Raw genomic sequence first — 121,896 nt, forward strand, 5'->3', positions numbered from 1 at the left:
GAATATCTGTGAAAAGAGACTCCTAGACACAAGGCACAAGTTCAAAGGCAGTGAAGTGGGAAGCTGTCTGTGTGCTCCTAGAGGAACAAAACAGAGGGCCAGTGAGACTGACATTCAGTGAGCTAAGTGAGAAGTGATTGTGAAATGGTATTCAGGAGCTAGATTACATGAGCTAAGCAAGTAGTTTTTATTTTACTCTAAGGGTATTGGGAAACAAACATGTGGCATGATATAATTTAAGTTAATCATGATTTCTGTTTACAGTGTGGAGAATGGATTTAATTTGAACTATAGTGAAAACAGGGAGATTAGTTAAGCATTTACTGCATTAATCTAGGCAAGGGGGGGATGGTTAGCTTAGAACATGTGGAAACAGTTAAAATGGAGACACAGTGAAAGACTTAAGATATATTTTGAAAGTATAATCAATAGGGTTTGCTGATGGAGTGGAGGTAGAGAAGCAGAGAAAGAATTAAGTATGGCACCCCAAGGTTTATTACCCTTCAGTGAAGGGTAGAAGGCATGACATTTGCCAAAATGTGGAAGTAAGTGGGATCAAGTTTGGGAATGATGAGTTAGCTGCAGACACATAAATTTTCAGTTAACTTTGAAAGATCCATGCAGACACTGTGGTTTGCAGGTCTTGACCAGAGTCGCTGCCCTCGGCAAGGCCCATCCAGCACCTATGTCACTTGCTCTGGAGCATATCTGTCTCAGAGGTAAAACTTGAAAATTAGTCTTACCAAAATCCCTTCCCTTTTCTTCTCTTTTATTTTCTCAGCCTTTGTGGAACTCTTCCTTTTATTACTCCCAAAGAAACAAACTGTTCAGATCAGGACTCTATAAGCTTTGGGACTTCAAATGATTCTGTATTTGATCTTTAACATACCCATTCTACCAAAAGAATTTATTCCTATCTCTGCTCTCTAACTAATGATTGATGGTGAGTCCCCATCAATCAGAATCCCCTTACCACACCAATTGCTCAAAGCCCCTTCCAAATCAAGACCTTACCCGCTGCATCTCTAGTTTAGTGGGCCAATTCAACTGAAGTCTTAGGTTCCTCTTCAGAGTCTTCACTACAGAGTAATAGGCAATATCCCTTTGATTTGTTTCACAAGTTGTGGAGCATCCTATGAAATGATTTGACTGCAACATTCAAGGGCAGCTTTTAAAGTTTTTTGGAACCTTCATAAAAGAAATGTATTAAGGGTAGCTAAATAATCCATATCAACACAAGAGAATGCTCTCTGAAATACATAAAAGCTATCATAAAACATTTTGACTCTTCCTCTGATACCTAGTAAAATAAACTCCCATTAGTTGTACTTCTGATTTTTGTCTATGAATATTTTTAGCTAAAAAAAAGTCAATACTGCCTTTCCATAAGAAATTATATATAAGAAGGCAAAGCTTTTTCTTTACTTGCTCTGTTATTGTCAGCCACATCCTACACATAATAAACAGATCCACAGAGGCATTCACTGAATATTTGCAGTGGTTATTATTATTGCTAAGAGCTCAGGACAAAATTCTCATTTGTTAGGTAAATAAACTATTAAAGCATAATTTTTCTTTCATCATGATTAAAAAGTAGGCAGAAACATCAAGAAAAATATTGATTTCATATACATTGAGGTAACCAACTCAACTTAAGAAAAGCATAGGAAACTTATACTAATGAAATAATTTATTAGTTAACCTAGCCACTAAGATCTACTATGAGAGTTTAAGCTGTAACAACACTAAAATCTTGCAATAAGATGAAAGATTGACATGATCATATTTATAACTCACCTAAACACCAACTAATAAGAAACAGTAAGTGATTGTATGGATGTTTTATTTTCCATTCAGATGTTTGGCACTCTGTTGAAATACCATTGGTTTATATGTTTCTAATGAGAAAAATACTATCTAACCATAAAATACATGTACAGAAAGGAATGAAAAATACCCTTTAAAGATTAATCAAGTGCAATAATTTTTGCTTCAAGATTCCAGACCCATCTTTCACTTTGCAATGCGTTACCTTATGAAAATTTGAGTTAAGACACTCATTTGTCACCACTTTTTCAGTCTATTAGGAGAGGTTGAGATACTGATGTGCATTAAATCTTATAATACAGTTCTGAAGAATATGTGCCAAGAAATACTTTCTCTAACAATAGTTTTAATCATTACAGAAGACAGTTAATGCAAGAGAAAGCCATGAGGGTAATTCACATGCTTACCAAATATCATGATGCATCAACCAATTAATCTGTTAAAGCAAAAGAGGCTTCTCAATCTTGAACTTTGAAGCAAAAACTCTCAGCAAGCATTCTGAGAGGACAAAACTTATCTCCTTTATTAGCATATACAGTTGAAATTAAACCTAAGCGTTTTTTCAGTCAAAGTATTTGTGTCTGAAATATCAACTTCACCTTTCATCTCTCTGTAACCCTTATGGGTTACAAGTTTCTGACACATGATCTCCTCTGCTTTGTAAGCAACTACAAATTTTTATCTTTTTTGTGTGCTTTCTCTTAGAAAACATCCCCCACAAATGAGCTTTATGAACCAATGCTATTACAAGAAAAAAATGAGGGGTGGGTGGGAGGGAGGCTCAAGAGGGAGAGGATATATATATATATATATATATATATATATACACACACTTATGGCTGATTCATGTTGTTGTACAGCAGAAATCAACCCAATATTGTAAAGCAATTATCCTCCAGTTAAAATTTTTAAAAAATGAGTTTATTCATGCATTAATTTATTTACTAAGTCGAAGAACAAAATGTAATCACACATACTTAAAGAGATACAATAATTGCAATTAATGACCTCTGATTAGTCTCTCAGTGAAAATTCAGTCACTAAAAAGAACAAGGTTCAAAATAAGTCCAAGATTATTTATTCAATTGTGTCATAGATTCTGAGATAGAAAAAAACATGAGTTAAAGGTGATTCTAATTCAACTTAAATTAAATTTATTATTCCTTTAAAATAACAGTGAGCAGTCATACTAATATGTCAAATGGAACTATCAATTCCCCAATTCTGCACATTCCCACAATCTGTACGTTGCCAAATCATAAACTGAAATTTAAAGAGGACTATCTCTTATCATGACATCTAATTCTTTAAGGTTTCAAATAGTAGAAAGAATATCAACTAATAGTAACGATAAACATTATAAAATTAAATGTTTAAAATTCTAACAAAAATATCGGTTTTTTATTTATTCTATTATTTTCTCTAATGAATACTTCAAGTTGGCATTCATCTACCTCCATGAGTATGAAAAACGTAACACAGGGGAAAAAGCTCCCTTCTTTGAGCCAAAAGCTCAAAATTAGGAAAATAGTCCTATACACACCTTAGCAATCTAAAGAGCAGATTCTGATGGAAACAATCACACCAACACCCTAAGTAATTCTGGGTTAGGATGGTATGTCATTAAATTGAAAGAGATACAATTTTGTAAACTTCAAAAACTTCATTGTTTTCTAACAAAAGAAGAATATTCTTTATATTCAAAGCAGAGAAAGAGGTGAAACTTGAGAGGACAGTGAAATGGGCTCCTCTTTTGTGACTTTATCGCCAATTTGATATTTTGAAATCATGTAAAGAAGAAATAAAATGTTCTTCAAAAATATTTAGTTTTAACTGAAAATTCTCCAAGTCAGGCTTCAGCAATACGTGAACCTTGAACTTCCAGATGTTCAAGCTGCTTTTAGAAAAGGCAGAGGAGTCAGAGATCAAATTGCCAACATCCGCTGGATCATCAAAAAAGCAAGAGAGTTCCAGAAAAACATCTATTTCTGCTTTATTGACTATGCCAAAGCCTTTGACTGTGTGGATCACAATAAACTATGGAAAATTCTGAAAGAGATGGGAATACCAGACCATCTGACCTGTCTCTTGAGAAACCTGTATGCAGGTCAGGAAGCAACAGTTAGAACTGGACATGGAACAACAGACTGGTGCCAAATAGGAAAAGGAGTACATCAAGGCTGTATATTGTCACCCTGCTTATTTAACTTCTATGCAGAGTACATCATGAGAAATGCTGGGCTGGAAGAAACACAAGCTGGAATCAAGATTTCCGGGAGAAATATCAATAACCTCAGATATGCAGATGACACCACCCTTATGGCAGAAAGTGAAGAAGAACTAAGGAGCCTCTTGATGAAAGTGAAAGAGGAGAGTGAAAAAGTTGGCTTAAAGCTCAACGTTCAGAAAACTAAGATCATGGCATCTGGTCCCATCACTTCATGGGGAAAAGATGGGGAAACAGTGGAAACAGTGTCAGACTTTATTTTTTTGGGCTCCAAAATCACTGCTGATGGTGATTGCAGCCATGAAATTAAAAGACACTTACTCCTTGGAAGGAAAGTTATGACCAACCTAGACAGCATATTAAAAAGCAGAGACATTACTTTGCCAACAAAGTTCCTCTAGTCAAGGCTATGGTTTTTCCAGTGGTCATGTACGGATGTGAGAGTTGGACGGTGAAGGAAGCTGAGCACGGAAGAATTGATGCTTTTGAACTGTGGTGTTGGAGAAGGCTCTTGAGAGTCCCTTGGACTGCAAGGAGATCCAACCAGTCCATCCTAAAAGAGATCAGTCCTAGGTATTCATTGGAAGGACTGATGTTGAAGCTGAAACTCCAATGCTTTGGCCACCTCATGAGAAGAGTCGACTCATTGGAAAAGACCCTGATGCTGGGAAGGCTTGGGGGCAGGAGGAGAAGGGGATGACAGAGGATGAGATGGTTGGATGGCATCACCGACTTGATGGACAGGGTTTGGGTAAACTCTGGGAGTTGGTGATGGACAGGGAGGCCTGGCGTGCTGTGATTAATGGGGTGCAAAGAGTCGGACATGACCGAGAGACTGAAATGAACTGAACTATGCAATTACCTTAATGGAAAACTATATATACTGTGATAATTCAATTTTGAATGATTTAAGGAACTATTAATAAAGAAAAGGATATAGTTATTAGATAACTTCAAGAGAAATGTCTCTACTTGACAACCAAAACGGTGTTTTAAGATTGCAGAACTCAATTCCAGAACTTAGTGATTTTTGTCTCCAGATATGTAACTTTCCATTTATTAAGTAATATTTTATTATTAATTAAAAAGAAGTCAATATGTACTCCAAATCTGAGGTCAATATATAATGAAGAACTAAAAGCGTTAAGGGCTTCCCAGTTGTCACAGTGGTAATGAATCTGCCTGCCAATGCAGGAGACGCAGGAAATGTGGGTTCGATCCCTGAATCTGGAAGATCCGCTGGATGAAGAAATGGCAACCTGCTCCCGTATTCTTGCCTGGAAAATTCCATGGACAGCCTGACGGGCTATAGTCCATGAGGCTGCAAAGAGTTGGACAAAACTGAGTATACACGCACAGGCAAAAAGCATTAAAAGTGTTCAAACATTTATCTATATTTTCTATGTCTTGATTTCATTCACTAATAATAAATTCTCCTAAAGAAAATGTATTCTCCTGTCCTGTGCAGTGAGGTATGCCAAGTTATTTTCTTTAAACAATGATATGTTTCATTAATATGCTTCTTGGCAAACTGCCTGGAGAGGAGAAACAAGTTCTAATTTTTAAATACTCTAAACAGTTAATTATAGTTTAGGCTGAAATATAAAGTGAATGCAGGCAGACCAAGTACTCCTGAAATTCAGCATGCACTTTTATATGGTCCTTATTAATTCCAAGAGATTTATTTGATTGACCATGTAAGCAGAAACAATGCAGTTCTTGGCAACTTGCTATTTGGATAAATTTAACCTTTTAAAATAAGTTAGAAATCTACACTAAATTCAATTCCCCATTGAACTTTATTAACTGTCTGCAAGATACCAAATAATTGTTTGACCAAACTCTTCCTGCTTTGCCAGAGAGAAGATTGAAAACCATAAACTCAGGTGAATGAGTAAGACTAATGGAGACAAAGTCATATTAAAATGACTTGTGGGTTTTTCCCTCCTAATTTGGGACTCTTATAAGACCATATTTTTTTTTTACACATGCACATAAATAAACATGCAAAATGGTTTTTAAAAAATGGATCATACTGATGAGGACTCACATTTCTTGGTTTGAAGAATGCGGTGGAATATCAACACTTAAAACAAATGGATACATTTCTAAAATTCATAAGAAAATTAGAAATTTTAAGCATAGACTCGTGTCTACCAATTAAAGTTTTGCAGCATATGCAAACAACAATTTAACATTTCAGTGCTTGATTCTCAGATTTGATTATCTACAATGCCAAAATATCGCAAATGATTGAAGGTTTTCCATTTCAAATTATTCTGTTGAGTACCACTAAATATTTTGTAAAATGCTTTTTAGGTTCCTAAGTGGGTTACATTTATATTATTCTTCTACTATGTGGAATAATAGATAATTATTATCTGTTTCTTGCTCAAGGGAAGAATTCATCCCCAGAAATAAAATCTTGGTTAAATTTTGCTGTACACAATTTCAAATACAAATTATCCACCACAGATTAAGACATGTCTCTTTGTATAAAAAAATTTCCTGCTTGAAATTTTGGTGAGACACAACATATGGAAAAAATATAGCTCTTAAAATAACTTGGTAAAATAATTTAGAAAATGAAATGGTGTGAAATGCTGTAACCACAGTATATAAGTAACATTTCCTCCAATAACCATTAAAGACACAGTTATAACCAGACTTCCCTTAGCACTCATATTTTATTCTTTTATAATATTACAAAAATGGTTTTCTGCACTAAAACTGTGCACACCTTTCTCACACTTATTTGCTCACACCTTGCTCCTTGTACAAAAAAGTCTAAGGAAAACAAGCACACATGTTAATTTATTTGAAGTTGAAATACACATTCTTATCCTATTTTAAGAGAAATCTGATGGTTGAAATATTTCATTTCTCAGAAACTTAATGGAAATAGTTCCTGACTGTGCAATGAAGACAGTAACAAAATATTATTAAGTGGAAATTTTACTTGTTCTAAATCCACTATTTGACACCTCTATAGAATCATAAACATTTAAGATATGTTCTAACAAGCAAATAGTCCAATAAAATACATGTTTCAGTGTCAAAAGATGTTCTGTTAATTTTTATTATTTCTCATCTCCTTTTTTTTATATAATATGCACAAAATAGAGAAAGAAACTTAGGGAGAGAAATTACAATCCCACATTTTTATATATGAAATTTATTTCTGTAAAAGTATTCTCACGGAAACCAGAATTTAAGCTTTTATCGTTACCCTATAATGACAAAGATAAACTCAGAGAACTACTTTTTTGTGTCCTTTATTGACAGAGAAGCTCTACATTCTAGGGAGGAAAATTTTCATGATTCTTTCTATCTTCCAATGAATTATCCAGTTTCCTGGCAGTATTGATGATAGATAAATTATATGAATTTAAAGTCAGATAGATAAGAGTTCAATAACAATCTCTTTGCTCCTTTAATTATCTGCTTATTAATCCTCAGTTTTCTCACCCATAGAATGGGAATCAGAATAATGCTTTCCTTATGAGCTGACAGGAGGCTTTCCTGTAAAGGATATAATACAAGCCCAGCCACATAGTAAATGTTTAATACATTTTATTATTATTTCACTATATGAGGAAAGATGACTTTAAAACTGATGATAAAAATATTTCTTGAACACTTACTGTTAAAATTAGAGTTTCAACTTTGCTCTTGATCAGGTTGTATCTATATTTCACTAAGGTGCAGTTATTTTGCATATATTTTGGCACCATGTGAATATTTTACATGCACTATCTACCTTGACCATTGCAACACTGTAAATTCATTTTACAGACAAAATAATTAAGGGGAAGCACTCTCTAGTTCCAAGAATTTTAAAGATACTATATTTTTAAATTTCTTTTGAGCTACTCTAGGTTTAAAGAGGAGATTCAGAGAAGACATAGCCTATACCTACTTTAAAAATAATGTAGAGAAATTTGAGAGAAATTCCCTTCATTATGGAGATATTACCACATTAGACACAGCTTTTTTCCTAATATTTGCTTGAATTACAGTACTACTAGATGAAATTATATAAATCAATAAATTGATTATATCTTTAAAGATCTATGTTACCCTACATTTTTAACAGATTTGGAATTTGGCATTTTTGTTATACTTCTGGCTAATAAGCATAACCAGTTAAATTTACTTCTGTTGTATTATTTCATAGATAAATTTGAAGCTTATTTCCTTTAACTTCATTACTTAATAATAATAACAATAAAAATTTTAAATTCCCAGAAATAAATAGAAATATTTCAAAATGTAAGCAAAATAACTGCACATTAGCTAAATATAGATACAACCTGATCAAGAGAAAAGTTGAAACTCTAATTTTAAAATGAAGAAATATCATGTGTGTCAGTATATGTATGTGTGTGTAAGACATGAAGTTTTGTTTGACTTGAAAAATAAATAATAAAAGTAAATATTAAATATTTACTTCTCATGCTATATATAGCATGATCATACACCACAGATTATATACTACTATTGTAACTTTCAGGTGATTATATACTACTACTTTAACTTTCTTTCCAAAGAAAGGAAATATTTGAGAAAATGATGCAATTTTTGAGACTTTTTGAAAATGAGAAGTCATAACAGTTTAGTGACTGAATTAAAATTATAACCCAATAGTAGAATGCATGTCAAGTTCACAAAAGAGTTTGTACAGATAATCCTCAACCTGCTTAATTCATGAAGAGAGTTCCAAGTATTGAACATGTTTCCTAAAAGCAGGGTTCAACATTAACAACAATCTGAGTTGCAATATTAATATAAATAGAAACCAGAGAGAAAATTCTAAAATGTAGTCAAAAGTTTGATAATATTGATAATATTATGTAATCAAATATGTGGCTATTATTAAAATTCTTTTTTTAAAAACAAGGAAAATTGAAACTTGTGGTGTGGTACCATTATTTCCCCATTGGTAGTATTACAGAAAAACATTTTTAACAAAATATTTTAAAATTTTTCAATAAAATAAAAATTTTCTAAAATATTTTATGAATAGATATTTTTCATTCTTGGAAAATACATCAGATATCAGATTATTTAACAATGTTGTCCTTTAAATTATTAGATCATTATAGTTAAGATGTATGTCCCTTTAGTTTACAGCATATATGAAATTACATATACAATGTATTGTATATGTATTCATATACATAGTAATATAGTATGTGTGTTTTTAGTCACTCACTCGTGTCCAACTCTTTGTGGCCCCATGGACTGTAGCCTGCCAGGCTCCTCTGCCTATGGAATTTTCCAGGCAATATACTGTAGTGGGGTGTCATTTCTTACTCCAGGGGATCTTCCTGACCCAAGGATTGAACCCACATCTCTTGCATCTCCTTGCACTTCTTGCACTGGCAGGAGGATTCTTTACCACTACTGCCACCTGGGAAGCCCAGTAATATACGATATATTTATTATATAGTGAATATACTATATGTATATATACACATGATGCTAAAGTCACATATGCACCTTTTAACTATAAGGTCTTGAAAGTTTAGAGTTTAAAAGAATAATATTATGTAATATGATGTGCATATATATTGTAATCTTTCATACATACCTATTTCTACCCTCATCTTATTATTAGCAAGAAGAATGGTTACTGATTGACCAAAGACTCTCACCCTGAGACCCTTGGTTCTTTAGATTTTAATGGATGATACTTGAAAGATTTATAAAATACCTAGAGTCAATATAAAATTTATCTGTGATACTTTACATTTTTCTGATGAGTGACTCTCCAACTTCCCTAAAGGTTAAGAGCAACTATTTGAGATACAAGAAAGCCAATAGAGAAAAGAGAAAGAAAGAGAGAGATGGTGGAATAGTGAGTATGTATGTCATGGTATGGTTTTAAATCCTACCTCTCCCACATGGCTGTGGAATCCACTTTAAGTTTCTTTTTTGAAATTTTAAGCCAGAATTATTGAGATAATTATGATACTGTTGCAGAATAAACTGTCCAAGTAGATTATATACACACTCATCTGGTAGCTATTGCAAGAAAGGATGGTTGAATTCACCAGAGTAAATGATTGAACTCACCAGAATTATATCTCATCACAGCTACACAGAATCACCCAAATATCCAAACATTAAGCAATGTACAGTAAGATGGACATGCCAAGTTCTGAGTTATAATTTTACAATTTGGAACATATGATGCCTATTTTACATTCAAATCATATTCAGATGATATCTATTTCACTATAATACAAATGTCTTCATACCTTTTAATCACATGCTTGGAAGTTACAGATGTAAATTATTTCTATAAATTATGATTAATTGCACAAAGATTTGTTCCACCTTTTGAATTTTCTATTAATTTGCTCAAACAATGGAAATACATACATGCACTAGTTATGAATAAAATTCACCAGGAAAAAAATGACCTGTATTTCAAATATTTGGAGCTTGAATATTACACTCATCAGATCACTGAGTCAAAAAGAAATTTATTTCATGCTCCCAAATAAAATAAATTTAAGATAAATGCCCTAGAGTTGGCTCTAGGAACAACTTCAATCTTGAAGTAATATTGACTTACACAAATATAGAGTTGTTTTTTGAATCACTTTTAATGTGAGGAATACATACATTCATAATGTCACTTAAAGTCTTGTTCAGAGAAAAATGGTAACAATGTTTGTTTTGCCTTTTCTGAGTCAACTGTGAAATCATTTAATGAATTAGCTGAGATTTAGTAAGAAAAATAATTGCTCAGTTCTGTTCTACTCAACAGAAATACAAGAGTACCTTCTTTTCAGGTAGTGAGTTGAATGGACAAAATCACAGTGCCATTTCCTGCTTCACACTGTGCCCATTTAGTAATACAGAATTGGTCACCACATTCTTAGCATTGTTTTTCAGTGAAGTCATGCGCACTGCAGAGGAGCTGAGTAGGTAGCTAGTGGATCTCTCTCCATAGGACTTCCTTCCACAACAGAGCTGACTGTTGAAATGTCTCCTGAAGCTTTCACTGAGCAGATAAAGAGCAAATGGATTGACACAGGAATTGCAAAAGCTCAGAACCCGGGCGACCAAGGTGACAATCATGTGGCCTAGAGATGGGTCAATCTTGTTATAGTTGAAAGACCGGTACATGTAAAGGATGTGATTTGGAAACCAACAGAAGATGAAGCAGCCCACAAAGACCAGCACGATCTTGGCCAGGCGTTTCCGTGTTTCCATCTGCAAACATAAGGAAACAGTCCCTCTGATTAAAATGAAAATGGAGGCAGCCGCATTCTAAAACACACTGTGATTCGAAAGATGTAAAACTCAGCATAGCATGCAAATGCATCCAAAAGCACAAAAACGATTTTCCTTGCCAATATAATGACTTTAACAATTTGATGTAGCCTATTTTGGTCATTACACTATTTTCACTTTAAAATGTTTGACAGTTCATAAAAGGCTATGTTCATGTTAAAACCGTGATCTTAAAAATTTATTATTTTTAACTTTTCCTTTTGCTTAAAGCCTTATCATGATCACTATAAACATAAATCATTTCTATTTTTATTAAACTCATTGAATTAAAAAAACCACAGAATAAATTCAAGCTTAAAAAATTTTAAATCAGAGTATTTTAAATAAGAAAAGTTGATCTATTGAAATAGGGCATGACTTTTTAAAAATCCTGTCCACACACACACACAGAAAAAAAAACTAGAAATTTAATTTAAACTCCAGCCTCTCATAAATCACACGCATCTGACGTAATTGTCATTTCTATAAATATTATTATTGTGTTAGACTATGTACCCTTAAAATAAAAACATTTTCTTTTCATAAAATTCACCTAGCATGTTTAATGTTTTATAGGAAGGTCTTCAGGAATGTGATAAATAGACAAAATTCAAATATGAGACAGTAAGCTTTTTAAATCTAAAAATCATTTTCTAACATCTAGAGCCCCAAGTTTAGCTCACATTTATCTAATTTGTTTGAATATTTAAATAAGGCAACATGAAAGTGAAGATATAATTTACCAAGATATTTAGAGTAGACAAGATATTTTCTGAGCTAAAACTATTGGTAATTGACTAGAACATGCCAGAGAAGTCTGCAAAGGTTTTAGGATTAAAGCAGATCTGACACTGGGGAGTAAGTAGTGGTGACTGATAAACAGAAGTGTGAGTGAGAAGGAGTCTAGATCAGGAAGCAGAATGTGGCGCTCTGGATGTAGTCCAGTAGCATCAATTAGACAACTTGGATGAACTAGGGAAGTGGATGTGAAGCTTACATTACTAAGCATGGGCCTCCATAGCAGGTTGAGCCTAGGTGCCAGAATTTCACTTCAGTATACCTTTATTTGCTATTTATGTATTGGAAAAGCTATAAAGTTGAATTAGACCAAGTCTGACATCGGCACCAGCCTGCCCTCTGCTCCCGTTCACTCTTGTTTTGCTGCCCTCTCTGCCCAGTCTCCCGCTTCGGTATCTAACCAAACCTCACCCCCAGCCCCCGGGTAGTGTCCTAGTCCTTTCCTGATGTAACCTTCCCCCAGACTTTCTGTCACCCCTTGTGGGCTAATGGGAGAAGAAACAATTGAATAAATGTGTGCTCAAAATGTGACTCAGATGGTAAAGAATCTGCCTGCAATGCAGAAGACCTGGGTTTGATCCCTGTGTCGGGAAGATCCCCTGGAGAAGTGACTTCGCACACACACATACTTAAAATGTGAAATTTTTTTCTGGTTTGTTATGTGTTTCTTTGCATAAACATTTGCATGTAAAGAAAAGCCACCAGAGCCATTCTAACAGGCATGTTCAGGTGTCAGATAAATTGGACCTCAGGGGACTTTTAGAGCTAAGACATGGCCACAAAATAGAGATCCCTGTCTCCCACATCCCTTCTGGTTCAGGCTGCTACATGTCCCAGTGTCCTCTTACTGTTCTAATCACTCCTGGTATTGAAAGCCCATGAACTAGAACTTAAAATAGTACTGACTGCTTCTCACCAGCATGCCCTCAACATACACACCTACAGAGCTTACCTGTTTTTTGGTATGTTCATTGTATTCTCCTGGAAGATTGTGTGCACTTTTAATTAAGGTCTTTGCAATGTGATAATAATAAACACTAATGATAACAAGTGGTATAAGGAAGTAGACCAAGAAGATGAGCACTGAATGAATCTTTGGATGTAATTCATCCGTCTGAGGGTAGGGTATACACGCCGTGAAGCTGCCGTTATCCAAGCTGCCAATGCGTGCCACTCGGGAAAATATGGCTTCGGGAATAGCCAACAGCACGGAGACCACCCAGATGCCCACGGCCTTCACACAGGTCCACAGCACTGCCCCTGATGTCTGGATATCCATGGGGTTTACAATGGCTCTGTACCTGGGCAGACAGTACATCTCAAATTACTCTCTTAAGAAAGAAAAATTAAAAAGAGAAAGGAAAAGAGAGAGAGATTTTACTAAGATGCCAACCTGTTTACCATAGCCAAGACACGGAAGCAACCTAGATGTCTATCAGCAGAGGAATGGATAAAGAAAATATGGTACAGATACACAATGGAATACTACTCAGCCGTTAAAAAGAGTGAAATAATGCCACTTGCAGCAACATGGATGGACCTAGAGATTGTCACACTGAGCAAACAAAGTCAGACAGAGAAGGAGAAATATCATATGAACTCCATTTTATTCAGAATCTTAAAAAATAATACAAATAAACTTACTGACAAAACAGAAACAGACTCATAGACTTAGAGAATGAATTTGTGGTTGCCAGGGGTAAGGATGAGAGGAAGAATAGGAACTGACATGTACACACTGCTATATTTAAAATGGCTAACCAACAAGGACTGACTGTATAGCACAAAGAAGGATGAAAAGCAGCAGAGAAGAAACATTTGGTGAAAACATAGGAAACATATTAAAGCGTGGACTAGAATGTCTTCTTGGTGTCAGAGACAAGCTTATCAGTATTTTTTCCTGCTGGCCTTCACTGACATACCAATGATGTTAAGTGACATTTTCTTCATTTTTTGGTTTTTTTTTTTCATTTCTTAAAATGTACTTCATTTCTACAGCTATAATATTGAATAAAGTGATTATTCTTTACAAACCTCTTAGAAAAAATGTTATGTGATAGCCTGGATGGGAGGGGGGCTTGGGGGAGAATGGATACATGTTTATGTATGGCTGAGTCCCTTTGCTGTTCACCTGAAACTATCACAACATTGTTAGTTGGCTATACTCCAATATAAAATATATTTTATTTTTTTAAAAAGAGAGAGGTGCCAACACCCCATTATTCCCAAGCTGTTATGTAGTGTGTGGAATAACTAAGAACCCTGGTGTCTCTCTGTCCACAAATTCAGTTCAGTTCAGTTCAGTCGCTCAGTCGTGTCCGACTCTTTGTCCACAAGTTATTCCACTGCTTATGAGCACAGAAAAGATGAGAAAAATATTTTAAATTGTCATTTCCCAAACTTCAGTAATTTGCTTACATCCTTCACAAGTATTTTCTCCATGTACACATACTACAAAGTATTATCATATATTGAATAATTCTAATTAAATACTTTTATCTCCAATTACCACTGCAATTACTATAACACAAAATCATAAAATATAAAATGTTCACAAAATAGTATTATTAAAATTTACCTGAATACTTTTCTAGAGTTCCTGAGGTTGGGTCTCCTATCTTTTTTTCCCCTAAGGACATTGAGAAATCTTAGAGAAGAATCTAGACTGTGATTTTTCTCCCTAATTTAGTCATAAGGACAGAAAGAACTGGAAATGGAATAACATTCTGTCTTTATAGCTCAAATTTCTTTAATGTCAAGACCTCATGAGGTCTTCTCCCACCTAACACCATCAAAGAGGTAAATAAACCACACTCCAGGACACAACAGCTTAAACAATCCAAGCCTTCAATACCTCATTCAATTACACATGACTATTCAGTAAGTTAATAATAATGCAAACAGAACAAAATCATATGTAAATCTCAAATTACTTATATCTATCTTTAAAAGCATTCCAGGTTACCCGTATACCTAGGAGGTTAACAAGATACAGAAAAAAGTGATTTTAGTCAAACAAATTAGCACTGTTATTTCATCTCTAATATCCTTTAGAATATCATTTAAGATCTTTTTCTTCATCTATACGGTGGGGATAAAACTATCTCCCTCAAAGTTTTGTGATTAGAAAAACTGTACAGAGCACCTATTACAATGTCCAGCACCTGGCAGTTAGTTACCGTGCCATGATCCTGTGCCTTCTCTTTATTTATGTTTGAGTTAGTCTGATATTCCAAAAACTCAGAATATTTTAAGCTCTATAACAAGCAGATAAAGTCTCCCTCTGAGGTTCTGTAAAAATGCATCCCATCGCCCACAGGAAGAGCAGCTCCCAACCTCAGTAAAATAGTCTTTCTCCTTCCTGACTTGCACGAGGTGTCATTTCCAGACCCTCAACAGGAAAATGGCAGTTCACATCTTCATCTAGAGGGTCTTCCCAAGAAATATACAGAAATGAAAGCAAAGAAACAACAAGCCGCTTCAACTCCAAATTTAATGAAGTTGCAAACACAATACAGACTTTGCACATGGCAGAACTCAACAGGCATGAGTTTCTTTCTCCTTTTCTGATTAACCGAATGTTCTTCCAAAACTGAAAGAATTAAAATCAGTAACTAGAATGAGCTAATGTATCTGTTTTTCTAAACTTTATTATAAATGAATACGTTCAAATAGGTTGGTTTGTTTTTCAAATCAGAGAGAACTGAGTGCTACAAAGAAAAGTAGAAGTCTCTCATTCCATCTCTGGCCCCACTCCTGAGTTAAAACAAATTTCAAATCACTACCTCCTTACATCCAAGAAATGTACTTCTGCCATTGTCTCTTGAATTAAATATTACAGGCATTAGCTCTTGACATCCTGTTATGCTATTTAAAGATTTTCTGTCTTATACCACCTTTATTCTTTTCATTCCTAGCTTCCTGATTTAGTAAGATATATTACATTTTTACAAGATAGTCAATGCAGTATTATTATGGCTAAACAAATATTGCTCACTGCAGAGTTAAGTAGTATATTATGATGATGTTTTAAACTTAACTTTTCAGTCTGCCATTAAAAAGGAAAAGCCATTAAGAATTTCTTATACCAGGGAAAGTAATAATGCATCTTAATGGTGAAGTGTCCAGGTTTTGAATCGGGTTCAGATAATGGTTCCATCACTGTGAGATCATGGAAATGTTGCTTAATTTCAAGTCTTAATTTTCTTCACTTTAAAATGGTAATAATTACAGTGCCTATTTCATAGTGTTGTGAGGAAAAGAAACAAACAAAAAAAGTTAGCACAGTACTAAGGGCAATTAGTCTTACACCTATCTCCAAATCCATAAGAAATTAAAATCTTCAGTGAGATGAAGTATGAGGAGGTTAATTACTAATCAACACTTGATTACTATGCTCTGGAAGAAAAATGGAAGTGTAAACAACATGTAACAAAACATTTCCAAACCATTTGAAGTGTATATTGGAATGTACTGTGTAATTTCACCACTAGTAATTCCAGTTCCTTGATTTAAATTTTCAAAATGCACACTGAGAAGAAAGAGTGGGCTCTGGACCACACAGAAGAGGCAACCAACTTTATGACTGTTATTAAAGTACCCGTGCTATGTTTACAAAGTATGTGATACACATAAACTGAAAAAAGTCAGTAAATATATAAAGAATAGCATTTCTCTGTCCTTTGTCAGAGCCAATATACCAATCTCCAAGATAATAGATTGAGAAAAGTAGTATGAAATAAACTCAAGACCTAGGTCTTGCTGATATCACTTTTAAAAATGAAAGCATAAAGAGAGTAACTATTATAATGATAGCTCTTCATGAAGTTTTATTCTAATCACTAAGTAGAATTTTTTAACATTCTAATTAAAATGGGTTCCATGAAGAAGGGCAACTAAACTAAAAAGTCACATTTTACTTCTGATATACAAAAAAGTGTTTTAAAAGATAATACTGAATAGAAATGGTGTCACAGAAACAAAATGAGATGCATAACTTACTCAAAGTCACCCATCTTTATAGGAATGTGGTTTTAGAAAGAATATATTACACAAACTAAAAGGTCAAGAGTGTTTGGTTTAAAAGACAATGGCTCTCAACTTTCTATTGAATATTGTCTTTTCATCAATGAAGATTAACTTCTCAACACCAAAGTGATGTAAGGGTATTATTACAAATGCCAGGAAATTTAGATGGACTCATTTTTCATTAATAATTTAATATGTAAATTAAAGAGAAGGATCATAAACACCACCTTAATCATTCAAATTAAATTGTTTATCTAAACTGTTTAAGTCAACAACCTACTCCTAAGGAAATTAGATCAGTGTTCCATACAATGATGTCTAATTACACATTTCTCCCCACACTCATCCAGACATTCCTCCTGCTTAAATTCCCCAAATCAAGAGTCTGGGATAGGGTACTGGACCAAGAGTCAGCAGGACTGGATTCTCCCCCCAGGTCTGCCTGGGCTTCAATATCCTCATCTGAAAAATAACACAGTTGAACTAGTTGATCCATAAGGCAGAATAATAGACATTTCCCACTCTTGAAATATATGGAAAGCGATTTGATATAAAAGATGTATTTTTCAGCACTGTTTTAAGATACTAAAACTTAGTATCTTACCTGTTGGTAGGGGAAAAAAATCGTATCACTGGACTTCAGGTAATAAAACTAGAAAAATGTATAAAGTCATGTCTGAAGAACATGTGCTATTTTAGATATTTTTGCTTCAAATAATTAGCAGCATTTAGTTAGTCAGTGAAATAATTCTTCTCCTTATTTGGAAAAAAAATCAAAATCAAACACTTTCCTAGTATTAAGGCAGACAGTCTTACCTATCAGGTTATTAAACTACTGAATAAGGAAAGTGCATCTCTAAGTTTTTAGGGACACACCAAAAGCTTCTACAAGATTGTTGCACATCTAGTCTATAGCTTTTCTATGAAGTGGATAATGAAGATCCCCAAAGTGTGTGTGACTCAATGGAGATGAGTTTGAGCACACTCAGGGAGATAGTGAAGGACAGGGAAGCCTGGCGGTGCTGCAGTTCATTGGGTCGCAAAGACTCGCACACGACTTAGCGACTGGACAACAACAAAGTGTGTGGAGGACAAGGGAAAGGCTAGGCTGTGCAATTTTAAACTAATGCAAATATTTTTAAAATAATGATTTTCTTATTTTTTTTTCAAGCTTCCCATCTCTGTCCATTTTAACTCCTTTTGCTCTAATTCTCTGAAAGTCTCTCTCCTTCTCCCCTCCTCCCGGCCCTTCCCTTACCCCTCCTTGCCCAGGTACACTTCCGCCCCTCTCCACGGCCGCGGCCTCTGCCCTTACCTGTCGGCGCTGAGGGCAGTGAGAGTGAACACGGACACCCCCACAGAGGTGAGCTGGATCACCGGGATGAGTTTGCAGCCCACCTTCCCGAACATCCACTCGTCGAAGAAGTAGCGCGAGGCATCCACCGGGACGCAGGTGAGCAGCAGCAGCACGTCCCCAGCGGCCAGGTTAGAGATGAAGATGTTGGGGACGCTCCTCATGGCGCTGTTGGTGATGAAGATCTTCACCAGCATGATGTTGCCCAGCAAGCCCACTGTGATGATGAGCAGGTAGAGGGACGGGATCACACAGCGGATCACCAACTCCGCAGTGGTCCCGTCCCGGGCGGGTAGGAAATCCTTTTCCGACATCCCGGGAACGAAACTGCTCCGATTCCCGCCCGCGCGCTGGGAGAGGTTGGAAAGAGACTCGGGGGGCATGGTCTCTTTTCCAGGCGAGTTCGCTGGAGTTTCCGTGCGCCCAGGTGCCCAGAAGAGTGCAACTCACTCTTAGGCTGAATGGATTTCCCTCTCCCCAGGACAAGCTTCCCCGCCGCGAGGATCGGGTCACACCGCCTGGTCCCCAGGAAGACCGGGCGGGTGAGAAGTGGCCAAACGCTCCTGCCCTTCACTTTTAGAAGGGGCGCGTTGGCTCCTGCTGGTTCCGAATTAAAAAAAAAAAAAAAAAAGCAAAGCAGTTGAATCTTTGTTCAGTCCTCAATGGAATGTCCTCGCTTCTAGCTAGCGGAGAATAACCCTTTTGTGAATAGTTTATCGCTCTGGAATTAATTGAAGTACCTGTCAGACTTTTCGCGGGGAAGGCAGGAAGTCATCCTGTCGCTGTCCAGCCGCTGAAACGCCAGGAACTCGCAGTGGGGCGGCTGGCACTTGGCTGGACCCACATCTTTGCTCTTGTTCCTGCAGTTCCTGCAGTGTTGTGTGGTATTGAAGGGGCTCCGAGTCCTTTCTCTCGCGGGGCCTCCCTCTATAGACCCATCCCTACCCGCCTCCAAGCAGGAAGCGCCCCAGACAGAAGTTTGTGAACCTCTGAAGATTTGGGGGCTGAGCTGGTGAGCCCCTGATCCTCTCACTGAGTTTAGGAAAGAAAAGGCGTGACAAAGGAGGAAGTAAATGAATGGTATTCCCTCACTACTTTTCTTCCTTGGTCCACTTTTCTCACTCCAAAGATAGAAACTCTTTCCTATAGTCAGCATATTGTTTTTTTTTAACTTACATTTCATTGAAATAAAGCATGTATAAGGTACACAATTCTTAAATGTACAGATTAGATATACATCATTCAGAACCTACAATCTAACCACTATCCCCCAATGTAACCACTGTTTGTTCTGCCTTTTATCATCTGAAACAAGTTTACCTATTTTTGAGCATCATATAAATGGATTATAAAGTGTCTAACCATGTGTTAAACACCTTTAGGCTTCCCTAGTAGCTCAGCTGATAAAGAACCTGCCTGCAATGCAGGAGATCCCAGTTTGATTCCTAGGTGGGAAAGATCCCCTGGAGAAGTGATAGGCTACCCCCTCCAGTATTCTTGGGCTTCTCTAGTGGCTCAGATAGTAAAGAATCTGCTTGTAATGCAGGAGGCCTGGGTTTGATCCCTGGAGAGGGTAGATCCCTTAGAGGAAGGCATGGCAACACACTCCAGTATTCTTGCCTGGAGAATTCCATGCATAGAGTACACTGGCAGGCTCCTCTGGGGTCGCAGAGAGTCCATGGGGTCCCAGGGTCAGACACAACTGAATAACCTTCACTTACTCTGAACCAGCTTATTTTACTCAACATTATATCTGTGAGGTCCACCCATGCTTTTGTGTGTAGTTTTCATTGCTGTATAGTATTCTAGTATAAATATACCATTGTTTGTATATCCCCTAGAATGTTGGTTGACGTTTGGATTCTTTCTAGCTTTAGCTAATTTGAATAATGTTTCTGAAAATATTCTTGTGCTTGTTTTCTGGTGCATATTTGAATTCCAGATGTGGATTTGCTAGGTCACAGTGATTAAGAATGTTCAACTTGAGCAGAAATTAACAATTTTTCAAAGTGAATTCCAAGGTTTTCTTCTTTTGCATGTCTATAACTGAGCAATTTCACCCCTATGTATATACTCAATATATATCTGATACTGATACAGTGTTTAAAATAGAATGTCACTAAGAACAAAATAACTCCAAATTCACACCACCTGAGTCTAATGTAAACTTCTCAGAAGTGGCACAATTCTAAAGTTAACTAAATAACACTTTTCACATTAGGAAATAAACATTTGGCTAGTTCTTGATTAAAGGATAAAATTGTATGATAACAAGAAAATTGGTCACGGACTGCCTATAATGATCTAACCATAAACTGATGAAATGTGCCAAGCCATTTGTAAAATTTAAGTCATTTTTTCAGATATTATGACCAAGAATAGCATTTAATTATCACAGTTTAATTAGACAAGGTAAACATTTGCATTGTAATCAATTTTATGTTTTTCTAACTCAGTTACAAGTCCTAACTATACTCTTCTTGGATTTCATTATTTAAAATAGTCTGTTATTGAAGTTAGCTAAATAGAATGTTTATATAATATATTTGAATATGTGTTCATGAACTTGATATATCATAGATAGCAAACCAATTGATATTACATGTAAGTTGACAATGTCTCTAGGAATTTTATCTTGTTATTTAAGTTTTTACTTAGCATCCAATCTCATTAGGCAAAATAAGTTAACTAAAACCAATTGTCTAAACTCTGAAATCTCTCAGCGTTTCAAATTGTAACTATCCATCTTAGCCTATTTTATATGAAAATATATTGTAGTTTAAATTGCTCTATGCATAGTTTTATTCTTTTCTGATTGTATTTGGACAATATTAATGATTTAGATAAGAAAAATGTCTAGTCTAAAACTGGATTAAAAAATAGCCAATTGCCTAGAACTGCAGAAATAAGGCATCTGAATTATTGATCTTTTCTATTCAAGTGAATCCTCATGCATTTACTCAAAGGCTTGGGTTGTGGAAGTAAAGAGTATAATAAATGTGTAAATAATGATGACCTTCCTGATATTTTATTAAAATATGTTACAAATTTATTACATTATGCATGAATTATTTTAATACATCACAAGTTACATATAGGTACATGAATGTTGTCTCATTGTATAGAATCAATATCATCAGAGATAAATACTACTGAAAGGACAAACTTTTTTATTTAAATCATTAGGTTCTTCAGCATCATATCTAATTTAACGTGTATAAATTTTAAATCTTAATTTTACATATGAAACAATCAAAATTTCACAGACAAAATAACTTGCTTAATTTCATAAAGACACTAGTAAAACTATATTGAAGTTTTTTTCGAACTATTTTGAAGTTTATTGTATTTGACTTCAAAGTCTATTGTATTGCATTGTTCCCAGAGAATAAAATTGCCTGGAAAAATGTGATTTCTATATAATTGAAGGATGTATTTTTAATACTGACATTTTCAATGTTTGTAAAATGTATATATTACACATTTCATTGCCTTAAGTTGAACAAATACTGTTCAGAACTATATATAAACATTTCTTTTGTTTCCAACTCATGCAAATAAGTTGGAAACCACAACCAAAAATAAGGACAAAATCAGTCAAGTGAAACTACGCCAATGATGGCACAGACAACATAAGTAGATAAGAATATTTAAAATGTTAGTAAAACCTTATTTTGTGGGTTTGAGGAGGAAGAGGGAAACACTAAAATGTAAGGAGAGACATGGAGAGTATAAAAATACATATATGGAATTTATGTAAAAGAAAAAACAATATTTGTTATGGAAAGCTTTATAGGATTAACAGCAGATCAAATAATATAGTACAGAGAGAAAAAGACTGAAAATAATGAATAAAGTATCAGAGCACTCTGGGAAAATTTCAGTGACCTAATATATCTGTAATTAGGTTATCAAAGGACAAGAAACAAAGGAAAAGGTTTCTAAATAGTTGAAGAAATAACAACCCCAAATTTTTCGAATTTGAAGAAAGTAGATCCCAGGTAGAAGAAACGTGAAGAAAATTCTACCAAGATAGAAGACTAGAAGTTTTCCCACAAAGGTCAGGAACAAGGAAAGGATGTCCTCCTTTCATCACTTTTATTCAACACTGTACTACAAGTTCTAGGACTGCAATAGGAAAAAAAAAAAGAAAGAAAAGAAAATGAAAGGCATGCTGATTAGGAAGGAAGAAAGAAAACAGTCCATGTTAGAGAATGGCATGATTTTCTATGTAGAAAATCCAAAAATTCAACAACAAAAAACAGCTCCTGGAACTATTAATAATAAGCAATTATAGCAAGGTTGCAAAATACAAGGTTAATATATGTCAATTTATTTTTTTTACATACCAGCAATAAACAAGTGGAATTTTAAATAAAAATTGTAATTCCACTTACACTAGCACCCCCCAAAATAAAATACTTAGGTATAAATCTGACAAAATCATTACCAGATCTAAGATTATTAAAGCAGATGAATCCATGAGGAACACAAAAGAGCTCAAATACTAAAGACCGCATCACCTGTAACCATGGTGGCCTATGGGAGACCCACAGGCACACACAAATAAAGGTGTATTCAGGGGTAATCACTACCACATGAGTTTGTCTTGTCTACATTTCTGTGTAAATGTGTTTCCTAATTTCACTCAGGCAGTTAGCATACAATGGATACAACATATATGGGAGATAAAACAAAACTGGACTACCCTGTCAAAGACACTATTACAGGAAATGAGACTAGGCATAGAGAAATCAGCACAAATAGAATTCACCTTTACTGCAAAGAGATGTTCAAAGGATAAAAGCTTCTTGCAAAAAATATGCAGCCTCATGATATCTTATTTTAGGGAGAAGGCAAATGACAGCAAGCTTCTCAATCTGGTAAAGAAGCTTTAACTAAAACTCTTCCAAAGGGAAGAACTGTTAAGAAAATGTGAGTGAACAAAATAGTGAGAAGGAGCTTGTGTTCCAAATCAAACAGGGATTTTAGATATATTATTACAAATAGAAGCTGAAGTAGCCCAGGATGGGAAGACTATGTCTGGAATGACACCACAGACATTCGCCCTGTGAAACCCCTGTAATTGGTAAAAATTATAAATAAACATAAATAATCATTTAATGTCTCCAGAAATTTTTCAAGACACATACAGCAACTAAAGAAATATAATTCAATATTATCTACATTATCTACTAAATCTCAATGAAAACATCCAAACTCTGACATTTGAGACTCAATCTTCTTTTTCTATCCCCACACTAAGCTCAGAATGATATTGCTCCTCTCCAGGTGGGTGCAGCCAAGAACACAGGGCTCCCTCTCTCCCCAGAAGAGGAACAAATCATCAAGTGCCATGAAGAACAATGGTAACAGGACAATCACATAAAAAAAAAAAAAAGACAATTCTTCAGAAACCAAATTTAAAGTCATATACTTTTATGACCTAACTGATAAAGAATTCAAGACAGCCACCATGAACAAACTCAATAAGCTACAAGAAAACTCAGGCATTCAGTAAGCTCAGGAATAAAGTTAATGAATACAAGGAAAATTTTATTAAAGAGATTAAAATTCTAAAAGCAAACCAAACAGAAATTCCAGAGTTGAAGAACTCAATAAATGAGATGAAACATTAGAATGCACTGGAAAGAGAGACCATATGGTAGAGAATATTCACAAGTTCGAAGAAAGAAATATAGAAATGATACAAGTAGAAGAGATAGAATTAAGATGTTAAAAAATAAAGACAGTCTATGACAACTATCTGACTTCGTTAGGAAGGGCAACGCTAAAATAACGGGTATCCTACAGGAGAAAAGAGATAGGGGAGAGCAGAGAGCTTACGTAAAGAAATAAAAGCAGAGAACTTCCTAAACCTCGGGAAGAAACTGGATATACAAGTCCATGAAACTAAGAGAACATCTAGTTGCCTAAAAGCAGAAAGGTCTTCTTCAAGACACGTTATATTAAAGCTCTCAAAAGTTAATGACAACTAATTTTAAAAGCAATCAGGGAAAAGAGAATGGTAATCTACTGAGGAACCTCCATTAGGCTATCAGCAGAATCTCTACAGGTCAGGAGAGACTTTGGAATGATATCCTCAAAGTACTGAAAGTATTGGAAGAGAAAAAAACAAACTCTCAGCTAAGAATACACAGCAAAGTTATACTTCAGATATGAAGGAGAAATAAAGGTGTTCCTAGATGAACAAAAGCTGAGAGAGTTCATCAATTCTATTAACAGACCTGCCTTACAGGAAATAATGAAGGAAGCTCTTCTGTCTGAAATGGAAAGAGAAAAGTACACAAAGCTTTGAGTAAAATGATAGAGACCAACAGTAATACTCTATATCAGAATAGATTGTTTAAAATTTAATTGCACAAAGGTTAAAGGTTAAAGGGGAAAAAAGCAGTAAAAGTAACTATAGTTACTTCAGTTTGGTAACAAACTCACAACATAAAAAGGGATAATTTAAGACCATAAAAATGAGGAAGAGGAAAAGGATGGAACCCGCATAGGAAGATGAAGATAAGATATTATTGGCAGAAAAAGGACTATTTTATCTACAAGACACTTTACACAAAATTCATGGTAACCACAAAACATAAATCTAGAGCAGAGACATAAAACATAAAAACAAGAAACAGAAAACCACCAAATTAAAAGGGCAGGCCAAAAAAGGAAGGAAAAAGAGACAGAAGAAATACATTACAATCATATAAAAAGACAAAATGGCAGTACTAAACCAAATTTATCACCCTTATATAATGTTATAAACCAATGTTAACTCAATTTTTTTAAAAGTTGTTCTTCGAAGAGATAAACAAAGCTGAAAAACCTTTAGTTAGACTGACCAAGAAAAAAATTACCAAAGTCAGGTATGAAAAAAGGCCATCACTTTAATACTTTGCAGAATACAATCAAGAAAGTGGTGAGATGATCCACACAATGGAGTTTATAAACCATATATTTAAAAAGGGACTTGTACCTTGAAAATATAAAGAGCCCTTATAACTCAATCATAAAAGGATAAATAGCTCAATTTACAAATGCACAAAGGATCTGAAGAGGCATTTCTCTAAAGAAGATATATAACTGACTGATCAGCACATGAAAGGATGCTCAACATCATTAATCACCAGCAAAATCCACATCAAACCACGATGAAAAAACTCACTAGGATCACTATGATTAAAAAATAAAGACATCAGGAAGCCCTGGTGGTCCAGTGGCTAGGACTCTGTGCTCCCACTGCTGAGGGTCCAGGTTCAACCACTGGTCTGGGAATTAATATCCCACAAGCTGAGTGGTGCAGCCAAGAATAAAATAAAATTTAAAAACTAAAGACAAAATCAAATGTTGACAAAGATGTGGAAAAATTCAAATCCTTAGAGAAATGAAAAATGGTGCATTCACTGTGGAAAACAGTCTGACTGTTCCTCTAAAGATTGCACAAATTCCCATATTACCCATCAGTTCTACTCCTAAGTATATATACAAGAGAATTAAAAACACATACCTATAAACAAATTAGGGGCTTCCCTGGTGGCTCAGATGATAAAGAATCGGCCTACAATGCAGGAGACCCAGGTTCAGTCCCTTGAATGGGAAGATCCCCTGGAGAAGGAAATGGCAACCCACTCCAGTATTCTTGTCTGGAGAATTCCATGGACAGAGGACCCTGGAGAGCTTAGTCCATGGGATTATAAAGAGTCGGACACGATTAAGCGACTAACACACTGTACACAAATTATCATAGCTTTATTCATAATAACCAAAAAGTAGGAACAACTCAAATGTCTATCAAGCAATGAATAAATAAATAAAATGTGATCTATGCATACAATAATATTCCTATATTGCGTTAAGGAATCAAGTACTGACACCTGCCACAATGCCGATGAAGACCGAAAACACTATGCTAGGTAAAGAAGCTAATCATAAAAGACCAGATAATGTGTGATTCCACTTATATAAAATGGATTGCATGAAATTTACATGAAATATTCAGAAATGGCAAATCTATAGAGGTGGAAAGTTGCCTAGGACTGAAGAGCTGGGGGGAAATGGGCATAGGAAAAAATGCTAATGGGTATTGGTTTGTTTTATGTTTGTGTGCACTCAGCCCAAAGTTGTGCCCAACTTTGCGACCTCATGGACTTGTACCCTGAACTTACTGTGTATATTCTTTGATTTACATAAATACATGCAACAAAATCTAGTACCTGGGAAGAGGTTATTTCTGTTGGAAAGGAGCAATAAATACAACTGTTACAATTTCTGATTTGTTGATTAAAAACAAAAAAATAAGTCATTTTCTTAATGAGAAAAAGTTGGTTTGGTTGTAAAATAATGTGATTTCTGTGAGTTTTCCAGTTGATAATATTACTTGTAAGAAAAAATTAACTAAACTGCCACTTAGTCAAAGTGGTCCATATAGTCAAAGCTATGGTTTTTCCGATAGTCATGTACGGATGTGAGAGTTGGACTATAAAGAAAGCTGAGCACCAAAGAATTGATGCTTTTGAACTGTGGTGTTGGAGAAGACTCTTGAGAGTCCCTTGGACTGCAAGATCAAACCAGTCCAAGGGAAATCAACTCTGAATATTCATTGAAAGGACAGACGCTGAAGCTGAAGCTTCAATACTTTGGCCACCTGATGCGAAGAGCTGACTCATTGGAAAAGACCCTGATGCTGGGAAAGATTGAAATCAGGAGGAGAAGGGGATGACAGAGGATGAGATTGTTGGATGGCATCACCAACTCAATGGACATGAGTTTGCGCAAGCTCCAGGGGTGGTGGACAGAGAAGCCTGGCATGCTACAGTCCATGGGGTTGCAAAGAGTCAGACACGACTGAGAGACTGAACTTAACTGAGACTGCCATTTAGGTAGCAGTGTCTTCACCTCACTCAGAAGAAACTTCAGTGAAATAGTTTTATCCACCTGCTGGTTTCAAATGGGATTCACAAAAATTTCATTTTATGCAAATTAGGACATAGAATTGGAATGAGATTGGATATGAAGGGAAAAAATGAGGACTGAAAAACTTGGGGTACCAGAAATGTCAGGAACATTTTAATCTGTGTAGAAATATGACTTCAAAGAATATGCATTAGTATGTTCTTAGTAAACTCTACTGAAAGATAAACCTCTTTGTCTCTTGGTGGGATATCTCTGAAATAATTTGCTCAGAAATCACCAAGGCACTACCTAACACACAAGGAATTTGTGCAAAATTATTATTTTGACAGAGTAATTAAATATTTTAATTCCTGGTAATTAAATAGTATTTCTTATTCTACAAAGATCACTTAATTACTATGGTACATTAGGTATTCATTCTAAACATTTGGTAGAACCACACAAGAAAACAAAATAATCCCAAATTAGAACGCTTGACCTGAATGTGAAACTGATAAATTATCTGCCAGATATCTCTCAAACATAAGCAGGATTATAATTTCTTAGGAGTTAGTAGCTCCCAAGCATTTCACTTGAATTCATATTTTGTGCTTAAAGGAATAACTACAGTGTGATTTGATGTTTTCCCCTCCTACAGCATATAAATGGGAAGCAGTTTATACAGGCAAACTACTTGGCTTAGTTTTCAGTAGAAGAAGGTGCTTTCTTTTTTTCAAATGTTATGAAGTAAACAAAAAAATATTATCTTCAAATTCAACATCAAGTAGGGATTGAATAAATCTCTAGAATCATTTGATGTGGAATCAGTACTCCTCAAATAAGACTCAGTACTACTAGCATGTCTTTACCCGCTGAATACTCATCACTAACCTACAATATCCCTGGAGGCTCAGCTGGTAAAGAATCCGCCCGCAATGCGGGACACCTGGGTTGGATCCCTGGGTTGGGAAGATCCTCTGGAGAAGAGAAAGGCTACTCACTCCAGTATTCTGGCCTGGAGAATGCCGTGCACTGTATAGTACATGGGGTCGCAAAGAGTCGGACAGGACTGAGCGACTTTTGGATCTTCCCTGTAGCTCAGACGGTAAAGAATCTGCCTGCAATGCAGGAGACCCAGTTCAATCCCTGGGTGAGGAAGATTCTCTGGAGAAGGGAATGGCAATCCACTCCAGTATTCTTGCCTGGAGAATCCCATGGACAGAGGAGCCTGGCGGGCCACAGTCCATGGGGTCGCAAAGAATCGGACACAACTGAGCAACTAACACTACAGAAAAAAACACTATAACCTCCAATATACCTTAACTGGCAATTCAGTCAGTTCAGTTCAGTCGAATCACTCAGTTATGTCTGACTCTTTGCAACCCCATGGACTGCAGCACACCAGGCTTCCCTTTCCATCACCAACTCCCGAAGCTTGCTCAAATTCATGTCCATCGAGCTGGTGATGCCATCCAACCATCTCATGTCACCCCCTTCTCCTCCGGCCTTCAATCTTTCCCAGCATCAGGGTCTTTTCCAGTGAGTCAGTTCTTCGCATCAGGTGGCCAAAGTATTGGAGTTTCAGCTTCAGCATCAGTCCTTCCAATCAATATTCAGGACTGATTTCCTTTAGGATTGACTGGTTTGAGTTGGCAATTCAATATTTTATGTCTCATTAGCGCCACCTACTGAGTTCTGGTCACATTTCAGAAATCTCAGTTACAAACAAATGTAAAAGAAACCAAAGAAACAAAAGGATGACAATAGAAGGATTATATCTCCAGCATTTTCTTTTTATTCACGCTATTAGAATAGAGGTGAGGTAACCAGAGCAGTGAATGTCAAGCTAAAAAAGAATCAGCTTTAAATTTCTTTTTTTTTTTTTCCTTCATTGTGCTTTTTTTTTTTTTTTATTTTAGTTGGGGGCTAACTACTTTACAATATTGTAATAGTTTCTGCCATACATTGACATGAATCAGCCATGGGTTTACATGTGTTCCCCTTCCTGGACCCCCCACCCACCTCCCTCCCCATATAACTGTGATACTTGATCAAGATATTTGACAAAAGCAAATATATATAAGCCATGCCTGTCATTAGGATTATAATAAAAGTTATATAAAATACCGCCTGTGAAAAATCCTCACAAACCACAAAACAGTAAAAAAAAATGTTTAATTCTATACAATTTAACCCATAATGGAATGCCATTTTCAGTTTAACTTTTTTCAAAAAATTTCAAAATGCCACAATTAAGCATATGATCTAAGCTAGTCTACTACTTTAAATTGATTAATCAAAGCATTTGGGAAAGCTGAAATATTTCATTTTACTGGAAAGATATTTCTATACTTGACATTTAAACCCCTTTCTTGGTACTTTCTCATTCCTAAAAATAAAGGGCCTAAAGTCATATTTTATTTTTCAGTTCTGAAAATGCATTGAATCATATACATTGAACATGGCATATAAAGACTCAATTGATAAAAATGAGGGGTAATTTAAACTTCTGACTTTGCTGAAATTACTGAGACGAAGAACTTAATGTGGTTAAGTATCAAATTTATAGTATTCACTGTTAGTAAGTTTTATAAAAACAGAATGATTCTGTTTAGAAAAAGTTCTCCTCATAAACTTTAATTCTTTCACCACCTTCCTGTAGAGCTTGTCTAAAGCAATAAAATAACAATAAATAATAAAATAATAATAATAATTAAAATTAAATAACTCCATAGATCTGATTAAGTACATTTATAACACTTTTTTTCTACCATATACAGAATGCAGGTACAACACCAGCACTGAGGAATCAAATAGTGCTCCTATTACATGTTTTCTCATCCACAGTCACCAATCATATAATAAGCTGCTAACTAAATCTGGAAGCATCTAAATATCTGTAAACACTTCAATATTTGCCACTTTTTCCTGCACTTTCAGTTTTGTCTGAATGTTTCATTTTCACATAGAGCCTTTGATGTTTTGAAAATATAAACATAGCCAAAATATTGAAGTCACTCATACTCTCCAAATGCAAACATATGAACGTTTAGCAGAAATCTTCCTTTGGCCCAATTCCTTCCTACATTCACATTTTCCTGGCTGTAAATCTCTGGTGATGCCCCTGAGGTTTCTCAGCATGAAGAGCCCAATTATAAAATAGGAAAAGCTCCACTCAAAGCCAATGCATGCAGTTACAAAGTGCTCTGGAGAGGTTAAAAGAGTGATATGAATTCGGTCCACTGAATATAACCTGCAGCGATACTGACATAGAAGACAAGAATTTGAATGAGAGTAGGTTTGAAAAATAAATTACCTTGTTGCCCTGAAGGCCATCTCCTTGGGTCAAGGCTAAGGGTCTTTTCTTTGGTGTTGTGTGGAGATATCATCTCCATCATTTTTTTTTTTTCCCACACAACTAGTCTGTGGTCAGAAATCTGCTATTTTTTTTCACAAATTGTCTTTCAGAGGACGGAAAGTGTTCTCATTTGTTGAATGGGAATGATTAATCATGCTAACAAATGTTTTTCTCAAAATCCATCATAACTTTAAATCAAGGTGAGGATATTAATAGGACTTTGCATTTATTTTCTCTTTCTAGGTTTGTATGTCAGTGTGTGTCGAGCTAATGTCAACAGCAGAAGAAAATAACATCATGCTTCAAGAAATGCAGTCTTGTTAATATTTAGTTAAGAGGTACTGATCTGATAAGGACCATCAGTAAACATTTCAGTCAAAAAAATGCACTTGCATCTACAAATACTTTTAATTTCCATAGCAGAAACTTTAATTCAAGGCAAAAATAGACTAGTCCTGAGACTAAGGACGGTGGCATAAAATATAATTATCGTAAACGTCAATACTTACTGATTAGGGTTTCTATGCCAAATATTCAGCTAGACAATTTACATTCATTATCTCATGTCATATTCTTACCGACGCTATAGACATATTATTATGCCTGTTTTACGAGGAAGAAAACTAAATCTAGAATGGTAAACTAATATATATATATATATATATATATATATATATATATATATATATATACTATATACACATATATAACTAATATATCCCAGGTCATTCAGCTACACAGTGACAGAAAAGAGAACTGAAATCTAGCACATCTCCATTCACTAGGAAAAATGTGTCCTGGCAAGGAGCTACACAGGCTAGGATTAAGAGGCACTCTTTTCTAACTCACTTAGACTCAGAGTTGGCTCACCAGGCTGTGTGCCTGTGGGGCTGTCTACCCAAATTCAGTGTGTTCTTCCCATTCATACAAAGATGTCAAGTGATCTACTTGACATCCTGTGTGTTGCCAAATGTTCTAAAAATTCAGAGATAGAAGTCTGCTGTTAGCTCAATTGACCAAAAATGGGATCATAACACATATATTTAAATTAGCCAGAAGAAAGTACAGAATTTGAATTAGGAATATGAAAAGGAGAAGGGAAAACTAAGACATTTTTTGAAAATGCAAAGGATCCAGGTGTAGAAAAAAATAAGGCATATGTGAGGTACGGGAGACGGAGTGACAGAAGCACAGATTTTTTTCAGAAGGATGGGAGATCAGACTGGGGAAAAACCAACTTGTGGAATCCTCAAAATGCTAAAATAAGATGTGGGATCTGTGGTCATTAAGACCTGGGGAACAGTAGAGGATTTGGGAGGGACACAGCAAAGACGTACAAGGATGATTGTTCTAGCATGGGGTACGGAAGTCTGGGGGTATGGAGCGGCGGCTGCGCAGCGCTGGAGCGACTGTGAGGAGATACCCCACATGCAAAGGCAAAGAGGGAGCCCCAGCAAGACAGTAGGAAGGGAGAAATCGCTTTTAGAATCAAACCCCATACCCACCAGAGATGCTCAGAGGGCTCAAACAAATCTTGTGCACACCAGGACCCAGAGACCCCACAGAGACTGAGACAAAACTGTATTTGGGTGTCTCCTGAGGAGGTATGGGTCAGCAGTGGACTGCTGTGAGGGTAGGGGCTCTGGACGCAGCAGACCTGGGCACAAGCCCTCTTGGAGGAGGTCACCATTAATCCACCATAGAGCCCCCAGAACTTACACAAGACTGGGGAAACAGACTCTGGAAGGGCACAAACAGAACCGTGTGCACACCAGGACCCAGGAGAAAGGAGCAGACACCCACAAGAGACTGACCCAGACTTGCCCATGAGTGTCCAGGAGTCTCTGGTGGAGGCGTGGGTCGGCGGTGGCATGCTGCAGGGTTGGGGGCACTGAGTGTAGCAGTGCGTGCATGGGACCTTTTGAAGGAGGTTACCATTATCTTCATTACCTCCACCATAGTTTGGCTTCAGGTCAAATAACAGTGAGGGAACACAGCCCTGCCCTTCAACAAAAAATTGGATTAAAGATTTACTGAGCATGGCCCCATCCATCAGAACAAGACCCAGTTTCCCCTTCAGTCAGTCTGTCCCATCAGGAAGCTTCCATAAGCCTCTTATCCTTATCCATCAGAGGGCAGACAGAATGAAAACCACAATCACAGAAAACTAACCAATCTGATCACATGGACCAGAGCCTTGTCTAACTCAATGGAACTATGAGCCATGCCATATAGGGACACCCAAGATGGGCGGGTCATGGTGGAGAGTTCTGACAAAACGTGGTCCACTGGAGAAGGGAATGGCAAACCACTTCAGTATTCTTGCCTTGAGAACTCATAAACAGTATGAAAAGGCAAAAAGATAGGACACTGAAAGATGAATGCCCCAGGTCGGTAGGTGCCCAATATGCTACTGGAGATCAGTGGAGAAATAACTCCAGAAAGAATGAAGAGATGGAGCCAAAGCAAAAACAATACCCACCTGTGGATGTGACTGGTGATGGAAGTAAAGTCCGATGTTGTAAAGAGCAATATTGCATAGGAACCTGGAATGTTAGGTCCATGAATCAAGGCAAATTGGAAGTGGTCAAAAAGGAATAGCAAGAGCGAATATCAACATTTTAGGAATCAGCAAACTAAAATGGACTGGAATGGGTGAATTTAACTCAGATGACCATTATATCTACTACTGTGGGCAAGAATCCCTTAGAAGAAATGGAGTAGCCATCATAGTCAACAAAAGAGTCTGAAATGCAGTACTTGGATGCAGTCTCTAAAACGACAGAATGATCTCTGTTTGTTTCCAAGGCAAACCATTCAATATCATGGTAATCCAAGTCTATGCTGTGACCAATAATGCTGAAGAAACTGAAGTTGAATGGTTCTATGAAGATCTACAAGATCTTCTAGAACTAATACCCAAAAAAGACATCCTTTTCATTATAGAGGACTGGAATGCAAAAGTAGGAAGTCAAGAAATACCTGAGGTAACAGGCAAATTTGGCCTTGGAGTACAGAATGAAGCAGGGCAAAGGCAAACTGAGTTTTGCCAAGAGAATGCACAGGTCATAGCAAACACCCTCTTCCAACAACACAAGAGAAGACTCCACACATGGACATCACCAGATGGTCAACACCGAAATCAGATTGATGATATTCTTTGCAGCCAAAGATGGAGAAGCTCTATACAGTCAGCAAAAACAGGATCAGGAGCTGACTGTGTCTCAGATCATGAATTCCTTATTGCCAAATTTAGACTTAAATTGAAGAAAGGGGGGGAAACCACTAGACCATTCAGGTATGACCTAAATCAAACCCCTTACGACTATACAGTGGAAGTGATGAATAGATTCAAGGGATTAGATCTGATAGACAGAGTGCCTGAAGAACTATGGATGGAGGTTCATGACATTCTACAAGAGGCAGTGATCAAGACCATCCCCAAGAAAAAGAAATGCAAAAAAGCAAAATGGTGTCTGAGGAGCCCTTACAAACAGCTATGAAATGAAGAGAAGCAAAAGGCAAAGGGGAAAAGGAAAGATGTATCCATTTGAATGCAGAGTTCCAAAGAATAGCAAGGAGAGATAATAAAGCCTTACTCAGTAATCAGTGCAAAGAAATAGAGGAAAACAATAGAATGCAAAAGACTAGAGATCGCTTCAAGAAGATTAGAGATACCAAGGGAACGTTTCATGCAAAGATGGCACAATAAAGGACAGAAATGGTATGGCCCTAACAGAAGCAGAAAATATTAAGAAGAGGTGGCAAGAATACACAGAAGAACTATAAAAAAAAAAAAAAAAGGTCTTCATGACCCAGATAATTATGATGGTGTGATCACTCACTTAGAGCTAGACATCCTGGAATGGGAAGTCAAGTGAGCCTTAGGAAGCATTACTACAAACAAAGCTAGCGAAGGTGACTGAATTCCAGTTGAACTATTTCAAATCCTAAAAGATGATGCTGTGAAAGTGCTGCACTCAATATGCCAACAAATTGGAAAACTCAGCAGTGGCCACAGGACTGGAAAAGGTCAGTTTTCATTCCAATCCCAAGGAAAGGCAATGCCAAAGAATGCTCAAACTATCACATGATTGCACTCATCTCACATGCTAGCAAAGTAATGCTCAAAATTCTCCAAGCCAGGCTTCAACAATATACGAACCATGGACTTCCAGATGTTCAAATTGGATTTAGAAAAGGTAGAGGAACCAGAGTACAAATTGCCAACATCTGTTGGATCATTGAAAAAGCAAGAGAGTTTCAGAAAAACATCTATCTCTGCTTTATTGACTATGCCAAAGCCTTTGACTGTGCGGATCACAATAAACTGTGGAAAATTCTGAAAGAGATGGGAATACCAGATCACTTTACCTGCCTCCTGAGAAATCTGTATGCAGGTCAGGAAGCAACAGTTAGAACTGGACATGGAAGAACAGACTGGTTCCAAATTGGGAAAGGAGTACTTTAAGGCTGTATATTGTCACCCTGCTTATTTAACTTATATGCAGAGTACATTATGAGAAATGCTGGACTGGATGAAGCACAAGCTGGAATCAAGATTGCCAGGAGAAATATCAATAACCTCAGATATGCAGATGACACCACCCTTATGGCAGAAAGCGAAGAAGAACTAAAGAGCCTCTTGATGAAAGTGAAAGAGGAGAGTGAAAAAGTTGGCTTAAAACTCAACATTCAGAAAACTAAGATCATGGCATGGCATCAGGTCCCATCACTTCATGACAGGGAAACAGTGGAAACAGTGACAGACTTTATTTTGGGGGGCTCCAAAATCACTGCAGATGGTGATTGCAGCCATGAAATTAAAAGACGCTTACTCCTTGGAAGAAAAGTTATGACCAACCTAGACAGCATATTAAAAAGCAGAGATATTACTTTGCCAACAAAGGTCCATCTAGTCAAAGCTGTGGTTTTTCCTGTAGTCATGTATGGATGTGAGAGCTGGACTATAAAGAAAGCTGAGCACCAAAGATTTGATGCTTTTGAACTCTGGTGTTGGAGAAGACTCTTCAGAGTCTCTTGGACTGCATGGAGAGCCAACCAGTCCATCCTAAAGGAAATCAGTCCTGAATATTCATTGGAAGGACTGATGTTGAAGCTGAAACTCCAATACTCTGGCCACCTGATACAAAGAGCTGACTCATTAGAAAAGACCCTGATGCTGGGCAAGATTGAAGGCGGGAGGAGAAGAAGGGGATGACAGAGGATGAGATGGTTGGATGGCATCACCGACTCAATGGACATGAGTTTGAGTAAACTCTGGGAGTTAGTGATGGACATGGAGGACTGGAATGCTGCAGTCTGTGGGGTCACAAAGAGTCAGACATGACTGAGCGACTGAACTGAACTGAATATGGCAACAAGAAGACAATTGAGAAACTTAATATCAGAACTGAACTACAGTAGAAGCAGAGAGGAGGGATAATCCTTCACTAGAAATGGCAACACTGATCTTTCCTCACTATGAATGGTAGTTTTAAAAAGTTCCTAAATGTAATGTTTGTCCATGTGGGCAAGTTAAAACACCAAGATCCTTTGAAATTGGACACAGGGATAATGGTCAAGGAAGACTGTACAATTATCAAGATCTCAAATAGTGATTTAATAAAAATACTAAATCAAAGAACTTCCACACCCATTGCTCTGCGTATTTCTTTTAACTCACAAAAACTTACACCAACCCAAACACATACTCCCACACCTACACAAAAACATATCTTCAGCCTATAATTACTACAGGAAGTTGTGCATAGAATAGTTGGCTCAAAGGGACTGTGTAGCATTATTAGAGTTCTGCTTGAACACAGATAAAGGTCTCCAAGGGGATCTATTTTTAGAACCTTTTATGAAGGACTTGTGCTCAAACCGTACTTCCACTGTCTTGAAATCTGAGTAGCTTGCTCTTGTTTTGAGCTGTAACATACCCAGAATCAGGAGACAGTCTCTATATCATATCTGTGATAGCAGTCGATTCCAATTGCTCCACCAAATATGAGATCTTGCTTTTTCACAGATCTCCTTGTGTCATTTGACAATAGATAAGCAATTTTCAGCCAGGTAGTACTTAGACATTCTTCTATTTTCTTATCCATCAAATGTCTATTCATAACTGTTACATATTTTTAACAGATCTATTGACATAAAGTCATCTTTCAGATTATCACTACTGTAAATTTTATCCAGTTAGCCAAAGAATCCCATAATTATCTTTTTTATTAACATAATTGCTTCTAACAAATTCACTTCTGATATCGTCATTAGAAACCTGCCATCTCACTCAAAGTAAGTCCTATATACATTTTATAGATAAAAAGTGTTATTAGGAGCTTGCAGCACACAAATTCACCTTAAATTGTTTTATTCCAACAACATAAATGCTGGGACTGGTTTCCATTTGTTGCCATGTACAAGCATGCTTGTGATGATAAGGACAGTAAGGGTCACTACACATTCAAAAACCTTTTACTACATCTTGAAAAGTATGTACCCTGAACATATAAAGGCGGAAGAATCATTCCTTCTAAAACTATCTGTGTGATGGTTTTAGTTCATCTGACTCATAAAACTTGAGTAATTATAGTTAGTAGCACATTTATATAATCATTTCACATATGGTTTCACATTTTACCAGCCCCAGTACATTTGCATCCTGAGATATATATTAACATTTTAAAGATAAATTAGCATATCCTAATACTTAATAATAAGTAGGAATTCATAGAAAAATGGACATTAAAATTTGCTCCTAAAGGGAAGCAAAAGTGGTTTATATATCAGGTGTTCATAACAGGGAAAGGCATTAATCAGCTTTCAAAAGCTAAATTTGTCTCAAGCTCATTATTATTCAAAGCAATGAATTTTCCCTGGTAACATGTCACAAAGGGAATAAAGAACAGAAGTTCTAATGATAGCCCAGCAATTTAGCACAGGGTTTTAATTCAGTAATCTGGAGTTTATGCACATAAGACTGATTACATGCATAAAAGTTTGATTCTACAAGCACTTCATAAATTAAAGGAAAGCCATGTATTTCAATAATACAAAATATGTTTCAATATATACTGGAATTAAGTAGCATTTGGAATATACTGCCTCACCAAACATAAAACAATTGTTAATTTTCTTCACACTAAAGCATGCAACAAAAGCATTTACAATTTCTCATTATGTCCAACATTGGAAACTTACAAAGAGTTGATCACTTGCAGAACCTATATTGATGAACATTGGGGTGCAATAGGGATAAGCATTAGCAAAGGAATATTAGGACTGGCCTCCTGAGTTTGACTTTGTAGCAAATAATTTCACAAAAATCAGTGACTGTCAGATGCTTGTATGAATGCTCAGTCACTCAGTCATCTCCAACTCTTTGCTACAGTATGGATTGTAGCCCACCAGGCTCCTCTGTTCATGGGATTCTCCAGACAAGAATACTGGAATGGGTTGCATGCCCTCCCCCAGGGGAATCTTCCCAACCCAGGGATCGAACTCACCTCTGCCTTGGTCTCCTGCATTGCAGGCGGATTCTTTACCCACTGAGCCACCTGGAAAGCCTGTCAGAGGCTTAGTTCCCTGCAGATACTTGGTACTCAGTTGACTTCTTAATTTTAAATATAAAGTTAGAACCACTGTGCTACAAAGATTGCAAAATTGACATTATACTTACTCAAAGGTCATATGATCTTAACTCTTTGGAACATTGTCAACCAAGAAACAGTGTGAAGGGGTTTTATGTTCAGATAGAAATGGAGTAAAGAGGATTAGGTGTTCTTTTCTGCTTTCTGTTTAACAACTAGAAAACTGGATCAAAAAAGGTAGCCATCATTGTAAAACAGGAGACAGACAATGCAAAAAAAGCAGCACAAGACTGTAATCACAGAGAGAGAAGTGAACCATGGGAGACGCGATTGTTAGAACTCATTACCTAGAGGCAGTTTTCAGGCCCTGGTCAGGAAGTAAAAACCCTCATAGAGCCTAGTGGCCTCAATGAATTGAGGAACCAGAGTCAGGGTTTGAGGAGGCAAAGATGACTAGAATTTGGAGGACAGAGTACTATCAAGGCAGGCGCTAAATAGAGAGAACTTCAGAGATCTGCAGGGGGCTCCCCTTAAGGCTTTGATCAAGTTGTTGTTCAGTTGCTCAGTCATGTCCAACTCTTTGTGACCCCATGGACTGCAGCACACCAGGCTTCCCTGTCCTTTATCATCTCCTGGAGTTTGTTCAAACTCATGTCCATTGAGTCGATGATGCCATCCAACCATCTCATACTCTGTCATCCCCTTCTCCTCCTGTCTTCAATCTTTCCCAACAACAGGTTCTTTTCCAATGAGTTAGCTCTTCGCATCAGGTGGCCAAAGTGGAGGTGGAGCTTCAGGTTTTGCATCTGTCCTTCCAATGCATATTCAGGATTGATTTCCTTTAGGATTGACTGGTTTGATGTCTTTGCTGTCCAAGGGACTCTCAAGAGTCTTCTCCAACACCAAAATTCGAAGGCATCAGTTCTTTGGCACTCAGCCTCTTTTATTGTCCAGCTCTCACATCCGTACATGACTACTGGAAAAACCATAGCTTTGACTATACAGACCTCTACCTGCTTATACATAAGAATAAACTTCCCATGGCCAGAGAAGAGAATCACCCATTAAGACTTAAAATACAAACCAGTTTGAAAGTAACTTGTGTCTCCATAGCCAGACCCAAATTAAACTTCCTGAGCAGGGTTGGCTCCACACAGATTGGCAATTTTTTTTTAAAGGCCTGGATAGTAAATATTTTAGTTTTATGGGCCATATGATGTTTGTTGCAAACATTCAATTCTCACGAAAGCAACCACAGACAATACATAAGTGAATGAGCATGACTATGCTGCAATAAAACCTTATTTCACAAAAGGAGTGGCTGATCCATGGACAATAAATAGTTCACTGACCACTGTCCTAGAGATAAAAAATATCGGAAATGAAAAATGCTCTGAACAGGCTTAACTTCAGATGAGATTCTGTACAAGATCAGTGTTAACATAGTGACTATTCATGATGAAACACAATGAGAAAAAGGATTTATAGAGAGAATCAGGTATGTTTGGCAATATATCAAGCATAAAGCATAATAATATCAAACATATCACACATAAATTAATACGTATTTATTCTTAGTCCCAGAACAAGAGGTGAAGGAGAAGGCAAAAATACTTGAAGAAATAATGGCTTAATTTTTTCCAAATGTGTTGAAAACAAATCCATAGACCCAAAGCATTCAACAAATTTCAAGCAAATGAGGAAACTGAGGTTTAGACTTGTTAGGTCAAACTCACAGTTAACACGGAATATTTAAACAACCAATAATGGAAGAAAAAGACAGGAACTCAGAGTTTCTGGATTTACAGGCTGTGTTCTCCTACAGAGCTTGGTTATATGGATGGAGTAGCTGAAGAAGAAATAAGGGATATCATGCAGTTTAGGAATCATGCCGTTTATGAATATTTAAAATATAAACTTGTTGATAAACAAAGAGAGAAATACCTTCGATTTAACCATTAGGACAAGCAATTACTGGCATCACACAAATTATTGACAGTAAATCTCAGAGCTAGTACAATAACTCTAAGCATGGTTATATAAATTAGAATCAAAAAACCATACATAGAAATTATTTCCAAATCATAGAATTCACTCTTTTCATTTTGTCGAAATGGAAGCACACCCCAGAAAGTTAAATAACTTGCCTAAAATCACACCATTGGTTATAGACCCTTTCTTTTAAGCTATCCCCAGCATCATTCCGGAAAATATAAATTATTCATACAGAAAGACAAACCCAATTTTGGCAGGTCAGAGATTTCAGTGAGATGTGAATTGGTTAAGGATTGTGATTTATGAATTGAGGCATCTTTCCAGATTGCCTTATCTCAGCTGTCCTGTGAAGCGCACTGTTGCGAGCACCTAAATTGACCTCTGTTTCATCCCATTCAACAGTCATTCCATAGCTCATGTGAAGGAGGGTAAATTACTGTAACAGTTCAAAACTTATATAGAGATCATTTCTCTTTGTTTGCCCGATATAAAATAAGCCAAGATAGATTGTGACTCTACTCTGAAGGATTTAACAACCTAAGTCATGCCTCATTTTAAGCAAGTTCTCTGCAGTATGCAGTATACGGCTTCCTAGGTGGCGCTAGTGGTAAAGAACCCGCCTCCCAAAGCAGCTTAGATGTAAGAAATGTGGGTTCAGTCCCAGGGTCGGAAAGATCCCCTGGAGGAGGGCATGGCAATCCACCCCAGTATTTTTTCCAGGCGGGCTGCAGCACACAGGGTCGCACAGAGTTGGTCACGATGCACATGCTGCAGTATGCATGGCTACATACATGTGTACAAATGTACATATATACATACAACACAAGTACACATGCTCTTATGTAAGCCCCATGAAGACAGGGGTCACATCGTTCTCACACATTCCCAATACCTTACCTTACACAGCAGTTGATACTGTAGGTGCTCAATATTTACTGAATGAATGAAAAAAAAAAAGGTGAATAAGCACAAACACATAGAAAAGCATACCTCTAGAGCAATACATATAATTTGATTTTTAAGTACTAATTTAGAGCGAATTATTAAATAATAATAATAAATAACATCTATGGATTAATTTCCATGTGTAAGTTACCATAAATAGTGCTCTTCAGCACTTTTATTTTAGCCAATCTTGTCTTGAGTTCTGCACAAAATTAGAGGTTTATCCCCTTTCTGGGTTAGACCACAAAGGTCTTAAATGTTTTGAGTCTCAGAAATTTTTAGGACACCAAGAATATCTGTCAAAAGATTGTACCTGACTTCTAGGGCTTAGATTAGTACTGGAACATAGCAATGATCAATTAATGCCAGCAATTTCTGTGTGTGTGTATGTGTGTGTAATAGCAACAGTAGTAGTAGTAGCAGCAGTGCTAAATCTGGGCTTGCCTTCTATCCGAAGTTGAAAGCTTTAAGCAAGTTTGAGCAGGCAAGTTGATATGGTTGCCCCAAATTTTAGGCCATTTACTCAGGAAATTCATTGAGGTGTCCTAACCATTTTTAAAGTCTTTGAGGCTGGGAGAGCAGAGAGAGCTTTCAATGATTAAATTTACTCAAAGCCCACTGGGGTTCAATCCCACTAGTCCTTGGTGAGCAAAAGTCCATGTCTCAGCATCTTAGTAATAGACTCTGATGGAAAAGACATTCCTCCCATATACAGTGGAAGTGAGAAATAGATTTAAGGGACTAGATCTGATAGACAGAGTGCCTAATGGACTATGGACGGAAGTTCGTGGCATTGTACAGGAGACAGGAATCAAGACCATCCCCAAGAAAAAGAAATGAAAAAAAGCAAAATGGCCGTCTGAGGAGGTCTTACAAATAGCTGTGAAAAGAAGAGACGTGAAGAGCAAAGGAGAAAAGGAAAGATATTCCCATTTGAATGCAGAGTTCAAAGAATAGCAAGGAGAGATAAGAAAGCCTTCCTCAGCCATCAATGCAAAGAAATAGAGGAAAACAATAGAATGGGAAAGACTAGAGATCTCTTCAAGAAAATTAGAGATGCCGAGGAAACATTTCATGCAAAGATGGGCTCGAAAAAGGACAGAGATGATATGGACCTAACAGAAGCAGAAGATATTAAGAAGAAGTGGCAAGAATACACAGAAGAACTGTACAAAAAAGATCTTCACGATCCAGATAATCATGATGGTGTGATCACTCACACTCACCTAGAGCCAGACATCCTGGAATGTGAAGTCCAGTGGGCCTTAGAAAGCATCACTATGAACAAAGCTAGTGGAGGTGATGGAATCCCAGTGGAGCTATTTCAAATCCTAAAAGATGATGCTGTGAAAGTGCTGCACTCAATATGTCAGCAAATTTGGAAAATTCAGCAGTGGCCACAGGACTGGAAAAGGTCAGTTTTCATTCCAATCCCAAAGAAAGAAAATGCCAAAGAATGCTCAAACTACCGCACAGTTGCACTCATCTCACACACTAGTAAAGTAACGCTCAAAATTCTCCAAGCCGGGCTTCAGCAATACGTGAACCGTGAACTTCCAGATGTTCAAGCTGGTTTTAGAACAGGCAGAGGAACCAGAGATCAAATTGCCAACATCCGCTGGATCATCGTAAAAGCAGGTGTGCTGCAGTTTGTGGGGTCGCAAAGAGTCCGACATCACTGAGCGACTGAACTGAACTGAACTGATAGCTGATTAACAATGTTGTGGCAGTTTCAGGTGAATAGTGAAGGAACTCAGCCATATATATATATATATATATATATATATATATATATATATATATATATATATATACATGTATCCATTCTCCCCCAAGCCCCTCTCCCATCCAGGCTGCCACATAACATTGGATAGAGTTCCATGTACTATACAGTAGGTCCTTGTTGGTTATCCATTTTGAATGCAGCAATGTGTACATGACCGCCCATAACTCCCTAACTATCCCTCCCAGAAATCAGTTTTATTCCATAGAAGTAAACAAGAAAACATGGAACTAAACAAGAAAGGATGAGTACATGGGTCATTTCCCATGTAGTTATCTTTTCAGACTCAACTAACAGGAAGCCCCCCACCCCCACCTGCAAAAAGATCACCCAATATTTCAGAGAAAGCTCTAGGCTGGAATCCACTGATTTACACACAGGCAACTCTTAGGCAACTGGGAGGCAGTGAGTGTCAAAGCCCTTACTGGGCTGGCCTCCTGCTCTCCTGGCACGCCTGGGTGACTGGCGGCTGTGCTGACAGTGTAAGTCAGGGGATTATTAGGTTGACTACGTTCCCCAGGCTCTTTGTTTTTGTTTTGTTTTGTTTTGGGAGGGAGAGAGGAAAGTTGACTGGGGCCCCAGAGATCTATGAAAAAAAAAAGAAAAGGAGGAGGGGAGAGAAATGTGCAGTGATAAGTGCTTTCTGTTGTAAAAGTCATGACAGAAAATAAGAGTTTGATTCTGGCAGAAGCAAACTGGCAATGTGGGTCAAGGATTAACCCTCAGAGATGCCAGGATAACATCTCCTGAGACATGTCTCTAAATTACATCAAAAACTTCTATGAAGGATGTGTGAGTATTATACAAACAGCAACGGTTGTATGAGTCCTCTCTGTGTATTTTAACCTGATTCGCATGAGTGCTGATGAATAAATAGGGTTCTCTACATGCATGGAGAGTCATCCAAATATGAACCATTTACTTCAAAGTATTCTGAATCTAAATAACTGTAACTAGAATAATTTAGGAAGTGCTTCTAGCTATTGGTGCTTTAAAGCAGCTTGCTCTCTCAATTTGATAGCTGAAGAAGTAGGAAAGAAGGTGTAATGACAACTAAATAAACACTATTTGGTTGTTAAGAAAGTGCATATACTAATGAGTCTAACATTGGATTTGTTACCCAATTATCTTAATAGGTACTAGACATACTAAGATTACCTTGATTGTACTGCAAAAGGGATATTGATTGAATTCAAAGCTTTCTACAAATTTCCAAAATTATTTATTTCATTAGCAACAAGGTCCCATTTGACTGTTGCTCTTCATATTTTCAGAGTGAAAAGCATTAAAAAATCTCATAACACATAATTTAAACTGGACTTGATGATCTCTAAGTTTTTTTCTTCAAAATTTCATAAATCTTAAAATTTTTTTAAATGTGATGATGAAAACATCCTTTAAAATGTCCTCCTTTAATTTTCGTTTTCAAAAGATTTTTTTTTCTCCTAAAACTGTAACAGATGAAGCCTCCTACCGTGATTGGCCAATTTCATACCCTTTTCTTTGGATCAGTTCGAATGTTCTTCCTCGGGGTCTTAGGCTTTGCAGTCTATGGGAACGAGGCTCTGCACTTCAGTTGTGATCCAGACAAGAGAGAAATAAACCTCTTCTGTTATAATCAGTTCAGACCAATCACTCCACAAGTAAGTTTTCCTGTGTGCACAAATATAAACCTTATTCTACACCAGATAAAACTGTTTTCTTTTTAAATGTAAAATAATATATAGACTATGCTAATGAGTATTATTTCCAGAATAATAAGGTTTTTAAAAATTAATCATATATTTCAGGTAAATTAATTTAACTAGATCAAGAGTTTCTTCCAAGTCCAGCATTCTATTATCTGTTGATGTTAGAATTATACTCGAGGCTTGTAATTAGAAAATGCAGATAGGGTAGCTACTAAAATAAAGTATATCATCATTGTTAGTAATTGGTAGGTGATGACAGTAAAATGCGACTACTTTGTCACAATCATTAAGACATCTAAAGTTTTAAACTTTAAACATTAAATGAGATATGTCCAGAATTGCTACCTTCATTGTATTATTTTTATTCCTCATAAGACTTACAAAACTGAGAATTTTTAAGTTAGCCTCTATTGAGGGTCAGTACATTTTGTTAGTGTATATTTTCATGACATGCTGATGGATTTGACTAAGATATTTCTGACATACTTTAGGTGTTCTGGGCATTACAGCTAGTGATTGTCCTGGTTCCTGGAGCTATTTTCCATCTATATGCTGCATGTAAAAGCATCAATCAAGAATGCATTCTTCAAAAACCCATCTACACTGTGATCTACATCCTCTCTGTTTTGTTAAGAATTAGCCTAGAAGTGGTAGCATTTTGGCTTCAGATTCACCTTTTTGGTTTCCAAGTAAAACCTCTCTACCTGTGTGATGCTGTGTCTCTCGGGAAAAAATTTACTATTATAAAATGCATGGTGCCAGAACACTTTGAGAAGACCATTTTTCTCATTGCAATGTATACATTTACTGTCATTACAATAGTATTATGTGTTGCTGAGATTTTTGAGATCATATTTAGAAGATTATGCTTTCTAGTCAGTCAGTGACCAAAAGGATGATTAACTACTGTCATGCCACAGTTATTTATCAACCATTTTTATTTAGTTTTATCTTATTCAGTGAGTATCTCAACTTCAAACATAAATATCTGTTTTTTAAACATACCTCACTGTGTCTGAAATTTATGTCTAGTATAAAATATAAGACTAAGTTCTAAGGCAGGGATTCTTGAACAAACTTTTTGTTCCATTTTAATTTTTTTCACACATTAAGAAATATACATGGAACTAATGGTAACTCATTTTTTAAACAGTACTTTTACAGAGCTCTTTCATACACAACATCTTAATCGATCACAGTATTTTATGGCCAGAGAAACTTTTATCAGCTCTTTTATACAGGTGGAAAATTAGGCTCAAGGAAGTTAATGTATGCATCCAAAGTCACACAACAAGACCAGGATTCAGCTTTCTTAACTAGAGAAGTCATTTCACTCTCCACTTAAGTAAGCAGCATAAATTTTGAGGATGTAATTATTGTTGCAATCATGTAAAATATAACTTACTGAAGTACAACAGTTGTCAGTTAATTATTAAAACAGTCATTCTATAATTTGATCACTAACTTGAAAAAAATGGAGCACTTACATTTTTAATATTATACTCACGTTTTCTTGAAATTTTTAATGTTAAAGTATATGGTAATATGGCCACTAAATAAATAAAAATGCTATGGAAAATAATGTGCATGGGCTCTTTGCTTCTTGTTGGAGGAAAAAAAAATCCCTCTGCACTCATAGATATTCTATAACTGCAATTTCTATATACAAGATTACTGAGATAGAAAATTATATTTATATTGTTAGTCTTCCTAAATTGCTATGAAATGATTTCTAAGGTATTTTCATATTAATTCAGTGCATTTCTTTTTAACTGCCTGTTTTACCAATAATCATGTCCATATAATATCATTTAAAAACTTTACATACGACTGCCTTATACTAGCATTTTATTAGGGAAATAAGTATAGTCAGTAAAAAACTGAGGTTTTCAATTTTTTTCTTAGGCACTATTCAACCCACGGTTGATATCATGAATTTCTACATTTAAGGGGTTTTAAATCATTGAGGCTTTCTCCACATGACAGCACAAGAGAAATTCAACGAAGAGCTGCACAGTATCTATTATTAAACATGTACCACATTAGAAGTTCAAATACAAAGATTAACAAGACTTAGCACCTTTATAAGACCAAGAATACACCTGCTAATGCAGGAGACGGACGTTCAACCCCTGGGTCACGAAGATCCCCTGGAGAAGGAAATGACAGTCTACTCCAGTATTCTTGCCTAGAAAACCCCATGGATACAGAAGCCTGGTGGGCTACAGTCCGTGGGATCACAAAGAGTCGGACACGACTGAGTGACCAACACAAATTGGTGTGTTCGTCGCTCAGTCGTGTCCAATTCTTTGAAACCCCACAGACTATAGCCCAACAGGCTTCTCTGTCCATGGGATTCTCCAGGCAAGAATACTGGAGTGGCTTGCCATTCCCTTCTCCAGAGGATCTTCCCGACCTAGGGCTCGAACCCTGGTCTCTTGCATTATAGGCAGATTCTTTACCATTTGAGCTACAGGGAAGTCCCTACATAAATAATTCTTAAGTTCTATTCTGGGGCACAGTGAAATGACTTGGAAACAGTTGAACCTTGGTGTTTCCTTTTAAGCTCTGTGAGATGGGAGCAGGGTAACCCTCACTGAAGGCCCAATTTTGCCCCATTACTAAGGCAAAACCTTTCTGAGTACCCTATGAGATACCCCTTTGATGCTTTGAAAATACTATTTTTCCCCTGCTCTCAAATTCTTGAATTCCTTTCTCAGGCTGTTGACTCACTGTCTTAGTCCAACTGGACTACTATTACAAAATATCTCAGCTGGATAGTTTATAAACAAAAGAAATTTCTTTCTCATAGTTCTGGAAGATAGAAGTCTCAGATCAGGGTGCGGGCATGTTCAGGTTCTGATGAGAGTCCTCCTCTGCATTATAGTCTTGTCATCGTAGCCTCACATGGCAGAAAGGCCAGAGGGCTCCCTAGGGTTCCTTTTACAAGCACACTAACCCCATTCATGAGGGTTCCATTCCCAAGACCTACTTACTTGCCAAAGGTCCCACCTGCTAAAATCATCACACTGGAGGTTAGGATTTCCAACCTATGAATTTTGGGGGGAACACAAACATCTGGCCCATTGCACTCACAGTTGCCACAGATTACTATAGCTACATGAAGCAGGTCTTTGCTGTGCCCAAGGAAAGAAGGGAGAAGGGATAAAAAGACATTCTTCTTGATGGCCTCTTACAAATTTTCTAAGGGAAGATCATTAAAAAAAAAAAAAAAAAGAATTCCCTTTAATATCATTGCCCATTCAAAGATGAACACTTTGATTTATTCTTATTCTGATTCATCCTAGGACATTTTCAAAGTAATGCCCCTTTTAAAGAGAATTTCTACCCTAGCTGTTGGGGAAAGTAACTATTCTCAGGTCTATGTGACTCTTGGGTATTGTTCCTTTTAATCCTTTCAGGTAGTTCTTTTCCTGCAAAGATGTCACATTGATCAGGACTCAGTCAAAGACCCTTTACAGATCTCCGGGCTCTCTTGCTTTGCAGCTTCTCCCCCTGGGGCAGTCAGTCCTGTCAATTTAGCCTCCTCAGCTCTGGACTCGCTCTCCTCAACTGACAAGGAGGAAAGATAGCATTTCTAAGCCGCCGGAGGAATTCTGGCCACCTCTGCTTCAATTAAGTAAACAGTGCATTATGTGTAAAGATATAGAATCTGTGTGAGTTGGTTTGGACAGTCTTTAATTCCTTAATGATCTACATTATTCTATGATTTCATTTTGTTAGCAACTATATCAGGATTGTTAGCACACAGCTAGACACTGCTGGATAATAAATGTTACAAAAAATATAGCATTTATAACATATAAATATCAGATATTTAATTATATAAAATATAAAAACTGATTTTTCTAGCTAAACTGCAAATGCAGCAAAAATGAATAAGAATGTCAAAGCTAAACAAATAACTAACCACTTGAACATATATTTAAAGATATATTTAAAGTTATTGCATAAAAAGTTCTTGGGTCAAATAAGACCATTTAAACTGAAGTTTTTCAGTCTGTTTATAAATGAAAAATGGTCAGGATACTACATATTAAATCCTATAAGATGTTGCCAAAATTGTAGTGCATGGCAAATTGACAGCAGAAAATACACTTCTTATTTTAAAAAGAAACAATAAATGTAATTGAAGCAGCAAATATAAGAACTTCAAAATAAAACTAAGGAAAACAAAAACAATTTAATAAGGATAAAGACAGAAAGTAACAAATTATAAAATAAACAATATACAATAGATAGATCCAAAATTCTTCTTGAAAATAAGAATTAGAAAAATGTAGCATATCAAATCATGTGTGCAAGTATATCTTTGTAAGATTTTATAATATATATGGAGTTATACATTGTCACTTGAAATACATTGTGATAATTTAAAGATGTATACTATAAAATACAAGACAACTAAGAAAACAAAAACAACAAAATTTTGGCTACTAAGCCAAAAAAGGAAATCAAAACATTCAACGAATCCAAAAGATGGCCAAAAAGACAAAAAGGAACAAAAACAGAGGGGACAAATTGAAAACAATAACAAGATAGTAGAATTAGACCTAAAAATATCAAGTTACAATAAAGATAAAAGTGGAAGCATTCCAAAGCAAAACAGAGATTTCTGACTACATTTAAAAAAATATACAAATCATATTATTAACAAGAAGCTCACTTTAAATAATTAAAGATTTAATATTTTTAAAATATTTTAACAAATATTAAATAGATAATAAAAAGTAGAAAAAGATGTATCATGCAAATAGTAAGAACCAGAAAGCTGAATTAGCTGTATTAATATATGAGAAAACTCAAGCAGATTTCAGGGTAAGGAATAGTGACAAGGATAAAATAGAAATTTCATAATGATTAAAGTATAATTTCATTAGGCAGCATAACAGTTATAAATGTGTATGCCACCAGCTAGAAAGTGCCAAAATATAAGAAGCAAAGCCTGCTAGAGCTGAAAAGAGAAACAAATCCAATTATAATTAAATATTTCAACATCAGTAATCAACTGACAAAGTAGAATATCAGGAAGGAAACAGAACACACCAACAAATAACTGGAACTAATTGATATTTAGTGAACACTCTGCCAAACAAAGCGCAGAATATATATATTTTTTCAAGCACATGTGCACCATTCTTCAAGAGAGTACATTTTCTGACTCGTGATAAAGTCTCAAGGATTGAAATCACAATGGAATTAAACTAGAAATAAATAAAAATAAGATATATGAAATATGCTCAAATATTTTAGAAATGAACAATATGTTTTTATGAACCCATTGATCAAAGAAAAAATTACATGGAAAATTTTAAACAGAATTTATCAAAATTTGTAGAAAGCAATTAAAACAGTTATTGGCAGCATATAAAAAGCTCTGAATACTATGTTAGAAAAAAAGGAAGTTCTAAAATGATTTTAGCTTCCACCTCAAGAAATTATTTTATAAAACAGTTTAAATACTAATTAAATAGTAGGTAAATAAAAATAAGAGCACAAAACTTTGAAATAGAAAACTGAAAGATAATAGAAAAATCAATGAAATGAAAAGCTGGTATTTGAAGAGATTAGTAAAATTGATCAATTTCTAGTTAGCCAAACTGAGATAAATTTGAGAAAGATATTCTTTCAGAATAAAAGAGAATATGAAAATAACTCATATCATAAATGAAAAAAAAAAAAAGGAAGGGACATCACAACAGAACATTTAAATAATTATAAGGAAACGCCATGAACAATGTTACACCAATGAGTTTGATACTTAGGTGAAATGGAAAAATTCCTTTAAAGACACATAGTACTAAAAGCTGACTCAACAATAACCAGAAAATATGAATATCTCTATACATATTAAAGAAATTAAATTTAAAAATCAAAAGCTTTCCCAGAAAGAAAATATCAGGCCCAGATATCTTCAGTGGTGAATTCCATCAAATGTTTAAGGAAGAAAAAAATACAATCTCATTAGGGACTAGGAAGGACTATTTGCCATGTCATTGAATGAAGCCAGTGTAACCTTGATATCAAAACCGTTTAGCAAAACTAGTCCAGCGTATGTAATCCAGCAATATACATAAAAGATAAGACATTATGTTCAAATGGGATTTATCCCAGGAATGAAAGGTTGCTTTAACATTTGAAAGCCAGTCAATGCAATTCAACTAGATTAATGGAATAAAGGAAAAAACTCACCTAGCCATCTTAATAGATGCAGATAAAAAGCACTGGATTACATAACCATTTATTAATATAATGAAACAAACTAAAACCCATATCTTTCACATAAGAGAATTAGCTAAGCGTGATAAAAAGCATATAAAAATACCTACAGGAAATATCCCACTTAATAGTGGAAGAATAAATAATTTCCCCTTTAGTCAGGTAAAAAGATAAGGCTGTGTACTTTTACCACTTTTGTATAGCACTGAACTGGAGGCCAATAAGACTAAATAAAACAAAAAATACATACTTAAATATATACTTATTCATTAAGGCAATAAGACAAAAAATATAAGACATACAGATTAGAAAAGAAGAAATATGGTCTTTAGTCACAGATATAATCATGAAATAGAAAATTCTAAAGGACATACTAGAATTTGTAATTAAATTATCAAGGTTAAAATTTCTGTAGAGTAATTAAAATGAAATTGTAATTTTAAAACATCATTTGTGATAATATTCATAAATATGAAACAGACAGATAAATTTTACAACAGATGTGCTAAAGCTTTACAATGAAAACTAAAAAATAATCTTGAAAGAAATTAAAACTGTTTTAAATAAGTGAGTTTATGGTTTGGAAGCCTTAATCTTTTATAACTCAGTCACTCGAAACTGATGTGTTGATCCAACACAATTTCAGTTAAAATCCCAGCAAGCTCCTGTAGAAATTAAGAGGGTGCTTTTAACATTTACACGGAATACAAAAGACCTAGAATAGCCAACATAATTTTGAAAAAGAAAAATAAAAGTAGACAACTTACATTACGAACTCTTAAGACTTACTATACAATATAAATGAATGCACATGAAAAATAGAAACAAACTCACAGGTATGGGGGCTTCACTGGTGGTTCACTGATGAAGAACCCACCCGCCAGTGCAGGAGATGTGGGTTCAATCCCTTGGTCAGGAAGATCCCCTGTAGGAGGAAATGGCAACCCACTCCAGTATTCTTGCCTGGAGTATTCCACGGACAGGGGAGACTGGTGGCTTACAGTCAACAGAGTCACAAAGAGTCGGACATGACTGAGTAACTAAACAGCAACAACACGACTTCCTACAAAGGTACAATAATCAAAACAGTGTAGGGCTGGCATGCAGATAGGCATAGTGATTATAGGAATAATAGAGAGATCAAAAATAGTTCAACACATATATCTATAACTTAATGGTGCTAGAACAACCAGATAGCCATGCTGAAAAAATAAATAGCCTTTTTTTTTTTTTTTTTTTACCTTTATCCCTGTCTCAGCCATGGATGTGTAGATGGAACTGGCCAAGTCATTGGTCTTCTCTTTTAATCTTCTGCTAGTAACTGTAAGAGGGAAAAAAAATTCTATTTTAGGAGATGATAAACAATAAGCATGTGAGTCTCATATATTGGAAGCCAAATTTCTACCATAGAGAGTGTACCCAAAAGAAACAGCTACAGGTATATACCACTTATTACATTGGTTGAGCCCCGTCATTTCCCATAAAAATATGTGTGACCACAATCAGAACAGAAAGTTTTGCTGTGAGATGACCACACTGGACTAGTACACTGGAGTCCAGGCTATGGTACAAAACATTTAACTTTTTCCCCACAGATCTGGTGTCTCTCCCTTTTCTTCTTCCTGTGGTTGCTCCTACCCCCTATCTCTGCCCTTCTCTAACTTGCCAAAATTCTACCCCAACCTGAAAAGGGATATCAGATCCTTCAGCAACTGATTAGAGTTGGATGGAGAAGAGTTTAGGTCTTTATTCATAGTATAATTATCAGTAAATTCTTAATAGAATATCATCAACCACAAAATTCAACCTCATGTTTTTAGTATTTATTTCACAGCATAATTTCCATGTGATGTTAACAATGTCTGTTCAGTTCAGTTAAGTTCAGTCACTCAGTTGTGTCGGACTCTTTGTGACCACATGGACTGCAGCACGCCAGGCTTCCCTGGCCATCACCAACTTCCAGAGCTTGCTCAAACTCATGTTCATCGAGTCGGTGATGCCATCCAACCATCTCATCCTCCTCTGTCGTCCCCTTCTCCTCCTGCCTTCAATCTTTCCCAGCATCAGGGTCTTTTCCAATGAGTCCATTCTTCACATCAGGTGGCCAAAGTATTGGAGTTTCAGCTTTGGCATCAGTCCTTCCAATGAATATTCAGGACTGATTTTCTTTAGGATGGACTGGTTGGATCTCCTTGCAGTTGAAGAGACTCTCGAGTCTTCTCCAACACCACAGTTCAAAAGCATCAATTCTTTGGCGCTCAGGTTTCTTTATAGTTCAACTCTCACATCCATACATGACTATCGGAAAAACCATAGCTTTGACTAGACAGACCTAAGTTCTCCAAAATATCAATTATCCTCTGCTGAAGGGAATACAGTACTTAGAAAGAAGACAGCGTTTGTTGGCAGGTGGAGCAAAATCCCAAAACACTGATATTTAGGTTCCAACCCAGAACAATTATATATGAAAGTCTGGGGGTAAGAAGGAGACCTAGATATGAGCTTTTTAAGAACTTCTAGGGTGAACTTTAAGGAGAATCACAGATGAGACTCAAGAAGTAATAGAAAAAAAGTACCTCCAAAGTTATAAGGACAGAGAGACAATTCTGCTTTGCTTCATTAATTTCTCTATGAATCTAGCAACTTCTGACCGGATAGTGTGAATAGAGGAGAAAGAAACCGTACTATCGTTGCATGTTCCGCTGCTCTAACAAAATACCACAGATTGGGCAATTTATAAGCAACAGAAATCTATTTCCTACAGTTCTGAAAGTTGGATGGTTAAGATTCAGGTGCCAGCAGGACCAGGTTCTGGAGGGAGCCCTCTTTCAGGTTGTGGACTGCTGATTTCTTGTTGTATCTGCAAATAGTGGAAGAGCAAGCTAGTTCTCTGGGTCTCTATTATTAGGGTACTAATCTCATTCTCGGGGGCTCTGCCCACATGAGCTAATCATATGCCAAGGGCCCATCTCCTGATATCACCTCAAGCATTACCTTTAAACATATGAATTTGAAAAGTGAAAGTTAAAGTCACTAAGTCGTGTCCGACTCTTTGCGACCCCATGGACTACACAGTCCATGGAATTTTCTAGGCCAGAATACTGGAGTGGGTAGCCTTTCCCTTCTCCAGGGGATCTTCCCAACCCAGGGATCAAACCAAGGTCTCCTACATATCAGGCAGATTCTTTACCAATTGAGCTATCAGGGAAGGCCATGAATTTGAGGGAGACACAAATATTCAGTACATAATACATACATTCTTAAGAGGTAATAAATATGTTGCTTAAATTGGGGAAAACACAGAACTCAGTTCTTTGAAAAACAAGCAGCCCCTTGAGTAAGGTGATGTACTATGCAAATAGGGGTGGAAAAAAGATAGATGTGCACTGGAGGCAATAGAAGGACATTGAGCGGGTTCTGCTGAGATTTGGGTGGGGGTAGGCTGAAGTGTTGATTAGAAAATAGTAGGCAGGGGGAAATTTCAGAGTTTGAGATCTTGTTTCTTCAAGTGATGTGATTTCAGTGAAAACCAGTTTTAAGATGAACTCTCAAAACTGGAAACTGAGATAAAATGAAGATGAAGGTTACTGGAGGAAGTAAATAAAGTGTAACATCCTGATAGTATGTATGGAGAAAAAAGAAAAAGGATTAAGTCACTGATGGTAGAAGGAAAAGTTGATGACTACCTACAATGGTATAAGTCGGCAGCATTGAGCAAGAACTATTACCTGAATGCCTTATTTGTGCATTGATAAGATAGTACCTATCAAAGAACTTTGCAAATTGTTCATTACTCTCCAGAAACAAGCTATCTACAAATTATTAATTCACTAGTGTATACACCCAGCTTAGAACAAAAGTCAATTATCTTTAATGGGTTAGTATTCATGTTGAAAAAGCATCTGGTTATTTCATCCAATGTGTCCATATATAAGTGTAATTTAAAATTTTAAACACGTCTCTCCTCTTATGCAAGAATTCAATTCAAAGTTTCTAAAGTAAGAGAGGCTTCTATGGACGCTATTAATATAAGGTGAGGAACTGGAAACGATAATCCCTGAAGGATGCCAAAGGCAATTCACCTCTTTACTTTTTCTCCCAATCAATAAACATCATTTTCTTCCTGTTTTTCCCTTTTTACCAGTCCTTCAGCCACAAAAAGGGGGTCGATGGCGAAACAAAGAGAAGTTAAAACAAAATCTTTCGTCCGTCCTGAGAGCAGCCAGCAGAGGGCGCTGGTACTACAGGCAGCGGGATGGCCGAGGCGCTCAGCCTCCTCTGGGCTCTAACTGCTACGTGCTAGGCGAACTGAGGTTGTCCCAGCTGCCAACCCGTAGTTGCCTCGCTGTCGCTCAGCAACGGAGAAATGGGCGGGATTTGCCGTGCGCGTTCGTGCAGGCACCCTCCCAGGCGGAAGCGGAAGTGTCGGCGGCCGGCGAGTAGGAAGTGGTGATTCCTGAAGAGGAGATGGCTGCTCTTGCTGCACTCCCCCCGCTGCCTCCACAGTTTAAGAGCATACAGCATCATCTGAGGACGGCTCAGGAGCATGACAAGCGGGACCCTGTCGTGGCATATTACTGTGAGTCCTTCCGAGTCTCCGCGGCCCTCCTTGGCCTCCGGCCCCCCCCCCACCTCCGTCTGACGCCTGGTTCTTAAGGCCGGCCCCGCCTCTCTAGCTTTAGACCTGAGCTTTGACCTCTGACCTGCCTTGGGAGTCCCTTGGGGCCCCGCCCTCCTCAGGGATCCCCAAGTTCTCTGCCCCTTCCAGGCCTCAGAAAGGCAAAACTTCGAAAGTACTTTAGCATCCACCCACCTATCCAGTCTTGTGTTTACTTATTTTTAAACAAAATACATGGACTCATGGACTCTGAAACACAGTGTTCTAACGTTTTCTCCCTGTGTGTACACACGAGAGCTTTGTCTCCACCAGGAAATCCTGAAATTAACCTGGGTAGTTTAAGTAACTGAGTTGGGGCTAAAGGGAAGGTAAGTGTTCCAAAGATAGTGGTGATGTGGGCAAAAGGAAGATTGACTAATTGAAAACATTGTGGTGAGTGTGGGTTAATTATGACAACTTGCAGGCCCATTCATAAATAGAGATTGGCTGCTACAGAACAAACACTTGTATTTGCCCATTTCTCCTTTTGCATTTAAACTGCTGTCTCCTACCAATGAAAACGTTTAGCCTTGATTTTGAGTAATAAATGAGGTTGAGACATTTGGTGACATACTCTCACTTTGGTTGACTGTGATACATATAATCTATAGTTGATGAAAAACACAGATTAAACTTGTTCACACTTTTTCCTTTGTGCTAAAGAGAGTAGTTCCAGTATAGGTTGTTTTATATTCCACATTCTAACTTTGCTGCAAATAAAACAAGTGACCAAGCAACTATAGTATGCTGAAAAGGATTTTTAACTTTGAGAAGCTCAGTAAAATGTGTCCTCTATTATAGACAATATAAGGTTAGCTGAAATATGGTCTACTGTCATCCTGGCCATAAACTAGGGGTACCCCATTTTCATTCCTCAAATGTGCAAGGCCCTTTCAAACCTCCACATTCTTCCCTTTCTTGGAACATCTACCTTTTTATCCACTTGGTAAACTCTTTAATTCAGATTCTAACTCAAATGTCACCTCTTCTGTGGGCAGTAAGATGATTACTCTCAAGGCTTTACCTCCTCACTTTGTTCAGATCATAACAACATTTTTGCATTATACTTGTTTTTCAGGTTCCTCAAGCAGGGACCATTAGTCATTCATCAGCTTGTATTTATTGAGATTTTACCTGTATGAGTATTACCAGGCACTGTGGCTACAGCATTCATGAAGCTTACATATTATGGGGTGGGGGGATTGAACAATAAAATGAGTATATTATATAGAATATTATAAGATTGTGAAGAAAATTAAAGCAGGGAAAGAAGAGGGAGTACCAGGAGTAGGGTGGTAGGAAGTGAGGAAGGGATTTCATTTTCAGAGAGGTCAGGGAAAACTTCACTGAGTTCACATCTGAACAAACTTAACAGGAGTGAAAGGCAAGCTTTGCATCACCTGGGCAAGAGTGCTCTCCATACAGGGGATAACAAGTGCAAAAGTCCTGAGGTAGGGGCTTGCTTGAAGGAGGATCGAGGTGACTATTGTAAGTAGAGTAAATAGAGCAAGCAGAAAAACAATGTGATTAAAGTCAGAGAGGTTATTTCTTCTAACAATGAAATAGGAACCCTTGATTCTGTCTAAAAGCAGTCCCTCTTTATGGGCTCTGTATTTTACACCTTTGTGACTGTCCTAGGACCCTTTATTTCCTGTGTCATTATCCTCCCTCTTTTGCTATTTCTTTCTAAACTTGCCCCGGTTTCCTTTATTTAAAAAATAAAAGGAGTTCTCACTGTGACATTCCCCTAGAGTTGCAGTCCTGTCTGCCCAACCTCAAAGGTAAGCTTGAAATAGTTGTCTGTAGTTATCTTTAGTCCTTACCTCATAGAGCTTTTGCAGCCCATTGCAGTCTGATTTTCAAGCCCATTATTTCACTGAAACTGCTCTCAGCAGGTTCAAGAACCCTGATTTTTATTGCTAAAACCAGGTGTCACTTAAAAAATATTTTTGTTATGAAGCATGTGCATGTTAAAGAACATATATAATGTGTATATACAGTTCAAGGAATAGTGAAATGAATGCTAATATACCTACCATGCTTGCTGTTAATTAGACTTTCAAATTTTTGCTGATCTGGTGAGTGTGAAATGGTGTCTCACTGGAGTGAAATTTGCAATTCACTGAGTCTTAATAAGGTTGAGCATCTTTTCATATGTTAATTAACTGTGATTTCCTATTGAAATACCTACTTATTGCTTTTGACCCTTTTCTATTTCATTGTTGTAATCTAGCTACTGATCTTTTGGTATTGCAAATGTCTTCTCAAAGTTTATTTGAGAAGTTTGATTTTTGATTTTTCATTCTGTTTATGAAATCCTGTGATGTGCAAAAGTTCTTAATTTTAAAATATGACCAATTGAGTAATCTCTTCCTTATGATTTATGTTCCAATTTTCTAGGTCTTGATTTCTTTTTGTGTACCTTATTTAGGATTTTGACTTCCTGAGTTTGTAGATGGGTGTCTTTCATCAAATCTAGAAAATTCTCTACTTTCAATTATTGTTCAGTTATTGTTTCTCTGCTATCTCTGTTCTTTCCTGCAATTTTAATTAGATGTGTGTTGCATTTTCCTCCTTTAGCTTCTTTGTCTCTTAATGCTTTGATAGTTTGTGTCCGTTTTCTTTCTGTGCTGCATTCTGTGTAATTTCTTTAGGTCAGTGTTCATCTCCATATATTCTATTGTATAACCCATCTGTTGTGTTTCTACTAATATTTTCATTTTTTATTTCTAGATGTTCTCTTACTTTGTTTTTACATCAGCTCGCCATTTCTGATCTTATAACTGTTTTAAAAGCACTCTTATTTCTTTAAGTGCTTTAAAAATATTTTCACTTATATCTGCTGTCTGATAATTACTGTGTAGGTTATATTTTAGGTCTGACTCTGCTGTGTAACAAAAAAATGGCTCAGGACTGTTTTTTTCTTGTAACTTAGGCGCTAGAACTACTAAACCAGTACTCTTCAAACTTAAGTATGCAAATAATTCTACAGGAATCATTTTCACATTTCGCAACTTCTGTATTTCTTTTCTGACAAAGTTCTTTTAGTCAAGGTGGCAAAGTAGTATGCTTCTCTTTATTAATTAATTAATTTATTTATTTTTTACTATATCTTGTTCTCAATTGCCCTTTTCCTACTTTAAAGAATAAAAACAGACTCTCCTGCATCATTAGTATTTTTGTGGTGTATTGTTCTGGAGAAGGTGGAAAATCCTCTAGGGTGTCCAGAAAAAAAGGACAGTTCTAACAAATTACTGGTGTTAGTGAAGTGAAGTGAAGTTGCTCAAGTCATGTCCAACTCTTTGCAATCCCATAGACTGTAGTCTACCAGGCTTCTCTGTCCATGGAATTTTCCAGGCAAGAGTACTGGAGTGGGTTGCCATTTCCTTCTCCAGGGGATCTTCCAGACCCAGGGATCGAACCCAGGTCTCCTGCATTGCAGGCAGACGCTTTACCCTCTGAGCCTCCAGGGAAACCTTCATTTATTAAACTATTAGATAGAGCTTCCTGTCTTTATGTGTCTTATTTGGAAGAAAACAGTCAGAGCACAGAATAAGCCTTTATTTAAAAATGCTGGGCATGGGAAAGAAAGGATGTCAAAGGAACATTCTAACATACAGCTTTTTATAAGGGGAGTCACCTGGAGTCACCTCCTTTCAGAAATAATTGGTCAAGAATGAATCTCAGAAGAAGGAGGAATTATTCTTAGCTATTAGCAGCCATTGTTCAATCATTTTGGATTTTATCCAGAGGAGTGCAGAGGGGCAATTTGCAACCAAGGTCAAGTGCAAGATGGTATGGAGCGTGTTGTCGTTGTTCTTCAGGAACATGGTAAGGCCATGTTTAAAACTGGCCTGTGTTGAAGTTTCAAAATGGTAAGAGTTTTCATTATATGATCTTAGCATTTTGTTCTCTGTTCCTTATTAAAGTGTCATTCCTGAAGTAAGAGCAAAAGGGAAATGCTGAAGTGGGAGTACCTTATTTCATTCAGGTGACAAGCTTATACCAAGGTCTGTAGGTTATCAAAATTTTAGTCTTAGAATTCAAAAATGAGAAAGTGTATGGGAAGTCATATTTTTCTGAAAAAAGTAAGCCTCCAATGGCTGATTGATTTGACTTTAGCAGTTAGTTTTGCCATTCATGTAGAATGGTGGACATTCTCCTCAAATGAGGTGAATCTTCAGCTCTGAATTGTTTTGCTTTTTTCAGAAATACATTTAAAACGAGTGATAAGATTAAAATATTATAACTTTTTTTTCCTGCCAGAGGATGTTGAAACGAACACTATTTCAGTTTTCCCATTCCTGTCTCACTCTTACAATAAAAAGAAGCCTTTGATTGAAAGCAAATGATGAGTCTTTGTAAGATCTTTTCTGTATACTTCAGAGGAATTGAGAAAATGAATACTCTGATGATGGGGTGACACATTCTTTTCTATTCTTAAAACAAATTTTGAGGCAAACCTAATTAAAATGTCAGCTAAGAAAGATTATTAAAAATGTTATTTGATGGTAAGTGATGATGTGGTTTTTAGCCTATAACCCAGAAGGAATTTAAAGAATTTGGTGGTTTTGCTGTGACAAAGCTTCCATTCTCATCTGCTGCTTTATGTGAATGAATTTTCTCCCTTGTTAAATTCATAAAAATGAAAGCAGGAATAGAACCGATACTCTGGTTTGTTATGAGGATAAACCATGTTAATTCATAGATAGGCAATTTAACGCATGCATTTCCAAGAAAACTTTACTTTTTATACTGAGTGGTGATTAAGATAAAATTCATAGTTTTAAATGTTACATTGTCATACATAACAATTGCAAAAACTCAATTTCAGAAGAAACATTTTAACACATAGCACCTTCTCGCAGGAAATTTAATAAAAATTTAAATTTCAATTTTTATATACTTTTGTTGCAGAGCAGTGTGATAGGGTAATCAAGTAACACCACTGAGCATGCAAATGCATTTTTTATAATAAAATCCTGTAAAATAAGTATATAGAAATATGGGTTAAAAAAAAATAAGACAGGGTATTCTGACTCTTTAAAAAAATAATTTTTTTTATCTGAAAAGATTGTAATAGATACCAAATTGCTATGGTGTTTACAGTTGAAAGAGTGATAAAATTTTTAGATGTCAATACTTGACATCTGTAGTACAGAAATTGCATTTTTTACCTGTTTAAACTTCAGATAAAAAGTAGTAAATGTCAGCCTAAAGATGTGTGAAGGGATACATTTCTGTAAACTTAGAGCAAACAAAAATTTTCTAAATTCCTAGAGCAAGGAAGAATTTTTTGTGAGAAGAAAAACTAAAGGTTATTTTGCTAAAGTACTCACTGATTTATAAAAGTTCCATATTCTCTTATATTTCCTCTCTGTATGTTACTTTCTGCCTGGAATCCCCTATGACTTCCTCTTAATCAAACTTAACTCTTATTGACTCAGTACTTTTTACTTTTTTTCCTTTTGGACTGTTTGTAGCTGGAGTAAGCTGTGCATTGGAGGCATTATTCAGACACATTAATAGAGACTTAAATGAATAATCGGCGTTTTCCATCCTCTGGATCACGTTTTAGTATGCACTGTGTTTTGATTTTCAGATATTTGGTTGGTGTTTTTGTTTCTAATATTTTGTTGATCTCTAAGTTTGTGAGTTTGTTTTTTTTTTGGCCATGCCTCATGGCTTATGGGATCTTAGTTCTCCAACCAGGAATTTAACCCAGGCCCTTGGCAGTGAGAGCTTAGAGTCTTAACCACTGGACTACCAGGGAATTCCTGACTCAGCAGTTTTTGCAGATTGGTTTTCCTGATCTCATACGATGTCTAGAAATGGTATCAAGTATATCCCTCCTCTTAATCAAGAGGAGGGATGTACTTTTCCTTTCAGTCTCCTGGATTCTCTTGGAAGACAGGGATTGATACCTTGTTTTCTCTCACCACCTGACACATAATTGGCATTCATAAATATTTAATGAATGCCATTGTTCTAAATGTTATGAATATTCCAGCCTTACTAGAATATTCACTCTGTGAGAGCGATAAATATGTCTTAAATTGATGATCATTGAATCTCTTAACTCCTAATACAGTACCTAAGCCATAGTGGATAATTGGAAATTATGTAGTTTACATGTAATATGTGTTGATTGAATAAATAGAGGGTAATTTATATTTTTTTCACATGCTCTTACTGCTTTAGGAAACAATGAAAAGAATCTCAAAGCACAATATTTCATAGCTTGTGGCTGTTAAATTGTCATAGATATGTCATAGGATGTGCCCTTTGTGCTTCCTAATTTCCAGTATTTTGTGATTTCCAGAAATGATTTAGACCTGGCCTTAATGGGAATACTCTAGTTGTTTTATCATTTTTTGTTACCTTAGTATTACTATATTTCTAAGTTGTTTGATCTTTTATTTGCTTTTTAAGTCAGGAATAAGTATTGAAATATCATATATCAAATTACTTTTCGACTAATAAGCTTAGAGTTTACTTCTTTGATCTTTTTAATTAGTAATAACAGATTATTGAATTTACTCTTACTTGGAACATCTCATTCCCGGAAAAAATTCCGTTAGATTTTTTTTTTTCATTAAATTATTTTGAAATAATTATAGATCCACAAACAGTTACAAGAAATAATACAAAGAGATCCTGTGTGCCTTTTACTCATTGTGCCCAGTGGTAATACCTTGCAAAGTTGTAGTACAGTATCACAGCCAGAATATTGATACTGACACAATCCACCCATCTCATGTAGACTTACCTAGTTTTCCATGAATTCATTTGTGTATACGTCTGTGTTTAGCTCTAAATAGTTCTCTGAAGTGGAGGTTCATGTATCCAACACCATAGTGAAGATAAAAGTTGCCTAAGAAGAATCCTTCATGTTAATCCTATTACAGCCAGAACTTTATGCTTTGGGGATGTTCTTTTATATATTTGTCAATTTCTCACATTTAAAAAATTTAACTTGAGCTAATGTTGATGCATTTAAGTTTTCTAGAATATCTTTCATATCTGTCAGATTTTCAGATTTACTAGTTAAGAAATTACAAATTTAACCTTCCCTTCCTTTCTTCATACCTGTCACAGTCAGCCCAGTCATCAAATGTTTAAATTTTTACTTACCTTCTTAGTTTCTTTAACATACCCTCAGCTTACATCTAAGCTATTGAGATAGCTTCTTATCTTCTACTTCAAGCTAAGTGAAAGTTTCTCAGTCGTGTTCAACTCTTTGTGATCCCACGGATTATTGCCTGCCAGGCTCCTCTGTCCATGGGGATTCTCCAGGCAAGAATACTGGAATGGGTAGCTGTTCTCTTCTCCAGGGGATCTTCCCAACCTAGGGATCAAACCCAGGTCTCCTTCGTTGCAGGCAGATTCTTTATCATCTGAGCCACCAGGGACGCCCTTAACTTCAAGCAGGTAGTACCTGTTGCTACTTGAAAGTTCTGCTTTAAATGCTTAGTGAAAAAACACAGAATAAAAGAAGGATAAAGTTAACTAAACATTTAGAAATCCTGTGCTACACAAGCAGTATAATTAGTTTATAAAAGCTCTGCATTAGGAAAAAATTTTCCAACAGATGAGAGACAGAGGGCCAGTGTCCTTGATAGGGAAAACACTCATACAAATCCATTTTAAAAAATGAAAACTACAGTCCCCATAAATGGACAGAAATGTGTATGTACTACTAAAAGAGAGCATACTAATTTTTAATGTTCAGCTGAATTAGTAGCAAGTGTAAATTAAGACGGCATACCCTTTTTTGACTGAAGTTATAACTCATACAAAATGAGTATGTGATGAAATTCTCATTGACATGGCTGTGTGAATTGGTTCCAAGTTTTAGAAAGCATTTTATCGGAGTGTATAGACTTGTAAAAGTATCCAATGTGCAGTGATTACAGTTTTAAAAAGCTTCTGCCTAGGAAATAATCACTAATATATGAAGAACTTTATGTAGGATTATCTGAACAATTATATACGTTTGTGGCAAGCTCAAAAACAGCCTAAACATATATCATGGTGGAAATGGTTAAGTCATGGTATATCCATTGCATAGAAAGTGATGTAATCATTTAGAAATTAGAAAGCATCTTTTGTAACATGGGGGAAGATTGATATAAAAATGCAGGATATAAAATTATATATATACTATGATTTGAACTTTTCACTGCAGATGGTGACTGCAGCCATGAAATTAAAAGATGCTTGCTCCTTGGAAGAAAAGCTATGAAAACCTAGACAGCATATTAAAAAGCAGAGACCTTACTTTGCAGACAAAGGTCCATCTAGTCAAAGCTATAGTTTTACCAGTAGTCATGTATGGATGTGAGAGTTGGACCGTAAAGAAAGCTGAGTGCCGAAGGATGGATGCTTTTGAACTGTGGTGTTGGAGAAGACTATTGGGAGTCCCTTGGACAGAAAGATCAAACCAGTTGATCCTAAAGGGAATCAGTCCTAAATATTCATTGGAAGGACTGATGCTGAAGCTGAAGCTCCAGTACTTTGGCCACCTAATGCTAAGAACTAACTCATTGAAAAAGACGCTGATGGCTGGGAAAGATTGAAGGCAGGAGGAGAAGGGAACGACAGAGGATGAGATGGTTGGATGGCATCACTGACTTGATGGACATGTGTTTGAGCAAACTCTAGGAGTGATGGACAGGGAAGCCTAGTGTGCTGCAGTCCGTGGGGTTGCGAAGAGTTGGACACGACTGAGCAACTGAACTGAACTTTTTAAAATGCATACACACACACACATAATAAACTTGGAGAAAAAAATTGCGGCTTTAGGTTTATGGATGGTTTTCTTTTGATTGTGTTTTTAAAAATTTTTCTGTAAGTGGCATGTTTCATACCATCATTACTAAAAAACAAAAGCTTTACTAAAAGCAAAAAAAATTTTTAAAACACCAATAGTAGCTCCATCTGACTATCAGAAAAAATATAAGTACCTTTAGTGATCAGTCATGATTTGAACATGGCATCATCTTCTGTAATTTTAATCTAGCTGAATTTCACTCCATTTCTACAACCTGACTGACTTTCTGTTGTCTCCAGACTTTCCAATATTGTTCTCTAGCCCTTGACACCCGTTCCCCTCCTTACCAAACCCACTCCATTTTTATCCTTAAGATTCTAGCTTAAATGTCACTTCTCTGGGAGGCCTTGTCTTAAACTCCCTGGTTTTATGATGCATCATCTCTTGGTCCTCGTTGTACCTTGTATGGCTTTATTTTAATTGCTTTTCATATGCCTGTTGTCTCTTCTAGAGTGTAAACTTAAGGAGGCTGTACCCTGCTAGGGCCTCTTGATTCATTCACTGTACCAGGTAGTGCTCGGCCACTAAAGATACTTACACAGTGAGGAATAGGTACTCCAAAAATGGTCAATTGACCTGACTTTTGAGGCAGCCATGGTCTCTATAGCTACACCTTATAGTTGTCATGGAATAAATAGGCCAGATGACTAACATTCATGTAGCTTTTGGCATTCATAACAGTCCTTTTCTTCAAGGTATCTGATTTGAACCTTATAGTCATCCTGGTCCTTCTGTTAATAAGTGATGGAACTGGGACCTGAATGACAGATGCTAGATGAGAAGTAGGTATATTAAAAATTGTTGACAGTAGGTAGTAATTAGAAAAGCAGTTACAGAGTGAAGGTAAAGGGACTTGTTAAATCAGTGGGAAAACAAAGGGAACCAGTGCAGTAATCTGAAAGATTCCTGATAAGTGGAGAGTAAAAATAGAGGACAGGCTTGATGTTACTGACATAACTTATTGAGCTCTGTATCTCTCTCTCTCTTTTTTCCCCCCTTAATGAAGCCAGAAGATATTTGAGTTCTACTAAACATAGGCACCATATGATAAATATTTTGATTCTGTGACATTTGATGTTGTGGATAAAGCGAAAACTAGAAAGATTCCTTCCCTTTAAATTATGTGTTGATATTTAGTATCGATATCAAATATCAACACATGAAGTTGATATTAAATATCAACATATAAAGTTTCAGATTTGGTTTTTTAAAGTTTCCTCTAGGGGGTGGTATTGTACAATTAATAAACATTCAGTGAACATGTATAAATGTTCTTTGAGAGTCATTTCTTTATATGACCATAGGAAAATTAGATGTAGTTGTTCAGGAAATTGAAAATACATATGGTATATTTCATATACAGGATGTCATAGGACACAAGTGTAAATGTTTAAAGGCTAAATAATAATGAATTTTTATTGATGGTGGTATGCTACTTGGATATTAGGATTAATAATCAGTCGCCTGTTATTTGCTGTTAATCACACAGAAATTGATTTTAATGACTAATAAGTTTAACTAAGCCAATTAAAGATAAGCAGTTTTTTGTGTTGATTTCTGAATCTGTAACAATTAATTTGAGCTCATAGTCCTCTTGTCTAAGTATGTATCATTTCTTTATTGTAAGCTGACTCAGGATACTTTACTGTAGCAATGACAGGTTTATAATAAAAACCTTGGAAAGTTGGACTGCTGACTTAGCCATTAACATTCCATTTCTTTTTTTATTTTGCAAACATTTGCAGACATGAGTTTTATATTGTAGAATAGTCATGTTAATAATTACTCCTGTTGTGAGTAAATCATTTTGGTTTTAGACTCTTTAAGCTAACACACACTGGCATTGCAGTAACTTGTCACAGGCTGTGTGTGTGCTCAGTTGCTTCAGTTGTTCCTGACTCTTTGTGACCCATGACTGTAACCCTCCAGGCTCCTCTGTCCATGGGATTCTGTCAGCCAGATACTGGAGTGGGTTCCTGTGCCCTCCTCCAAGGGATCTTCCTGACCCAGGGATCAAACATGCATTTCCTGCATTGGAGGCAAATTCTTTACCAACTGAGCCATCAGGGAACCCCTGTCACAGTCAACTACTATATAAAATCGCATTTCACATATTAGTTTAGAACTTACTTTTCCCTTCTCCTGTCCTTTGGTTGTAGTTGTCATATATTTCAGTTATAAACCTGTAAACCCTAGAATGTAGTTATTTTTTAATTGTCCTTCTTAAAAAGAAACTTATAAAATGAGGAAATAAAATTTTTAGTATATCCCCACATAATTACCGTTTTCAGCATTCTTCATTCCTTTGTAGTTGGTTTTAAATATGGTGTCATTTTCTTGCCTGTTGAAAAGTTTATCGTTTGCCTTATAGGATTGTCACCAATTCTATCAGCTTCTATTGTGTGAAACAAGCTTTTATTTTCATCCTTATTTTTGAAAGATATTTTTGCTGGGTAAAGAATTCATCAGTCGTTTTTGCCACTCCTCCCCACCTTTAAGGGGGTGGACTCCAGTTACATACATGTTAGAGCATTTGATGGTTCCCCATACCTCGCTGAAACTCTGGTTTTGTGTTTGTTTTCCTTTTCAGTCTTTTTTCTCCCTGCTTTATTTTAGGTAGTTCCTATTGCTATGTTCTGAAGTTCATTAGTTTTTTCTTTTATGATATCTAAACTACTATTAACCCTGTCCAGTAAACTTTTCATTTCAGATACTCTTGTATTTCATCTCTGGATGGCCCTTTTGTGTTCCTTTGTGTATGTTCTATCTCCTCATTTTATTCATGGTTTCCATAAAATACTTCAAAATGATTTCCCAGTGTTTTAATGTCATTATCTGCTATTTCCATTATTTTGTCATTGTTTTATGTTCACATTCTTCTACTATCGCCATCATTAATGATTTTTGATTGATTGCGGGACAGAGTGAATTTTAAGTTCTTGAATGTCTGTTCTTTGAAGAGATTAAATGCAGTCAGCAATTAATTGCTGTTCAGTTTAATTCTTTGGTGCCTTGTTTTGTTTTTAGCTTTGGGGGGCAGTTCTAAAGTACTCTTTGCTTTAGGGACAGGTTAGTCCTATTACTTAATTGGGGGCTGCCTACAGAATATCCTGGGTAAATCTCTGGGGCTCTCTGTTCCTTTTGGTTGGAACTTGAATGCATCCCAGCCCTATGTGTGCATTGGGGATAGTCCAGCTCACAGCTTCTGTCCGTTCTTTGGCCTTGCAGAATTTTCTCCTTCACGTGCACGTGGCAGTGTTCACCTGAGCCTCAAGATAAACTCCTGTACAGATTTTGGGGTTTCTTTTCTGTGTAGCTCCGTACTCTTAGAACTCTGCCCCTCAATTTACAGCTGCTTCAGTCTCCCTGAACTCCAGTCCATTTTCTCAACTCAAATAGAGGACTGTGTTCTGTTTAGGATTCCCTTCCTACTCCTTAGACTGGGATGTACTTTCAGGCAGAATGCTAGGCTGATATTGGTGTCATCTCATATGTTTCCTTTCTTCAGATGTCTTAATCTTACCATGTCTGTTTACATTGTCTAAAAACCTCTTTTATATATTTTGTCTAGTTTTCTTTGATTGTTCACAGTAGGATGGCACATATTACTCCTTGTGGCCAGAGTTAGAATCTGTGTTATTTTAGTAACCAAATCATCACTAGTGTTTGCTAAGTACCAGCACAGTCTTTTAGTAGGAATTCAGAAGGAGCCAACTTTTCTTAAAGCTATTATATTATGACAGAAGCTCTAAAAATACTTGTTTAATGAAGGAATAAGTGAAGTATATACCCTTTATTAGGATATGTTCATTCATACTTTGTTTTTATTTTATTTTTGTCCCTTCACAAAGATGATACTAACCATATAGCAGGTATTTATAATATACTTATGAGTAGAGTAGTATCTTTGGTTCTATTTACTGGAATAAAATTTGGCTTTGTACATCAGTGTATGTCATAGTGATTCCTACTTGAGTGCTATATTTATTTAACCCACGAGTACATCACTCTTAACAATTGCTTTTATGTGCCTTTTGTGCCTTTATATCATGCATTTCATATTTTTAGATTTCTCATGTATAAACGAGGATGTGATAGAATGTTAATATTTAGATTTAATGGAACTTTGAATTATACATGCCTTGAGGATTAGTAAATATTTGTCTCCTAAATGTTTCACATTAAAGTTAGGTTGGAAAGTATTTAATCCTTTAGCACATATGCCTCATTACTCATCTATAAAAGGTATTTATTCATAAAAATAAACACATTTCCTTGATGAAATAAATATATTTCCCTATAGGTGATTCTAGCTACATATTTATTCTGTTTTACTAGGTAATTTTTCTTGTTGGACATCAATTTTTCTTCACACTGCTGCGTCTACAATGAACTACTTGTCCTGAACAGAGTTTTACATGAAAGTAGTCCTTTTTCCCATCTGTATGACTAAAAGATCTTTTGGTGTATAAATTTTCATAAGTAGATTTAACGTCTTTTCACTGTATTAATATTAGAAAATGTGTCTTGTTATACAACTTACAAATTGTAAACCATGTAAGATATTCAGAAATATAGAATCTAGGCAAATTTGTACTTAAATCTTTTCAATTTTGAGACGATTCTTTCCAGTCCTTCAATAATTGCAAAGACTGAATATGCATGTAAGCCAAGAAAAAAATGCATGTAAGTGAAACCATTAAACTATGTTGTCATTACACTGTATATCAAGTATCAACCACTTGTATTAAGGTTAACTTTTAGAGGGTAAGAAGCTTATATTATATTTGTGCTGTGAGGGAAATTGATGATGGTTGTGGTGGTAGTGAATTGGGAATAAATCTGATTCTCTCTTCAAAGGAGATACTGATAATCTCCATTTTTATTACAAGCAATGGTGGAAGTAGTTAAAAGGAACAAATCAGAAACAAAATGGTACTTTTTACATAGGAATAAATAACTTTCTCTTGATAACAAGAAAGTACTGATTAGTTTTCTGTGTGTTTGCTTAGTGGGCTTTTACCTTTGCTGGATAGCCATTTATTCCCAAGGTTGCTCTATTAAGTAACTCACTACACTCCATAGATGGTAGGATTCATACACTATCCACTTGATAATAAAAGAAGGAGAAAGGCCTCCCAGGGAAATGAAGCTCACTCCTCTATTTCCTCACATTGTGTTACTGTGTTGACTAATAATATATATAGACGGTAAATAATTAACTAATGTCTATTTAATTTTCTGTGTGTATGTTTGGGTAAGGTTTTGCTTGAAATAGTCATTTGAGAGGTTGAGAAGATAAGGAAATCAGTCTTTACACAATTCATATAAGACGTCTTCAGAGAATGCCAACACAGGGAAGATGATGGGAAACAAAACAGAGCTTTAAGATTGGTTTCAAACCAGATGTTTCACACAGAACATAGAATGTTGGCGTGTCATAAAAATGCATATGTCTAAAAAACTGTAGCGTGCTCAGTTTGTAGTGATAAAAAGTGTATTTTACTTGCTCAAATAAATAATACTGGAATATTCAATATGGAAAAGTATTAAGCTCATTTGAGGTTGATAATTCTAATATTTATAGTGATGCTGATCTGTCTGTGGTCTGTGTTGCTGGTATGTAGAAGCAGGGAGAGAGGATTGTTGGGCTTATATATGAATGTATGCTTGCCAGAGGAACGTAATAAAAAGATTCAGGGTTTAGAGATAGGGCAATAAAGTCCTAGAAAAATCTAACATAAAATCAAAACTAGTTACGGAAGGAAGTTAAAGGAGAAAAGACCGATTGTAATGAAGAAGTAGAGAGACACCAATGAACTGGAAGCCTATTGTAACAAACAGAGTTTAAAGTTGGAAGAAAAGCAGTTACGTTTAGAGTGAGTACATGATATACTGATGTTAGCAGTACAGCAGTTTGAAATGGTAATTTAGTTATGAGGTTACTGGCATGTAAAGGAGAATCCGTACAGTTATGGAGATCAGTATTGATAAGAATTGAGAGCACAGCACTGTGTATGCATTAGAAATAGATTTGCTTTCTTATTGCAGAAAATTCAGAATTACAATTCATAAGTAAAATAAGGATTTATTTCCTCATTTAAAAGAAAGTCTGATATCGTCAGTACCCAGTACCAATTCCATGAAGTCATCAGGGACCCAGGCTCTTTCTGATTTCAAATCTATAAACCAGCACATGATTACCAAAGTCGCCTTGTGGTCCAAGCTACCTACTAGAGTTTCAGTCATCCCATTTCTGTTCTAGGCAACAGGAAGGAGAAAGGGGAATGAGTCATTTCCTTTCCCCTGCTGTCATTCCCATTTTACAGTCCTTCCAGAAGTCTCTCTCAGCCATTTCTGGTTATATGATATTTGTCTTAGGTAATAGCATGGCCATATTTTGCTTTGAGGAATACTGGAAAATGTACTGTTTTGGCTAGCTATATTACAACTCCCTAATAATATAGGAATCTTGTTAGTAAAGAAGACAGGGAGAAAGGATGCAAGTAGGCAGAAAGGATGCAGGTAGGCTGCTAGCTGTCTCTGTCACAAGTATTAATTATTCATGTGAACAGTGAAATTTTTAAGATGGTGGAAAGATAAGGAAAGACCCTGAAGTCCATGCGCAGTTACAAGCATAACAGTCCAATGGAAGAGAATGGATGTGTACTAGACCAGTGTATTTAGAAAGCCTTGAGAGAATACTGTAACAGTGGGATGCAAAAAGAAAACCAGTCATACTTGCCAACTCTTAATTCTCTTTAAATATTAGAAGGAATGTAAGAGAATTAAAACTCATTACTTGAGAGAACTGCAAAGAAAATGATTTCTTAAGTGACATTCAGGTTTTAATTAAGACAGAGAGGAAGAAGGAATCTGAGGAGAGGTAAGACCGTTTGCTGATTCTTCAGAATTGTTTCAACTGTTGTTTCAACAATAGTTCCAGGGAGTATGGTAGAAGGAGTAGGGATGTGTGGAGAAACATGGACTTGGCTGGGGCAAAAAGTATAGTTTACAATTGAGAGGCATAAGAATGCAATGAGCAGTGATGCTTAACCTTTTGCTTACCTACTCTCAAGTTTAAAATAATTAAACATGAATCTCTAATATTATGTAACTTTATAAATAATTTTTCTGTATTGATGTACTATATATATTTAAATATATATATATTATAAAAAGACTACATGTGCCTGACTCTTGGCGGCCCCATGAACCGCAGCCTGCCAGGCTCCTCTGTTGATGGGATTTTCCAAGCAAGGACACTGGAGTGGTTTGCCATTTCCTTCTCCAGGGGATCTTCCCGACCCAGGGATCAAACCCTGGACTCCTGCACTGCAGGCATATTCTTTACCTACTGAGCTACCAGGGAAGCATATAAAAGAAAAGTATAAAGTATGAGATAAACATACCAATAAAATGCTAATATTTTCTTCCCACGCTCCAGCCATTCCCTGGACTCTTATGGGTCTCAAAGTCTGCAGCCTCAGTATAGCTTAGTGTGAGAACTGTTGGGGAAATAGAAGCAACCTGGCACAGAACTGATCCCTACACTCAGCTAAAAGCCTTCCCTTTGAAAATAAGAGAAGAACACTTAAAAGTCTTCAGAAAATTCTGGTAATACATTAAGACATACTAAGATTAAATTTCAAGGAAGAAAAAGCGTATTATCAGTTATAGGTATTATCATGTGAGGAGATGACATTTGATCTGTAATCTCAGTAAAATCAAATAGCCAAGACATACAAAAAGCAAAAACATACTAAAGACGAACCACAAATCATTAGAGAAGGAAAGGAAGGATTTTTTACCACTTGCATTTGGGACAGATACCAGTAACTGAGGTAGATGCAAGTTATTAAAGAGTTAAATTTGAAAATCCAGAGGAAAAACTGGAAAAATCATGTAACTGAATATCCAGTTTCTTGGAGATAAAGAACTTTCCAAGCTTAGAATTGATAGAAAAATCACTTTGGGTACATAAATATTTTAAGTTTCTGTATTTTAAAACAACGTTCAACAATTGAAAGATGGCATAATACTTGCATCCAAAATGTTTATTTTCCAAAGAGCTTATGTGATGTACTTTTAATAAAAGAAATACACCAAAAATGCTAGAAGAAAAGACCTGAAAACTCACTAAGAGGATGTGTTGGGGAGTTCTGTCACAGTTATGACAAAAGAAGAGCTGACTAAAACAGACATGAAGCTTGAACAGCTCAAGAGATGACTGTTTTAAAAAGGGGAGGGTGATCAGCCATGCTTTTAAAAGGCATGGCATGGGGAGAGGTGATTCAAACCTAGTTCTCAAACAACCTGGGCATGTTATTAAATATGACTGGTTAAAAGAAAGAGGAAAAGAAAATTTTGTCACATTGTGACCAAAGCAATGAATATAATAAGTGGGTTTTTATTTTTGCTTCCAAATTAGATTTTTTTTGTTGTCAGATTAATATCCAGTGCTGGATATTGTACAGTAAAAATGAAAGTATCATGCTTTTTACATTGTGAGCCAGTGTAAATCAGTACAGGTCTTTAAGAAACTCCATTTTTGTCTCTCATTGATAACTGGATGAATCAAACCCCTAAATTTGATACAGAAATAAATACATTAATAAATTAAACTTCAAGCTCTGTGAAGTGAAGTCGCTCAGTCGTGTCCGACTCTTTGTGAACCCATGGATTGTAGCCTACCGGGCTCCTCCGTCCATGGGATTTTCCAGGCAAGAGTACTGGAGTGGGTTGCCGTGTGAGATAACCCTAAAAGCCTAAGCCTTTAAATGTAGTTCCTTCAGACACAGCTATTGAATTTAAACACACACTGAATACATGATTGTATTATTTGTATATTAACGCATCTTTAAAGAAGGTATGAATTGAAAATCGTAAGAGTAACTAACAGCTTGCCATGTTCTAAAACTGTAGTAAATAAAGCCACGATAGGCTGTAGACTAACAAGTAACAAAGCAAGATAGACAATATACAGAGTTGGGGCCTTTTGTCCCATGAAAATTTAATATATGGTAATGAATGACAAAAGTGGCATTTAAAGTCGTCAGGCAGAATGAGCTGTTCTTTCATTCATGTATTTTATCTATTCAGAAAATGTTTATCGAAGGCTAAGCACTGTCGCGGAGAAGGCAATGGCACCCCACTCCAGTACTCTTGCCTGGAAAATCCCATGAACGGAGGAGCCTGGCGGGCTGCAGTCCATGGGGTCACTGAGTCGGACACGACTGAGCGACTCCACTTTCATGCCCTGGAGAAGGAAATGGCAACCCACTCCAGTACTCTTGCCTGGAGAATCCCAGGGACGGGGGAGCCTGGTGGGCTGCCGTCTATGGGGTCGCACAGAGTCGGACACGACTGACGCAACTTAGCAGCAGCAGCAGCAAGCACTGTCGCAGATGCCAGGGATCCATCAGCAAACCAAGTAGACTACAATTGCCATTATCATGGAGTTTAAGTTGGAGTTGCAGAATCTGAGAAGAAATGGGTTGAAAATGATTCCCTGCTGAGGAGAAAAGAAAAGAGCAGGAAAGGCGATAGTGTTCATAAGAGTCTGCTTGGGGATGTGGGGGACAGGATAGCCCTTTTTCCTACTGTATAAAGAACTGCCACAAGGCAGTTTGTTAAAAAGCAAGCGACCAAACAGAAAATTTGATGAATTTTTTGTTTTGATAGCTATTCTGCATTCATAAAAGAGGATATAGAGGTCTTCAGCACAATGCTAAGACCTTTTGAGTGGTGAAAATGCAAAATCAAAAGTGAAATGAAGCAGTCCTGAGATTGATAAGAAGTTTAATACCAGTTTTTAATTTAACGTCAGTTTTTTGTGAGTTTGGGAGAAATGGCTGCTTGCATGTGTTGTTGTAGCTATAATAATTGCATAGTGGTAATTTGTTTTGAAGGACAGTTGAAGAGGAGCTCTTCAAGTGAGAAAAGTACACATACTACAAGCTAGCAGTTCTCCTTGGAACTCATGGATGTGCACTCAAGAAGGTCTGGCAGTGCAACATGGCTTGTAATGATGAAAATCTGAGAACTACCTAGTTGTGCTTTAGTTCAAATGTTGTGCCCATACTGTGGAGCCCTGTAGGGCTAGGCAAATCTTCAGGGCATATTGTTGAAACTAAGAGGGAAATTACAGGCAATATGTGTACACACCGGTGGTAATAATTACCACCGAACTTCACAGCTCTCATCACTGAGAAAGCTGTTTAGAGTTGTGGTTTCAGAGAGGTTTTTAACTTCAGCCTTATCTCTAATATTTTTATTATTTTTTTCAAGAGATGGTATTATTGTAGCCACACGTTCCAGGAAACAAACTCAGAAGGACAGTGCAGATAGTGGAGTGCAGTTTATTACATCGGCAGGCCCAAGGCAGAGTTTCCTCTTAGCCAAGGACCCTGACCAGTTTTTGTGAAAACCTTATATACCCTAAGTTTACGTGCTCAAACCCACCTCCCCAAATTCTCTGAACAAAGGAAAAGAAAGATACAATCAAAGTTAACCCATGATTCGTATGCCTTAAACCTGTGATTCATATGCCTTAAGCCTAGGTAGTTAACAGTGGACAATTATCAATAAACCTGCATCTGGTCCCATCACTTCATGGGAAATAGATGGGAAAACAGTGTCAGACTTTATTTTTTGGGGCTCCAAAATCACTGCTGATGGTGATTTCAGCCAAGAAATTAAAAGACGCTTACTCCTTGGAAGGAAGGTTATGGCCAACCTAGATAGCATATTTAAAAGCAGAGACATTACTTTGCCAACAAAAGTCCGTCTAGTCAAGGCTGTGGATTTTCCAGTGGTCATGTATGGATGTGAGAGTTGGACAGTGAAGAAAGCTGAGCGCCGCAGAATTGATGCATTTGAACTGTGGTGTTGGAGAAGACTCTAGAGAGTCCCTTGGACTGCAAGAAGATCCAATCAATCCATCCTAAAGGAGATCAGTCCTGGGGGGGGTGTTCATTGGAAGGACTGATGTTGAAGCTGAAACTCCAATACTTTGGCCACCTCATGCGAAGAGTTGACTCATTGGAAAAGACCCTAATGCTGGGTAGGATTGGGGGCAGGAGGAGAAGGGGACGACAGAGGATGAGATGGTTGGATGGCATCACTGACTCGATGGACATGGGTTTGGGTGGACTCCGGGAGTTGGTGATAGACAGAGAGGCCTGGCGTGCTGCAATTCATGGGGTTGCAAAGAGTCGGACACGACTGAGCGACTCAACTGAACTGAGCTGAACATACCCCAATAAGCATAATAGAATTTATGATTCTATTCAGTTACACAGATAATTAGGGTATTCTTTTAGGCGACGGAGAGTCTAGGTACGAGCCCTGTGGTTCTTCCATCTGGGGGTCTGGTTTTCCAGTTGGTATGTCGTTTCCATAGATACTGTGCATATAGCTCAAAGTCCACAGTCTGGCCCAAGATGGAGTCCTGCTTTCGAGATGGAGCCTGTTCTGTCTGTTTCCTCCTTCATTCCCCCCTCTTGATGCTCTTATCACTCATAGGGATATATTGCACGCTGGCTCTCTGACCGCCAGTTTGGGAGAACGACACCAACCTTTGGGTTACAGAGTTCATAATACATTGTAAAATTCAGGGTCCACAAAACAGAACTATCAAGGTAACTATAACAATGGTAAATATAGTTTTCCACCAATCACCCTTCACCCAAGATAGGACCAAAGTCCAGAAAGGAATGTTTTCATTAGACATTGCTTTTAACTGACCTTTCATGTCATCTAGGGTGGCTGATATATTGCCAGATAAATCAGGAATATATACACAACATTTGACTTTAATTATAGCACAGATCCCTCCTTGTGCTGAAACTATGGTTAGTCTCAAGATGATACCAGCAAGTCCTTGTAGCAGCAGTTGATTATAGAGCTTCACCTCTTTTTCTTCTTTAAGATGATCTTGGTTTCACGGGGATCAGTGGGGTCCTTTTGTGTAGTCCACTCAGCGTCCTCTGGGTCTGCGTGGTATGTTCTCTTCATCCTCATGTGGTGGATCCAGGGAGTGACACCTGCAACTTTAACTGCCGTAGGGGTGGTTAGAACAACAGTATATGGACCCTTCCAATGTGGGGCCAAGGAGTCGTGTTTCCAGTCCTTGACCCACACCTGATGCCCGGGCACAAATTCGTGAATCTGTTCCCCAAGGGGGAACGGCACCCTTTCTTGTACAAACTTAGTTACCTGATTTATTACCTTACCCAGTTGTTCCATCTGCTGTGAAATCCCATCTCCCCTTACCTGAGGCAAATTTGTTAACACCTGTTTTATTATGGGAGGGGGCCTCCCATACACAATTTCTTACAGAGAATAGCCATGGGACTGTGGGGTCATCCTGAGTCTGAGCAGAGTCGTCGGCCAAGACTGTTTCTCCCTTAATTTTTAAAGTCCGTTCTGCCTTGGTGGGCTTGATCAGGTGCGGATGAAAACATAGATGGGTTAAATATCCCATGTCCCAGGCCGTCTACGGAAAAGCCAATGCATACTCACCTATATATTCCCCTCCTTCTAGCCTGACAATTCCGAGGGGGTCAATATTTTCACAGCAGATGGGACATCTCCTTGGGGAGGGCAGAATACGAGCACACAAAGACCAAGTTTCTTCTCCTAACAATCTCCTGGCGATTGCTTGGTAATAATTTCCCCCAAGACGACGTGGACAGCACCTCCTAAATGACATTCACAAATTTCCTTACTAAGCCCTAACACGCTCATCAACCTGTGTACCAAGCAGTCGCTGCCACCTGCCTATTCCAGGCTCCTATGGGTCCGTGCCCCTTCTAGTCCCTCTCGGGGTGATCAGGCCCCCTCTTCCACCCTGACAGGTGGTTTCCGCTTCACCTGAGCGCTCAGTTCCCCTGCTACCGTCCACCACTTGCTAACATGAAAGGTCCAAGCATTGAGAAGCAGAATTGCTCCAGAAGGGCAAGGCACCTTCCCCCCTCCCTCTAGAAGATTCGAGTCGCAAGGGCTCGGAGTAATCCCAAATGGGACTTGTCTCCTCAAAGTGAGGAGTTTCCCGGCCAATGCACCAAATGTTGTAGCCACGCGTTCCGGGAAACAAACTCACTCAGAAGGACAATGCAGATAGTGGAGTGCAGTTTATTACACCAGCAGGCCCAAGGCAGAGTCTCCTCTTAGCCAAGGACCCCTACCAGTTTTTGTGAAAACCTTATATACCCTAAGTTTACGTGCTCAAACCCACCTCCCCAAATTCTCTGAAACTAGTCTGAACAAAGGAAAAGAAAGATACAGTGAAAGTTAACCTGTGATTCCTATGCCTTAAACCCTTGATTCGTATGCCTTAAGCCTAGGTAATTAACTGGACAATTATCAATAAACCTGTGGTCATACCCCAGTAAGCATAATAGAATGTATGATTCTATTCGGTTACACAGATAATTAGGGTATTCTTTTAGGCGAGGGAGAGTCTAGGTACGAGCCCTGGGGCTCTTCCATCCTGGGGTCTGGTTTTCCAGTTGGTATGTCGTTTCCATAGATACTGTGCATATAGCTCAAAGTCCACAGTCTGGCCCAAGATGGAGTCCTGCTTTCGAGATGGAGCCTGTTCTGTCTGTTTCCTCCTTCAGTATGTTTATTTTTACATGTATACATAAAAATGACCAAAACAATTCTCCCCATTAACTTCAGCTCAACTGGCATTTCCCCTCTCCCAACACATATTGTGTATTTTATCAGTTATCACGTATCTGGCCCTTGGCAAGTGCTTCTATACACAAGGTTGTTTTTCTGAGTGCCCTCACTTACCTACTTAATTTAAATTGCAGGTCCTTTTGACAGCCTCAGACTGGTCCTTTTATTTTAAATATAATGTCAAAAGAGAAGGCCCTCCTTCATAGAAATTTGTTATCATCGTCATGAATCTTGTATTCTTTGGATAATGTTTTTGTGTTTTTTATATTTGTGAATCAAAGTTTTATTTCTAAATTCACTTAAATTTTAAAGTATTTATTAGAGACAAAACATATTTTAAACATTCAGTCCTGGGAATTATCCATATAATTGTATTTTTCTTTATAGGTCGATTGTATGCAATGCAAACTGGAATGAAGATTGATAGTAAAACTCCTGAATGTCGTAAATTTCTATCAAGGCTAATGGATCAGCTAGAAGCTGTAAGTTGAACACTGAACATTTTTCTGATTAATGTTTATAATGCCATTTTATTTCATTTGTGTATGTATGTGTTATTGAAGCTCTTACTGTTGGCGGCAATCAGCAGTGTCATTATAGCTGAGGAAAAATTAGACAATTTTGTTTTACATTTACATTATACTGCTTAAGAAGTTGTAAGTAAAAAAGTTGGTTTCAGTGTCTTTGCTTATACATTATTTCTTGTTCCAGGTTATTGTAGATGACTTTTGAATCATTCTTTCATAAGTAACAAATCATTTCTAACCTTCCTTTGTGCACTCCCATGGATGATTGATTTAGAAATTCTTAAATAGCTCTTATAATAATGAAATGGGGGACCTCCCTGGCAGTCAAGTGGTCAAGACTCTGCGCTTCTACTGCATGGGGGTGGATTTGATCCCTGGTGAGGGAACTGAGATCCCACAGCAAAAAAAAGAAAAGAAATGAGCTATTTATTTAGTGAAAAAGACAATGAGGGAAGTTTCCTGTTGTCTCTTCCTCCCACTGTTAGTCCTATGACAGGATATTTTTATGATCCAAGCATTCTCTGCTAGCAGAAATGTGATAGGTGACTAATGAATCATCTTGAACTATGATGTAACATCACAGATTGTGTAGAAGCACCAATCCAGGGAAAACTGAATGGATTTGATTGGGTATCAATATATCAGGAAGGCAATGCTAAACTATAGTAACCTCACTTAGTAATAGGGGCTCCACCCTGTGCCTCCCATTTTCTTTTTTAACAGTGTCAATTATTATTTCATCTCCTCCCTGGTTTGGGAAGATCCCCTGGAGGAGGGCATGGCAACCCACTCCAGTATTCTTGCCTGGAGAATCTCATTATTCCATCTCCTCCCTGGTTTGGGAAGATTCCCTGGAGGAGGGCATAGCAACCCACTCCAGTATTCTTGCCTGGAGAATCCCTCGGACAGGGGAGCCTGGCAGGCTACAATCCATGGGGTCACAAAGAGTCAGACACGACTGAGTGACTAACAAGAGAATTACAAACCTAAATATTTATTTGACCAGTTGCATTATTTTGTTTAGAGAAACAAAACTTAAACATATTAAAAATCAAAACACTTATACCAGTCAGTCCAGAGCCTTTTATAAATGTTGAAAGTTATTCAGATCAAAGTCTTAGTTGTATGAAGCAGCCATGGATAAGAGTGTTCTCTCTAACCTCGTATGGGTGTCTGACCTTGTGAGCCAGAACCCTGTCATCTTCTGCTATTATCCACCCAAGGTAGACCTGGCGGCACCACCAATGACCACTCAGCTGCCCTTGGAACCTGTCTGGCCTTCTGCTTCTAACGCTGCTTCTGTGAATGCAGGAAAAGTTTGAGTACTCTTTTGGAGAGTGAGGTTAGGAGGTGGACGAAAGAATGTATCTGACAGGTAGCAACACTTTGTAAAATACCATCTCTTACAGACATTAATAGAGAATAAACCTCTATTAATTTTACAGCTTAACAATAATAGGTGAAATAACAATAGCTTATGGATAAGACAAAACTTAAATGGTTCTTTTAATACACAAAATGTAAAATCACATTTATAAAGGGACTTACCAGGAATTTTTTATTATCTACATTGAATAACAAGGAAGTTTATTCCATGGTGAGAACGTATCTGCTTGTTATAATGTTTATATTTATAGTTGGTACACTTCAGGTATATTATGTTTTTACTGCCAGATATTTTATGTTGAGGGTGAGATTAAATGGCATACTCCCACTAAATTTTTCTAGAAATAAATTGCCCTTCCAATTAAATTATTTCACAGTGTGGATACAGTAAACTAGTGTTACATATGGGACTTTTTTTTTTCTGTTTTTGTTCTGGATAAGGATGCCCAGATGTCCTTAAATTCCAATATTCAGCCTCTTCTGGGCCTTATTTATGAGAATATTTACTTTGCTGATTTTATGAAAAATTCTGTGGCTTTTTCTAAATTTAATTTCTTTACTTTATAATGTTCTTTGAAAACAATTTTTAAACAGTAGTGTGATACTCAGATCTAATATTCTGGAAGGTCATTTTATTCCAATATGACAGTCTCAGTAAAATGTAGGAATTTAATTTGTTGTTTTTAAAATAATTTAAGTTTTTCTGTGTGTAAGGAAGGGATGTACTGACTGAAAATTTACATGAGTGTAAATTGTGTAAATTTGAGGTGTATATTTGGCTAAATTTAACAGTGTGCTCTGAGAGATACTTTTTAGGATATAATGATCCTTCTCATTGTATTTTTCTATATTTGATAGGAGATACTGAAATAGGAGTAAATTAAAAATTTAAATTATATGATTAGGAAAGAATTTCTTAACTCCATTTTTCTTAGTAATTTGAAATATTTGTCTGATGCTTTACATAGATAGTTGGGCATGTTATCTTTTTTTTGCTCTTTATTATTTTGATATTTGGGCTTCCCAGGTGGCTCAATGGTAAAGAATCCACCTGCCAATGCAGGAGACACAGGAGATGCAGGTTTGAACCCTTGGTCAGGAAGATCCCCTGGAGGAGGAAATAGCAACCCACTCCAGGATTCTTGCCTGGAGAATCCCACGGATAGAGGAGCCTGATGGGCTGTAGTCCATAGGATAGCAAAGAGATGAACACAACTGACCATGCTTGCACATGTTTTAATATTTAGAACTAAATTATACTTTCAGGTATCATGAGTATCTTTCTTCAAATTTTTGTAAACATTGGATTTGATTATTAGGATTTTTTGTACTTGGTACACACTTCTCTGAGTCCAGAATCATAAGTTCTATATTTCATTTCATTTTAGCTTAAGAAACAGTTGGGTGATAATGAAGCTATTACTCAAGAAATAGTTGGTTCTGCACATTTGGAGAATTATGCTTTGAAAATGTTTTTGTATGCAGATAATGAAGATCGTGCTGGGAGATTTCACAAGTAAGTAAAGGAAGATCAGATAAAAATGACAAGTTTTGTTACTGTACCAGAATTCATCCAGTTTTTTTCTTAATAAGTTTCAGGCTTCCTGATTAATGATTTAGATGGTTTTTTTTTTTTTTGAATCTTAGAATAAGTCTGGTTTACAACAGTGATCCTAACTTTTTAGCTAACGTGGCTGAAAGACAGGTACCCAGAGCAGATTCATTTTCTCAGTAAATACACTCTAACTAGCCATTCTTTAGCAGTTAATAAAATCTGAGTTACTATTAGCCAAAACATCCTGGTTCAGTGATACTGATTTTAAAAATTTCCAACCACACCGATTCAAATGATTTGTCCTTATAGTAAAACTTAAATACAAAGAAATACACGTAGCATAATATTGATTCAGATAGTATTTTCACTACATTTTCTAAAATGAAAAGCATATTTTGAAAACCTTGTTGTACCACATATACCTGTAATATGTGTTGTCACGTCCTCCTAGTACAGATTACAGAAGGAGCTCCATTGTGTTCCTAAAATCTGATTTTATTGAAAACATGAACTTCAGAGTGCTTTTTAAAACATTAGAAGTTTTTTTCTTGTAGCTACAAGACTAATTCTGCATCTTACATTTTTCATTTAAATTAGATGAACTCTCTTTTCTCTTCCAGAAACATGATCAAGTCCTTCTATACTGCAAGTCTTTTAATAGATGTCATAACAGTGTTTGGAGAACTCACTGATGAAGTGAGTGTATATTCTTTATTGCCTTATTAGCTAGAGATCAGTATTGTTGCTTTTTATTAGTTTTGTTATTGCATTGTTTATTTAGAGCACTTTAGTCCATCAGAAATGTAGTAAAAGCAAAACGTGCAATTTTAAATTGTCTACTAGCTATATTTTAAAAAGTTAAAAACAAAAGGTGAAGTTATTTTTTAACAATAAATGTTCTTTTTTTGTAGTAGGTTCTTTAAATCCAGCATGTATTTAACACTTTAGTGAGTGCATGGCTACTATATTGGTCTCTGAACCCAAGGTTCATAGTTTATTTTATTGAGTTTTTAAATATTACTGATCCTTGGTGCTGTTAAATTTATTTATTGTTATTTGGTAAATTTTTTAGAACCGTTTTTTTTTTCTCCTATTTTGTTTCTTGGCAGAAATACTATTGTTAGTGATTTGTTTCTGTTGTAAAATGCATATACAACTTGATATTTTACGAGGTACTTCCTATCCATTTTATCAGTTTGTTTTCTCAAAACCACTGTGAAATAAGTTGAGCACATATTCGTTTTATGTATGAGCAATTTGAGGCTAAGTGGTGAACTTATTGCCATTAGTTCAGTGTTGTTTTCACTGTAGTGGCCTTTACCATTCACATGGAAAAATTGTTTTCTGAGAGGAGAGAGATTAATTTAGAAACGAAGAAAAGGGAGTTACAAATGAGACTGATAGAGGAATGTCTTATTAGTGATTTGAAATCTCTGAAAACACTGCTTTTTATGAAAAATGATTTTTTTCAAAATGGTTAGCTGTTCAGAGTAAAGTTCCAAACAAAAAATCTATGAGATAGTTTACATTTTCATAAAACAATATATCAAAACTGTGCAAAATATTCTTTGTTTATATGTAAAATGAAGTGAAGCTCTAGGGTTGATGATCATAAGCTAAGTTTTTGAGTTGACAGAGATGTGCAGTACAGTTCAAAACTGCTAAATGAGGGACACCTTTTACAGAGTGTGACTGTCCCTTTTATTTCAAAGCATCACGCATCCCTGGCCCTCGCCCACAGAGCATTCCTCCATCAGTCAGATGGCTGGAAACCACCAGCAGATATTTCCAAACACCCTCTAGGATATGGGGCAGTGCCCATCGAGGGCCACTTCTGTCAGATTTTCTTAAAATAGAGAAGTGCTGAATATAAGAGAAAACTGAAACTTGGAGTGTGAAAATCAGAGATGCTTCTCACTTACTTATATTTTAAAGGTTCTATAAATCCACTGTTTGGCTCCATTTCTGCTCCCATCTCCTGTTACTATTTATCTAGATTTTTTTTTTTCCTGTTTTACTAGTATGAGTTGTTGTTGTTGTTTAGTTGCTCAGTCATGTCCGACTCTTTTGTGACCTCATGGACACCAGGCTCCTCTGTCCATGGGATTTTTTGGAGAGTACCAGGTAGGTGAAGGAGAAAAAGAGACCTGATTAGAAAAGTAAGTCATAAGCCAGATTAGACAGATGATAAAAAGACTGGCATCTTCAATAAGGGGACTTCTTTGAATAAAGAGCTATACTTTGAGCAAAAGAACTAGTTAATGATTACTGTGGAACTTCATACCAAGTGGGTTGTCTTTGACCTGAGGAATAATAATATGTTTAAACTTAGATTTAAAATTTGTGCAGGTATAGCAACCAAAAATAAATTGCCACAAGACTCTTGGAAGTCAAAAGACAAGAAATATGCAAAATAGAGGTGAAAGTTCAAGTTAGGAGAGTAGACAAACTCTCGGGTTAAGAAAATAGTTTTGAAAGAGAATATGGTTAGATAAACGTCCTGATAAACATCTACATATAAAAGGCTAGAGGAAGAAATGAATAAAGAAACACAATTAGAGAAGAGGATGGAAATGTCAGATGTCAGAAGAGAACGTCATAACGAGGCAAAGTAGCAGATCAGTTTGCCAGATACTTCTGAGTGTCTCTTCCTTCTGAGAGGCGTCTCCTACGTCTTACTTGGAGGAACTGCTTTTGCCCACATGTCTCAGAAGCAGGCACACAGTTCCATGAAGTTATAACTGCCAGCAGTGGGGCACCCAGACAATAGGTAAAGTAACAGATACAGGAAAAAGAACAAAGTGTTCACAAATCTTAAGTGAGTAATGGATATTTTGTTTTGTTTTGTTTTTGTTTTACTTAAGGGACATATAAATATCTCTATTTAGCATGTAATTCATCTGTATTTCAAAAGAAAAAAGAATGTAAGTTTACATTTAGTTACTAGAGCCAGACATCCTGGAATGCAGGGTCAAGTGGGCCTTGGGAAGCATCACTACAAACAAAGCTAGTGAAGGTGATGGAATTCCAGTTGAGCTCTTTCAAATCCTAAAAGATGATGCTGTGAAAGTGCTGCACTCAATATGCCAGCAAATATGGAAAACTCAGCAGTGGCCACAGGACTGGAAAAGGTCAGTTTTCATTCCAATCTCAAAGAAAGGCAATGCCAAAGAATGCTCAAACTACTGCACAATTGCACTCATCTCACATGCTAGTAAGGTAATGCTCAAAATTCTCCATGCCAGGCTTCAACAGTATATGAACTGTGAACTTCCAGATGTTCAAGCTGGATTTAGAAAAGGCAGAGGAACCAGGGATCAAATTGCCAACATCCACTGGATCATCAAAAAAGCAAGGGAGTTCCAGAAAAACATTTACTTCTGCTTTATTGACTATGCCAACTCCTTTGACTGTGTGGATCACAACAAACTGTGGAAAATTCTTCAAGAGATTGGAATACCAGATCACCTTAGCTGCCTCCTGAGAAATCTGTATGCAGGTCAAGAAGCAACAGTTAGAACTAGACATGGAACAACAGACTGGTTCCAAATTGGGAAAGGAGTACATCAAGGCTGTATATTGTCACCTTGCTTATTTAACTTATATGCAGAGTACATCATGAGAAATGCTGGGCTGGGTGAAGCATAAGCTGGAATCAAGATTGCTGGGAGAAATATCAATAACCTCAGATATGCAGATGACACAACCCTAATGGCAGAAAATGAAGAACTAAAGAGCCTCTTGATGAAAGTGAAAGAGGAGAGTGAAAAAGTTGGCTTAAAACTCAACATGCAGAAAACTAAGATATGGCATCCAGTCCCATCACTTCATGGCAAATAGATGGGGAAACAATAGAAACAGTAACAGACTTTTTGGGGGGGTGAGGGAGGGCTCCAGAATCACTGCAGAATCACTGCAGATGGTGACTGCAGCCATGAAATTAAGAGGCTTACTCCTTGGAAGAAAAGTTGTGACCAACCTAGACAGCATAGTAAAAAGTGGAGACGTTCCTTTGCCAACAAAGATCCATCTAGTAAAAGCTATGGTTTTTCCAGTAGTCATGTATGGATGTGAGAGTTGGACTCTATAAAGAAAGCTGAGTACCGAAGAACTGATGCTTTTGAACTGTGATTTTGGAGAAGACTCTTGACATTCCCTTGGACAGCAAGGAGATCCACCCAGTCCATCCTAAAGGAAATCAGTCCTGAATATTCATTGGAAGGACTGATGCTGAAGCTGAAACTCGAATACTTTGGCCACCTAATGTGAAGAACTGACTCAACTGAACAGACCCTGATGTTGGGAAAGATTGAAGGCAGGAGGAGAAGGGGACGATAGAGGATGAGATGGTTGGATGACATCACCAATTCAAATTTGAACAAGCTCCGGGAGTCAGTGATAGACAGGGAAGCCTCGTGTACTACAGTCCATGGGGTCGCAAAGAGTCAGACATGACTGAGTGACTGAACTGAAGAACCCTTAACATGGAACAGCTTCCTTAGTTATTTGAACATAGTAGGTAAAGCCAGGACTACCTAACAGGACAAATGATAGGACTTCAAGAGGAGTTGGGGGAGATTTGATTAGATACTGAGGATACTAAAGAATATATATAGTATAAGCATGAAAGGGACATTTTCCCGAAGTGTTTACACTATTTTCTTTCCCTATCTCATCACCTAACCTGCTACATAATTTTTTTGCCTTGCATATGCACTAAGGTAGGAAATCAACATCTGTTTTGGTGGTTAAAGGATCAAGAAATCAAGAGGGATCTGAAATAGTATGGAGAAAATTAGGCATTGTAGGGACGGCGTGGAAAGGAAGTCCCTGAAGCTACTTTATTGGGCTGAGATTTATTCTTTGGGTCTTCATGTGAATCCTGCATTTTAAATTAGAAAAGGAATGTACACACAATTAATGTGTAGTATATAAGTAGGTAGTTTTCACTGCCATACATATGTTTGTTACAGCATGCAAAATTTGTGTATCCAGTGGAAGTTGTATATATCAAAAATTATAATTTGTTTGGCATATAGTACTGACATTTCTCATGTCCATTATTACATAGCAATCTTATCCTTACATGACTAGTGAATGGGTTTTTGGCCATGATTGAAGGTTGGCTAAATAAAGGCAACCAACAAGGAAAGTAAAATACTGGCAAGATTGTCCATGCGTCAATAACATAATCCCCCAGCCAACCAGTTTGATCAGCCTAGTTTCAAATTCTATTTTCTCTTACTTTTAATGTTGTTTTGTTCCATCATTTTCCATTCCTAGAAATGGCATCTCTATCATTATCACTGAGGAAATAACTTTTTCAAAATCATGATTTAAAGTGTTATAATTTTAAACAGTGCTCCACTTTAGCAGCTGCTACCAAAACAGATAAATAAGGTAGTCATCAGCGATAACTCTCTGTTGTAGGTTCTCATTGTTGTCGGAAGAAATCTAAGGTTTGTATTTATTAACTTATGATTTAAGCCCTTGATGCCTAAATCAAGATGGAACTATTGGAACATTTCTTATTTCAGAATAACTGTTAATCACATGAGATGTTTTAAAAACTGGGTATAACTGGTTACTCATAACAGTTATAACTCATTCCCTTCTTTCAACTTTCACTTCAGTTCATTCTGTACTTTAAAACACTAGCAGAGACAAAGACAGGAAACAGGAAGGTGGGAAAAGAATGAGTTTAAGGATTTCAGGTAGGCAGATTTTTTTTTTTAAATATATACTCCTGTAGGTAGATTTCAGAATTTGCTGTATCTTATTTGTTCATTTATAAAGTAAATGTAGTGGTTATTCACTGTATACTATCCCATAGTTTTTTGATAAAACTGAAACTCTTCAAAAAGATTTGTTTCTCTTGCTTCTCAAAGAATGCTATTCGAGAAACATTATGTTATAGTTTTTATTTGTATATTTTAAAATAACCTTTTAATTTTGTCATCTTTATAATCAAGATAATGATTTAATTATCATTAAATTTTTAATGCTATCTTTAATCATTTTAATTATATTTTTTTAAGTTTAAAAAATAGTATTTTCTTTTTATCAGGTCTGAAAATTTTTAAAAGAACAGAAAGGTAGTTGTTAGAGCCATTCTGTTGCAGACTGATTGTTTTGTAAAATACAAGTAATGATTATCTAGAAAAATAACAGTTTAAGAAGACATATAAAATACAAGCCAGGTTTGTTTTGTCTGCTAAATGCTCTTAATTTTTGTACTATCTTGTCACAAAACTGGTAAACAGTTTGCAAGCCAGCCCTGGTTCTTGGACCATATTTTGATTGGCGTTAATATATACTCCTCTATTGGAGCTCCCAGAGAATCCTGTTTATATCTCAATCTGGAACTCTCTCTACTTAAAAAACAGATGCAACATAACTGGAATGATCATGTACATGAATAGCTGGCTTCAAAGGAGATGGTCTGTTTAAGGTATTCATTTGCACTGTAAAGTTTGTAATTAAGCAACATCTTATTGCTAGCCTGGAAAACCATGGTAGATCAGGAGAAATGCATCTCCTTACAAAACTCTGTGTTTTTCTTTTTTTGTTTTCTTGGCTGTGTTGGGTCTTCATTGCTGCATGCAGGCTTTCTCTACTTGGGGTGAGGTAGGGTTACTCTTCATTGCCATGCTGGGCTTCTCATGGCAGAGCCTTCTTGTCTTGTTGCATAGCATGGGCTCTAGGCGCTTGGGCTCAGTAGTTGTGGTACAGGGGCTTAGTTGACCTGTGACATATAGATCTTCATGTGACAGATCTTTGTAGCATATGACAGACTTTATTTTGGGGGGCTCCAAAATCACTGCAGATGGTGACTGCAGCCATGAAATTAAAAGACACTTACTCCTTGGAAGAAAAGTTATGACCAACCTAGACAGCATATTAAAAAGCAGAGATGTTCCTTTGCCAAAAAGGTCCATTTAGTTAAAGCTATGGTTCTTCCAGTAGTCATGTATGGATGTGAGAGTTGGACTATAAAGAAAGCTGAGCACTGAAGAACTGATGCTTTTGAACTGTGGTGTTGGAGAAGACTCTTGAGAGCCCCTTCAACTGCAAGGAGATCCAGCCCGTGCATCCTAAAGGAGATCAGTCCTGAATATTCATTGGAAGGACTGATGCTGAAGCTCCAATACTTTGGCTACCTGATGCAAAGAACTGAGTCATTTGAAAAATCCCTGATGCTGGAAAAGATTGAAGGCAAGAGGAGATGGGGACGACAGAGGATGAGATGGTTGGATGGCATAACTGACTCAGTGGACATGAGTTTGAGTAGACTTCTGGAGTTGGTGATGGACAGAGAGGACTGGTGTGCTGCAGTCCATGAGGTCGCAAAGAGTTGGACACGACTGAGCGACTGAACTGATGCTGAATTAATATGGGTCTTCCCAGGCCAAGGATCAAACCTGTGTCCCCTGCATTGGCAGGCAGATTCTTCATCACTGGACCACCAGGGAAGTCCCCAAGTCATGTGTTTTGTGCATATACCATACCTTAAGTTTTCATGCTCTCACTGTACACTGAAAGTCTCATTCTTAGTAATTATAATAATAAATAGATATATGAGGGTAGTATTGTCTCTCTTACTAGAGTAGAAATTTCTCTTTTATTCACCTCTGCATAATAATTGCCAAGAACAGTGGCTTGTATCTGCTCTTCAACTAACTGTAAGTGAATGGAGTAGTTTTGCATGCAGTGTTAGTATAATGTGGTTAAGAGTACTGCAGGCATTGACCTCAAAATTCCATATGCCACTTTGTAACTGTGTGACTTTGAATAATTTATTTGAGTTATGTAAACCTGTTCCCACATCTGTAAGATGAAGAAAAGTATAATGCCTGCTTCATGAAGGTGTCCTGGATTTTAAATGAGAAAATTCATGTAAAGCCTTTAACAAAGTACCTAGCATATAGAAAATGCTCAACAAACGTTAGTTTTTGGTTTTCTTAGTTGGTGGATAATGTTCTAGTGTCCTATATTTAGAAAGGATTTCCTTATCTATTCAATCTTATATATTAAGGTATATTTATTCAGAAGTAAGCATTATGTATTATTACTTTATATTTGGAGGTCCAATAATTTGAGTTGGACCTGTACACTTTGGAAGTATACGGTTGGAGTTCCAAAACAGAGTAGAAAGAAAGTGTTGAAGAAATAATGGCCATAAGACTTTCTAAACTGAGTGAAAAAATAGTTATGGATCCAAGAAGCTCAGTGAATCTCTACTAAAATAAACACAAAGAAACCATACCCAAGAGCATCATGGTCCAACCAGTAAAGATCAGTGATGGAATAAAGAAATCTTGAAGGAGCAGTCTTGGGAAACAACACATTATATACAAGGTAACAGTGCTTTGAAAGATGGTTGATTTCTCTTTTTTTTTTTTAAGCATTCTGGCAAGAAGATAATGAAATTGGCATATTTAAAGTGCTAAATATACTTTCGCCACGTGATGCAAAGAACTAACTCATTGGAAAAGACCTTGATGCTGGGAAAGATTGAAGGCAGGAGGAGAAGGGGACGACAGAGGATGAGATGGTTGGATGGCATCACCGACTCGATGGACATGAGCTTGAGTAAGCTCCGAGAGTTGGTGATGGACAGGAAGCCTGGTGTGCTGCAGTCCATGGGGTCGCAAAGAGTCAGACATGACTGAGAGACTGAACTGAACTGAAAGTACTGAAAGAGAAACAAATGAGCAAAAAAACCTGACAACTCAGAATTCTATGTAGAGCAAAGCAAATAAGATTCAGTTCAGTTCAGTTCAGTCGCTCAGTCGTGTCCGACTCTTTGCGACCCCATGAATCACAGCACGCCAGGCCTCCCTGTCCATCACCAACTCCCGGAGTTTACCCAAACCCATGTCCATCCAGTTGGTGATGCCATCCAACCATCTCATCCTCTGTCGTCCCCTTCTCCTCCTGCCCCCAATCCTTCCCAGCATTAGGGTCTTTTCCAATGAGTCAACTCTTCGCATGAGGTGACCAAAGTATTGGAGTTTCAGCTTCAACATCAGTCCTTCCAATGAACACCCAGGACTGATCTCCTTTAGGATGGACTGCGTGGATCTCCTTGCAGTCCAAGGGACTCTCAAGAGTCTTCTCCAACACCGCAGTTCAAAAGCATCAATTCTTTGGCGCTCAGCTTTCTTCACCGTTCAACTCTCACATCCAGACATGACCACTGGAAAAACCATAGCCTTGACTAGACAGACCTTTGTTGGCAAAGTAATGTCTCTGCTTTTAAATATGCTATCTAGGTTGGTCATAACCTTCCTTCCAAGGAGTAAGCGTCTTTTAATTTCATGGCTGCAATCACCATCAGCAGTGATTTGGGAGCCCAAAAAAATAAAGTCTGACACTGTTTCCACTGTTTCCCCATCTAATACCTTCAAATAATGAAGGTAAAATAAAAGGCATTTTTAAATCAATTAATTCATGACTAGAAGTTCTGCAATAAAGAACTAAAGAACAGCAGAAAGGAAGCTTTTCAGGATGAAAGAAAATGATTCTAGATGACAACTTGAATTTATAGGAAGGGATAAAGTATGGTGTATAATATTGATACATTTAAAGCTATATATTTTTTCTTCATTTCTTTAAATAAATATATGCCTGTTTAAGTAAAAGTTATTGTAACTATACATATATATATTTGGTAAACCCAAAAGAGAGCAAAGAAAGGGAATAGAGAGAAACAGGAATAGGTAGGACTAATATAAAACAAATGGCAAATTTCAAGCCTACATACAGCTGTATGAGTACATACTATAAATGTAAATGGAATAACACTCCAAATTAAAAGTAGAGATTTACAAAAGAGCAAGCTTTAACTTTATACTATTTATAAGAGACATCCTTATTTTGAAAATGAAACGATGAAAAAATAATGTAAATATACTAAGGTAGAAAGATTGGAAGTGGTCACATTATATTAGATAAGGTAAATTTTAAGGTGTTTTACCAGAGGTAAAATGGGACATTTTGTTCAGCAGTTATTACACTTCATTAAGAAGATACCAGTTATAAATGTCTATGTATCTAGTAAGATTTTAAAGCTTTACGAAAAAAAAAGTGATAGAAATAAAGAAAATATATAAAAAATTATAATTATAGTTGGAGATTTTAGCATGCTCCTCTCAGTCATTGGTGGATAAATAGTTTTAAAACAGTAAGATTAACTAAAATGAATAAAGACTGGCCACATCTCAATATTGGCTAGAATGTGCAAACAAGAGCTTTCATACATTGCTTGGTGAAAATGTTAGATGTAATAGCCACTTTGGGAAAAGATTTGGCTGATTTTTATAAAGTTAAATATCCACCTACCTTTTATCCAGCCATTCCTTGGTGTTTATCCAAGAGAAATGAAAACATGTCCAGAAAAGCCTTGTTCAAGAGTGCTCATAGGAGCTTTATTCATAATAGCCCAAAGCTGGAAGCAAGCAAGTGTCCACCAACAGAGGAACTGATAAATAAATCATGCTGTTATTAAGGTATAAAAAGGTGTTACTGATATACCCTAAAACATGCTTCTATTTTGTAGACATTATGCTGAGCAAAAAAAAACAGGAGAATACAAACCATATGATTCCCTTCATATAAAGTATTACAACAGATCATTTTATTCTAGTGAAGAAAATTAGTATTTTTACTAATTACTTTGCCAACAAAGGTCCGTCTAGTCAAGGCTATGGTTTTTCCAGTAGTCATGTATGGATGTGAGAGTTGGATGGTGAAGAAAGCTGAGTGCCGAAGAATTGATGCTTTTGAACTGTGGTGTTGGAGAAGACTCTTGAGAGTCCCTTGGGCTGCAAGGAGATCCAACCAGTCCATCCTAAAGGAGATCAGTCCTGAGTGTTCATTGGAAGGACTGATGTTGAAGCTGAAATTCCAATACTTTGGCGACCTCATGCGAAAAGTTGACTCATTGGAAAAAACCCTAATGCTGGGAAGGATTGGGGGCAGGAGGAGAAGGGGACGACAGAGGATGAGATGGTGGGATGGCATCACCAACTTGATGGACACGGGTTTGGGTAGACTCAGGGAGTTGGTGATGGACAGGGAGGCCTGGCATGCTGCAATTCACGGGGCCGCAAAGAGTCGGACACGACTGAGCTACTGAACTGAACTGAACTGACCTGACAAAAGCAATTCCAGTGCATACTGGAGGTAAAACTTGCATAGGATGCGTTCAAGAGAAACAATTGTAGACAGATAATATAAAACATTCTCTTTCAAAGTGGATTTTTGGTTTCCTAATGGAGAATGGTTTATATCAGATTTTCTATAGTTTGACCAGGAGTTTATTTTTTATTATACACTAATATGATTTTTATATGCACCAGATTTGAGAACCCTTGTTGTAACATATAATTGGTGTTTGCTAGCCAGTCATTCTTCAGTATAGCAAGTGCAAGTGATTTAAAAATAAATGAAAATTCTTATTTAACCACTGCTGACTCCAGTGGCCAAAATTTGCAGACGCCAGCGACTCATCAACCTAGTCACAAAACAGGAACTTAAAGGCCAAGGACCAAAGTTTTAAAAAAAAATAATTTTTTTTTTTTTTGTAATTCCTATTTCCCAGAAAGGATGTCTGTAATCAGCCAAAAGAAGTTAAAAGATTTCCAGAATATTGACATCTTGAAATTTTCCTCTTCAAATATTGTTTTATATTTAGTACCCTTTATTTTAAAACAATTAAAAATTGAATTAGCTTTGCGTTACAACAGCCAAAATCTGCACCAACCGTAAGCACCAATTTCTAGAGCCATCTTGGAAATAGTGGGGATTAAAAATTAAACTATTGTATTGATTTATCTGCTTTGGAGGATTTTTTTTACTGTATTTGTTAAAATGAACCCATTTCAGGTTAATATTTTTTAAATCTCACATACTAATGAAGGAACCCAAGATGGTTTAAATATCTCTGTACTGTTCATACTGTGAAATTAGGAATGAAGGAACCTTCTAAAATCATTACAATATGACTTACTTAACTAAGTCTTTAGACAATTTTAAATTATTTCAAACCAAAGAAAATATGTCTCATTTTTAAAAGATTCCAAAAGAAAGTAACTTAACTTTCCTAAGCAATTTATTCATTTACTTTCAAAATGATTCTCTATATTTACCAAAATATATCCCGTATAAATACACATTAAGTATCTGACCTTTGACTATTTAAAAGCCCATTTTCCTGTATTTTATATGTTCCTGTCTAAATTGCAAATTGCATTTTGCTAATTGTAGCTAACCAGAGCACCTTGAAATGGGATAGCTGGGTTGGCTGCTAGTGTGACCTTGGGTAAGTCATTTTACTTTTGTAATGCCACTTCCTCATTTCTGTAATGATGGAATGATAGATTCCTAGGAGAAAAACGTGAAGAAAATATTATGGACTTTAGATAATTCAGACGTCACATTTAATGATGGCAGTTATTGCCTGATTTTCACATTGGACTCCAAAGCGCATGGCTGATGTGTTCATCCCATTGTCTCTAGCACTTAGCATGGTAAGTGACTTGAGTAAATGCCAGATACCTGTGGACTTCCTTTAATCAGGGTGTCTCATATGGGAATATGAGCCTAAGGGAAGAGGAGACTTGACAGAAGAGGAAACCATATGTGAGAGGAAGAATAGCATGAAAAAAAGACTGAAAATGAGACAGAATCCCAATTGGAGTGAGGGTAAGGGTAGGAAATGAGACTGAAGCCATGTCCATAAAGTGGAATGCCTTGAATGCTGGGTTAATCTGTATTTTACATTGGGTCAAGCTTTCATGTCTCAGAGCCTTAGTGTGAGTAAAACGTGACCTGCTTAAATTTCATGGTTATGGCAAGGACCAATTAAAGGGACAACATGTGAAAGTGCTTTATAACGTACAGTTAGTTCAGTAGCTCAGTCGTGTCAGACTCTATGCGATCCCATGGACTGTAGCACGCCAGGCTCCCCTATCCATCACCAACTCCTGGAGCTTTTTCAAACTCAGGTCCATTGAGTCGGTGATGCCCTCCAGCCACCTCATACTCTGTCATCCCCTTCTCCTCCTGCCTTCAGTCTTTCCCAGCATCAGGGTCTTTTCAAATGAGTCAACTCTTCACATCAGGTGGCCAAAGTATTGGAGTTTCAGCTTCAGCATCAGTCCTTCCAATGAATAATTAGCACTGATTTCCTTAAGGATTGACTGGTTGGATTCTTCTTGAAGTCCAAGGGACTCTCAAGAGTCTTCTCCAACACCGCAGTTCAAAAGCATCAGTTCTTCGACACTCAGCTTTCTTTATAGTCCAACTCTCACATCCATACATGACTACTGGAAAAACCATAGCTTTGACTAGATGGACGTTTGTTGGCAAAGTAATGTCTCTGCTTTTTAATATGCTATCTAGGTTGGTCATAGCTTTTCTTCCAAGGAGCAAGCATCTTTTAATTTCATGACTGCAGTTACCATCTGCAGTGATTTTGGAGCCCAAGAAAATAAAGTCTGTCACTGTTTCCATTGTTTCCCCATCTGTTTGCCATGAAATGATGGAACCGGATGCCATGATATTCGTTTTTTGAATGTTGAGTTTTAAGCCAACTTTTTCACTCTCCTCCTTCACTTTCATCAAGAGGCTCTTCAGTTCTTCTTGCTTTCTGCCATAAGGGTAGTGTCATCTGCATATCTGAGGTTATTGATATTGCTACCGGCAATCTTGATTCCAACTTCTGCTTCTTCCAGCCTGGCATTTGGCATGATGTACTCTGCATATAAGTTAAATAAGCATGGTGACAATATACAGCCTTGATGTACTTCTTTTCCTACTTGGAACCAGTCTGTTGTTCCATGTCCAGTTCTAACTGTTGCTTCCTGACCTGCATACAGGTTTCTCAAGAGGCAGGTCAGGTGGTCTGGTATTCCCATCTCTTTCAGAATTTTCCACAATTTATTGTGATCCACACAGTCAAAGGCTTTGGCTTAGTCAATAAAGCAGAAATAGATGTTTTCTGGTATTCTCTTGCTTTTTCTATCATCCAACCGATGTTGACAGTTTGATCTCTGGTTCCTCTGCCTTTTCTAAATCCAGCTTGAACATCTGAAAGTTCACGGCTCATGTACTGTTAAAGCCTGGCTTGGAGAATTTTGAGCATTACTTTGCTAGTGTGTGAAGTGAGTGCAATTATGTGGTAGTTTGAACATTCTTTGGCATTGCCTTTCTTTGGAATTGGAATGAAAGCTGACCTTTTCCAGTCCCGTGGCCACTGCTGAGTTTTCCAAATTTGCTGGCATATTGAGTACAACACTTTCACAGCATAATCTTTTAGGATTTGAAATAGCTCCACTGGAATTCCATCACCTCCACTAGCTTTGTTCGTAGTGATTCTTCCTAAGGCCCACTTGACTTCGCATTCCAGGATATCTAGCTCTAGGTGAGTGATCACACCATCATGATTATCTGGGTCGTGAAGATCTTTTTTGTACAGTTCTTCTGTTTATTCTTGGCCCCTCTTCTTAATATCTTCTGCTTCTGTTAGGTCTATACCCTTTCTATCCTTTGTTGTGCCCATCTTTGCCTGAAATATTCCCTTGGTATCTCTAATTTTCATGAAGAGATCTCTAGTCTTTCCCATTGTATTGTTTTCCTCTATTTGCATTGATCATTGAGGAAGGCTTTCTTATCTCTCCTTGCTATTCTTTGGAACTCTACATTCATATGGGTATATCTTTTCTTTTCTCCTTTTCCTTTAGCTTCTCTTCTTTCCTCAGCTGTTTATAAGACCTCTTCAGACAACCATTTTGCCTTTTTGCATTTCTTTTTCTTGGGGATGGTCTTGATCACTCCCTCCTGTACAGTGTCATGAACCTCCATCCATAGTTCTTCAGGCACTCTGTCTATCAGATCTAACTGCTTGAATCTATTTGTCACTTCCACTGTATAATTGTAAGGGATTTGATTTAGGTCATACCTGAATGGTCTAGTGGATTTCCCTACTTATAACCTATAGACTACTTTAAACATTTTTGTCCAAGATTTCAATCTTATCTTGAATTTAGCTTACTTACTCCAGTAGTCTCTAATATATATCTTATACCCATGGCAAAATTTATTTATTCTCCATTATTCTCTGTCCACCTTGTATGTTTCTGCCTTTCTGACCTTGCTCATACTTCTCCATAGAATAGTCTTACTATTGCTTTCCACCGTTTTTTCACATCATACCCATCCTGCAAGACCAAACTGAAGTACTATTTGCTTTACCAGTTATCCTTTTTTCCTTTTTTTTCCTTCATTCAGTGAACTCTTTGCTTTACTTACTCCAAGAAAATCTGTAGTACTTCCTCACTACTCTATTTTTTATAGTAATTCTCATTTATATTTTAATTCTGTATCCATAACAAGATGATTAGTTCCCTAAAAACAGAAATAATATATTGACTTATTTGCTGGAGTATAGGTTAATAGTAATAGTTTTTAAATAATGTTATTTTACAGATACTTAATTCAAGTAAACATGCGAACTAGAGACTCTTAAGTGTGGGAAGAACTCACTGTTTGCAGAGCTTCAGTCCCTATTGTTCACGATTTTGAAACAGTGAAACTAATGAGGAAACCCAATGTTTTATTTAGCACATATTGCTTATTCTGAAAGAATGGGAGTAGAGGGGAAAAAAAGTTGAACCAGATGATAGTGCTGTTTCTATATGTCAAAAATAGTCAAACAATGGATATTTCAAATCATTCTACCTAAGTATATAATAAATTTAATTGAACATCCTAAACCTAGTAGTCACTATGCCACCACAAATAATAAATCTGTATATTAAGTAAAATAACTGCCATCCTAATCATTTAAGCTATCATATATCTGAGATGTGTATATTTGTTGGGCAGCTACTGTATGTTAGTCACCAAACTAAGTGCTTAATATATCATTAACAGACAGACATAGACCCTACCTTTGAAGAGCTTATATTTTAGAGTGTGCCTGTTGTGATGTGGGGGGCTTCACAAACATACATATAAAATGTAACTAAACTGTGGTAAATAATATTTTCTAAAATATGAGAAAATTTTGGGGCAATCAGGAGAACAATTCAGAGAAAATGATGTTCAGTCTGATCTATGAAGAATGAGCTTAAGAGTTAGCTAGGTGAGAAAAGAGAAAAAGGCAGAGGGAACACAATGAGTGGGAGCCATGTGTTTAGGAAAAGAAAAGCTGCCAGGGTAGCTTGTTGGTGGCAAGTGAACAGATAAGAACATTAGAGGAGATTGAACAGTCAGGAGCCAAGTAGAGTAGGATCTGTAGCTAGAGTTACAGTTTGTTTTGTATTTTAAGTGCACTGGAAGCCATTAAAAAGACTGACATGAGTTGATTTGTATCTTGAAAGATGATTCTACTCTGAATACTGAATGATAGAGGTGTAGTGGGGATAAGGTATGACTACAAGAAAGGAGACAGATTAAGGAGCTGTTACAGAGAAAATGGGGAGGTAAGACCAGTTCTAGATAGTTATCAGAAGCATAATCAACTGGGGTCCTGATAAATTAGATGAGGGAGTCAGGAGAGAGACACAGGGTAAGAGAAAGGTGCAAAGCTTGATTCCCAAAGACTTCTGACTTGGGAGAAGAAATTCTGTGGAGGAAGGAGCGAGGCGGGCGGGGGGAGGATCAAGAGAACAGTTGGGGACAAATTAATTTGAGTTGTACGTGAGACATCCAGGTGTAGTCACTGGATATTTGTCAGAAGCAAATTCTAGCTAGATACATAAATTTAGGAATAAAGATAAAGGTAGTATTTAAAACCATGAGAATGAGTATGGACAGATAATAAGCTATAAGACAGGAGTCCTGAGGCTTGCAGGAATCCTGCAGGAAATACAATGGATGAAGACAGCCCACTGTGAGATAATAAATGACAACTGATAAGGGTATGTGAACTAGAGAGGGAGGTGGGGGGGGCATTGTTATAGAGAGAACAGATAAATCTGAACATATGCTCATCATCTGAAAGGGGCTGTCTCTACTTAGATAATTAGTACCAAATAAATATGGCCCTAATGTTATTAGATCTTCCATTTTTTAAACAAGAAGTTAAGAATTTGGATTTTCTGTGCCTTTTGTAGTATTGAATTATGTGGAAAATAGAATTCATATTTAAAATTGTATGAGTCAGCATTGATTTAGCCCACCAAATTACAGTCTCTGCTTGGACAGGGTATTTAGGATTATTTGGAGATCAGATATAGGATTAGCAGCCAGAAGAGATGGTAGGGAAACCCGAATATAGTCATAAAAACTAGAAACAGAATGTTTCACAAAGCTTGGATGGTCTCATGTTTAATATGCTGCTGACAAGTTTGGTAAGATGATGCCTGAAAGTGTTGGTTGGATTTACTAGCATGTGGAATAGGCTGTTGGTGACGTTAGCAAGAGCAATTCCTCAGTCGAACTGACTACTTAAAATTAAGTAAGGTAGAGACTGCCATGTGTGGGCTCCCTGCCATTAAAGACTTGGGCACATTCAAGTTCTCAGACCTTGTGAGTGACAAGAATAAGAACAGAACAGGAAAGATCCCCATGGAGTGAATTGAATGATAAAGAACTGAAGACTTTAGATATGGATGCTTATGAAAAGCTTCTTTGTGAAGTGGAGCAAAATATAATTGTACATGGAAGAAAATGAGAATCAAAGTATGGAACTTCTTAAAGAATTGAATATATGAGAGAATTATTAAGAGAAGAAAAATCAAATATGCAAATTCAGTAATTTGGAAGGTTACTTTTTTTTAGGTTTTTATATACTACTTACCTAGGGCTTCCCAAGTGGCACAGTGGTAAAGAATTCGCCTGCCAATGCAGGAGACTCCAGAGACAGGTTTGATCCCTGGCCAGGAAGATCCCCTGTAGTAGGAAATGGCAACCCACTCCAGTATTCCTGCCAGAAAATCCCATGGGCAGAGGAGCCTGGCAGGCTACAGTCCATGGGGTCACAAAGAGTCTGTTCTAACTGAGTGACTGAGTACACAGACACAAATACTACTAGGCTATAGTGTAGTGTAGTGTTAGTCACTCAGTCATGTCCGACTCTTTGCGACCCCACAGACTGTAGCCCACCAAGCTCCTCTGTCCATGGAATTCTCTAGGCAAGAATACTGGAGTGGGTTGCCATTCCCTTCTCCAGGGGATCTTCCCAACCCAGGGATCGAACCCAGGTCTCCTGCATCGCAGGCAGATTCTTTACCATTTTAGCTACAGAGAAGCACTTATCTATGTAGAGAATCTCACATTACAGAATACTCCACTAAGTATCTGGACTGTATGCAGTACTTGTAGTTATTGATGACTTAATGGATCTTTACAACAGACTAATTATAGTTGTTTTCAACATGACAAAGTCATTTGTTCTCTCCAGCTTTCCTGTACATACAAATCACCCTGGGGGGTCTTGATAGAGTACAGATCTTGGTTCAGTGGGTCTCAGTGGGACTTGAAGAGTGCATTTCTAACAGGTTCCCAGGTGATAGCAATACCGCTAGCCCATGAATATAGAAAAAGTCTTAAGAAAGAAGAGATAACTAGTAGGTTTTTCACTGATTTTGCAGTTCTCTTTCCAGCAACCCTATGATGTATTATTTCCCCCTTTTTAGAACTGAGGTAAATGAGATTTAGAGCTGTTAAATAACACAAGTTAAAAGGTAAAATTTGCCTAAGCTGTCAGTCAGTTAGTTGTTCATGTGTTTGCTTTGGCCACTGTAGCATCTTAGTCTTTGTTTTTGTAGATTTGTACAGATCAATTTTTCCCCCTTTAGAGAAAATTGTTGTTTTCTTTTATATTTTAAATTCCATTTAACCTATCTCTCTCCTACACATTAAGAGTTGCAAGTTTCACTGGAGGGACACTCCCATAGTACCATTGTAGTCCTTTTCTGAAACATGAAATCATAAAAGAGAACTAATTATGTGTCTTGAGGAAGATGGCTTTTGATGAAGTTTGTCACGCTCTAGGCAGTTGGTAGAATCCAGTGATGAGGTAGGGAGAGTGCCAGAATATTCCAGAGCTGTACCATGCAAAAATAGGTTTTATCTAGAAATATGATAATAGGTCATTATAATATATAGTTTTATTTGACTTCTTTACTCCAGTCTAACATTGACATAAAAATATTTCTTTTAGAATGTGAAACACAGAAAGTATGCAAGGTGGAAGGCAACATATATTCATAATTGTTTAAAGAATGGAGAGACTCCTCAAGCAGGGCCTGTTGGGATTGAAGAAGATAATGGTATGTATTTATATAAGTAAAATGACTTAGTGGAATCATAATTGTTCAATATATTATTATTCAGAATTTTTGGAAACCATTTTATTTCCTTCATCAGGTCCAAAATCAGGTGTAAAATTATAAACTTAGGCACAAGTGAAAAATTAAGGCAAAACTGCTCTAATATCTGTTTGTGTCAACAACAGAATGGCTTGGTTTTCTCCTGCATCTGATCAGATTTCATTGCTACGTGAAACAGGCAGTCCTTTCCTAATCTAGAAAACGTTTCCAAACCACAGAGAAAACTGAAAATTATTTTTTATAATTCCTGAGGTGAGTTTTGGAAGGGAAAGGGGGCTAGCTAATACTTTCACAAAATTTGTAATAGAGTATGTAAAAAATATTAAGTGAATTTCTCATTTCCACAATACTCTTTATCATCCCAGATTCTACTGAAATCAAAAGAAGTAAATATATTTTTAGTATTTTGTATATCTTTATAGAAGTTGTTTTTTATAATTACTAGTAAATAGGAATATATATCCTCACTTTCTTAACACAGTTGGTAATATACACACTGTTCTATTGATGCGTCTAGATGGTTGGCTTATTTATGCATTCACTTAGAGGTCTATTTAGAATTTTATAATACCAGTCAGTTAAAAAAAGCAGCACTATAGTTGTACATGTAGCTACTACATGTAAACTCTTGTAGCTCTTCTAGCGATGCAAGCTTTTATACAGCATTTCAAGTGAATTTTTTGCTATTTCTGAAGAACACTTGTTTAACCCTCAGAAATCTTTGACACTTGATGTTGTTTGCAGAAGAGGAATCTGACGTTTCAGGTTTTAGCTGTCCTAATGTCATAGACTCACAGAGAAGCGAACCAGAGCTGGAGTTCTTACTCTTAAGTCCTGTGCTCTTTTTACTAACACTACAGCGTGAATACTGTAATACTAAGTTGTTATTAAGTGTTTAAAGTTGACTGTTCTAAAGCATGATTAAGTTTTGGGCTTATTTATTTACATCACGACAGTGACATTGGATTTTTTAAAGTGTATTGCCACAACTTTATTTCTCACTGTTGAATTTAATATTTTGGAATGTTTTGCATACTTTTCCCCCTGTTTTAATGCTGTCCATAGTCAGAATGTTATACGTCAGTACTGCTGTGTACTGAACGACTAGTCATTTCCAGTTGTCCAAAAGAAAAGATCTGAGATCCTTAGCCTAACAAGCAAGACTCATCACGATATGGCACCGACCTACCTTACCAGCTTTATTTCCTCCTCCTGTCGTCTTAGTCTGCTAGTGCTGCCACAGCAAAGTACGGTAGACTGGATGGCTCAAACAAAAGGTGTTTGTTTTCTCACAGTTATGGAGGTTGGAAAATCCAAGATCAAGGTCCAGCAGTTTTGTTTCTGGTGAGATGTTAATGTGATTACTCCTTGAAGAAGTTCAAGGGCAATTAGATATTCTACCCAAGATTTCAGAAGAAAAGTCTAGGCTAAAAGTGGTATTTTAGAGTTGTTGGTTTGGTTTTTTTTTTATAAATTTATTTATTTTAGTTGGGGGCTAATTACTTGAGTTGTTGGTTTAAAAGGAAGAAGTGAAGCTAAAGTAAAATATTGGATAACCCAGGGAGAATGGAGCACTTAAGAATAAAAGCGAAGATGGAACCAGCCTTTCTTCACCTTTACTAATCCCATTAGATTAGAAACTGAAGCAGAGGCACTTCCGTTATGTTATTATAAGTAAGGTACATACACATACATGTAGTAAATGTAAAAATACATGTAATACTCATAATTACTTTCAGACATTTGATTTATGTCTCAATTCTTAAATACACATTGAAAATGAAGATATCTTTGTTGTTTTAAGCATATCATTATACTTTTCAGAGTATTTCAGAGGTATCATTCTAGGCACATTGAAATACCTAATAAATGATCAATTTTGTTTTTCAGGTACTCTGAGTATCAGTGACTTCTCTCATCTTAAAAATTTTAACTTTTTGTCTTGAAAGTAGGAAGTGTTACATTTTGATCATTATCATGGTCTCTTTTGTTCTGAAATGGTTAATATAGGTCCTCTATAATATTGTAGATTATTAAATATATACTATATAATTTTTGTTTTAATTTCCCAAAATTAGCTTAAATTGAGCTTGTAGTTTTTACTCATTATTTTCATTCCATTTTATAGAGCTTCTGGATAGTAGAAAATTGTTAGCTGTAGAATACTAATAATCCTTTAAAATATAAAAGAGAATATTTTCACTATACACTTTTCAACCTGTTAAATAATTTAAAATGTAGCCTGGTGTCATAATTAGGTGTTAATGTCATAACATCTAACAGTGTCTGGTTAGAAATGGCTTAGGGGTCTAAAAGAGGATGTCATGAAATCTGAATATGTATTCAAAAACTTTTCTTTAAAACTGATTTTTCTTTTTCTCAGTGTAGCGTTGTATTCCCTTGTATTATTAAATTTTACAAGATACTCTAGGTATAAAAGATACTATGTTTAATAAAGTTGTTCTGGAAGTCTAGTAAAGCTAGTAAAAAATAATAGATACTAGGAACTTCCCTGGTGGTCCGGTAGAAGCTTCCACTGATCTTCCAATGCAGGGGACGTGTTCAGTCCCTGGTTGGGGAACTAAGATCGTACATGCTGTGCAATGCAGCCAAAAAATAAATACCAAACCTTTGTTAGTTTAGAGGAAGAAAAAAAGTATTCTTGTTTTTGAAAGCAGTACTATATCCCCATATTGTCTAAAAGTATAGAAGGAAGTCATACAATTGATACAAAAAAGCATTCTAGGAAAAATTTAGGCTTAGCTGAAGGGGAATCTGTTAATATTCAAACTCTTGAGTTTCCACATCCACTTGGTTTCAATATCTGCAAAATGGTATTCTTTTTAAATGGTCAACATTAATGTATACTTCAGCAATAAAAACTAATGAAGGTAATTTTGAGTTTTTCTTCTTTTATTCATTATGACTACATTTTTCTCCATGGCCTTGAACTTATTTATAGTATTTGCTTTAAAGTTATTTTCCACTAATTTCAATATCTGGGTCACATCAGGGTCTTTTCATATGTCTCTCTTTTTCGCCTGCCTCTGGTCACATTTTCTTCCTCTCCCTTCCCCCCATATCTCTAATTTTTATTATTGATAACCTTTGTAGCTCCTCTGCATTCACTTATCTTCCTTTGCAAAGTCTTGATTCTTGTTCTAGCAGACAGTTAACTTGCCTAAACTGCCCCTCTTTTCTTTCATCTGTAAGGCTGTTGCTTTCTTCAGGGCTCCTTAGACCCTTCCCTGAGTCTGCCTGCATAATTCAAGGGCCATATAGGTATTTAGTTGAGGTTCATACAAACATTTCAAGGCTCACTTCTCTGCAACTCCTTTTTTTTTGCATAGACTTTTGAGTGCCCTCAGGTGAAAAGCAACATGAAAGCAAACCTTCCCTGGTGAGATTTCTTCTGTCAAGGCTCATCTTCATTCTAATTTCTACCAACTTTTTTTTTTTTTGGTAACATTTTATTTTATATTGGGGTGGAGCTGATTAACAATGTTGTGATAGTTTGATGGGAACAAGGAAGAGACTCAGCCATACATATACATGTATCCCTTCTCCTCCACGCTCCCCGCTGCCACATAACATTGAACAGAGAGTTCCATGTACGATACAGTAGGTCTTTGTTAGTTATCCATTTTAAATATAACAGAGTGTACATGTCCATCCCAAACTCTCTGTCCTTTGTTTACTCTCTAGTGTCTGTAAAAAGTTTTTTGTTTTTTATTCCTTCCCAGGATGTTTGTGTTAGAGTTCTCTAATATTGGAGAAAATTATGTTAGTATATATAACATCTACAAGTTCACTTAGTAAAATTCCCAAAGTGGCTAACTCTTATTACTCCTTTCTACATAGACAGCTCAATGTGAAATTTCATTCCTTTGTTTTTGTTGATTAATTTGTTGAATGACAAACACACAGGTAATCATTTAATAGCTAGTAAACAATAAATGTTGAGTAAAAGGCACCTGTCAGAAAATAGAGCTCTCATGGAAAGCATAAATGTGATATGTTTTGCTGAAAAGGCCTCCTTTTTTTTTCCATAAATTTTAAGAATGAGTTTAAAAAAATTACTTTTAAGAAAAATATATGCATAGATTTTACAGAGTTGAAAAGTATTAATTTAAAGAAATGTTATTCATATTGCCAGGAACAACTAAGTATTGTAAGAAAAGGAAAAAATTAGAACAATTATTTTAAGAGAAGCTGCTTATCAATTGTATTAAATAGAATTGCACTTGAAGGTTTGTCATGTTCGCATATCAAAAGAATATTTGGCATTTTTATTTCAAAATACAGAATTCTCCACTTACAGTGGGATTATATCCTCATAAACCCATCATAAATTGGAAATAACTATGATTTGAAAATGCATTTAATAACCTACCTTACTGAACATCATAGCTTAGCCCAGCCCACCTTAACCTACAGCTGGTCAGAATCATCTAGCACAAAGTCTTTTTTGTAATACAGTGTTGAGTATCTCATGTAATTTATTGACTAGTATACTGAAAGTGAAAAAAAGAATGGTTGTGAGTGTATCAGTTGTTTACCTTTGTGATCTCGTGGCTGACTGGGAGCTGTGGCTCCCACTACCCAGCATCAAAGAGAATACCACTTATCACTGCCTGGGAAAAGATCAAAATTCAAAGTATAGTTTCTGCTAAAACCATATCACTTTTACACTACCATTTAAAAAAAAAAAGACAAAACCATAAATCAAGAACTGTCTGGACCTCATTTAACATTTCATGTGTATCATATAGTAGATGTTGAGGAAAATGAAGATGCTGGAGCCACCTCTCTGCCCACTCAGCCACTTCAGCCGTCATCTTCAACGTATGACCCAAGCAACATGCCATCGAGCGGCTATACTGGAATCCAGATTCCCCCCGGTGCCCATGCTCCAGCTAATACCCCAGCAGAAGTGCCTCACAGCGCAGGTAGGAAGTTGAAGCTTAACAGGTTTGAAGTCTTCCTTTTATAAATAACAACTGCTCCTCTTATCTTATTTTTGGCTCATAATGGTCTTAAAGCGCGAAGTGGTCTTTAAATTCCACTCAGACCCACAAAAAAAATTAAATCCTTTCCACTGAAGTTTTTTTAATTTATATATCTTTTAAATTGAAAGATATTTGCTTTACAATATTGTGTTCATTGAAATTTTAATACTAGTTGTATTTTAATTTTTTAGTCATTCTTTTTTTTTTTTTTAATTTTTTGGCCATGCGGCATGTGGGATCTTAGTTCCCTGACCAGGGATCAAACCCACGGCCCCTGCAGTAGAAGCTTCTAGTCTTAACCACTGGACCAACAGAGAAATCCCGTATTTTAATTTTTAAAAAAATGACAGAATATTTATGTGTGATTGATTACTATTTACTTTATATTTTATTAATAAGTATAGTGTCTATGGGCTTTCCCAGTGGCTTAGTGGTCAAGAATCTGCCTGCCAAGCTGAGACCCAGGTTCCGTTCCTGGGTTGGGAATATCCCATGGAGAAGGAAATGGCAACCCACTCCAGTATAGGAAATCCCACGGACAGAGGAGCCTGGTGAGCTAAGTCCATGGGGTTGCTTGTACAAGAGTCAGATGCAGCTTGTACCACCACCACCGTATAGTGTCTGTACTTTTCATGTGTGTTTTCCTTTTCTTTTTCTTCCCCTCCCTTTCTTTCCTTTTCACTGCTATTGAAGAATAGCACTGAAGTGAGTGGGTCTTATTTATAGGAGTGTCAGTCAGACTCCTACTATGATCACAAGATCCATTTTTCTCTTGACTCATTTCCCTAAGACCCTGCCTCTACCCTCAATATGGGTATTATTGATGAAGGAGCTGGCTTTGAGGCACAGAATCTCAGTAGCAGTGGATTTACAGACAAATGAAAGGAGGGGTTTCAGGTGGTGTTTTTTTTTTTTTAATATTACAAACATGTCTAAAAATAAACCACAGAAGTGATATCTACTGTCTTTGAATAAATTAGTACTATATACCTTGTTTTCATAGAAAAAAAGATCTGACAAAACTAGTCTCCAAGAATAAGTCAGTGTCAGTAGATAAAGTGTTTAAAGTTGCAGACAGCTTCTCTTCTGTTTCCTTGTATTGTTGGCAGAGAATCACCCTTACTTCCAAATAGAAGGGCATTTAAAACTGTACTTTAAATAAAGCTTAACTTTAATAAAATTTTTTTCCAAAAATTGTTTTTAAACTTTTAGTTTTATCTCAGCCTATGAGTAATCTGTGGTAGTAAACTATATATTTCAAAATGTTTAATAGAATAAAAGTTGCCTTTGAGCCTTGATTTCTACTATTTTTGTTATTCACCATTACTTCATTGACTTCCAGATTTTCAGCTTCTGTTTACCCAAACCATTTAGGTTATTTTGCATGAGTTGAACGTTTAAGTTTTCTATTTTGACCACTGTAGGTGTGTGATTAGTCTCTTCCCTCCTATTTTTCTCTTCCCTTCTGTTTTAAAACTTCCAACTTCATATCATCTATAAATACCACGAACATTTTTGTCTTTAAGCATATTGATGAACATGGTTGTTTTAATGCTGATCTCTTTTGTATCATCATTCTCTATATTTTACCCTGCCTGACTTTTCATTGCTTTATGGTCTATGTGATGGCATTAATAGACCAATTTGCATTAGTTTTGTAAATAAAATTTCATGGAACATTGTTTTAAATATTCTATTATCTTTTGGGAATGTTCAGTATTTCCATTGTAGAATGAAATAAACAAAACCAGCTACATACTTAGATGTATTTGCATTCAATAAATACTGCTCGAATATACTAGTAAGTTTAAACACTGACCTAGAGCCTCCAACACAGTCATCCTTACAGAAGGACAAAGTAAAAATAAAATGAACTTGGGAATCACATAGTATTAGTGATAGTATAGTTACTAGTTTCTACTCCTTATTAAGCCACAAATTCTACTGTTACTCATCTTTTCTCTCTCTAGGTTTTTCCTCTTTTCAAATGAAATTAATCATACTTCTCATAGTTGTTTTAATTATTAAAGAGGAAAAAGTATGAAAATTGATTACTGTGCCTAACACAAAATCAGTGTTCAGCAAATTAGCTTCCTTTTTTTTTAACCTTCCTTCCTATTTGTGTGCCAAGGAAAGACAGGATATTTAATAGCAAGTTAATGAACACTTAAAATTATTTTGTGAATCAGGAAAAGTATCAAGAGTTGTGGATAAGGCATTGACCTCACAAAAAGATTGACTAAAGAATATTACTGCTCAGTGTATCTTAGAGCAGAGTTATGGTATAGGCATATATGCATATATTTACAGGGTGTTCTCAGTTGCTAAGTCGTATCCAAATCTTTGCGACCCCATGGACTGTTGCCCAGCAGGCTCAGACTTTGTCCATGGGATTTCCTAGGCAAGAAGACTGGAGTGGGTTGCCATTTTTACATATTTACAATGTGTCTATATATCAAACAAATGAGATGGAAAGTATACTTCTAGTAGGAGTGATGTAACAGGTTGAACCATATGACAGTGGTTCATAGGACAAAACAGACACAAACCATGTGTCTATTTTTGTACAACGGAGGTGATAGAACATTAGTTTCATATATTCAGACTAACAGACTCCTGCTTAGACTATCCAGACATAAAGATAGATATCAAGAAGTTGTCTTCTATTTATTTTAGAAAGTTTTCTGGCATAAATAGCTCATTTCGATCCATTTAAATGTGTCATTAGCCTTTTTTTTTTCCCCCCGCTTATGTTCTTTAGCATGAGGCATAAAATTGAAAATCTTAGAATTGCTTTAAGGCATCCGGTATATGTTCTTACAGACTTAGCATTTAAATAATTAGCATGGCTATTTCATAAACTTACGCTAACAGAACTATATTAGATATTGCTATCCCTAATTTTCAAACTAAAGAAAAGCCTTTATCCTGAAAAAAATATGCATACTAGCATAGCTAATAAGTGACAGTCCTAGAATTTGAACCCAAGTCTTTCAGATTTCATGTTTTTGGCACCTTCCTGAAAAACTAAAGTTCTATCAGATTAAAACCTACATTTCTCATAATATTTTTCTCCTTAAGATGGGCTTAGGTATGGAAATCACCTGTTTGCTGGCAAATTTCTTTTCTATTATATTTAAAACAGTTTTAAAAAATTAGTTCATAGTTGCCCAATAGAAAATGAAATAACATTTTCAGTTTATAAATATAGCAGATGTTTCCCCTCTTACTCACTTCAAGAATGATTTACTTTCTCTCATATAAAGGTCCAGGATGTACTTTTATCAAAGGGAAATCCTTAAGATAGCTGAAAAGAATAGTATGTACTAATATACAGTGTTTAGTTCTTCCACAGAAAAGCAAAGAGGGTGCAAGGAGGGCGGGGTTAGTGATTAAACAGCCAAGTGTTTCGCTCTTTGTGCTTTTACTGCTGTGTACTATCAGATAGAGGTCATACAGCCTACCGTTTTTTCCTTCTCTTGAAATATGCTTTTTACATTCTGTAACTATTGAGGAAGAACATCTCAGTAGTAAATCTAAATAGATGAAAAATTAGTTTAGAAATAATGCAAACCTTTTAATTATAAAGGCAGCTCACCTCATATCTAGATCAAAAACTTAGCTCTTTTATTGTTATTCTTTTAAGTGACAGAAGGACTGCATTTGAGCTCTGCTATCCAGCCTTCAAAGCATTTTGTATTCTGGCCTGACTGTTTCTGTCAGCACTATTTTCCATGATTATTCTGAAGTTTGCTCAACCCAGTGTTCTACACTTGCTTACAGTGTTCCTCATAGTTAGCATGTCTTTCTCTTTCATTGCCTCTTCAAATGTTAATGCTGTTCAGGGTTTTGTTTAATTATACTTCTTGCATCATCTTCTCGAGTTTTCTTACCAACACTCATTTTAGAATTCCCACACCATGCAGTCAGGAGAACAATTTAGTACTTAATTAGAAGTCATATAGTATTTAATTTTTGAGTGTATATAATCTCATCAAATAGGCTATGTAAAAGCCATCTGCTAAAAAAATTAGCCAGAAGTTACTTGTTAACATTTCTTTTTTGTTAAGTGATAGAAATTTCCAAAACACTTCTGCCATCCCCAGGATTGTTTTTATGGTGCTATCACGCCACATATTTATTGTAGTATAACGGGCTACAACCCGTTTGCAAAATAACAAATGAAACCTTTACAAATTGAGGTAAGAAGGAGAAATAACTAGCTTAGGGCATTTTTAAAAGATAAATTAACATAAACTAAAAACCATTCTTACTGATTTAACTGGTATTTATACACTTAGCTGAGCCTCTGTGCTAGGCCCCCGTGGGAACATGTCATGGTAGCTGCCAAGAACATAGGCCTTGGTCCCTGTACATGGAGACAGATGAGAAGCAGTGTCTTCTCACTGCTGCATGAGACTTGTTGAGCAGCCTATACTGTCAGTTCAAGCCTTGGTTGAATGACTATGATCAGAGTTCTTAATAAATGCAGACTATTTGTGGGTTTTTCTTTTTTTAGTATTACTCAAATAAAATTTTATTATAATACATAATGGTCTTCCCAGGTGACGCTAGTGGTATAAAACCCACCTGCCAATGCAGGAGATGTAAGAGACAAAGGTTCAATCCCAGTGTCAGGAAGATACCCTGGAGGAGGAAATGGCAACCCACTCCAGTATTCTTACCTGGAGAATCCCATGGACAGACGAGTCTCGCAGTCCATGGAGTCACGAAGAGTCAAATATGACTGGAGCGACTAAACACACACACATAATACATAACAGGTTATCTCTGTAAATTCTCTTTTGTTCTTGTTAAGTAATATTGCCTACTTAATCATCTGGAGATGTGCAAGGAAGCATTTAAAAATTAATGCAGGCTGCTGACCAAGGAAACCTTGCCTTCTCCATAGAGAAAGGGGTTTGTTAGCAGGATTTTAATGTACTCAGAAACACAAATTACTTAGTAAGAAATGACATTGATATCCAGATTATATGTGAAGAGTTGTCAACTTACCCTTTTTTTCCTAAAGATCTGTCTGAAAAATATATGTAGTCACCTACCTGTGTCTTTATGCTCAGCTGCTTCAACTGCCTTGACTTCACTAGGTAGTTTCTAAAGAGCCCTGTCAAATCTTGCATTCTAAGTTTAAAAAAAAAAATTATATTGTGTAATTATTTGCCTTTGAAAGTTCAGATTTTGTGGGAGAATTATGTCATATGTTTATAACTTAATAAATTTTGTTAGGGCCTTCCCAGGTGGCACAGTGGTAAAGAATCACCCTGCCAGTCCAGGAGACCCAGGAGACATGGGTTTGATCCCTGGGTCAGGAAGATCCCATGGAGGAGGAAATGCCAACCCACTCCAGTATTCCTGCCTGGAAAATTCCATAGACAGAGGAGCCTGGTGGGCTATAGTCCCTGGGGCTGAAAGGAGTTGGACAGGACTGAGCTACTAAGCACACACACATAAGCATATTTTGTTAGCATTTTTTTAAATCAAGCAAAACATAGTCGTTGAATTGGTCAATTTAAATTTGTATGTCTCTTGACTTTGCAGTTATATATTTTTTCCTATAAATAAATTCATACATATATATGTATACACTGTATAAGATTGTTTGCTAGTATTAGCTTTAGCAGAAGATTGGAAACAACCTAAATGTCCTCAGTGATGGGTAACATTATAAATTGTGTTCATGTATGTAGTGGAACACTGCTATATATACCCATTAAAAAGAACAAGGCAGATTTATATATTTTAATCTGGAATTATTGCTAAAGCATAGTAAGTGAAAAATGCACAGAATAGTACAGTATGCAGACATATTACCATTAGCAAAACATTAATATATTAATAACACATATGCTAAAGTATGCCTTCTCCACAGAGTGAGGAGTTTGACCAAAAGATTTTGATTTAGGCAAGAACACAGATTTCTTAGCAAAGTACATTTCTTTATTATACGTGTATACACTGGTCTGAAAACACACATATTTTTATGTGAATAGAAGGGTGCCCTAGAAACTAGTGATAGCTAGCCCTCAGGTGGAATAGAATGAGAGGTAAGCTTTTTACTTTTTTTCACCCTTTTTTTTTTTTGGTTTTTTTGGCTATTTAAAGTTTGTACTTGACTTTTCGTCCATACCCCTTCATACTTTGAAAATTTTTGTTCCATTTTTAGTTAAAAAGCAAGATTTGTATGACTTAATAAAAATAGTACCAAGGCTGTGAAAGTGAAACTAGTTTGCCAAAACAAAACTGAATGATATAAAATAGTATATATTTAAACTCTTTTTCCTTTGAGTGGGAAATAATAAGGTCCTTCAAAGTCAAGAAGTCCTTCAAGTAAAATTCATACCTGCGGAATATATTTGAGAGCTTAAGTCAAACCATAGCTCTAGAACTCTCATTGCCTATAAAAACTTCCCAATTTGTTTTCTCTCTCTTTTCTGTTCCTTTCTTCTTGTCCTAGTGTCTTTCCCACTTTACAATACTGCTATGTAGTCACTAAGTTATAGTCTGACTGTTTGCGACCCCATGGACTGTAACAAGCCAGGCTCCTCTGTCCATGGAATTTTCCAGGCAAGAATACTGGAGTGGGTTGTCATTTCCCTCTCCAGGGGATCTTCCCAACCCAGGGATCAAACTCTCATCTGCTGATTGGCAGTCAGATTCTTTACAACTGAGCCACCTGGAAAGCCCCCTGCTACAGATTTCCTATTCAGATTGAACCTCTTAGCTTGGGGCAGAAGAATCCTGCTTTCCATTTGAGTCTGTTGATGAGAGTAATCAGCTTTTCTTCTTCATTTGCTTTCTTGCTGATTGAATCATCTTGTTAATTGAATAATTTTTGTTAATTGAAACTCTTGGAAAGTTTCAACAGTTTATGTTAATTTTTTAGATGATTAATAGTCTTTAGTATATTACTTAGCATTAATCAAGAATGCTAGTTATCCACTAAATATGATAATCATGACAAGTTCTAATAGGAAGTCATAACTAATTGGTTCTTACATGTGTGAAATGTTATCTTAAAAACATAAACTGGAAAATTGGAATATATAATTTGTAAATTTCATTGACAGATGAAATGGGACTTGTTCCGTAAGTTAAACTAGATCATAATTATATCCTATCTTGTCCTCAAAATTACTTAATTATTTGAGAAATTAAAAGGTAGGAAGATTCCCTTCCTACCTTTTAATTTCTCAAATAATTAAGTAATTATTATATATATATTATATTATATATATATTATATTATATTATATTATATATATTATATTATATTATATATATATTATATATATTATATATATATATTATATTATATATATATTAAGTAACCATATATCTGTTACTTCTACAGATATATGGTGAGCTTTGTTGAGAACCACCTTGAAGTAGTAGATGTGGTAGAAAATGCAAAATATATAATAAAAATATATATTGCCTAATAACACATCTAAGTAAATGCTCAAATATATTTTTCTGCATATTTCCTATACCAGCCTCCAACATCAAATAAGATGTGTATCAAATTAGAGTTCATTGAGACTTCAGGAAAGTAATTAAAGGAAATAATGAGATTCTTCCACAGGATCCTCTGAGTGCTTTCCTAGTATATAATTAAGAGGATTGAGAGTGTAACACTTCTGTACTCATTTGTGGTTTTCTGATTTACAGGTGTAACAAGTAACACTATCCAGCCTACTCCTCAGACTATTCCAGCCATTGATCCTGCACTCTTCAGTACAGTTTCCCAGGGTAAGTCGGCTATTTTATGAGGTATAGTGTATCTCCTATTTGGGGGCATTGTTTTGTGCTTTTATCTTGAGATGCCTGTATTTGAATGTCTAGGTAATTTGAAACACACTTCTTTAAATGCCTTTATTCACCAGATTCTCCAATAAACCAAGATTATTTCTTAGATCAAAAATATTTAAATCCAAAGGCATTCCCCTTTTTTTTTAACAATTCCTTTTTTTATGTACTACTAGATATAGTGGTACAAACATGTAACCAAAACTATCATGGAAGCTTCTGTTAGTTTAGTTCAAGATTACCTCGTGATTTGATTACAATCTTTATCTGCACTGAGTTAGTAGATTATCTAAGAAGAGAGAAACTAACCATAGTTGAAGATAGAAATCTCTGAGGATTGTTATTTTGATTGATTGGTTCATAGGCTAAGTGATTAGTTTGTTGATTCTAATCTTTCTAGCTTTTCTGGAAAGAAACAGAACAACTTGGTTGTTCTGTTTGTTTAATTTAGTCTTTTTCAGAATTTTCTTCATATGTCTGATGAGATTAGTCCTTTTATATGTAAGATGAAGACCTTGATTGGTTACTTTCAATAGCTGTTATTGAATTTCCCCTGATGTTATGTCTGCAGGTCTGTTTTCCCACTTGATTTTTCTGTTCTCCCTTGTGAAAACAGGCTATTGAGCTTCCTCCTGCATCTCAACCACAGATGAGGAGATTTTTTCTTGGAGGGGAATGGCAAGAGGTGTACCACACATACCTTGTCAGTCCTAGCTCTATCCAGGAGGTTATCTCTACGATTTTAGAGAGACATGCTCTATCTTTTTAACCCAGGGTGTCATGTGAGAGATGGGAATGCAGTAGGGCTGAGGATGTGCATGTGTGCAGAGGGTGACAGAGTGGGGAAGGTTAGACTGATAAAGACCTCTAACCCCACTCCTCATACAGCTAGACCCTCTCTGAAGTTTCTCTAGATAAGCTCCACATAAAGGCCTCCTATAAACGTGTTTTGAGTTGGAATGTTTTTCCACTCTTATCTAACAGCATGTGTGTTGGCCACTCAGTTGTGTATGACTCTTTGCAACTCCATGGACTGTAGCCCACCAGTCTCCTCTGTCCATGGAATTCTCCAAGCAAGGATACTGGAATGGGTTGTCATTCCCTTCTCCAGGAGATCTTCCTGACATAAGGATCAAACCCAAGTCTTCTGCATTACAGGCAGATTCTTTACTGTCTGAACCATCAGGGAAGCTCATCTAATGGCATACCTCCACTTAATTTCTGGTTTTCTATAAATTTCTTTAAATCTCTTGTCAGTTACCTGTTTCAGTTTTTGTACTCTGACTTCTCTGCTTTTCCTTCAATTTTAGAATTTATTTCCTTTTGTTTTACCTTATCATTTTAATATGGTTTCAGAAAAAAAAATTACACATGCTAAGTCTGCCATCTTTACCCAACCAAACTGTGAGGTATGAATGCAGAATAAATATTGTTAAATATGTAAGGATTCTGAAGTTTCGCCTACCACATACTGTTTCTAAAGAAGTTACCAGAGGGTGTACTCTATCAAGAGAAGAGTGATAACCAAGAAAAGAAATATGAGATACAAGAAATGGTGGAATTAATCTTACGTCACCTAACAGGAAAAATTCCATTGATAACTTTTCCATAGGCTTGAAAAGCAGTTGCTCTAAAATTAAAATAGAAAACCAAAACCCCCCTCCTTTAAGAAAACTGAAGTGGATTCCATGCAATATATACAATAAAAAGCTGTAGAATGTGAAAGAAATGGATAAGAAGCCATAGAATTTGTCTGCCAAGAAGAACGAAAATATCCAAGAAAACATTTTAATTTGTACAAGAAATTTCAAGTAAGAAGCAAACTGAAATGTGCCATGATTTTGAACAATAATAGAATTATGAAATATAAGAAAAGGGATTTTGTTTGACTTGGACACAAAGAACATTCTCCTTGAAATGGCATAGGCTTATCAGAAACAGTATTTTATTCAGGACAGAATATAAATCAACACTGACAAGTTGAAGGTAGAGAGGTATTTCAGGAGGTTGAAAGGTGGAATAAAAGAAGGCTCTATTTAGGGAGAGTGTCCAAAAGTGAAATGTTGAAATTTTTTTAGAGTTGATGAAATGAGAAATAGAAGACAGGAATAAGCAACTAAGCAATTAGAAAAAAAATAATAAATTTAGGAGAAGACAGGGTAAGAAAGAAGGAAAGAGTGTAAGTGGCTAAATCATTTACCTTTTATAGCAGAGAGGTGGCCTTACAAATAGCTGAGAAAAGAAGAGAAGCAAAAGGCAAAGGAAAAAAGGAAAGGTACACATCTGAATGCAGAGTTCCAAACAATAGCAAGGAGAGATAAGAAAACCTTCCTAAGTGATCGATGAAAAGAAAACAATAGAATGGGAAAGACTAGAGATCTCTTCAAAAAAAGTAAAGATACCAAGGGAACATTTCATGCAAAGATGGGCACAATAAAGGACAGAAATGGTATGGCCCTAACAGAAGCACAAGATATTAAGAAGAGGTGGCAAGAATACACAGAAGAACTATGCAGAAAAGATCTTCATGACCCAGATAACCACAATGGTATGATCACTCACCTAGAGCTAGACATCCTGGAATGTGAAGTCAAGTGGGCCTTAGGAAGCATCACTGCCAACAAAGCTAGTGGAGGTGATGGAATTCTAGCTGAGCTATCTCAAATCCTAAAAGACGACGCTGTGAAAGTGCTGCATTCAATATTCCAGCAAATTTGGAAAACTCAGCAGTGTCCACAGGACTGGAAAAGGTCAGTTTTCATTCCAATCTCAAAGAAAGGCAATGCCAAAGAATGCTCAAACTACCGCACAATTGCACTCATCTCACATGCTAGCAGCTCTAAATTCTCCAAGCTAGGTTTCAGCAGTTCATGAACCAAGAGCTTCCAGAAGTTCAAGCTGGATTTAGAAAAGGCAGAGGAACCAGAAATCAAATTGCCAACACCCACTGGATCATAGAAAAACCAAGAGAATTCCAGAAAAACATCTAGTTCTGCTTCATTGACTACCAAAGCCTTTGACTGTGTGGATCATAACAAACTGTGGAAAATTCTTCAAGAGATGGGAATAGCAGACCACCTTACCTGCCTCCTGAGAAATCTGTGTGCAGATCAAGAAGCAATAGGTAGAACCGGACATGGAACAACAGACTGGTTCCAAATTCGGAAAGGAATACATCAAGGCTGTATGTTGTCACTCTGTTTATATAACTTATATGCAGAGTACATCATGGGATATGCCAGGATGGATGAAGCTCAGGCTGGAATCAAGATTGCTGACAGAAATATCAATAACCTCAGATATGCAGATGACACCAACCTTATGGCAGAATGCAAAGAGGAACTAAAGAACCTTTTGATGAAAGTGAAAGAGGAGAGTGAAAAAGTTGGCTTAATACTCAACACTCAAAAAATGAAGATCATGGCATCTGGTCCCATCACTTCATGGCAAATAGATGGGGAAACAATGGAAGCAGTGAGAGACTTTATTTTCTTAGGCTCCAAAAATCACTGCAGGTGGTGACTGCAGCCATGAAATTAAAAGACACTTGCCCCTTGGAAGAAAAGCTATTACCAACCTAGACAGCTTATTAAAAAACAGACAGTACTTTGCCAACAAAGGTCCGTCTAGTCAAAGCTATGGTTTTTCCAGTAGTCATGTATGGATGTGAGAGTTGGACCGTAAAGAAAGCTGAGTGCTGAAGAATTTTGAACTGTGGTTTTGGAGAAGACTTGAGAGTCCCTTGGACTGCAAGGAGATCAAACCAGTCAATCCTCAAGAAAATCAGTCCTGAATATTCATTGGAAGGACTGATGCTGAAGTTCAAATACTTTGGCCACCTGATGCAAAGTACTGACTCACTGGAAAAGACCCTGATGCTGGGAGAGATAGAAGGCTGGAGAAGAAAGGGAGGACGGAGGATGAGATGATTGGATGCCATCACCAACTAGATGGACATGAGTTTGAGCAAGCTCCGGGAGTTGGTGATGGACAGGGAAGCCTGGTGTGCTGTAGTCCGTGGGGTTGCAAAGAGTCAGACATGACTGAGTGACTGAACTGAACTGAAAAATTTATAAATCAAGAAACAGTGGTATAAGATTATCAGTTGGAGTTAGGGAAATAACCTGGAGAAAACAAAATCTTTATTTGGTTTAAAGAGAAACCCCTGTATACCCAATTGATAAAACTATGCCTTTCCAAAGTTGATTTATCTGATCTTGACAGAGGACTGTTGTTCAGTCGTTAAGTCATGTTTGACGCTTTTCAACCCCATGAACTGCAGCATGCCAGGTTTCCCTGTCCTTCACTGTCTTCCGGAGTTTGCTCAAATTCATGTCTATTCGTCGGTGATGATATCTAACCATCTCTTCCTCTGCCAACCCCTTCTCCTTTTGCCTTCCATCTTTCCCAGCGTCAAGGTCCTTTCCAGTGAGTCAGCTCTTCTCATTGGGTGGCCAAAGGATTGGAGCTTCACCTCTAGTCGTCAGTCCTTCCAGTGAATATTCAGAGTTGATTTCCTTTAAAATTGACTTATTTGATCTCCTTGCAGTCCAAGGGACGCTCAAGAGTCTTCTCCACCACCACAGTTTGAAAGCATCAATTCTTCAGCACTCAACCTTAATGGGCCAACTCTCATATCCATACATGACTACTGGAAAAACCATAGTTTTGACTATATGGATCTTTGTTCGCAAAGTGATGGCTCTGCTTTTTTTTTTTGTCTCTGCTTTTTTAACACACTGTCTAGGTTGGTCATAGCTTTCCTTCCAAGGAGCAAGCATTTTTTAGTTTTATGGCTGCAGTCCCTATCCACAGTGATTTTGAGATACAGATGTGAGAGTTGGACCATAAAAAAGGCTGATCTCCAAAGAATTAATGCTTTCCAATTGTCGTGCTGGAGAAGACTCCTGAGAGTCCATTGGACTGTAAGGAGATCAAACCAATCAGTCCTAAAGGAAATCAACCCTGAATATTCATTGGAAGGACTGAAGCTGAAGCTCCAATATTTTGGCCACGTGATGCGAAGAGCCGACTTGTTGAAAAAGACCCTAATGCTGGGAAAGATTGAGGGCAAAAAGAGAAGCAGGCAACAGAGGATGAGATGGACGGCATCGTTGACTCAGTGGACATGAGTTTGAGCAAACTCCCAAAGGTAGTGAAGGACAGGAAGCCTAGCATGCTGCAGTTCATTGAGTTGCAAAGAGTCAGACACGGCTTAGCGACTGAACGACAACAATCTGTGATTCACAACAGTGAGGATCAACTATGATTGTAATCTTTAATACTCAACAAGTATTTGGAGGCTTTGTATCTGTAACACATTGGACTAGTTACTGTGTGTAGATGTATAAGTACATTATTTTAAAATCTTAAATTTAATGTTTAATTCTATGTGAACTTAATTTTTTTTTTTAAGTGGGAAATAATTTAAAGTAAATATGGCTTTTTTATAGTCATTCATTGAAGTTATTCAACACTTAGAAGTGCCTGACAACTGGGTTAGAAACTTCAGGATACATTACTTCAGCATTCTTTTTTGAAAATTTTAGAAAACATTAATTTGGATAAGAATTTAGTATCAGAGTGCCTGCAGTTGCTACATACTTTGAAGTAGGACTTTAAATGTCAAAGTTTTCATTTTATGCTTTATTTTCTGGCAAAATTAAAAGCAACTAAAGGAAAAGCAATTATATTTATATATGTTTATTTAGAAACAGAATCAAAATATATTATCTTTTCATTGTGTTCTGTACCCCCAGCCTTCTGATCAGTTCTTAGAGTCCTCATAAAAATTTCTAAAGAAAATGATATTTATTTCCAAAGATAAGACACAAAGTCAGTTTTTAATTTCACTTTTAGGAATACATATTCAAATCTAAATCTTAGATTAAATATTTTCAGTATGATTTTTTTTAACACAAATTGTTTTCTTGGTCTATCCATATTAAACATGTGTATGTAGATAGAAAGCTTGATGAGAATCAGTTTTGAACAAAGAACTAATAAGGATTATTTAGGTTTGATTGTATAGTTTAATTATATGTTTTAGTTAATCCTTAACCCTTTACATGCTTAAAAAATTTAGGTAACGTATGTAATATTTGCATAAAGTTTGTTACTTAATTTTTTATTTATATGTACATTCTAGTTCAAATGAGGTTTGAATGGCTTAGACTGTGTGTATTGTTCCATGAAAAGAGTCTCAGCAATTCTGACATAAATACCAAAGCTACTTTCCTTGTTTTATACAGAATATGAATATAATTTTTTGCAGTTAATTTGCCAAAATATAAAGGCTTCCAGTTTATGACTTCTGGAAAGAAAATCTTGCTTATATAAGTCATTGTGCACTGGCATATGTATAGTTTATATTAATAATTAAATTTAAAAGCATAAAGAAAATTTATTCAGATACAGCTAGGGATTGGGGAAAGACCTTCATATTTTTATATAAACTTAAACATTTTCTGTAATCTTGAGTATAAGCAGTTACCTAACCTAAATAACACTTTTTATAATCTTTATAAATGTTTTCATTACTCTGTTTTTCTCTTAGGAGATATCCGACTAACACCAGAGGACTTTGCTAGGGCTCAGAAATACTGCAAGTATGCTGGCAGTGCTTTGCAGTATGAAGATGTCAGCACTGCAGTGCAGAATCTGCAGAAGGCCCTCAAGTTACTGACTACAGGCAGAGAATGAAGCCTTTGTACAACATCCATGCATTTTTGGCTTAAAGAACTAACAGTCCACTACTCTATCTTCAGCCTATCAGGAGCACAGTTTTAAGGAAGACTTCAGTTCCATTGACTGTAACAATGAAATCTGTGTCTGTGTATCAGATTCCTATTGAACTATTCAGCAGCAGCCTCAACCAGTCTTCATTGTCCGTTTAGTGGATCCATTCGTCTCTGAGTATACAGCTCTCTAATGTGAGCAAGGTCCTAGAAATGCCCACTGAACCCTGCTTGTTCAAAAAATGAACACACTGCTATAAAATGTATTGGGAATTAGCTTTGTATCTTAATCTAAATGAAGGAGTCTTATAATCTATAATTTGAACAAACAGACCATAATCACTTTGCTATAAAATTCTGAACTTAACTTTTAATAAAGATTGCCAGAATATTCTAGATTAGAGATCATATTTCTGTTTTCCTCAGGATTAATTAAACAGATATGAATGTTCTAAACTGTTAGATGAATCTGAAAGAGATTATATTCAAATTTCAGTTTATACTCAAAGGTAGCTACACTAAAAAGTAAAATGTTCATGAAAGGAAAAAATAATGAAGTAAAGAGGTAGCATCAGTTCTAGACGTAAGAATAATGTTGGTTGCTCAACTGTTTTCCTGTACCCACTGACACTTAAGGTGAATTGGTATTTGCTTCCTAGGCAGTTTGACTGCATGTATTAGAGAATGAAAACAAAATGTTTGTAGTAATGCCTGGAAACTTGGTGCTTTTGAGTTAAGGTTCTCCTCTGCTGCTATGGAATGGATTCCATAGAGTGTATAGCTATAAATGATGCAGATTATAAGAACATGATTCTCAATTGTTAAGTTTGTAAGTTTTTTGTGGGAAATTATGAACTTACTGTGTCACCTGCATTTGTGCTGTGTAAAAAATAAATACAAGGTTTCTTTTAACTAGTTTGACTCATTGCAGAGCCAGATATCATTTTTGCATGCTGAAATTGTCACTTTTTTAAAGTCAGACAGTTTTTAAAATGAGAGAAATTTGGCAGATTTACCCGAAATTTATCTGGTGTATGTCATTCATTACACTAATATTTGGAATCTTGTAACATAGGGGTCAGCAAACTGTGGTCTATGGGCTGGCCACTTGTATAAATAAAGTTTTATTGAAACTGAATTATATATATCTATTTATGTTTTGTTTGGTTGCTTTCCATGACTGCAGAATTATACGGCCTGCCAGTCTAAAATATGTACTACTTGCCCCTTTATGGAAAAGTTTGCTGACCCCTTTTCTAACAGTCTGTTTGAAAGAAAATGAATCATTACTCATAA

The 121,896-nt window shown here is 36.5% G+C and overlaps 3 protein-coding genes across 15 annotated transcripts; 2 read left to right on the forward strand and 1 right to left on the reverse strand.

Annotated features, from left to right (window-relative positions):
• Positions 1-10,036: 10,036 nt before the first annotated feature.
• Positions 10,037-55,325, reverse strand: NMBR (neuromedin B receptor). 8 transcript variants are annotated; one of them, XM_081530952.1, is made up of 6 exons: positions 55,121-55,325; positions 52,280-52,359; positions 44,603-44,760; positions 41,277-41,314; positions 13,092-13,440; positions 10,037-11,281 (listed from the first exon to the last, which is right to left on the reverse strand). In XM_081530952.1, exons 5-6 carry the CDS (start codon positions 13,416-13,418, stop codon positions 10,880-10,882), a joined length of 729 nt encoding a protein of 242 aa, XP_081387078.1. In that variant the 5' UTR covers positions 13,419-13,440; positions 41,277-41,314; positions 44,603-44,760; positions 52,280-52,359; positions 55,121-55,325; the 3' UTR covers positions 10,037-10,879. The 8 variants fall into 8 exon arrangements, 6 of the variants coding, with proteins under 6 accessions (XP_081387078.1, XP_081387079.1, XP_081387080.1 ...); XM_081530953.1 differs by lacking the exon at positions 41,277-41,314 and adding an exon at positions 51,873-51,963; XR_014065839.1 differs by lacking the exons at positions 10,037-11,281; positions 13,092-13,440 and adding exons at positions 39,932-40,233; positions 51,873-51,963.
• Positions 43,861-45,685, forward strand: GJE1 (gap junction protein epsilon 1). Its single transcript, XM_081530963.1, has 3 exons — positions 43,861-43,899; positions 44,568-44,750; positions 45,290-45,685. Exons 1-3 carry the CDS (start codon positions 43,861-43,863, stop codon positions 45,683-45,685), a joined length of 618 nt encoding a protein of 205 aa, XP_081387089.1.
• A 164-nt stretch (positions 55,326-55,489) lies between the features above and the next one.
• Positions 55,490-121,512, forward strand: VTA1 (vesicle trafficking 1). Of its 6 annotated transcripts, none has more exons than XM_081530957.1 (8): positions 55,490-55,617; positions 78,605-78,699; positions 81,519-81,646; positions 82,306-82,381; positions 100,860-100,968; positions 105,801-105,977; positions 113,726-113,806; positions 120,420-121,512. In XM_081530957.1, the coding sequence occupies exons 1-8, from the start codon at positions 55,506-55,508 to the stop codon at positions 120,563-120,565; spliced, it is 924 nt and encodes a 307-aa protein (XP_081387083.1). In that variant the 5' UTR covers positions 55,490-55,505; the 3' UTR covers positions 120,566-121,512. The 6 variants fall into 6 exon arrangements, with proteins under 6 accessions (XP_081387083.1, XP_081387084.1, XP_081387086.1 ...); XM_081530958.1 differs by having other exon boundaries at positions 105,804-105,977; XM_081530959.1 differs by lacking the exon at positions 55,490-55,617 and adding an exon at positions 77,928-78,152.
• Positions 121,513-121,896: the final 384 nt, after the last annotated feature.

The sequence above is a fragment of the Giraffa tippelskirchi genome, chromosome 9 (assembly GCF_054371585.1).
Source record: "Giraffa tippelskirchi isolate mGirTip1 chromosome 9, T2T-mGirTip1v1.2.pri, whole genome shotgun sequence".
NCBI classification, from domain to species: Eukaryota; Metazoa; Chordata; class Mammalia; order Artiodactyla; family Giraffidae; genus Giraffa; species Giraffa tippelskirchi.

Bases quoted from the DNA above. Each gene is read 5' to 3' on its own strand.
- NMBR (XM_081530951.1), bottom strand. From the start codon at position 18,904: ATGCCCCCCGAGTCTCTTTCCAACCTCTCCCAGCGCGCGGGCGGGAAT. The intron at 13,441-18,482 runs GTAAGGGCAGAG...CTGTCTGCCCAG, and splicing joins ACTGCCCTCAGCGCCGACAG to GTACAGAGCCATTGTAAACC. The intron at 11,282-13,091 runs GTAAGCTCTGTA...TTATGTTTGCAG, and splicing joins ATGAACATACCAAAAAACAG to ATGGAAACACGGAAACGCCT.
- GJE1 (XM_081530963.1), top strand. From the start codon at position 43,861: ATGTCTCTAAATTACATCAAAAACTTCTATGAAGGATGT. The intron at 43,900-44,567 runs GTGAGTATTATA...AAACTGTAACAG, and splicing joins AAAACTTCTATGAAGGATGT to ATGAAGCCTCCTACCGTGAT. The intron at 44,751-45,289 runs GTAAGTTTTCCT...GACATACTTTAG, and splicing joins TCAGACCAATCACTCCACAA to GTGTTCTGGGCATTACAGCT.
- VTA1 (XM_081530957.1), top strand. From the start codon at position 55,506: ATGGCTGCTCTTGCTGCACTCCCCCCGCTGCCTCCACAGTTTAAGAGC. The intron at 81,647-82,305 runs GTAAGTAAAGGA...TTTCTCTTCCAG, and splicing joins CGTGCTGGGAGATTTCACAA to AAACATGATCAAGTCCTTCT. The intron at 113,807-120,419 runs GTAAGTCGGCTA...TTTTTCTCTTAG, and splicing joins CTTCAGTACAGTTTCCCAGG to GAGATATCCGACTAACACCA.